General features: G+C 33.1%; 2 protein-coding genes across 13 annotated transcripts; one reads left to right on the plus strand and one right to left on the minus strand.

Moving 5' to 3' along the window:
- Positions 1–4,777: 4,777 nt before the first annotated feature.
- On the plus strand, positions 4,778–50,834 carry LOC143255937 (uncharacterized). 4 transcript variants are annotated; one of them, XM_076512384.1, is made up of 19 exons: positions 4,778–4,995; positions 17,249–17,388; positions 19,328–19,589; positions 32,531–32,623; positions 33,470–33,601; positions 34,796–34,909; positions 36,583–36,665; positions 37,665–37,767; positions 38,213–38,270; positions 38,616–38,710; positions 39,995–40,147; positions 40,347–40,503; positions 41,014–42,013; positions 42,775–43,058; positions 44,022–44,141; positions 44,688–46,283; positions 46,589–46,653; positions 46,940–47,250; positions 47,293–50,834. In XM_076512384.1, exons 3-19 carry the CDS (start codon positions 19,422–19,424, stop codon positions 48,218–48,220), a joined length of 5,460 nt encoding a protein of 1,819 aa, XP_076368499.1. In that variant the 5' UTR covers positions 4,778–4,995; positions 17,249–17,388; positions 19,328–19,421; the 3' UTR covers positions 48,221–50,834. The 4 variants fall into 4 exon arrangements, with proteins under 4 accessions (XP_076368499.1, XP_076368497.1, XP_076368500.1 ...); XM_076512382.1 differs by having other exon boundaries at positions 46,940–50,834; XM_076512385.1 differs by lacking the exon at positions 19,328–19,589 and having other exon boundaries at positions 46,940–50,834.
- Positions 50,835–50,911: 77 nt separating this feature from the next.
- Positions 50,912–110,588, minus strand: LOC143255938 (EF-hand calcium-binding domain-containing protein 4B-like). 9 transcript variants are annotated; one of them, XM_076512388.1, is made up of 24 exons: positions 110,408–110,576; positions 108,034–108,206; positions 94,666–95,024; positions 89,576–89,747; positions 88,223–88,369; positions 87,590–87,680; positions 85,539–85,634; positions 84,465–84,536; positions 83,005–83,120; positions 82,031–82,102; positions 81,830–81,893; positions 81,400–81,566; positions 75,859–76,125; positions 73,767–73,887; positions 71,813–71,878; positions 69,792–69,875; positions 67,232–67,303; positions 65,285–65,371; positions 61,627–61,757; positions 61,085–61,165; positions 59,979–60,093; positions 55,645–55,755; positions 52,648–52,724; positions 50,912–52,024 (listed from the first exon to the last, which is right to left on the minus strand). In XM_076512388.1, the coding sequence occupies exons 3-24, from the start codon at positions 94,889–94,891 to the stop codon at positions 51,943–51,945; spliced, it is 2,517 nt and encodes an 838-aa protein (XP_076368503.1). In that variant the 5' UTR covers positions 94,892–95,024; positions 108,034–108,206; positions 110,408–110,576; the 3' UTR covers positions 50,912–51,942. The 9 variants fall into 9 exon arrangements, with proteins under 9 accessions (XP_076368503.1, XP_076368504.1, XP_076368501.1 ...); XM_076512389.1 differs by lacking the exon at positions 108,034–108,206 and having other exon boundaries at positions 110,478–110,588; XM_076512386.1 differs by lacking the exon at positions 108,034–108,206.
- Between the last annotated feature and the right edge of the window lie 33,591 nt (positions 110,589–144,179).

Here is a 144,179-nt window from a genome sequence, read left to right on the forward strand (position 1 = left end):
TTCCTACTTATAGACTCGAGCAGCTCTCATTTGAATAAAAATCTTTCATGTAAGTTATTATCTTTTTATTTCGATGCGTAACCTTGAATTACATAATAATTAAAAAATATATTTTATACATGTGGAAACTATTGATGATTCATCAGAGTCGCGAGACTTGGATCTCGAATTCTTATCATTTGTTTTTTTACTTCTTTATAAGTTTTAAGACCTTGAGAACAATGACAGCGTAATGAAAGGAAAAAAATTGAAAACAATTAACTCATTTTAGGTCTTAAACAATAACCACGTAACTTGTTTTAAATTATAAATGGAAAGATAATAGATAAATTATTTCTTTTAATGCTTGGATGACTTGAAAATTTGTTCTATTTTCAGTTTCAGCTTCCGAAAAAATAATCACATGACACTACCCTACACCAATCCATAGGTTAAAAATAACCTACACAAATAGAAAAATGTATGTTCTGTCTGTTTAGATTTTTCACGTAAAGCTATCTTTAGACTGCCGTCTCTGACTCTGAACTGACAGACTAAAGGAAAGGCTGCTTGCACTCAGCACTTGTAGCCAAATTTTGGGCTACTCTTGTCCAGCAGAATATCAGTATTTGACTGTCAGTATTACAACGTTAAACAGTATGAACCGCAACGATTATGAAAGATCAAGTTCAGAGACTGGTCTAAGTTTGATTGGTTGAAGTTAATGACAAAGTTATACAAAAGACCATCCGTGATTGTTTTTGTTTTTTAATTTCGCGCAAAGCTACTTGAGGGCTATCTGCGCTAGCCGTCCCTAATTTAGCAGTGTAAGACTAAAGGGAAGGCAGCTAGTCATCACCACCCACCGCCAACTCTTAGGCTACTCTTTTACCAACGAATAGTGGGATTGACCGTAGCTTTATAACGATCCCACGGCTGAAAGGGCAAGCATGTTTGGTGCGACGGGGATGCGAACCTGCGACTTTCAGATTAGGAGTCGCACGCCTTAACCAATCTGTCTATGCCGGGCTCCATCTGCGACATGAGAACAACAGGTATAGTAAAGCAAGTTTCTTGCGTTGTAGGTCCGCAGAAATGCTGCTGTTCCCCAAATTTTGTGTATTTCTATTCTGTTTGCGAAATCTCTTGATTTTGTCTGAAGAATTCAGCCGTAATCCTCCCCACCTTTCCCCGTTTCTTTTCCACAACTCCATACATTCAACGACCATCACTAGCACCTTGATTTTTAAAAAATATAATCTAGAAGTATATTATAACATTTAACAAAATATTTATTTTAAAAAAAATCAACTTTTGACAGCAGTGAAAACATGCTTTTAAAATTTCAACACCACACTTTTACGTCTATTTTAACACAGATGAACGAGATTAATTCACGATTAAAACAGATTACAATACTTCCAAGTACAAAACCAAAATTAATACTATGTAAAAACTACAATGACAGTTATAAAACCGATTTTATTTATAAAATACACTGCAACAACTTCCATGACTTCTATATCGGCGAAACAAGCAGAAACATGGAAATCAGACTCAAAGAACAATAAAAAAATAAAAAATGAAAGAAAAGAAAGAAAGAAAACCTCCGCACGTTTTTGAACAAATCAAAGCAAATCAAATAAGCACAACATAACAACAGAAAACATCAACATACTACTGTAAACAAACGCAAAAACAAAGAAACCCCACTTACACAACAACTCAAAATTAAACATCTTTATACCTATATTAGTTAATAACCTAACATCTAACTGCAGCACCCCTACAATCTCGTGCCCATTTACACTCTCGCCACTAAGACGTGCTCAGCAAAGGTCACTTGTAAACTTTCTTCGTTAACCTGAAGATGACCTAATAAGGTCAAAACGTTGTTCTGTACTTTATTTTGATTAAAGTTTTGATACCCATACTAGCCGTCTTTAAATTACAGATTACAATTCATATATTTTCTTCACTCTTTATTTATTTGTAGTGGCTTAACATATTGTTCAGGTTATATACAATAGAAATAGTAACTGAATATAAAATATTATTATTTACTTATTTACACGAATATTTTATTTGGCTTCATAAGTAGATACAAATTTGTTTAAAACACAAACCCAGCAAGGTGAAGTGTTGGATGAAATGATTGACGCTTCAGCAATTGTAACAAAACAGTATGAGAGCGTAATGGACACTGAGGCATTACTTTTTACACTTTCACTTTTACATTGAAACATTAGAAACAGGAAACAGCGCAGGAGACATAAAACTGTCGCAGAGTTGGTCTATTTGGTCATCAAATTCCAGAAACTTGACCTATCCTTTCTTTCACCCTCGCACAAACACCATTAAATATGTAGTACTGTATTCTCTGGTGAAACTTTTACACCCCGGGTGTTCCTTGAAGGAGTAGTAAAACAACAGGACATGGAGTCCTTTAATTTATAGCCGCCGGGTTTCGAGAAGCTTTCCAGAATCTGGTAAAGTGTGGATTAGTTTAGTCTTGCTTTGGGCTTATCAGGCCAATTCTTGGAATGACGATGACCATATGACCTTTGAGTCCTAGCATATAGCTTGACACTACTACTTGAAACCAAATAGTAAATACACTATATATCATGTATCATTTTGAAAGTGTTTTAAACTATTTGTGATAATACTAAAGACGAAAGTAAAATATATAGAATATAACGGAAGTTAAAAAATTGAGATACTTTGGAAACATATAAGCCAATTGTCACCCTATGATAGAAATTTTTCGTTATGGGCTGATCGAAAAGTGATGCTGCGTTAATGTAATCAGATTGAAGAATGACAATATCATAACTTCAAACTTTATATGTTATAATACAATTTACTTTCTGTTCAGAAGGGTAAATTTACAATAATGGAAATAGTTAAGATGCTTTACATAAAGTACGATTTGAAAATACTTTGAATAAAAATATCACCTTTCAAAATCATTTACTAACAAACATCGCCTTCAAAACAGTTGAACAGTATTTGAATATGTTATTGCTTCTGTCCTACGAATTAAAGAGGAAAAGAGCGCATGCTTGACTGACGACATTTGATGATACAGGCATGGATTGGCCTTCTCAGGGTAAGAGGTGAGAAATATAATTATTTATTTATTCATTCAGCATATGGATATGGATTTACAATTTTTATTTATTTATTCATTATTCACTTCACAATGTTACACTACCTTGGCCCTCCTGGAAGAAATTTCTTCAGACATCCGTGGGCACCAGCAACAATATTTTTGTCATTGAACAACCATTTGATAAGTAAGTTTATCACAGGTAAGTTAGAAGTCAAGGTCATAATAGAGAATATTTTTTGTAGCCAAATACGCCAAATCATTTCAATTAATATATGTATTTTATAGAGAGCAAAAGCCTTAGATCAACATCGAATTGGTTAAAACATTATTGTTGAGTAGAATTTAATATTTCATATAATAATTCATCACTGCAATATTTTCAGACAATGAACTATAAAGAAGGTTCACTTATAGCTAAAGACCACCCCTGTCTTAAAGGCTTACACAATTTTTTATGAAATAAAATTATTCTAATTTAACACAATGTTAGTACAGCTTTGTTAAAAATAGTTATAATTGTGTCATGTGACTTGTAGTACATGATACATCACTAATATATTCTATAATTTGTAGTTGTTTTCTTTACTTCTCAATGTTTAAGTAAACTATATTGATTAATACTTGTTTTGTTTGTTTGTTTGTTTGTTTGTTTTGAAGTTTTGCGCAAAGCTACTCGAGGGCTATCTGCGCTAGCTGTCCCTAATTTAGAAATTTAAGACTAGACAGAAGGCAGCTAGTCATGACCACTTATCGCCAAATATTTGGCTACTCTTTTATCAACGAATAGTAGGATTGACCAAAACATTATAACGCCCCCCACAGTTGAAAGGGCGAGTATGTTTGGTGTAACGGGGATTTGAACCAGCGACATTCGGATGACGAGTCGAGCGCCTTAACCATCTGGCCATGCCGTGCCATGTAACAAATGAACTTGTATAATAATGCTTACAACCATATTTTTGAAACAATATCATTACATATGTATATACACATATGGGGAAAGTATGTGTGAATATATATATATATATATATATATATATATACACATATACATACAGATAATTATACACTGATGCGCGCGCACACACACATGTATGATTATATATATATATTATAGGTTTTAAGAATAAGGTCAGATAGACACATAATTCACTGTATAAAATCATTTAATTAACTCTGGGTAGAACTAAAGTGAGATAGAATATATTGGTTTCTCTCATGTGTAATTTTGCACGTCATAAGCAAACGATAGAATGACGTTCTTCTAATTAAAAAAAAGATCAGGAGAAAATGTGTTCTGTCGTAAAAAATTGTAGATCAGAAACTCATGAATGAAATATACGTAAAAAAAATGTAACTTGTTGTCACCGTCGGGTTGTTCTCGTTCTCTCTCTATATTCGTTTTTTTTGTTGTTTTTTTTGTAAGTAAAGACCATATCTACTGGAACTCCATACGCTAATGCATTTTATGAAACAGAATTGCGTTCTGTGAATAGATAGATATTAGAAGGTGTGTTATGAATAAGCTCCTTTTCTTTGAAGTCAAAATAGTTCTACGAATGAGAATTCTGTTTCGTTGATCCTACAGGCGTCAGGTGTGTTAAGAGATGTGCGCATGTGCAATAATCATGTTGGCCATTGCGAAAGGTGAACAACTGTTTTGACTCTCTGTGAATACTGACGTTCCCCTTCGTCGGGTTTCTTCGACGGACGTGACAAGCCAGGTGAAAGAGATAATGTTAGGTGGTGGACCAAAAATCAAATTGGTGGTGATTTCATATAAATGTTTTTGTCGTTATTAAACTGCAACGAAACGTGTTTAATCTGTTATTAAACATAATTCGATCAAGAAAATTTTCTCATCTTTTTCCCAAAAATTTCCGGAACTGATTAATAGAAAGGTAAATGTCTTTTTTTTTTTTCTCTATAACGCACTAAATATAGACTTAGTCGTAAAAGTATGTGGCAAAAAACGCTCTATCTTTAATTCATTATTTTATTTTTATTACATAATTGCAGAAGCAGTAAACAGTTTTTTTTACTGAAATTGGTAGAAAATCCCTTTGTAAGTCATTAAATTGAAAGAAAACCCACGAATGAAAAATAAACAATAAACTTTGATCTTTATCTGAACAAACGATTCTAACGAGAATTGGAGCTAGATTAGTGATTCGTAATCTTTGATTGGTGTGCTTTGTTCGAGTGATGCGTTGAGAGGTTGCAAACTTGCGGAAACAAAGAGCAGTATCGTGTTTAGTTGTTATTTATGTTACACCGAGATGATAAGATTTAGTAATGGTCAAACAATTCACCATTTTAACACCAATTCCCATGACCGTTCCCACGATCTCGTGTAGAAAATGTATATATTAGTCACGTGACAACAAAGTGTGTGTGTGTGTGAAATATCTTATATAAGCCTATAACCCGTGACTTAAGTCCTGATAGTCTAATGCCCCCCCCCCTAAGCTTAAGGCAATAGTTAACTCGTGATATTTCTGTCCACATGTCTGGTATCCATGTTTCAGACCCTACAGTTTAAACAAACAACAAAGGTAAAGACGATGACGAAGTAATTACTGGAAACGCTTATAATATAGATAATATCAAAAAGATATTTTGTGAAATGGTTTCACGACTGTATTGAAAATATTTTCTTACATGTGATATAACTGTTATAATCCGTGTTCTAGTTGATTGTTTAGCCTTAAGTCGTGCATTTTTTTATATGTATTGTGCAATAGGGATAACGTACCAAATAAAGAAGCGGATTTCACCACATAACCTTTTTCTAGGTCATTGGAACAAATACAATCGCAGCAAACAAATACGTATTTTAGTTAAGTTAGACAAGTTAGGAAAATTTCATGGATTTCGATCTTATTTCCGTTGTTCTTAAAATAGTTTTAGTCACATTTCTAATAATTAGGTAAATGGATTTTTAAATAAGTCACAATGATATTTTATTATGCTTTAGAGACTTTGGACTGTTAAATATCATTTAAATTAGTATTTCTGTAAATGAAAATATAACGCAAATTATATGAAGTATCAACTTATTTTGGTCCCCTGATGGGTCAACTTTACGTTTAGGAACTTACAGAGCTTGATTGCGATGGTCAAGGTGTATGTTGTCCATTGTGTAGTTTGCACTAGAAACAAAAACAAAACAACAAAAAACACCTATCGTTTGTTTGGTTTTTGTCTTCAAAACTGTTTTACAGTAAGAAGAGTAAAACCGAACTTATGGTCGATTTGCCAATCAGTTGTTTGATGTTCTAAATGAAAAATTATTTAAACATTCATACTACCATATTAATCTGCCGAATATTAAAGACAAATATTTCTTACGGTTTTATTATCGCCCGAATTACGAGTTGTAAATACAAATAATGTTTTGTCGTTTTCGTATTGAAACATATGTATATTAACCTTAAATTATTATTTTAAAGTACAATGCAGAGACTCATCGTTGATATCACGCTTATCCATTGCTTTGAATTAAGACCATTAAGATCATTGACTATAGTGTCAGGTATCTATCTATCTTCATGTAGAAATTATCCAATATATTCTATAGCTTAAGTTGGCGGTCGTATAACGCTAAAAACTGGGTTTTAATACCCGTAGTAGACATAGCACAGATAGCTCATTGTATAGCTTTAGTGCCTAATTACAAACAGATCTGTGACTCGGTGGAGTCCTTGATTTTGTTACGTTATTTAACGGGTCTTTTTAGGTTTGTGAGTTTGATTTTATATTCTGAATTTTTGGAGGGTTAATTTTCTCATGTCGACTAGGAACCAAATCCAATAACAGTCTGTCACCAATCTATGATTCTAAGGTCACAAACCAACTCCTTGAATAATCTACCTATATCAGTGGGCTATATGTTCTCTGCCCATCAAAGGTATCGAAACCCCTTTTCTAGCGTTGTAAGTCCGAACACATATGCTGTGCCAATGGAGAGCATCTACCTATTTACTATTTAAGACAATAAATAAAACATTTTCAGCCTTCAAAGCAACATACTCAATGAAATAGAAAAAGACCCAAAAGTTATTAGCTGTAAGATAAAGGAAAATAATCACCTTTGAAAATAAGATTGTATTTTCTTTTTGTAGCTAAAACTTATTATTACCGACGAATAAAAACCGTTCCTAATTTATCAATGTAAGACTAGAGGGAAGGCAACTAGTCATCACTACCCACAGCCAACTCATGGGCTGCTATCTTACCAACGAATAATGGGACTGTCCAAACTTTATAACGCCTCACGGGTAAAAGGGCGAGTATGATTGGTGCCACGAAGAATTGAACCCGCTACTGTCAGATTACGAGTCAAGCTCCCTAACCATCTAGTCATGTTGGGCCAAGAAAGAGAGAAATTCTGGAAGCAATAAAATTATTTGTATACGAGTTTCGTATAACTTTTATTTTAAACCTCTGTTGTTGATACAATTGGTTTCATAACATCACATGATATTTATTTGTATTAATATAATTTAAATTATCGAAATTGCTCAAATTGTAATTAAGTCACGCGAGGACACGTATGACGTGTTTATTCATATTAATATAGTTTTTTGTTATTGTTTTATCGTGTTGTAATATAAATGTTGACATGCATGTACGTCATAAATGACATTTGCGTTAATTTTCAATTGTCTTTGTGTAGTTATCTTGTTTTGAACAGAAAGAATTTCATAATTTATATCAATTACCTTCGTCGTTTTTTAATTAAGCACAAAAGTTTTAATTAAGCATGATATTCATATAAAGAACAGTTTTATAATAGCTTGTTTATTATATTATATTATACTTAAAATTTCTGTGAAAATTCCTTAAAAAGTATCTGCTCAAACAGTTCGATACTTTTTTGAACAAAATAACATTTCGAGACAACAGTGAAAAAACCTGGGAATCGTGTTTTAATGGAATGAACTAACAAATAAAAAACTGGCGTATCAGAACTAGATTTTGATACTTGTTCTGATCCTTCAGTGGTAAGTCTGTTAACGTATAGCTATAAAATGCTAGGTTAGATTCTCAGCGATGAACACAGCGGATAGCCAAGCGTGGTTTTGCTCCAAAAAACAAACCTAAGAAGTTTGAATTTATTTGTTACTAATACCGCGACTTGTCCAGTGACCTCGTATGTTAGTTTTTATTACTAAAATAAGATAAACAACAATGCATTAAGCTTGCAGGCCTGGCATGTCCAAGCGTCTCAAGGCGTTCGACTCGTAATCCGAGGGTCGCGGGTTTGAATCCTGGTCGCACCAAACATACTCACCCTTTCAGCCGTGGGGGTGTTATAATGTGACGGTCAATCCCACTATTCGTTGGTAAAAGAATAGCCCAAGAGTTGGCAGTGGGTGGAGATGACTAGCTACCTTCCCTCTAGCCTTACACTGCTAAATTAGGGATGGCCAGCGCAGATAACCCTCAAGTAGCAAAATTAAAAAACCAAACCAAACAAAGAAACAAACAAAAAAATGCTTGCAGGCACCATACAGCTATTCTTGCGTTATGAAGTTCTTACAAAAGATGTAGACATTTTCGTCTGACAAAAAGAATAATCAAACCAAAATGTAATTAGCTTTCGGTCACTGACGGTGTATTTAATTTTCCATGATTTTTACATCTTAAGGTTTTAGGTTACTGTGTATTTGGAACAGGATTAGACATTACTAAACTTTGAAATTATTTATTAGAGAAAAAAATAATTTCATGCATTTGCTCTTGAAAGTCAGTGAGTGTAAAATATGACTGGGTGTGGTTGTCATTGATAATATGCACTAATTCTAGGTTTTGTGGCTTTTAATATGCCTCGGTTCCACGTAACAAACGACTGGGTAAAAGATATCTAGTGTTAGCTGTCAATACAGAAAATACGACAGTTTGCACTTTGGCAAACATGTCCCACAATAAATTTCTAGTTGCTATTATTTTTCTGGAACACTCTGGTAAACATAAAGCGTACATTGAACCAAATTTTTTTGTTGTTAAGCGTAGTTTTGAAGAGAATGAACGTATTTATGCAGTTAGAGCGGTTTCACAGAAAACTGAGATTTTGAGGTAGGTTCGTTTGTTTTTTAATTTCGTTCAAAGTTACACAAGGACTATCTGAGCTAGCCGTCTCTAATTTAGCAGTCTAAGACTAGGGGGAAGGTGTCATCACCACCCACCGCCAACTCTTGAGCTACTCTTTTATCAACAAATAGTGGCATTGATTGTGACATTATAACGCCCCCATGGCTGAAAGGGCGAGCACTTTGGTGCGAGGGGGATTCCAATCCGGACCCTCAGATTACTAGGAGTCGAGTACCTTAATCCCCTGACCATGACGGGCCTTTTGAGAGAGACTGTGAGTAACTATAGCTACTTAAATAAGTGTCAATAACTACCGTAATGTTAGTAATGAAACAGTTATTCTTTTTAGAGAAAAATTAGTATAGCTGTGAAGTAGAGTGAAAGAAACAACAGAAGTTATTTTGATATTATCAAGAAAACTTCCTCAAACTTAGAATGAAAAGAGGAGGGACGGGAGTGTACAGCGTATCATAATCATTTCTTGTTTCAACAGTCTTATGTCAGATGAGGAGGTAACGCCGTGAAGAGTGCTTTATAAATAACTATGCACACTTAACAACCTGCCATTTTGGTTTAATAACTTTTTGTCATCGTTTGGCTTACGGTAGAAACCTTTCATAGAGCAGTGTGCAACACTAAACTACGTATAGAAACTTGCATTTTTGCAGATGACTGGTTCGTCAGAGGAATTTTGTTTTAGTCAAAATATTACTTGTGTATGATGCAGGCGCATGGCGGCGTTTATTGTTTGTTTTGGAATTTCGCACAAAGCTACTCGAGGGCTATCTGTGCTAGCGGTCCCTAATTTAGCAGTGTAAGACTAGAGGGAAGGCAGCTAGTCATCACCACCCACCGCCAACTCTTGGGCTACTCTTTTACCAAAGAAAAGTGGGATTGACCGTCACATTATAACGCCCCCACGGCTGGGAGGGCGAGCATGTTTGGCGCGACTCGGTTGCGAACCCGCGACCCTCAGATTACGAAGCGCACGCCTTAACGCGCTAGGCCATGCCAGGCCAGGCGGCGTTAATTGTGCAAAGTTTCATTAAATTCCCGCCGTATTGCATTTCATGCGCCGTTGTTTCATTTCATTATAATAGTCTTGGTCAATATTTATTTAGTAACGTAGGTTCCCCCAGTGGCATAGCGGCATGTCTTCGGATTTACACCGCTAGAATCCAGGTTTCGTTACCATGATGGGCAGAGCACTGGTAGTCCATTGTGTTGCTTTGTGCTTAACTTCTAACAAACACTTAATGAATTGCTCGAATTAGTTATTAAACAAGAGAGAATTCTCAGTAGCTGTGGCGCATGAAATTCTTTTAAGCCGTATTATAATAAATTAATCTATGAGGCTTCCCCCCTTTATTTATTAGTCTAATTTTTGTGCAATATTAAGCGTGGGTTTTAGCTATACTCGATTCAATTTTAATACTAATTAGGATCGCTACCAGCCTACCCTCAAGCTGAAATTATTATATGCAGGATTAGAGAAAATTAATGTATGAGACCTTGGAAGTGGTCAAATACATCAGTCAAAAGGGTTTGACCTTCTGAGTCCAAAACTGACTAGATATGAAATCGGTCACGATATTATGAAGCTATGACCTAAAAGTTTATACTTAAAAAAATTCGGAGCTATTCTACGAGCCCATATGCCGCGGCTGAAAACTAACTTTCCCTTTTCTGTGAAATCGTCGAATAATTTTTGAGAGATTTCATACGAGAATGCGAATTAGTGAAACGCTACTTGGGAATTAACGACATTTTGAAAAAGTTTCAATACGTTTCCAACAACTGCTTCTAAAATTCATCTGGAGTTTAATTTGTATTGTGTTTATGGCAATGCCGTCGTCCCTGGTTTTCAACCAGTCATCAGAAGAAAGACAGTCTGTTACTAGCACTCCCACCCACCGACTACGTTAAATTGTTTGTTTATAGATAAGCATAATGTTATATCTGTGCTCATTCCACCACGGGTATCGAAAGCTGGTTTATAGCGTTCTAAGTCCGTAGACATATCGCTGTGCCACTGGTAGGGCGGCCACTAAGATATTGGCTGCTACTCTTATGACGTGCTCAAAGATTAAAGTGCGGATTCGAACCAAGCTCGATAGATCAGAAATCTTGAATTTTGAATATTTTACGGTACTTTCTTGTATTTTACAATAATATAAAAGGCGCTGAATTATTTGTTTTTGAAGTGTTTGTTTTAGAAGTTCGCGCAAACCTACACGAAGGCTACGTGCGCTAGCCGTCCCTAATTTAGCAGTGTAAGACTAGAGAGAGGGCAGCTAGTCATCACCACCCACTGCCAATTATTGAGCTACTCTTTTACCAACGAATAGAGAGATTGATCGTAAGTTTTATCCCATTTCCTTTATTTAATATGGACTTTTAGAAGTTTCGGTGTGGTAGACTTAGTTTGGCATTAGACGTGTCTTCTTCAATAGAGTTTTCTAGTCATCAGGTCAGTCACCTGAAAGTTTACCTCGCACTACCAAGCGTCGGTGTGTTATACATCTGTGTCGATAAGAAAAGGTGTCAATGGTCATTTTATTGTGTACGCTGTGGGATGTATTGTTGGAGACAGTACTTGTTCTAACGCCAACCTGTCAAACTACTACATCCTTGAGAATGCGCAGTAAGGATCAGAAAAAAGTGTTTATTTTAGACATAGGTGAACATGATACGAGATAACTTGGAGTATCTAGTGCAGAAGTTGCTTGAACATAAACTCCTCTGAACACTGGTAAAGAGATGTTTCCACCACCACCACCATTTCAGTGTACATCAAAGACTGAAATAAGTGTTCGAATTTAGAAATACAAGATCGTTTTACACGAAGTAAATCAGGTTTACCTATATGCGTATAACAACATCTAATAAAATTGTTCTGATGTGAATTAGACTTATCCTCGTGAATGGTCGACGATAGACAACATTCATCAATGAGAACTACCAACGAATATTAATTTCTGACAGGAACACGTTCATTTTTTTACATCACCTTATTTAGTATTTCATTGTGGTACCAGTAACTTAGGTTATACGGTACATATTAAAAACGTAAGCGTATTGTTTAATGTAACACGTAAAGTAAGCGGCCCGGCATGGCCATATGGTTAAGGTATTCGACTCATAATCAGAGGTTCGCGGGTTTGAATCCCCCTCATATCAAACATGCTCGCCCTAACAGCCGTAGGAGCGTTATAATTAACGGTCAATCCCACTATCCGTTGTTGATGATTAGTTGCCTTCCCTCTAGTTTTACACTGCTAAATTAGGGACGGCTAGCGCAGATAGCCCTCAAGTAGCTTTGCGCGAAATTCAAAGTAAAACGAAATGTTTTCAATATTACTGGAGCGGATTTTTTTGTTGTTGTTTAGCGCAAACTTACATAAATTTAAGACTGAATAAATATACTGTATTTTTGGAGGTTGTTCACCTGGATCCTAACAACCAAAACTTTTGTCGCAGAGAAAGAATTTTTAGAGAACCAAACGTAACAACTGAGACATAGCATTTCGATAGTCCCAATAGATGTGAGGTTCTGGACTGAAGTAGTGACAAATTATCCTAAATATAATTTTATATCAAGTGTCATTCATTAATGTTTTACATTCCGGTGTTAAGATGGTAAGTTTCTCATGTCAATGAAAAGCTTGTCATAAAATGATAAATAACAGAAAAAAATGTTCGTTTTATCTGATCACAAACTCACTAAGAAAACTAAAAGCTTTAAAGACAGATTACATGTAACATGTAATTGGTTACTACAAGGCCATATATTTCTCAAATACTTTATTTTCAATTGCGAAAGCTTTTTAAAACATAGATAGGGATATTATTTGAGCAGAAAACATAATAGCTAGTTTAAATTAACATACAATGCCTTCTTGTTTTGTCTCTCGCTGGGACAGCGATAAGTCTTCGGATTTACAACGCTAAAATCAGGGGTTCGATTTTCCTTAGTGGACACAGCAGATAGTCCGATGTGGCTTTGCTATAAAAAAAACATACATCCTCCTGTTTCAAACTAGCTTAATAGATTGTCACCTTCTGAAGCTCGTTTGTTCCATTTTTATTATATATAACTTAACATTTTAGTTGTATTTGCAATTATCATTCGTTTTCTCTTGATATTTTCATTCAATAAACTGGATTCAAATTATGTACTAGGCTAGGCTGAAATTTTATGATAAATTATTTTCACTTTCTGTCCCATCTCCCCAGTCACTCAGCAGTAAATCTGAAAGATTAACGAAACCAAAAATTCTGCCGACAAGATACATAGTAGGACTCTGGTTTAAATTTTTTATGCTATTATTTTGTATTTTAAACTTAATTATAGATAAATTATTTTAGTTTATCTCTTACTTTTTCATCAGGAGCTTCCTAATCTTGCTTCTTCATTAGCACAGCGGAAGGTCTGCGGACTCGCACCGCAAGAAATCCTGTTTTGATACCTGTAGTGAATAGAGTACAGATAGTTCATTGTGTAGCTTCGTGCTTAATTCTAAACAAATTCCCAATATTTTAGAAGTGATTACCAAAACAAATAAATCGAACTGCTTCGAAAATACATTTAATTTTTGGTATCGTTTAAGGTGAAATAATTTTTATGAACTAATTTTTCTCACATAAAATGTCTAGCGCATATCAGAATTACCAAAATATATATTTACAAATTTATTTGTTATTTGCCTTTTGAATAATTAATTCTATTAGGTTTACTGGTATTTTAGTCTTTTCTGTTATTCCCAACAGGTGGTGCGTTAGAATGTTTATTTACTCAGAAACTCGTGCGACCTTGAACTTTTAACAAGCCATTAGGCTATTTGATAAATGTTTGGAATTCACGGATAGTTGGTTTCCAACGCTAAGTAAATCTCAAAAAACTAGGAGACCAAACTGTTTTCTCACATTATAATCTGCCACAGAACTAAAGGTTAAATACCATTAAATCACATTTAAAATACTGTCTGTAACGCTAGTCCAAACACTTCAACCGTCTGTGATTATTACTTTGTCATGTCTGTTCTGTCAGCCTGAAATATCACAGAAAAACATAGAGGCCATTTTCTCTGATGTAAAACACGCAACGTGTTTTGTGATCTTTATAGCTAGTGAACATTTAGTTCTAAAAAGTCATTAGTTATATTAGATCCTGAAGATGGTGGCGAATAATGAGTTTCTAGAGTATGTGATGCGCGCCATTTTATTCTGCTAAAATTGGTACATATTTGTAAAAATAGTACTGATGACTGTACAATTTGACGTATAGTACGAGCGCAATTTTTAGAAAAAACAAACAACGAAACAGGTACTGAATCGCGCTGGTAGGTTTGTAGAGTATAATTGTGAGTTTTATAAATACTATTATCTTCCAATCAGAAGAAGCTATGCGTTTAAGCGAAAGTAAAAATAACCTTGGCAATCAGTATAGCTAATTAAAGAAACATTTCTCCTTAAAGATCAGAATGAATTGTTTAATAAGTTGGATACCTTCAGTGTTAACAATAGTTTCGGCAATAAATGGGTAATATTTTACAAGTTTCGGTCACCTTAATTAATAGATTTAGGTTAGTCCTTTATGTATATATCATGCTAACAAAGTAAAAGAATATTTGTAATATAATAAGAGGATACTAATAAAAATAAAAGGAAATATTATGAGGAAGCCTGGAATTTAATTATAGTGTTTCCACCTTTAGATTTAAAAAACAAGAACATTCAAAATATGTTCCATCTTTTTTATCTTGAAGGATCAGACAGAAATTAAGTACCGTATGTAGTTTATACAATACCAGATAAATACTCCAATCGATTAACCAATCAATTTACAATGAAAAAGTTCTTCCCAACATAATGAAATAAAATAACAAATTATTTTATAACAGTAAATGTTTACACATTAATTTGATCTTTTACTTTCACGATAAAGAAAAAAAAACTTGAACAAGTGTTTTTTGTTTGTTTTTGGATTTCGCGCAAAGCTACTCGAGAGCTATCTGCGCTAGCCGTCCCTAATTTAGCAGTGTAAGACTAGAGGGAAGGCAGCTAGTCATCACCACCCACCGCCAACTCTTGGGTTATTCTTTTACTAACGAATAGTGGGATTGACCGTACCATTATAACGCCCCCACGGCTGGGAGGACGAGCATGTTTGGTGCGACCGCGATTCGAACCCGCAACCCTCGGATTACCAATCGAACGCCTTAACACGCTTGGCCATGCCGGGCCCCTTAAACAAATGAAAACCTTATTCCACTGTCTTGTAGCTAGAAATTTTTTAAATGATTATATGTTTATGGAACTGTTACTTATATTTTTCCAGCCATGCTTACGGTTGTTTGTATGGTTACCAAATGACTTGTTTAAATATATATATTTAGGAATACTTCAGAAATAGGCCTATTCAACATATTAGTCCTTTCTTCTAGAGTCCATACCTCGTGGAGAAACAAGTAAATGTTGCTTACACCTTCAAGCCTTCTGATTCAGATTGTACCATATTTTTACACGATCAGATTATCCTATTTCACGATAATATATTTGCTTATTTCTTTGAGATTTTTTATGTTAATGTATTATCAGGCGGTATTTTATAATAATTCAATTTTTTGGATTAAAATATTTGATACGTTTGTTTTTATATCACTCGAGTAGGAAAATGTGTGGTGGAGAATCTCAAATCGGCAAAAAAGTTGATATATAAATTCGAAAAAGTCGCGTTTCAGATAGCCTATTCTATGACTTTAAGCACAACTACAATAAACAAAAGATACATAAATTCCATCTTGAATATTATTTTAAAACTGAAACTGACAATTCTGACTAGAAGTCTTCCTATACAGATTCTTTAACTTAAGTTTAACATTTTTGAATGAATAAATTTGACAGGAAATCTTGTGTCGCAGGCTCCTCAGTGGCACAGCGGAATGTCTATGACTAGACAACGGGTTTCGATACCTGTGGTGGGCAGAGTACAGATAGAACACTGTGTGTAAAGCTTTGTGCTTAACTGCAAACAAACAAATCGTGTCGCAGTCACGCGCCACCTGTTTGCTGCACGTGCTCTGAGGGTATCTTGTTTTTTTTTTTCTTTTTTTAGACTTTAGAGAACAGAATGAATTGGTCGTTCGAAAAGTGCTTTGCAGTTAAAAGTCAGTCATAATGCCTGAAACACAAGATTAGGCACCTTGCTTTCATGAGCCTTTCGGACGTCACTTTTAATGTCTGAATCTTCTGATTGGGCAGAATTGGCGGCAAAGTTTATTGCGTCATTATAAGTTAAGTCCAATCAACAGGTATATAATACACAAAACAGCACGGAGTTCCAGAAGAGGGCGCTCACAGTGTAACACAGGGGCGCAAGCAAAACCTGTTTATATATTACTAGTTTTATTTTGCATTACAGGTGTTATTGAAAACGATGGAAAATTGAAAACAGCGTTTAGGCATTTTTGTTCTCCAGATTTTAAGTATTATCACTGCTGGAAAAAAATTAGAAGTAACAATAACAATTAATTTAAAGAATGTATAAAACGGCTGTTTGAAGAAACAATTTTGTCCTTCGTTAGGATTTATGATGACTCTTAAGTAATTCAAGTCAAAGGATGGCATCCAATATATGACTTAAATTTCTAATAGGAACCTTACATGTCTTTAAGTCTTTATAGAATTACTTGCCCTGGGAGTCTTTTAAATGAGGTATTAAATCAGGAAGTTGCTGACTCTTCATAGTCTGAAGGCACGTTCATTCATTTTTATATTGTATTTAACGAATATGCTGTAATTGTGTTTATTAAATTTTCTAGACTCTATAGCATCAAGTGTCATTTAAATAGTTGCTAAAAAAAACTAAAATTTTAATATGTGATCGGGTGGATTGTGGACATCTTTTTTTGTCTTCTGCATATTAAATAAAATATAAACTCTGTAATAGCCATGGCACTTTCTAAATCCAAGTGATTTATTATGTATAATAACGAGACAAATATGTACAGAATTAATGAATTTTTATAGACTAAGTTTTGTTTTCTTCTGTTTTAGGGTATCTGCATCCAAGCCTTGGGCACGTGCGAAGGTGGGTAGTATATAATCTAGGAACCGTTTTGAACTGGTGGAGTTTCGTCGCCCCTTCCAAGCCTTGTTAGATTCTCTGTACTGTACATACTGCTGTTTTGTGGAAGGTAAGTGTCTTTGTTTGTTTTTGAATTTCACGCAAAGCTACACGAGGGTTATTTACGTATAGCAGTGTAAAACTAGAGGGAAGGCAGCTAGTAGTAATCACCACCCACCGCCAATTCTTGGGCTACTCTTTTACCGACGAATAGTGGGATTGACTGTCACTTTATTACGCTCTCACGGCTGAAAGGACGAGCATGTTTAGTGTGACCGGAATTCGAGCCCTCAACCTTCAGGTTACGAGTCGAGTGTCTTAACCATCTGGCCATCCTAGGCTCTAAGTAAATGTGTGTGTGTGTATGTTCAGATGAATGAAAGAAGTACATACACAACTTTCTTCGGACAAAATAAGTCATCGTAACTCTAAATGCCATCTTAAGATACAAGAGAAAGTATTTCAGTTTTATAATAAGGCTTAACTGGCTCAGGTTATAACTTTAAATGTTTACTAGCTTTTTACAAAGACAAGAATAAGTAGCCTGTTGCCTATGGTACAATCAATAATATAAAGTAGATCCTGTTGATGCACGTTGTTTAGTATTTTTCAGGAGAGAAAAAAAAATGACTGTTTTTTGTTTCGCTTAACTACCTGTGCCCTGATGGTCGTTTTTTTAAATTTCATTTTGATACTTTTAAACTTGTTTATCGAGCTTGGCATATATATACATGTATATATATATATCTGTGTGTGTGTCATAAAATTGTAGCGAGATTAGATGGATTATTAATTTTGTGTTGACTAATGAAACCAAACAATTTTCAACTTTTAATTTTTACGAAGTTATTCTATAGAAGGTGTGGTGTTCCACGGTCTACAAAAGTCTTGGAGTAAAGTGCCAGAAGGTAAGCTCTGTGAAAGTTATACAACACCCACATCAACTGTCCATGGTTCATAAATCACGAAAGACGTTTGGACATTTCATGTTTGCAATAGGAGCACATTACCCCCATCGAATTGAGGCTGTTACTCACGTTACTAGTTTCAAATTACTCACGGCAAAGTGCATACAGTAAAGTCTGTCAAACCGCCGGGCCTAGGGTTAATTACTCTCTCTTGTAGTGGACTTTACCATCTGTTTCTTTTAGTTGATTGGTTAATCGGCACATTCGTCACAAACACGTTCGAAAGTTAGTGGTGCGTTTGTTTTTAATCACGATCAAGTAAAATATTTTGGTTTTGGGTCGAATGTATTTAAATCATGAGTGAAATAGAAAGAAACAAGAACGTCGTGTAGCATTCGGTGGACAGAAGTAAGGTAGCAGTGTGTAGTGTGGAAGTAAGTGGTAAGTATAAGAAAACGAATAACATACATCTAGTGATAACGAAACGTTGATTTTGTGTAGTTTTTAATTCTGTTTTATTGTTTGTCCGTTTATTAATATCTATGTGTGATAACCTGAGCAGAATTAATATAGGTTTTATGTGGCCTCTGAGGTTGGCGTGCAGCGCTGCAGGTAGAAAGGTACAAGGCTTATTCCGCGCTGCCACTGAATGCGCTATGCACTTTCAGATGTGGATGCGTTGTAAGAGTGACAGTAACAGTCAGTTACGTTGTTCAGTTCAAAGCTGAACAAAATCCCCCTGGCTGGTTGACGGCTATACTTGAGTACCAGAGATCTCTGACCTAACCGTTCAGCCTTGTCGCATTAGGTGATGCTAAAGTGGAAAGTAGTATATTGACCCATATTAAACTCAACTTAACTGTTTCAATTCATAAATAAAGTAATGTCTTTTTTCTATTGGAAAACCAGTGACTGACATCGCTCATAGGAGCTCTAACAGTAGAAAGATGCTTATCAATCCAATATTCACAAAAATATATAGAATTAAAGTAACATTTGTGACGAATATTAGTGATTCGTTACGTATAATAATAACACGATAAATGAAATAGCTGTTGACACGTACTGTCGTTTAATTTTTTAATTAACTGATTTTTGCAGGTACTATTCTCCAGTGTCAAGCTAAGTAATGACGTGATAAGCTAAAAACCTCATCAACAAACGTAATAAAGAAACTTCTAAAAGTTTTGTCGAAATGACACCTGTGCCGATACCATCTCCTGTTCAAGTCCTAACCCCTAAAATCACCGAATTACAAATGAAACAGGTAACAAATCGGCGTGATTCTATGTCTATGGACTACCACAAAGGTCTTCTCAATATGCCTGGTCAAAATAACTGCTTCCTAAATAGTGCTGTACAGGTATGCACCATTTGAATTTTAGTAAACACACTAATCTGCATAATTGAGCAAGTTAAAGTATCTGAATTTCTGAAATGTTGACTTGTTACGTGAGATCCATCATGTGGCATCTTATTTTAGTATAATAAGTAAGGGTTAACGGCTGCCATTAGTATTTTGAAATGATTGATTTAACGGAGAAGTTTTATAACATAACATTAATAGAAACTTTAAATTTTGCGATCGAGTGACTGTAAAACTTACCTTATTTATCAACCTGATGACGTTTAGCTAGCCAGAAACCTGTGGAACCATGCAAGTTTGTTTAAGACTTGCCTGCTTCAGGGATTTTCTCTGTAATTATTTCTTATTCGCACAGGTAATGTTTTACAATTTTTATTGGTTTAGGGCCTGACACATTTATCCAATCGGATTAATACAATGAAAATAGTTCACATCTATATTCTATTTTGTGTTATTACTTCTGGTAAAAGAGTTCCGATAAATAAAAAAAAGTTTATCTTATTTAATAATGAAACGGTTTTTTACTAGGAGCAACCAAAAGATCTCTAGCGGCAGTTGTACAAAGTTATGTTTTTATTTTGTATTTATATGGAATTAAAGGTAATATTTACTTAAGAAGTTATGAGAACAATGAAATAACTGCCCAAAATATATGGTATTTGTACAAATGTTATCGCGTTTTGTCATTGTTTTTTAATTTTGCGTTGGTAAATTAGTAGGATTGACCGTATCATTATAACTCCCCCATGGCTGAAAGGATGAACATGTTTGGGATGACGGGCATTCGAACCCGTGACCCTTGCATTACGATTTGGGCGCTCCACCACCTAGCCATGCAGGCAATTAATACTATTTACGTATATGGATGTTTATATTAAATATATTGTGACACTCTAATTTATTTATTGATATTTTTGCTCCTTGGAGATAAATATATCAGAATCAAAAGTTCTCATCGTCTGATACAAAGGAAATGATTCTAACGAATTAGCTTATTCTAGACTCCATCGTGACTTATTTACTCGTCTAAGGTGAATGTTTGACCGTACACAGTGCCTACATCCCTCATCTAGAGATTTTGGGATTCGTATCTGGAGCAAGATAAACTCATGTATTTGGTACGTGCACTGCCTGAACAAACACTGCATGTTTACAGGTTTGCAGTGTGAGATCGTGAATTATTAATGTGTAGGCCCTCCAGTGGCTTAGCGGTATGTCTGCGGACTTACAACGCTAAAAACCGGGTTTCGATACCCGTAGTGGGCAGAGCACAGAAAGCCCATTGTGCAGCTTTGTGCTTAATTCAAAACAACAACAACATTAATGTGGAGTTGATGTTATTCAAAACAGGACTTGTACCGTATAATCGAATGACAGTCTCGCCTGTTAAGATCGTACAAATACTGATATGGTAATAATCATGCTTTTATTATTTTCAATAGTAAATTCTAATCTACGTGTAATATTGGGGACTTATTGTTTAAACCATAATTTGGCTGGCTCGAGAGTGGCCTAATAATTAAAATGCTCGGACCGTGAATCCTGTGGTTTACAATTTTTTTATCTCAAAAAAAACGCTCCGCTGTTTGGGACCATGAATGCTAGCTAAAGAGTAAGAGTCATATCCCACTTGAGGTGGATGATGTTGAGTATCTGCCTTCACCCTATTTAATTAGTTGAAATTAGGAATAGCTATGTGAAGGGCGCGCTTGTGTAGTTTTTCACGAAATATGAGAAACAAATTAGTTTGGCCAAATTTGTCTCACAAAATTTGCATTATATAAGCTAGTTATATATATATATATATATATGTCTTAAGGTAAGTTAGTGTTTCGAGCATTGCTACAAGTAGCTGTTTTGAGGACCTATGAAGGAAACCTGAGTTGAATATATTATTACTATCAACCACACCATAATTATTTATATTATTTGATAAGACTTAAAGACCTAGTTGTGTTTTCTTCCTGATAATTTAATTTATATGGGAGACTTATTTCTCTCTGTAGCTGCTAATTTTTGGAGTAACGAAAAAATATTGATATAAATAATTATGAAACATTGAAAATATCTACAATCCATTTTCTAAACCTTTGTTTTTGTTTTCATTAAACATTCCCAATCTCATCACCAAACATTTTGCCTCTTTCAGTCGTAGGGGTATTATAATATGACGATCAATCTCACTTTTCATTGTTAAAAGAGTAACCCAAGAGTTGGCGGTGGGTGGTGTTGACTATTGCCTATCATTTCTAAATTAAAGACAGCAAAAATCAACAAATAAATCAGTAAAAAATAATAATTTCAAAAAATATAAGGCGTTGAAAAAACAAACATACAGTTTCTATAAGTAGGGCCCGGCATGGTCAATGGTTAAGGCTTAAGGCACTCGACTCGTAATTCGAGGGTCGCGGGTTCGAATCCCTGTCACGTCAAACTTGCTCATCCTTTCAGACGTGTGTGGCGTTATAATGTTACGGTCAATCCTATTATTCGTTGGTAAAAGAGTAGCCCAAGAGTTGGCGGTGCGTGGTGATGACTTGCTGTCTTCCGTTTAGTGTTACACTGCTAAATTAGGGACGACTAACCAGATAGCTCTCGAGTAGCTTTGCGCGAAATTTAAAACAAACAAATTTTATAAGTAGACGTTCAATATTTTGAAAGAGACAGCTCATTAATAATATTGACTGTTCTTATCCTTATAGTGTTCAATGAAACAAAACTAAAATGTGAACATTTTTATATTCTGGCTTCACATGTCTTAAAAGAACGAAACACTGAAAGTAGAAATGGACTTTCATTAATCGATTGTTTAAAGTAAAGGTCGGAAATTAAGCTTTCTTCTGAATCTTTAACCCAATATACGGGTCTTCGTTGCCCTATACACTTGAAACAACGTACTGCGATGTAAGTAAGTAGTGGTCGAAGTGTCTTAGTTTAGTTCAATGGGTCTATCTTGGAATGTTGTTGTTTACGTTAGTGTAAAGAAAAAAAATGTTATAGACAGTGCTGTGACGTGAAAAGAAAATAGTAACCTTGGTTAGATGACAGGTTGTCATGCACGATGGGATGTTATTAATAGAAGGTTGGTCAGCGTGTCCAGTGTCAAAGGGAAAATTATTTAAAACATTTTTGTTATATTTTTCGTAAGAGTTTTGAAACTACGTATCAGTTTCTTAAGTCACATTTCCTGGCAGGCACTCTTTTATCTCTAGTGATTGTCAGTTTGAGGAAAGTCAGTTTGTGGCCTCAGATGTTTATGTTGGAAATTCCAGTAAAAGCATATTTTAAATTCGCAGACATTGGAGCCTGACCCATGAACAGGAATAAGCGTTTTCACATTCCTTTCAAAGAAAATTCGAAAAAAAATCTGAACAAATAAAAAAAGTTATCTAGGTCTTACATAGGTAATAAGTTACATGTTCAGTTCTGGAATTCTACTTCGATGAATGTCGATTTTCAACACTAAGGCATAGTAGACAAAATTTCATGTTAGAGGATAAAAAATTCTTGATTATTTTTGTATAATGATGTTTCATTGTATGTGTTTCTCTTCTTCAGATATAACATATTTTAAAGTAACATGCTTTCTCAACCGTAATGTAATTTTTTTTCTCCCATCTACTATTACGTTTCATTAAACTAAACTATCAGGGAATTGGCAAAGGTTGTTAATACTTGTATATATAAGAGAAACCGAAGCGCAAGCAACTGTTTGATGGTTAGTGATCATGTGTTAGTACAACCTGTCACGTCTGTATTTGCCTTCTTTAATCATTTAGTGATAAGAACAGTTGGTTAACTTTTGAACTTGTGAGTAGTGTAAGAATGGAATGTTAAGAATTTCTTTCGCAGATCCTGAGTAAGCGACAACCAACTAAGGAAGGTACAGTGTAAAAAAGAAAGAAATCTGTAATATATTACGACATCTTGTTGATGGCTTTTATTTTGTTGAAATGAATGAAAACTTAATTAACTCAGAATGGTTAGCCTAATTACGTATTTTGTTTTATTAATTACTACGTAACCGTATTGAATTTTTCGACTGGTTATCTTGTGCCGTCTGCGTAGGCCCAGAGAAGGATTATTTCTATTGTAATAATAACTGGGGTTTGAGCCTTGGTCTTTCTGATGTAAATGGTATCCACACATCTAAGGTCTTTTATTTTTACACCCTTTTTCAACTAAATTGTTTGAAAATTTTTTATAGGAGTATCCAGGTTTTTCTTTATCTCTGGCTTTATGCTAAGCATATCATCATTTAGAGTTTTCTATTTCTCTTCTCCAATACGTTATTCCAATTTGTTATGCATTTTGGCATGATGCGCTATTGCAGATAAATTGGTATGCGTATCGTTATCCCAAATCCTAACTTTTGTTTGGTGTTTTTGTTTCTTCACTATATTTGAATTCACTTTCACAAGATATGCTGTAAAAGTGTTTTGTCCATGGGGCGTGGAGTGTACTAAATGTTTTCATGTTGTGAAAACTGTTTTGATTGTATGATGTGTTAATGTATATATAACTTAAAAAAAAACCCGTAAGAATAAATAGTAAAATGCGACATTAATTTATTCTGCACATTCATGGAATTGTTTTTACGACATTATGATCAAAGGAAAGAATTTCATATACAACAAAAGTCCCATTGTGAACCAGCAGTACTTTTACAGAATTACAACTCTAAAATCTGGAATTTGATTCCTCGCGGTTGATACAGCCCAGTTTTGCGGTAACACAAACAAAACATTTATTTAAGACAAAGCTGACCATTGGACTATTGGTACTTTGGCAATCACAGGTTCGGACCTTGTATTTTAGCATTATAAACCCTCAAGTTTGCTGTAGAGTAACTGGAAAGGGCAGTGCGGTTGAGTATTAACAACAGTTATTGAGGTTTTTCTATACTCATTTTCACTATTTGAAACATTTGCCGGAAAAATACTTTTGAAAAGTAAACCATTCTGTACGATAATTATTAAGGATCTTTTGATGCGTCCTGGAAAAGAGGTTTAGTTCGAAACATAAAGTTCGTGAGCAGATGATTGTCTCTGTTTGACAAATTATGCGATAAGGGATTTATTTTGATTTACAATAATAAAAACTGGACACTACCACATTCAAAACTAAGATCCATAGTTCACTAAAATTAAACAGAAACGATTTAAGTATCAAGTTTTCCATTTTATTTCTCTAACAACCCTCTTTTTTATTTTATCAATGTGATAGTGAAAGTTTATTTAAACTCTTATTATTATTCAAATTTGTAGTCATGGGAAATAAAAGCGTAAACTTTCGACTTTATAGAGATAAGACACTTCGTAATGTTGTTTATAAAGGCTAATTTTCTTCTTCATTGTATTTGTTTTCGCTGTTTGAAGCAAAGGTTAAAAGAGGTGGAATACAACTTTAATATTGGAGGAACCAGTTCAACAGCTCCTTTTTACCATCTTTGCTTCTTGTCATTCTGTTGCCACATTCTTTTATATATATATAAACAAATTGTTTTATCTTTTTACAAACATCTTTAATCGAAGACGATTCTAAAGGGTTTGAATCTTGAGTAAACGATAGACAAACGTATTTGGAATGATTGTTTAAGCACAAACCTATACAACATTCTATCTGTATCGTATCGAAACGGCATGGCCAGGTGGTTAAGGCATCGACTCGTAATTTCGAGGGTTGTAGGGTCGAATACCCGTTACGCCAAACATGCTTGCCCTTTCGGCCGTGGGGGCGTTATAATATGATGATAAATCCATCTATTCGTTTTGGTAAAAGAGTAGCACAAGAGTTAGCTGTGGGTGGTGATGACTAATTGCATTTCCTCTTGTCTTACACTGTTAAATTAGGGACGGCTAGCGCAGTTAGACCTTGTGTACCATTGCGCGAAATTCAAAACAAAACAAACCGTATCGAAATCGGGTTTATATTGTTATAGTATTACAGACAGTTGAGCCACTAAAAGTGGCTGTTACTTTAAATGTTTATACTTAAAATATTCTACATAAAACTTGTTATAACAGGCTTATTGAAACTGAAGCATTTAAAAGGATTGGATAATTTTGTGCCTCGTTTCTAAAACCCAAAGTTCACAGTTTAATGTTAAGAAAAGCTACAATGGTTTCCAGTGACAAATGTGTGATTACACATTGTAAGGACCACTGGAAAATATAAAAATTTAGCGAAAGTTATACCGATTAGCCTTAAAGACATAGAACTGATTATAATAGCTAGAGGTAAAACAAATAGTTTTAACGATGTAAATTTGTCAAAAATAAGGCTAATCTTTCCATTTAACCCTTTTGGTTTTGCTCTATATTGGCGTTCAAAATAAATGATATACTGAAAACTTTACAATCTGAATATTCCAAAGAAAAGTTTCCTACCGAAGACAATTCGGTTGTCTTAAGTTATGTACCTCAGTTCCATGTAATGAGAATAAAACATTTCGTTTATTACACTACATTAGTTAAGTTAGTACATTTTCTTTTTCCATAATCTCAAGTATGCGATATTATTTTAAAATATTCTGTAGTGTTGGTAATTTGGCAGCAAATGGTGTTTCTCAGTCAGACAGCTTGTTGGACGAAACACATAACATACGTGTTCAGTGACGCGACATCTAGTGGATTATTCGATTACTACCAAGGACTGCATATATTCCTGGCTGACTCTGAAAGAAGTTTACATAAAAAATGTAATAAAATTATCGCATAATTGGCAATTCCTAAACCACGTGTGTGTACATGTTTTTATTATCTAAGTAAGATATTATACACTGGAGTCGTTCTGTAGTAGTTGCTTAGATATGTGGTATGGATTAGTCAGATTTAAAGTTTGTCATATAGTTGCCAGCTATAAATATGCTAACTACAACATTGCACTAGCATATAAATGAAATACAAGATGAAATGCTTTGCTAAACTTTTCCCGCAATAAAACAATTAATATCTGACACCAAGACTGATATATGTTTCGTTACTGTTGTTTTGTTCTATATTAATAAATATTAGATATTTTTCCTTAATAACAAGGGAAAAAAAACAACAGTTTATATATAGAGTTGTTAGGGCAACAAATAATACGGTAAAAGTATCTAGTGGGTATAGCAGTGTATCTGTGAAACTGTAGTCTTGTATGGTCAACAGGAATGTAAACTAAGTGATATATTAATATACAAACTAACTAACTCTTTCGTGAGGTTATCCCAGTGATAAGAACATAATACTTACGATTTTATAAATTACGTGACAACATAATGGAGTGAAATATTGCCAACTAAATACACGTATGGGTCGTTCAACTAAAACATCGATTGCCAGTTTCTTATGTACGAGGATTAACGGTGTAATTACTGTGTTCATATGAAACGCATAGACACACACATACGTATACTAACGTATATGCTCTAATAGTAATTACATCAAATAAATTGATGCTGGAATTTGGCTGTAAACGTACATAATAAAACATAAAAGAAACGTAATTATTCCTTATTTTACTATCTTGTATCTTCATACGTTATTCAAATTGAAACATGGAATTTAGAGAACATTTCTCAGTTCCACGTACTACGCTTATGTGAAGTTACTTGATAATTTTTTTAAATAACAAGCTGTACAGTCTAGCTGTTTTTATCATTTTATAGCCTTATTAATCATGTGTTTTATTGTAAAATTATTTCCGAACTTACTCGGATATGTGTAATTTCGTATAGATACAGCATAACACAGTACAATATCACTTGGACCCAGCATGGCCAGGTAGTTAAGACACTTGACTCGTAATCTGCGGGTTCGATTGCCGGTCACACCAAATCAGTATTACTTACTAAATTACTCTGGGATCGTCAGGTAAAAAGCACGATTTGGTTTATTTTGAATTTCGCGGAAAGCAGCTACACGAGGGTTATCTGTGTTAGCCTTCTCTAATTTTGCAGTATAAGACTAAAGGGAAGGCAGGTAGTCATGACCACCCACCGCCACTTTTACGACTAACTTACCAGGAGCGTCTTAATTTATTAGTAAAAGTGGCTTCTTAAGTTTATTTTCTTATTATATTAAAGTTTATATTTATATATTTTTTCGTGTTGTAATTTTTACATATTGTTTATAAGCTGTTTCAAAATACAATAATTGGATAAGTAACAGGCTACTGAGAAAACGTTAAACGTGTTAAGGCGTTCGACTCGTAATCCAAGGGTCGCGGGTTCGAATCCCGGTCGCACCAAACATGCTCGCTCTTTCAGCCGTGGGGGCGTTATAAAGTTACTGTCAATCCCACTATTCGTTAATAAAAGAGTAGCCCAAGAATTGGCGGTGGGTGGTGATGACTAGCTGCCTTCCCTCTATTCCTACACTGCTAAATTAGGGACGGCTAGCGCAGATAGCCCTCGTGTAGCTTTGCGCGAAATTCAAAACAAACAAGAAAACGTTAATCAGTATTTGGCTAAATTGATTATGTAATTATTTTTGTGGAGGTTAGAAAACGTAATAGACTATGCCGAAAACGTAACTGGATATCAGAAATGTTTATTAGACTACAGTTTATTTATTCCTGTGGTAATAAAATGTATCTTATTAGAGATAAAAAAAAATTTCATTTTAGGTGCTGACTGCAAATTTTCATACTACGTTCAACGCCCCGCATTCATGGTTTGATAAAAAAAAAAAAGCTTAAGAAATAGTTCTTTCACAGATCAGTTTAGTTCAGTTGAACGTAAACTAGCACTGCTATATCAGGGCTTCTTCAAAACGTCCTAACTCAAATTCTGTCACTCGATCTGTATCACCAGACAAGTTCATTGAACCTTATGAGCACATAAATATTCTAGAGGTCTGGAGAAGTAACACCTTGATTTGTTTATCCCAGGGAGAGCTAATAAATATCTCAAAGGTATATAAAGGTAATACCTTTGATTTATGTAATTTGAATGTTCTTAACCGTAGAACCTACAAAACACGAAAAGCATTTTATTGGGTTACTTCTGAATATTTGTTGATTTTGTGACAAAACTCGCGCAATGAACGCTAATTCACATATTCGTCCATAACTTACAAATAATTATTTACGTTATTTACAATATTGTATTTTTATCATAATCTTCGTCAGTTTTAAATGAAGTCTCGTAAGAAGTGAGAGATTATTAATGTTGTATTTTTTTCGTAATATTTTTACTATTTAAAGATGAATGGGAGAAAATGTGACTTTACTATTTGACACACGCGATTTTACTATTTTATACCATGACGTTTTAACCGCGTAGCGTTATTTAGTGACGAGCTACGTTTTGTAGCCATGCAACCCATATATGGTACTAGTGAAACTGAAATATGTACTAGGCAATAAAACTTCATAATAATATGGGATGGGGATTTAAAATTGGTAGATAAAAGTATATTTATTGAAAAGTACTAGAAGATTTAAAGTTAATTAAAAGAGCAAGAAGGTATAGATAAAGTAAGACTGTAAATTAGATTTAATTAGATATAAAGTGTAAATGGGATTGAACTAGTTAAAACTGCAAAAATTTGGATTCAGTTAATAACATCCTCGAGAATTCTTGGATTGTAGGTTTTGATTTATTGTTTTTATCTGTGAGGAAGTTTGACAAGAAACAGAAGTCTGTCTTTCAATTTTTTCATATAAGAACATATTTGTATGTGGGTCAGATATATATGGTAACCATTAGCTAGTTGTCTCACTTATACTTGGATCTTTAGAAACTAATACTATGTAAAGCATGAGATTAAAAGTTTTGAAACCAATGGTTGGTTGGTTTTAAATTTCACGGTGAGATGCACAATGTTTATCTGCGCTAGCCATCCCTAATTTAAAAGTGAAAGACAAGATGGAAGATAGTCAGTCATCACCACACACCATCCACTCTTGGGCTAGTATTTTACTAAAGGATGGTGGGATTGATAGGAAATAGAACCACCCCTCATGGCTGAAAGGGCGAGCATGTTTGTTAGGATTGGAATTTAAACCCGAGCCCCTCAGATCGCGAGTTAAGCGCCCTAACACCTGGTCACGACGGGTCTTTGAAGCTGATGAATTATTATGTTTAACCTAACCATAGTTTCCGTTCAAATATTATTACACATAATCCTATATTTCCTGAGCAAATTCTTTTTAGACCTTTTGTAGTTAATTTAAGAATATGTTGTTGGTTTTTTTTTTGGTTGGCAGTATGTTCTAATTTATACGTTACAAACACAAGCAAATAGGCTATTCTTATCTTATTTTTCTCAAAAATACACGCATATTAAATATATGTTCAACTGTATTTGATTCTCCATTTTGAAATGGACCGCTTTTGAAATGTATGTGTGTGTGTGTATATATATATATATCTCAGCCATTATTTGAGTACTTTTCGGGCTCGAAAGGAAAGTATTTCTGTGGTCCTTGCATATGTAGAACTTGAATTTTAAAACAAAATATCGATTACAACATGATGAGAGAAACAATTTTATGAAGAAGTTTTGCAACTAGCGCAATTTATGTTAACTTTACTGTATAAACACACTTCAAATTTTGCTGAACTTTAGAAATTCAGATACATAAACATACGTAGCTAAGAGCGAGGATTATAAGATCATAGACTGTCTAACCTTATTGTCATCTGCTCTATATAATATATCGTGTTTCGATATGCTTGTATTTCACATGATAAACGAGCTTATTAGTACTAGAAACAGATGTAGTGTATTCGTTATTTAGTTTATTCTAGTACCGAAGTATATCTACAACTGGACCTACAAAGTCATAATCCGATTTTTACTTCTCCCAAGTATGTATTGGTTATTAGTTGCACACCAAACTAACACTACCAACTGAATCAAATAGTTAATCTTAAAGGCATCTAATGCCTTTCTAATAATTCAAACTCAATAAAATCAACTACATATTATTTGTGATCTTTCACGAGCAGAAAGCCACACAGTCTAGCTTGTTTTGACATATCCCGTTGGATGTCATTGCTTTTATATTAGGAAGATAGTAACATCGGTAAAAGTATTTACAAGAATAAACCTTTGTCAGGATAATACAAAGTACATTATAACGCTATTAGAATTAGTCGGACAAAATCAATTCTATTTTGGTAATATATTTCTAAGCTTAATGCAATTAAAAACATATAATAAAAATGAAATATAAGTTCTCAGTGTATATGTGTACAACTATGCCAACTGATACAGAAAATGAATATGTATCCGTTTTCTTGTTTTGGGGCTGACAGTAGATATTGAGTAACAAAATTATATCAGATTTTACAGCTGTTTGTTGCTTTCGAAATGTAGGGTGCTGTACTAAAATGGACTCTCCTCTCGTAAGCTCTAAACTCCACGTATATATCATTAAAGACACATGCAGTGAAACATTATTCGTATTATATTGTTGATAATAAGAAGAAATACATACACACGAGGGCTATCTGCGCTAGCCGTTCCTCATTTAGAAGTGTAAGACTAGAGGGAAGGCAACTAGTCATCATCACCCATCGCCAACTCTTGGGCTACTCTTTTACTAACGAATAGTGGGATTGACCGTTACATTATAACGCCCCCACGATTGAAAGAGCGAGCATGTTTGGTGCGACGGGCATTCGAACCCGTGACCCTCAGGTTACGAGTCGAACGCCTTAACCCACCAGGCCAGGCCGGGCCGGGCCGACGTTGCGAAGAGAAACATTAAATAGTAGACATCGTTTCTTACTTCTTACTAAGTTTAGTTGAATTTCCCAGACGCACCTTTTACGAAGAAATGAAGTTTCAGCCGAACAGGGGTTCAGTCCTGTTTGAAATAAGTTCGAATCTTTTGTGGTTTGAGTTTCAAATTTCAATATTTTTTTGGAATTTTACTACAAGTGAAATTCAAGCTGAAAAATTGTCTTCATTCCTAACATTGATATAATAGTAATACACTGTTTATTTGTTAAATAATCTCTAAGTAAGAGATTAAATAAAGAATAGGTAAAGTCAAATGAGGTGTACAAAAATATAATTTTAAGGACGTCATCTTTAGGGTTGTTTGTTTTATTGTGCTAGCAGTTCCTTATTTAGTGTGCGTTTTCTTATAGCAAAGCCACATCGGGCTATCTGCGGAGTCCGCCAAGGGGAAACGAACCCCCCTCGGTTAGTAGCGAAAGACAAGGCAGCTAGTGATCACCATGCACCGCCAGTTCTTGGGCTACTTTTTACCAATGAATAGTGGAACTGGTCGTCGTTTTATAACGTCCCCAAGGCTGAAAGGGCATATTTGGTGGGACAGGGATTCGAAGACGTAATTCTCAGATTGCGAGTCGAGCGTCTTTATGGGACAGTAAGGTTGAAAATTACGAATCGTCAATTGTTTCTTAAATGTCTTAAGTTTCAGTGTTTATTACCATGATCATTAAAGCATTTCACATTGTATTATTTAGGCGAATGTGTTTGTTTTCAAGATTATTTATTGTTCAGTAACTGGTAATATAGCATAATGAACCATATAAATTTTTACGCTTATGCTTCACATAACGTTTTCTTCTTTACTGGAAAATTCGCATCTTTTTTACAAACACGTCCAGTTTTAGTTGAAAACATAACAGGTTATGAGGCAAAAAGTATATTTGTTGGTTAACAACACCCGAATAACACGTTTTGAAATATGAACGTTTTTGTAAAGAAAAACTGCAGAAAGAACAACTGAAATTCGATAATCACTGAATTTGTATCTCAGAACGGCTGGTATGGGTATTAACACTTATTGATGAGCAGAGAATAATGTTTCGACCTTCCTAGGTCATCTTCAGGTTAAGTTGTCCTCTGCTTATCAATAAAAGTGTTAATACCCATACTAGCCGTTTGAGACAAATGTTTATTTCAAGTGGGTTTCTTGTTATCTAGAATCACATAATTTTGTAGGTAATGCATATATATTTTTCTTACTAGGTTCTTTGGCATTTGGATATATTTCGTCGTAGTTTTCGAGAACTCAGTGGACACACGTGCATGGCTGAATGTTGTATCTTTTGTGCGCTCAAAGTAAGTTATAATATTGGAAACATGTTTTATATCTATTTTCACCTGAGACTAATTCAGATAATAATTTTAATGTTAAACATATATTCAACTGTAGGTTCAGATCCGATATAAGTAGAAATGATCGTCTGAGTTATTATGGGTCTATAGTTGAAATATCGTGAAATGAGTCCGGCCGTAAAGTGTAGATTAAACCAGTTTATAAGCGTTTAATATAGAACCTAAGATGTCATGTCAGTCTTCTGACGTAGGTCCTTTACCTGCCAAGGCAAACTCCATTGACGTCGCTTCACCAAATCATCTACTCGTTAGTAAACTTCAATAAACGTTAGATATATATTTTGGTTGGGTTTACCACATTGGCAATCACACTTTGTGCTGTGTGATCATTTAATATCTTAGTTGTGAAGTATTTCGAAAAAAGAAATAGGAATGAAAGTAAAAAAATATCGTACAATATGTCATCCACACTGTTTTCCGTATAGACGCAACCTTTTTATCTATAGAAGAATCTCTGCACTTTAAGCGTTGGATTTATTGGTCTTGGTGAGCATGCTTTATGTTACGTGATCATAATTTGTAAATTATGATTATAAATGATAGAACATATAATATTAATCATATCATTTGAAATGTATTCAGTGAGTTTCCTTTTCATGTAACGAAGCATCTGTTTCTTTTTTCCTTTGTTTCTAAAAGCAAACTTGAAGGTTGGACTTCGAAGCTTTTCCGATGAAGATATATTTCCAAGGACCAAACTAACTGGTTGTCAAATTATAATTTAGTTTTTATAAAACAAATTAATAACCATGATTATTCATACTATGAATTTCTTCAATATCTCATCAGGAGCTGTTTGCACAACTCCAGTATAGCCAGGAGTCAGCATTACCGCCTGATGCTCTGAGGCATGCCTTAGCTGAAACCTTCCATCAAAGGCGCTTTCAAATAGGAGGCATGGACGATGCAGCAGAATGTTTTGTGAGTGAAAATAATGTGATTACATTTTACGTTTATTTTAATACGTTGCAACTGACTGCAGTGTAGTGCAACTGATTACTCACGTATCGCTCTCGACCCGCGCACTCATTATTAATCACAGGTTAAATTCAAAGTTTATGGGTTAAAATAATTTACTCATAAATTAATTTTAATAAAAAAGGTGGGACAACGGTAAGGCTACGGATTTATAAAGTTAAAATTGGAAGTTCGATTCTCTGCGGCGGATACAGCAGATGAATTAATGTGGCTTTGCTCTTAAATAAATATTAAGAATAAAGTGCCATCCAAATAAGTTGTGATGTAATAGATTATAACTTTTCAATCTTTCTCTCCTCGGAAGGCAGAGTAACCGTAGCAAAGAGGTTGAGCTACCCTGAAATATTGGTATCATATCTAAGGATGTAGATACTTTTGATCATTGGAAATGTTCAAAACATATATAAAGTATAATTCAAATCATTTGGAAGATGTCCTAAGGGTAGATTACCGTGATCAACAAAAACATTTTATTTTCTAAAAATTAAGATTTGTTGTTTCAACATAATACTTTAGTCATCTCGAAGTTAAGTTTTGTTGCATAAAAACGTAAGTGCGATGGACCATCAAAGAAAAAAATTATTATCTTATTAATATGTCAAAAAGTTACGTCTTAAAGGCTTTAAGCCAAACATTCAAAAGACCAGACACGGTTATGCCCAGAATTTTGGTTTGGTTTGAAATTTGCACAATGCTACACGAGGGATAGCATCTCTGGTTTAGCAGTGATACACTAGAGGGAAGACAACTAGTAAATGGACTCAACAGATAACCCGATGTAGCTTTGCTATAAAAAAACAACAACACACAGACAACTAGTAAACGCTACCAACAACTAACTGTTGGACTATTCGTTAATAAAAGAATAGAAGAGATATCATTCGTCATACTCCATCCATCCTCAGAAACTGAAAGATCGAGTGTTTTCAGTATGACGAGAAATTTATTTTATGTTGTTATTTGTTTTTTGAGAAAACCGTTAAAAATAGCTTTTATATTTTTTTACTAGGAAAAGAGATTTTTGGGTATCACAAAGACTTATATCTCATTCATTTGAAATTAATTATTAAAATAAACGAATATTTTTTTACAGTAATGATATGTTAGTTTTTAACTTTTATCATTCTTTTTCTAAAGGAAAACATCTTGAGGCAAATCCATTTCCACATCGCCAATCAGGAGTCAGAAGACATGTGTAGTTCTCCTCACTGTATTCCTCACCAGAAGTTTGCCATGGCTCTCGTTGAACAGGTTTTTATTGACCCCTGTGTTATATTCTTAATACCAGTGTTATTGTTTGTTTTAGATAACATAGTCCTGCAATGGTTTTTATTGTTTTGAAATTTTTATATGTTCTAAGGTAATTCTTGTGCACTGAATCCGAAAATGATAAACATTTTTCTTCAAAACGTCATATTACTTTTATATAAGCGAACCATTTTCATCGAAAACTGGTCACCTTTTATCATGCTTAACATTTCCCAACAACTGGCTATAGGTTTAAATTTATCTAGATTAATGGCAGCGTAAGAGTTTTATCGATTGTTTGTTGTGAACTTCTCGCAAAGCTACACGAGGGCTACCTCCGCTAGCCGTCCCTAATTTAGCAGTGTAATTTAGCTAGTCATCACCACCCCCCGCCAATTCTTAAGCTATTCTTTCACTAATGAATAGTGGAACTGATTGTCAAATTATAACGTCCCCACGCCTGACAGGGTGAGTATGGTTGGTGTGATGGGGATTCGAAGCCGCGACCCTCTGATTACAACTCGAGTGCTTTAACCACATGACTATGCCAGGCCAGGTTTATAGATCCTTTTAGTTTGTTTGGAAATTTCGCACAAAGCTACTCGAGGGCTATCTGTGCTAGCCGTCCCTAATTTAGCAGTGTAAGACTAGAGGGAAGGCAGCTAGTCATCACCACCCACCGCCAACTCTTGGGCTACTCTTTACCAACGAATAGTGGGATTGACCGTCACATTATACACCCCCACGGCTGGGAGGGCGAGCATGTTTAGCGCGATTACGAGTCGCACGCCTTACGCGCTAGGCCATGCCGGGCCTAGATCCTTTTAGAATCCGTAAGAAATACATCACTACTATTAAACGGTGAAAAGCCGCATGACATGCCTTCTCTTTATTAGTATTTGTTTGTGCGTGCACTTCAAAATTATGTTTTTTTTATTTTCAACATTATTAATTCGTCGATATGGCAGCAAGAGGTTGTGTAAATGACCCAAACGTATTCTCTTTTTTGTTATAAATTTTATATCGGTAAAAGTTTTTTCTTCCCGATTTGTAAAAAAATACTTGCGTTATAAAAAAAAATTATAATTTTGGAACTCTGCGTAGCTGAATTATGGAAAATTAGTTACTAAAAATAGAAATTTTATTAAATTGTAAATTTGGGAAATTAAAGTTTACTTATGATATATGGAAAAATCGAAATCTCAGGTCTTTGTTGTTTATAACTTACTTTTATAGATCGCACGTTAATAAATAAATTTGGTGATAAATAAATAAAAAATAATTTTAATCACGGTAACAGGTATGTCCCAAATGAAAATAGAGGGAAACTCTTTAAGCGGCAACCGCCGCCTCTTAGGTTTTATTCGACCTTAAAATTAAAAATAGAATTGACTGCCATTCTTATAATGCACTCACAACCCAGAACTCGGAAGGTTTTCAGTGATAATACATTATGTATCTTGAACCCTTCAACACACATCCTGGCTGGTAAACCAGAGAGAATAAAGAACAAAAATTTAAAGTTGAAAAGACAGACATTTTTCATTTACGTATAAGAAAATAATTTAGTTAACTGAGTTTCTCACTACTTTTTAATTTTTTTTTTGGAGGAGGGTTGTATCCGAGAATATCTAGAGGTACTAACATATTGGTTTCATTTTCTTGTTTTTTTACAGGCTATTTGTAATGTATGTGATGCCACTTCAGAACCGTTGTCGTTCACCCAAATGGTGCACTACGTTTCAACATCTGCCCTTTGGTAAGCGTGATTCGCAGAATAATTAATTGATTTGATAACTAAAAGTTATCGTAATTTTCATGTGCCATAGTTAATATTTTAAAAAAAGCCCTTTTTCGTAAAGGTTAATCACCAGCAGAAAAAAAAAGAAAATTAAATTTACTAGAATTTGAAATAAAGCGACGTATCGTTAATATTACTACAAAAGTATTTTACTGCATTGCAATTTGGTATGCTGGTGAATTGTATCTCGAAACATTACTATGTATTTTTTTCTTTTCACTATTAAAATAGAAAATAACATTTTAGACACATAGATACTAATCCAAACTGATTATATAAAATAAAACAAAATATTTAAATTGATCCGTAAAAAAAAAAAGGACTAAATGAAACCAGAAACAACCATGTACTAAATTTAGTGTTAATGTGAAACCGATTAAAATTTTATTACGAAGTTTTAAAATACAAGAATATGTTTATCAGAGTTTCAGTGAAGATAGAATTTAAACAGGAAAGCTCATAGTAATTATGTTTTAGGACAGATAGTAATATCTTATGGAATTATGTATCTTACTTTACCAACGTAGTACATATAAATAATGATTTTCCTAATATTGTTTTTCATATTATTAACCAGGTTACTGTGTACTTTTGTAAACAAGACGGCTCAAAAAACGAATATGAAAAACCAACAACAACAATTGTCACAATTTTAATTCGTTTTCGAAAATATCAAAACTTTTAAACAGCTCTCCCAAAACGAATAACATTTTGTAAGACAACATATGAGAAAAATCACATCCAAATATAAAATATTGAATTAATGAAGAATGGGTATGATAGTCATTCTATTGACTTCAAAAAGAGCGATCGCTTAAAATGGCACTTCATGAATTGAAAGTCTAAGAGATATTTACATCTTTGTAAGCAGTTTCCTTGTAAAAGCCATCGAATATACGTTGTTATATAATTTATTGAACAAAGAAGTGTGAATAAATTTAATGTGTATCTCTGTAGCTCACAAGCAGAATTCTTGACAAACCAGCACAAAGATCCTGTTGATAGCTTTGGTCACATACTAAGAAAAGCTGGAGGAATGGGTGAAACAAGAGATTGTCCAGTGAGTAAATTACATACCGCAGAAACTCTTGATGTGAAACAAATTCTTTAATAAAACTGTAGGTGACGCACATACTTCGGAAACTAACTTAAACCTATATTACGATGTGCTTGAAAAGTCAACAGTCGTAAGTTACGTTATATATTATTTTTTTATTTTGAGACATTTAACCGTTTTTGAACCAATTAATTTCCAAATTTCTATGAAATGTACAAATTTATGGTCTGCATTCTGTAACCATGCGATTGATGATATTTAAAATATTTGTGAAGTACGTATACCCAACATTCGTATTTGTAACAAATGAAGTTGAAGCTTACATCAAAATTACATTAAAATATTAGTTTTTATTACAAAATAGAGTGATGCATCTTTTAGATTTGGGTTAAACTTACCCACTTGTTTGATAAGTCCCATGAAATAACCTTTAAATTTTATTTTGTAGGGTGCTTGCGGGGCTAAAATACAGACTTCTCGAATTCTCATGAACCATCCTGAAATCGGCGAGTCTTTTTTGAAGTATTTGGATGAAGTAAACTAATGATTGTCGTTTTAAAATGTATCACTGTAATAGAATACTTACCAGAAGCAGATTAATATTTATAACTTGAACCTATCGTTTTATTTTTGGTTAAGAATATTTGAAAGGATATATTATGATGTTAGATTTATACATCAGTTTTTGACTCTCATGAGAAAAGTTTGTAGTGTAATCAAACTAGTTTTTTTTATCAATATTAGTAATTTATTTTAATATGTATTAAAAGCAAGACTTATTTTGCTTATTCATGAAAATTAAGTAATGTTTTGTAATTTTATAATAAGAACAAATATATCTTTAATTTCAGTGAGTATTGGTCTCGTATGGGACTCTGAAAGGCCCTCATTAGAACATATACTGGAGGTTTTTAAGTCTATTGGCATGGCTCTCAAAATACAAGAGGTACGTTTTCAGTCATATCTGGGCGTTTATAAAGAGCTGAAATCCATTAAAAAGGGATCTTATCAAAAACTGAAGTTTATACCATCAAAATAGTGTGCTTATGTTATTAAGCTCAGTATTCTAGCAGACCAACTGGCTTTTATGTTTAAAAATAAAATGATGTTGTTTATCTTAAAAAAGGTAGACTAATGATAGATGGGACATTTCTCAGCTAGTGTTGCCAGGCGCTTACACTTGAGACCCACAATGTATCTCTAATAAAACATTTGTGAATTGGTACAAATGTTTCATTAATTATATCTAGGAAATTCTATTTAGTGTGGGAAGAATATTTTGAAATTACTTTTCTCTTATATAGAAGATTAATTCCAGTTTTGGTAACAATTTTTATTCGCACTTAAATATGTTACTACTATGCCTGTGATGGTAACACATCTTAATGTGAATAATAAATAATAGCTTGTTTAGATTAAGGGATTACAAAAATAACTAACATTTAGAGTTATCAGTATCTTTATTGTGATATTTTACTTTTTGTTCAGTATTTCTTTATCATCATTTCATAGATTTAAAATGCTTAATTCTATAAATTATAGGTTAATCACTTAATACAGTATTTTTTCTTATGGTCTCTTTGAAGTGGATAACTAATAAAACAAGAAAAATTAGGTAAAAAGTAGTTTTGAATTTTTATTAAAAAAGTAAAAATTAATTTAAATAAGGCCGATTCAAACCTACAACTATGCTTTAGCAAACTAAACTATTATATTTCAAATACTACAGATCTCTTGTTTCATTTTATTGGTTATTAAGGATGGAATTTGGCAGCACAGTCGTTCCTTAATAGTTCTATCTTTTTTAATATCAATAAAAACTGAAATTTGACAGATTCTAAACATTGTAGCTTAATTAAATGAAGTATCTGCCTGGTTAGTAGAGCCAACAGTTTAAATTTGGCTAAATCTTAACTTCAAAAACAATGTGTTATCTTTAACATTTTTACAGCTTCAGTTTAAGCATAATAAATTCCTTAAAATCAGTAAAAGGCAATTGTGCAGTTGTTAGTTAGACAGAAGGCTGGCTCCAGGTTTTGACATCCTGATGGAACATAGTTTAATATTAAGGATTCTAAACATTTGTGTTTGATGAATATTCATTTTTATGTATTTTATCATGACACAATCAGTATTTAAGTTTGACACATTTTTAAGTTTTTTGTTACCTAAAAAAAATAACTTTTATTAACTGGAAATTTAACTTTAGTATTTTATTTTATTTTTTTAGATGTTTCACTCTGTTGTTGATAACCAGTGGGCTAGCAATACCACTCACCATCTTGTTGGCATTGTTACTTATTATGGAAAACACTACTCAACCTTCTTTTTTCACACAAAACTTGGAATTTGGATCTATTTTGATGATGCCACAGTTCATGAGGTTTGTCATCTCATCCTTCAATGAAATAAAATATAATCAATTTAAAAATGTCTACTGATGATTGGTGTTTCTCAATTGTTCTTCAAAAATGTTATAACTTTGAAAGTTCATTTCAGGACATACTAACTAAAACCTTAAGTTATTTTTGTGTATATTCAATTCTGCTGGGAAGCAGTTTTACTATAATATTTTCTTACAGATTGGGCCCAAGTGGGAACAAGTGATTGAAAAGTGTAGACGAGGGCATTTCCAGCCACTTCTACTGTTGTATGCTAATAAAAATGGATCTCCTGTTTCTGGTTCTACAGCTCCAAAGTCCATTATCATGGTTGGCAAAAATCACAAGTCTCTGAAAGGTAAAGATAATATTCAGTATTGTAAAATGCCAAAGTCTGTTAAACCTGTAATATAAAAAAAAAAAAAATTAGATACATCAAAGGTAAGACCAATACTAAATAGTTAAAAACATGCACTATGGTTGCCACAAATCAGAAGGTGAGGCCAAAAACAATGAAAGTTGGTAAAGTCAGGAGGTCCAGATGTTTAGTGTCACATTCAAATGGTGCTCCTATCTTAAATCTCAGGTTAATAGGTTTCTGTACATACCTCATTAACAACAGTTAGTATTTTGAAATATATTTGTATGTTGTGCTCCATTTTATTAACTTCAATTATATGAATTATTTTTGATTTTTATTATGTTTTGTTGTATAAAATATTCAAATAACATGCTCATAAGGACAACTGATAATAAACAAGAATATTCTGCTGTTTTGAATTTATGAAAAGTTATTTTATGCTATTGCAACTAAATAACTAAAAAAGAAAGACAAAATTAAATTATTATTAATTTTATTTCGTTATAGGTTCTGGTCATTTCCATACTGGTGTAATAGTCTCAGAAGCTGGAACATCTATATGCAACACTGTGAGTGACATTTCTCAAACAAAAGGTCGAATACTGTCTTGGGAATATCCTTATCAAGATGGTGGCAGTATTCAAACAAAGACCTCACATGAACAAAATGAAAGTATTCTAAAGTCAAACCTAATTAATTGTACATTACTACATTCCAATCAGTGTACAATGTGTTCATCTCAAAACCTGACAATGCCCAGTTATTATTCAATTGAATCTAGACAGCAACACTTACATCAGGATTGTTTATCTCCTTTAAAATGTAAATGTGGTGTACCATTCCACCTTTCCAAATGTCTTCAGAATCCTACAGGTCAACAAGACTTGAGTCATTGGATTAATATTAATTCTTCTTTGCAATCCTGTAGTGTTGCAGAATCTCAAGGTTCTATTCTCTCTAACCACTCTTTGGATAACACAAGTAATCACTTGACTTCAAACAACTTCACCAATGAATCCACACTAAGTGATAACACCAGTAAGTCCAATGGTTGGAGACAATCCTGTGGTTTGCATCTTACTGTTGATGAGTCTCCCAGTGGATCAAATATCAGAGAGTTCTTATCAAACACAGAAACCAAAAGCCAAGAAGCAAGTGGTTTGGGGAATGCCAGTGATAATATAATAGACTGCAAGACCTACATCAACCGAAAAACAGTGGAAAGTGTGCTAAATGCTCAGAAACTAAAGAGACTAAGAATATTAAATGAAAACTCTCATTCTGCTACTGGAAACCTACACAGTGCCAGTAGTTTGGAATCATTTGATAATATACAGGCCAGAAATACCTTTAATAAAATGGCTAATCTGAAAGGGGAACTTGGTGGTACAGTTAATGTTCTTCGACGACGAGACTCTGGAAACTGGAGTGGTGATTGTAATAGTGGAAGTTCATGCAGTAGTTCCACTTCTGATACTCCATATGTCCATGCTGATGGAAATAAAAAGTGAGTGATTATAAAAAAATATGAGAAAATTTAAAGTTTGAATAGACTTAGCTTTAATTGTGGTAAACTGTGTAAAATAATATGCTGAATAATTTAGTGTAATGTAGCTAATTATGATTAATACTTTTATGGTTATTTTCAATAAAAATAACTAGTTGTTGAAGGAGGAAATTATTAAAAACTTATGAGAAATATTCTATTTCTATTTAGCTTTGAATTATCTGTTTTATCTTAGAACTATAAAATGAGTTTTGAAAAATAAAGAATAATACGTTTTTATTGTATAGTTTTGGTCATGTCCTAGTGATTAGTATGTCAAGCTGAGAACCAGTGGGTCAAAGTTTTGAGTCTGTGACAGGGCACTGAATACTCTCAGCACTTCATATGTGGGCATGCCATAAGTGTAACAGTTAATCTTGCTGTACCTTTATAATATACCTTAGTTTCATTTCATCTGTGCTCAACTCATGTATTCCATGAATTACTGTTAAAGCTATAAATTACCAAAACAAATTATGTTTATTTTTACACTTTGTCCTTCACAAATACTTAAAAATGAGACTAACTCTATTAAAATTTGTTTTCAAGCATTTGTAAACATAAAGGCACTTACATTAAAGCACAAAAGAGAAGGTATTAAATGTTAAATAAACAGGTCTTATGTGTGTTAATGCAAGTTACTATAATGAGACCAGACTCATGATGATTAGTTATTTAACAAGAAAGATAAAATGCCAAACTAACTTGTATATTTTTAACAGGTTGGCAACCAGTAATACTATTGGTCATCAGAATGCTACAGACAATACCAGAAGTTGTCAGCATAATTACATGAATGTTGGAATTTTGCCTGACCAAGGTTATGACTCTTTTTCATTGTCCAGCACTGATAGCTATCCCTCTGTCTCTGGCTCACCTGTTTCATCAGACACTCACCTGATCCAGATACCTAAAGACTTGCAAACAAAGTTGCAAGTTACTGGAAGCCTGATGTCAGCTGGTTCCGAGTCTAGGCATCTTAGTGGACATAAGTCAAAGACTAAAGGTAAAAATGTTCGTTTATTTTGAGTAAGCTTCACAAAGTAGAAAATGTTTGTCTTATTTTATGGTGTTTGATTAGTAAACAAGGAAGCATTTCCACTCAGTAAATATTATCTTCTAATAGTGATACTTTCTTTTATATGATTTCAAACAACAATAAATTAATATTTTTGTACAGTAACATTCCTACACTCAGTTACATAACCCCCTTCAAACTTGTGGTCATCTATCAGTCAGTTACCTCTTTCCTTCTTTGTGAACTTAATGATGACTGAAGAAGGTCAAAACGTTGTTCACTCCTATACATAAAAATTTTTCTTAACCCAAACCAGCCATATTTACATATATATTTTTCTCTACAAGTGGGTTTTCTTGTCATCACTGATTTTGATACTTTGGTTTTGAAGGATTTTATTTGCTTAATCTTGGAAAATTTATCCATCTGAAAGAAACCAGTAGAAGGAGTATTTAATAAAATCTTATTTTTTGTTATTTTAGCATAAAGGTGTGTGTGTGTGCACATCATGAGTATTGATCTTTATTTCTAGCTTTATTGGTCTAAAAGCTTTACATGTGTATCATCAGCAGAAATAGTATTTTTTTTTTGAAAGTCTGATTAAAAATATCCTAATTTGGTATTAGCAAATAGTTACAAAAACATTTATGTCTATTATCAAAATAGTATATATATTAAATATGAAAAAAAAGTAAAAGTATAGTAATTATTGAATAAATCATAATTTTATTGAATCTGATTTCTGTGTGTGAACTTTATTATTTTATATATATAGAAATTTAGGAACTGAGTAGTAATATTCACTTTTGATTGTATCATTAACAGTTGAAGTACATTTTACTTATTGAAGAGATGACATTGTTCCAAGAAATTTCTATACATATTTTGTTAGCTTATAGAAAGATGTTAAAAACTTCGTAGTGAAATTTGAAAATGCTGTTTTTATTCCAGTCTTGAGAGAAGATTGTGACAAAGTATGTGCTGAAGCTGATCTCCTATTGATGAAGTCCCATGAGAAAGAGAAAGAAGGTGATCTAGTGATGGCTGCCATGCTGAGTGACTCAGCAGCAGGTAGAGAACATTTTATTATTTAATTTGTAACATCTAGTTGCACCCCATTCCCCACACACGTGTCTGTATGTGTTGCCAAGATATTTTTATGTCATATTAAGTAAGGTATAGCTTATTATCTGTTATCATTTAGAATTGATAAATTCCACATTTCACCACTGGCATTAAAGAGTGTTCACACAATTGAATAACGTGTAGTGTTTTCCCAACTTCTGTGTCTCTTGTATCCCAGCCAACCTTATAAGCCCTCATATTGAGCAGAAAGCCTTATCATCACTGGATATAGTAAATACAATGTGGTTTACATATTGTTCTACATTATTCTTTATTTTCATTCATAGCTTCTTAGATTTACAAATTTTGCATTTTTGTACTGTTCAGTAGTAAATGTGTACTTATGTATTGGTATTTAAAACTGCTAACTAGTACGTTTGTGTAGGAAACCTTTGTTTTGTTTAGCTATTAACCCTTTAAATGATTGGTAAATATTGTTGCATTTAACCAATGCAGTTTTTAAAAAAAAATCTTTAATAAATTTTGTTACAGCAAAAGCAAGAGTTGCTATGGATGCTCCATATAACAACACACAATCTTTGGTCTCTGCAAAGATGAAACATAGCTTCTGTGTGATGAGATCATCCAACCTTCATAAGCGCTTGAATGAACCAGAGGTGGAGGAAAGGAGGAAACAAAAAGATCTATCCATTTTGGAAGGCCACCACAGCTGGCAGTCTAATCAAGATAGTCGACAGAGAAGTATAGATGGTTCATTAAGACGTCATAGTCAACAAGGAGGCAAAGACAGCTCAAGCATAAATAAGAATGTGAATGCATTTAACTTAAATGGTGAGAGAACAATTGAAATATATGCTACACTTCCAAAGAGAGGTAACAAGCATAAACGTTCCCCTAAAAGCAAAGATGAAAATCAAGTATATAGAGATTTTACTGAGAAACAAAAGCAAACAATTAAAGCTGATATTATTAATCAAGTGACAGATCAGATGACTGTAATTGGTCAGATGAATAATAGAGAATCTATTTCAAAGAAAGTTTCTTCAGTTAAAACAACACCTGAATTTAAAGTACAAGCATGGAAAAAACAAGAGATTTCACACTATAATATTCTTTCCACTAAACCAAATGTTCATAACTACTCTAATAGAAATAAGGATTATGGCAAGAAAACCTCTCCAGATAAGACTTGGTCATGGCAATTGTTCCCAAACGCACATGCTGCAAAACAACCTGAAGACAGTTTTATGCAGACGAGTGAACAATGTAACAGAAAGCAACATAAAGTTCGAAGAAAGCTTATAAGTGGTTTCTTCCGGAGGAAGAATCGTAGCTTACCTGACCTCAGAGAAGGCCTTGGTCAAGGAGAATCTATAACACATTTATTTGATGATTGTGCAGTAGCTCAAATGTCTCCTCCAAATTCTCAAGATTGTGATGTGAAAAAGAAATCTGACAGCACATTAGACAACAAGGTGCCCCAAGTAAGTAGAGGTTTTCATCAACCCCATTGTGCCTTTATAAAAAAGAACAACCATCATCAGCGATCACTTGTGAAAGTAAATCCACCTCAAGTGGAAGGAGTACCTTTTAAACCTACTTGTGATTTGACCAACAACCATGCTCAAGATAATATTGATTTTCCTGTTGTTCCACCAGATCACATGCTTCTCATTCATTCTCGTAATATATCCCACTTTACACTGAACCGGGAAACCCAATATGTGAAACTACCATTTTCTTTTACATATAGTGTATCAACAAAACTACCACCAAACCAAGACGATATAAAAAATGAATTTCAACAGCATTCTGTTCAAACTGACATTGATCCCCTGTTACAACAGGACAGTACTGTTCAAGTAACGAATACGTTTCTAGGAAAAATTCAAGCCAGGCATGACCAAATGCTTCAGTCGGCAAGACATAACAAAACAACACCTGATGAATTACTGGAAAAAACAATAAAGAAAGGAGGAGTGAAAGAAGTTATAGATAATGCATCATTAAGTCAGTCTCAGACAGAAAAGGCATATCTGCAAGACCTTGAAAACAAACAGTTCCAGATGATGCAAAAGACCCATCCAAAAGAAGAAGCAAATAAATTGGCAGAAACAATAACGTCGGGTAAGATGAGTTTCTTAAAAATTATTTCACAAAGTGGTTTAATTTTGAATATATTGTGTCAGAATACTATTACTTAGCATTATTGTTTTTTTTCAGTATTGGAGAATGCTGTTGAAACATTTAACAGATGTCAGTTGTTTTTACCTATAAATGTATCTACCTATCTTAAACAAAATGGCATTCCAATAACAAATTATAGCATAATTACCTCAATTTATAATAATAATAATAATATAGGCTTACAATATTAGAACGAACAGTATCAGTAAGTTTATCACAAGAAGTTTGTTATTTTCAATAAATAGGAAATACTTGTGCTCTCTCCCAGAGACAAACATACATGGACTTTGTTGATAAGGAACAAAATCAGGTAAAACAACAAATATCCATTTCATTCTTACTTCTATTTATAATTGTTTCAAGATGTTTTTGTTAGTCAGAAAATATGTTTAGTGATACAGGAATATATTTTTGTTATATGGATTTCAGCAGTTTTATTGTAGATTTACTACTTTATGATGTATGTGTACTTTTCTGAAAAAGATATATTTATTTTTATCTGTCTTATATATACATATATTTCATGGATTGCGAAGTACCTGACTGTTTTGTATCTGTTACTAGAAAAATAATATTCCTGTTCTCTAATTTTACAGATAAAATTGACTTCTGAATGTTGTCACTCACATGCAGATATGAAGCTAAATGTTCAGAATCTTCCAAACACAGACACTTCTGATGAAAGTCACAGTGAAGTGGAAGAAATAAAAACTTATTCAGTAAAGGACTTAACTTCAAAATTTGAATTTGTTTTGAATCAGAAACCAGTGAAGGAGAAGAGTGGAAAAAATTTTGTTAACACAATAAGCAATACACCATGTTATGAGGACAACAGTTTTATTGAACAGAGTAACTTAAATTCTTCTACAATTGAATCACATCTACCAGAGAAGACAAGTGTCCAAAGGTATCTTGGTGTTGATCTACCAGAGAAGACAAGTGTCCAAAGGTATCTTGGTGTTGATGCTGTCCAAGATACAGATACATCAATTTATTCCCAAAATATGTTCCCTGATCCATTAAACAAATCTATTCTATTATCATCAGAAGTGCAGAATATCCATCTTGACATGGATGAAGATAAGAAATGGAAGGTTTCTTGTTCCACTAATATTGTTCCATTTGTGGATACTTGTAAAGACATTCAGTCTTCAGAAAATGTGTCACAGTTTTCTTCAGAATCAGAACAATCCAAGCATTTACCTGATTATGTAGAAATGCAGTTTTCTTCAAAATCTAAACAACCACAGCACCCACCTGACTATGAAACTACAATACAGAGAATTGGAAAATTGAAGCATAAAACACAGATGAAAACTGTTGGTGTGGAAAAGAACAATACAGTGTCTCTGCGTGAAAGTGTTTCAAACTATCCAAGAACTCTTATAGAAACTCAAGAGGATTTTACAACCTTGTTATTAAATGACCAAAAGTGCAATGAAATAGGGACTAAGTCTGAACAATTGAAACCAAGCTTCTTAGGTGGAGTTAGTTTTAAAGACCCAAAGTCAGCTGTGACTTTAAAGAAAAGGCCAGGTTCAAAAAAGAGTGTGACATTTTCAGAACAAGTTATCTTAGTGGCATGCGCAGATGATGAAGAGTACGAACATCTTCCAAATCCTCTTTTAGAACGTGTTTACAAACAACATTTGCAAGAAAGATCAACAACATCCTTGGTTGGTCCACTTATTGTAAATTCTGCTGAACATAGCTGTTTAAAAACTGATGATAAAACGAGCGACAACGATCTTGGACAACGTATTTCAAGTGCATTTGATTCGTACATCTGTAATCTATGTCATCAGAAGACAGTTCCGTCACCTGGTGTTTATTGCCCTGACTGTTCGTTCTATATGTCAAGGTTTAAAGCAGGCTAGTAGATGACATAACTTTGAATACTCAGTAATTCATTACGTGTGTGTAAGCTTTGTTTGGTATGATATCTCAAATATCTTATTTTTTTATGTAAATTCACAGAAACGAATGTTTGATATGCTTACATTTTAATCAGTAATTTTTCTTAGATTTTGTTTAATTATCAAGAGGAGTCACTATAGGACTCTGAGGTCCATACTTAACATTCCACTTCTGTTGAAACTTTCAATTGTGTTTTCATGTTACCAAGTTTAGTATTTTCAGTATAGTGCCAAATTTCACATTGTAAAGTACCTTTTCCATTTTTTATTGTTTTTTTCCTTTAATTTGTTCTTTGTTTAACGCAAGTGTTTTTTAAAGCGACAACAAGCCTATTTTTTATTCCATCCAAACAGTGTAATTTATACATTTGTTTCATAAAATGTAAATACTGAGGTAGAACAAGCAATCACTTTCCATCTGACTAGAATTTTTTTAACATAGCAGAACCTTGCTGCTGATTGTTTGTTTGTGGTAATAAACAATTCTAAGCTTTTAATGGTTTCAAATGTTGTTTTACGTTACAAATACGCTAATGATCGAAGGTATAGCGATAAGTCGTCAGCGTAAGTTCTGTATGAATTATTTTGTTGCCTTAAAATTCATTACTGTTGCTGAATTCATAGACGCTAATTTTTTCATGTATTACTCGGTATAACTGTTATGAAATTATTTTTATTATTTTCAAAATTCAGTATTACCTTCAGAGAGAAACGGTATTTGACAAAAGCAGTTAATTTAGTATCCAGCTGATTGTGAGTGCAATAATTGTTGGTGACAAAGTATTGCAGATATAGTGTATAAAACCTACAAGAAGCTATTAATGTCAATAAGTACAAGCACATTTTACGCATTTAAGAAATTTGTTTAACCAAAGTGCTTCGAATGAACACGAATCAATAGGTCGAGTTATGGGATTATTAAAATAAATTGAGTACCGTGATTTTAAAATAACTTCGCAAGCAAATATTTTACTCCACCAGAAAACGATTTTTTTTAAACAATTGTAGTATTAAATTGTATAAATTATTTCAAAGTAGTGACATTTTTTCTAACGTATAACAATCTTCTGAACTGAATGATGGCACTTTTTTCACAGAAATGTACTCAAAAAAATGTCCTCTCTCACATTCTAGTCGCTGTATTACTGGATTGAAGATTCCATTTTTAAAAATAATTTGTTTTGAAGTAGATGAATAAAAATATAGCTTGTACAACTTTGGTAAAATTCTTATGGACTTGTACTAAAATCAATGTTTAGTTCTACAGAAATTTCATATATTTTATGAATTACGTTTTTATCTAGGCATAGAAATCAAACAAAAAACGATATAATTTTAATTTAATGTTTAGTCAAGTGGTGAAAATGAAATTTGGTGCTGGTAAGGATAGACAAGTTAAAACAATTTTTCACTTTCTAATTTAATAGGAACTATAAATATTTGATTTGAATGTAAAAATACTTTTCCCGGCTTTTTTAAGAACCCGCAATGTTTCAGTATTGTCTGAAATATTTCAGCCCTTAGTATCATAAGGGCACGTTTTGTCGGTTTTTGAATTTCGCGCGAAGCTATACGAGAGCTATCTCCGCTAGTCTTTCCTAATTTAGCAGGGTAAGACGAGAGGGAAAGCAGCTAGTCATCACCACCCACCGCCAACTCTTGGGCTTCTCTTTTACCAACGAATAGTGGGATTGACCGTCACATTATAATGCCCCAAGGTTGAAAGGGCGAGCATGTTTGGCGCCACAACGGCCTGTCTGCGGACTTACAACGTTAGAAACTGAATTTCGGTGCCTTTGGTGAACAAAGCAAAGGTACTCCACTATGTAGCTTTGTAGTTCAATCAATCAATCAAAAATCTTGTATTTACCGTTTCTTATTAAAAAGAAGTTGTAAAAAACTTAATTTAACACAAACACATGTATATAACATTACTTGTAGCTGTTTATTTTATTTCGAAACAAACATGTCAACTATTTATTATTATACTAAAATACGCTTTCTTTAAATTTCCGCAAATAAATCGATAAACTAATTTTGTTTTATTATTTGACCACGAGTAGCACCATCCCATAATTAGAACGAGGAAATATTGAAATTCTATATAGCTGTGCATGAATGTTTTTCTTCACTCTTCGTAACAAAAAAATCATAACTCAGACTATCTTCACAATTCGTTTAGTTTTGTTTAGGCGAACCCCCAAGGCCCACGCTAATACAGCGGTAAGTCCACAGATTTACAACGCTAAAATTAGGAGTTCGATTCCCATCGGTGGGCTCCGTGGATAGCCCGATGTGGCTTTGCTATAAGAAAAAAACACGCGAACACACAAAAGTTTATATAATTGACACTTGATCTCGTCGGTAGTTAGTGAATTCCCATAACTGCAGAAATTAGGAAAATAACAATTGTATGTTTCGCAAGTATATAATTTATTTACGACCATGCTTTCACCTGATGACGTCTTTATTGTCAAAAACATGGTCGCGAATAAAAGATGTATTTTGAAACATTAATTATCTTATTTTGCTTTAACACAAAAATTAATTTCATACTTGGCCTATTGTGTGAAACATAAATTATTTTGAAAGGAAGACTGAGCTACTTGGGGCCGACTTTGAAGAACAAAGTTAAAAGTGGAAATTCGAATATTTTTAGAAAGGTTTTTTATTTGTCTTTAAATACATACAAAAAACTACATTTAATAAACGTAATTTGCACCCTTCCATTTACCGAAAAAATACCGCCCTTATCTTTAAAATTACACATTTTCCATATTACCACTAATTTCCTCTAAAATCTGACTTCCCATACACCTACAGTAATATAGAATAGTATAAATTTGAACGCTAATAAACTGAGCACACAAGTGTTTCAGTTTCTAACAATATTTACGTTTGTATAGTTATTGGAAGAAAGCTAGATTTAGTTTTGATATATTCTTGTTAAGAACTATAATTATTAAGAGAAAATTAAATTATAGAACATTGGTTAAGCTGCAGGTTAGCCGATGGTGTCTTGTGAACTTTGTTGCACGATTTGATTTATATTTGTAATAGCTTCCGCTTTGTAATCGAAATTAAGGCTTTATTTAATGTGGAGCTACTCGTCTCAACAGTTTTATAACTTGCTACAATTAATGTTAAAGCGTAATGTTGAAACGGTTTGAAGGATAATGCTAACAAAATTTGAGAACTTGTAGATATGATAGCTACAAATTAAGCTTTTACGAATTTGTATCTAAATTTACAGCTAAAAATAAAGTGGAAGAGTAAAAATTACTTAACTGTTATAAAATACTATACATTTAAAATGAAATATTGCACTAATGTTTATTTCCAACAACCACATATTTATTAAGATTTTTCATCAAAATAGTCTTTATAAACTAATAATCTTCATACAGTTCTTAGAGGAAGATGTTGTAAAAAAAAAAAAAAAGTTTGGTAACATCCATTTTATAGCACGATAATTGATTTTCTCAACAGATATTTTGTAATAGTAACAAATAAATGTTTCCAAAAGATTGTCTAAGGCTCAAACTGGGAACTAAAAATGGGACATACAATTAACTTATTTCGGAAGCAACTTAAACATCTCGACATTTAATTCAGCGAGATGCCAGCTTTTTAACAATAAATTCATAATTTTCAACAGATATGTCAGCAGTTAAGGTTTGATATTAGCAACATTTTTTCTTCTTTGCATCTTCTTGAAGTCGCAAGACTCGTTCTAACTCTTCATCTTCTCGTGCCCGTAGAAGACTAGAAAAAAACATTCAGATTCCAGTCTTTAATATCTGTATTGTATTAATGTTCTTATTTTACAGAATCGAATTTTTTTTTTGAAATTGCAACGTTAGTGAAAAATACGTGGTGTATTTAATTAACTATGATAATCGTAACTCTAATATTACCATATTTTAACTTATATCCACTTGTGCTGTCAAATCGAGGGCAGAAATTAATTAAAATATAGAACAACTCATGTCTTTGTAATGCTTTTAATTCATAATTCAGTATATTAGTATGCACAAAGCAGGATATTAAACAAATAATTTCAAGAAAGGTTGGTTTTTTAACTACATGAAACAGAAGCAATCGATTACATGGAACAAAATTTATCGATTTTGAATATATTTTAAAGAGCCAAAACGAACAATAGTTTTCAACCAATTTATCAAAATTTTGTATGAAAGAAAAAATAAATTATACCATTAGAATACGCCCCCAAGTGGCACAGCGATTTGTCTGCAGACTTGGAATACTCAAAACAGGGTTTCGATATTCGTGGTGGGCAGAGCACAAATAGTTTATTGTGTATCTATGTGCTTAATTCAAAAACAACATCGTCATTAAAATATATTTAAGGATTTTATGTCAAATACCTGCTCATTCCTCGAATTGCATTTTCTACTCCTATTCCAGATTTGGCACTTGTTTCGTAAAATAAGGCATCGAATTCCTGAAATAAATACTGATTCAGTATACGATATCTATTTACGACGTAACATAGTGATGAACAAATTATATTGTATCCAGTAAGCTGAAAGTAGGCATTGTAACAGAGCTCATTTTTGATATTAGTACTTGAGTAAAGATACTTTGTAGCTTCCTATTTGAAAGTGTCGTTCTGTTGAAAACTTTAAAACTTGAATGTTCGATTAGCGATGTTAATACCCAAATCCGTATACTGTGTCTTCTTTTTTGGTGATATAATCTTGTAATGAAGTCTGGTGTATATAGTTGTTGGGATGTGTCTTGAAATCCTTGATAATTCGATATTAGAATCTACTCTCTCTATATATAAGAGTAACTGGTGTATAATACTCTACTTTTCTCTTTCTTGGTAAAATATGCAATGTATGAAAATACTACTCCAGTTATATACAAGTCTGAAACTTGTGGTCTGGACTTACTTCCAGTTGAAATTCCCTTTATCTGTTGGAAGACATGTTAAACAAAATTCACACATATATTATCAAATAACAAGTACATGGTTCACACAAATTCATTTAATGTGTGATAGTGGTAATTGTTGAATTACACTGTCATTAAAAAGTGCTGTGTGTGTTTCCTGACACAAAGAACTAATATTCAGGAATTATTGAATGACATTAAAATTGTTGATGAGGCTTTCTAAAACCAGCTAGTCCAGCATATTCATGTGGATTAAAAAAAAGAAGAGATAGTCATTCCGGAAAGGTTCGGATCAGACAAAAAACAAAGACATTTGGCACTATTTTCGAGGTCTAGGTTGCTGGACTTGACTTGAGACCACGAGAGCCAACATGAAGAAGATAACTTGTAAATGTAAAGTAAAACAGTGTATCATTGAAATACACGTGAAATGTTCTAGGTGTGGTTGTGATAGTTTAAGTATAGCGATTAAACTAAGCACCAGATCCACATCGGATAAAAAAAAGAATCTAAGATATTCCAACCGATTTGACATAACAGCCGAATCTGAGATTTATCAATGGATTACTACACTGACAGCGAAACATAAAACAATAACACAACAGTATTATTATCTTTTAAAAGTAGTATTGGAATCATATATAAGAAATCATTAGTTTTAGTATTGTGTGACATCATCAAAACCCAAAGATGCTGGGTTAGAGTTGAAGTAGATTCACAATGCATTACAAGATGATTTACCTTGTGATTATCAAATGAAAAATATCATTTTTACAGTAAAGAGTGAATATACGAAGGGTGGTATAATGCTCAGTGTGGTATCACAATAGTATAATCCATATAGTTTTCTCCATGTTATATTTGCATTAATTTTATACATGTTTTTGTTTTAGAAGTTGTGCCTAGCTTTACGCGTCGATATTTATCGAAATAACCCTAAATCACCGGTTTCCGGAATGACTCCACCTGTTGACCACTCGTAAACTTGGATGGATCGTGTAACAGGTATTTTAGAAACAGGAAGAGTAGTGTTAACATTACCGATATAGAAAGTTTCTGTTGTTATAGCTTAAAAGCCTTTAATTTTTCATTTCATCCAATGGAATTACCAATAATAATGAATGGATTAATACCAGTTCTTTATTTAATAATATTACCGTATTTATTCAAAGGTTTGGTTTACGTTTTCAAATTTCACGCAAAGCTACACGCGGGGTATCTGCGCTAGCCGTCCATAATTTAATTGTGAAAGACTAAAGGGAAAGGGAAGGCAGATAGCTATCACCACCCATCACCAACACTTAGGCTGTTCTTTTACTAACAAATAGTGGAATAAACCGTAAGGTTATAAGGCTGAAAGAGAGAACATGTTTAGTGTGACGGGTATTCGAACATCGACCCTAAGATTCCGAGTCGAATACCCTAACCTCCTAGCAAATTTCTTTGAAGAACCCTCACGTCTGATGCCTTGCACAATATTTGTTTCTTTTGCCCTTTAGGGTTTTTGTACTAATTGTATTAAACCGCACATTTTTTAAATTAGTGTTACTTTTTTTTAACCAATTTGTTCAGATAATTTCGATAAAACAGTTCTTAAATCTCAAACTATCTGATAAATTGTTCCTACCATCTGACGAAAGCGCTTTATCTACATAGGATAGAATTAAAAATCTGTATGTATTATAAATTTCTAATTAGGTGCAAGCAAAACCACAAAACAAAAATGTTTTATAATTATTTTTCAATGATTCTTCAGGTAGGTTCATTTTCGGTTGCAATCTCACGAGGTTCAGTCAGCTTAAAAGGTTAATAATATAAAATAATCACAGTATTATACAACACATAATAAAAAAATATTAGTAACTATTAGTAAATTATATGCACCACACGTTCTAATTAATGTTGTTAATGACAGTAACATTAAAAAATAGAACTTAACTTACAAGATATAAAAACTGGCTTTTGCGTCATGTACTAAAATCATTATATCATAATACACTTAAATGTCATCTAACGAGATTTTTATTAACTTAAAACAAAGCGTAATAAAACTGAAGTTATTACGTCAGATGGACACATATCTATGAAGTATACTAGTTATTATAATACTACTATCATAGGTTTAATTAAATACATTCCTATTTCTTTTTTCTAAATCAACAAACTGTGTAAAAAGTCAGATTTGCAACGTATAGCGATATGTACTATATGTCTGTCTTAATATATATATATATATATATTGTTGGTAATTATTATTATAACCAATTAGCTTGGATTTCCAGTGTAGATTTCTAAAATTCTAGTTCATTAGACGTATCTTGTCCTAACAAGGAAATTAAAACAGATATGTTGTTAAATTTTCTGGTGTCATTAATAAGATATTAAAACTTGTCACTAATAAATTGTAAATCTGTCTGATCGTATTCCAATGCATGCAAATAACATCATAGGTTAGGATGTATTACCTCAGCTAGCCGTTTTCCATCTTTTGTTTGAATTACCCGATCATTCTCATTTTCGCATAAGTCCGATTTGTTTCCTATAAGCACTAGAACGATTTTGTCGTCAGCGTCTTCCTGAAAAATTAAAAATTATTGCTGCCCTTTATTTCCTAAGAATTATTACTTATTGTTTTCAGTAACAAGTTAATAATAAAGAAGTATATTTTTATGTTTAAAACAACTAAGTAACGAAGGATTTATCGAGATATTCTATTTAATAGTCATGTAAACTTTGAATAACGTGTCAAAACTAATTGGATATGCGTATCTTCAAAATGATTCCTTGTGCCATTTACTTGTTTAGAAATAAAAGCTACAGAATATAAAATATATAGACTGTAAGTCGATCGTTTTTCTAAACATATTCTATTAATTATTTAGACACGAAAATTGTTTGTGGTTTTATAGCTGTTGGTTTCCAGGATCTCTCTAAAGCAGGGGTGTGCAACAGGCGGCCCGCGGGCCACAACCCGGCCCGCCAAGCCATTTAGTGTGGCCCTAGTTGTTGTAATCTAACCATGTGGCCTGATCTGTAATCCAACGCAAATGGAATATTTTTAAAAGCATCGATCCTACGGGATTCCCAGGCTTCGACTCGACAAACTTCTAAAATTATCTTTGCTAGAGAGGAGCAGGCCGAATTCGATTGGTCGGCCTCCTTAGGGCATGAATAGGTGACGTGCACTAGCACTATTGTCTACGACTCAACATCATGTCCTGAACCTCGCCTTCGCCCGCTGGCGACAATTTTCCCTAACCTCTGCTGTCCGTCATTCATTATTGGTGAAAATTTTATTACCTTTTACAGTTACTACAAGAGATTGAAGGTAAATTGATTATTATTTAGCATATTGTTGTGACTTTACTGAATTTATTAAAATTTTTGCTTTCAGATGCATCTGATTCTATGTACAGTGTGACCTCGTTATTCGCGGGGTTACGTTCTTTACTCTCCGCGAATAGCGAAAACCGCGAATATTGGATGCAGTTTTAAAACGTATATGTATGCGATTATATACTATATGAAATGCTTCCCAAACACTAATGATACTTATACTCATTGATGCAGTAATAATGTAGCAATATTGCATACTGTTATGTATTTCACTAAATTGTACCGTGCGTTACCTGGCTGTGCTTTGCCGTTTGCGTTGTTGGGGAAGCTGAGGCAGTCAGCCAATAGCAGTCCAATCTTGTTTGGTGAAGACGACAATTGATAAAACGGCTTGATTGAGTAAATACAACAGAAATCTCCTCGAAAAGCCCTTTCAGTCTCTGTGACCTACAAAACGCAGTTCGCGCATAACCCGCGAATATGCGGGGCCGCGAATGGCGAACCGCGAATAGGCGAGGTCACACTGTATTTTGCTATTCTCAATTAATTTAAGTACCGGAAGGCTATGATCGGGATGCCAATTTAGAAACATGTGTTTCTGTCCATAAGAGGTTCCATGTGTAAATAAATTCTATGTTTTTTCTACTTTGCTATTTTCGTGAGAATAATTTTGTTTTGATTTCAGGGCTAGTAAAATGTCAGCAGTTAAGAAACGAAAAATTGATGATGAGGGAAGGTTACTCAACAGTGAATGGTGCACAAAATATCTTGTTGTCCCACATAATCAAGGTGTTGTCTGCCTCGTCTGTCAAACTACAATTGCAGTCATGAAAGAGTGCAATATTAAGCGACATTACGCAACTAAGCACTCCTCTCAGTTTGATGAAATTGTTGGTCAGGCACGAAAGGACAAAATTGAACATTTAAAACATCCATTGAAAAGCAACAAGGTGTTTTACCACTTTCAAGAAAAATTCAGAACTGGTGACAAAACTGAGTTTTAAGCTTTGTGAATGTATGGCAGAAAAGGGAAAGCCTTTCAGTGATGGAGAATTTATTAAAATTGTTTAACAATATTCACAGAATATGCATGTCCAGAGAAAAAATATTTGGTGGAGCAAACTAGCCTTTCCCGCTTTACTGTCTCACGCAGGACAAAAGATCTTTCAGAGGACATCAAAGAAACTTTGAAAGAGAGATTGAATTCGTGTGAAGCTTTCAGTCTGGCTTTGGATGAAAGCACTGATATCAATGACACATCCCAACTTGTCATTTTCATCAGAGCTGTTACTGCAGGCTTTGATGTTTTCGAAGAGTTTTTAGATATGGCAAGCCTTTCCTCCACAACCACAGGACAGGATATTTGTGAACAAGTGCTTAAGGTTGTAGAAAAGTTTGAACTGAATCCTTATAAATTATGTGGTGTTACAACAGATGGTGCTCCTTCCATGACAGGTAGGACAAATGGATTCACCAAGAAATTTCTAACTGCAATTGGAGCACAAGACGTAGTTGTAAGCCATTGCATTATTCACCAAGAGAGCTTGTGCACCAAAGTTCTGGATTTTGCAGAAGTCATGAAAAATGTCGTCCAATGCGTAAATTATATTCGAACACGAGGATTAAATCATCGACAATTTAAAACTTTTTAGATGAGCTGGACAGTGAGTATTCAGATGTTTTGTACTTCTCTGCTGTACGTTGGCTTAGTAGAGCTGCTACTTTGAAGAGATTCTGGAATCTGCGAGAGGAGATTAAGTTCTTCATGGAGAGCAAACGTCAGAATGTGGACTTCTTGAGCAATGAGAACTGGCTGAATGACTTAGCATTCCTCACAGACATTACACAGCATCTGTCTGATTTAAACTTAAAACTACAAGGGAAAAGTCAACTTGTGAATAAGTTGTTTGAGCATATTTGTGCTTTTGAGAAGAAATTGGAACTTTTCCAGGTTCAGTTGAGAAGAGCCATATTGACCCATTTTACATGTCTTGCAACCAGGAAACTGGAATTTCCTAATCTGGATTGCACCAAATATGGAACCAGTGTACAAAAGCTGCGTGATGAGTTTGCAAACAGATTTCCAGATTTCAGACAAACTGAAATTAAATTGAAATTGTTCGCTCAATCTTTTGATTTGGCAGTGGAAGACAGTCCTGATGATTGCCAAATGGAACTCATTGAACTGCAGGCTGACATGGACACTAAAAGGAAATTCTCTGAAAACAGTTTGCTAGACTTTTACAAACTCTGTGTACGTGAAAAGTTTCCCAATTTGTCCCGTCATGCACAAAGAATTGCCTCCCTTTTTGGTAGCACCTACTGCTGTGAGCAATTTTTCTCCAAAATGAAGCTCATCAAAACCAAATGTAGAAGTCAGCTGACTGATGAACATTTGACCAGTCAGTTAAGAGTGGCAACCACTTCTGTCAAAGCTGATATTGACAAGCTCTGCAAGGACTCTAAATTTCAAGTGTCGCACTAAAATGATCACTCATGCAAAAATATAAAATATTATTGCTTGCATTTTGAGAATTTTTTTTTAATTTATTGTGCATGTACACGAATAAGCTTGTTTTTTAAGTGGACCCGCTTGATTGATGAAGTTGGTTATATGGCCCACCGACGAAAAATGTTGCACACCTCTGCTCTAAAGTATGAATTACACAACGAATAAATGAAAATACTGTTAATGTCATATGAAATCATACTTATTACTGTTGATGTTTCCTACGTATCGTACATAGCAAAATACGTTATTTTACCCAAGTTCTTGGGTCACTTTTTCAGAATGAGTGACGTGATAGACAAAATATAAAAGGATCGACTTATTGATTAGGCACAGTGCCTAGAGTCTACGAAAACTTGAGGGCCTGCGAAAACTATATGTCCATGAAAACTGTCCTTAAAAGTTAATATTTGATAATTGATATAACTTATACGGCTGTTGAGGCCTACGAAAAGAAGGTGTCTAGGTCGTACGATCGTCTCGATCCGGCACTGGGTATGATACGATATGTGGTAATGAAGTAAAAGGTATGTAAGCAACTCGCTAATCTGAAGATTATTTTAATATCTTTTCCAGAATTAAGGAAAGCTTACTTATTAAGAAACTAAATCCTGAATTCAGTAGGTGAGCTAAAAGGTGAGGTATAAATATGAAAAAAATGGGATATTTGGTTTATTACTTACATGTAAATATTTCGAAAGCTAATACGTTTTTTTTAACTATCTGGAATATTCAGTAACAGATGGAAAGAAATATTTTCACTGAAACATTAGTATTTAAGTTGTGTATCGTTCTGAAAATACAAGGAGTTCTGGAAAAATTAAATTTCGATAAAAAATAGTTAAATCATTTAAATATCGGAACTTACTGTATTTATTGCTGAAAAGTATGTTTGATTATTCTAATTACTGTTTTGTTCCAAATAAATGTATATTGGCAAAACTTCTGATTTACCTGAACACTAGATATCCAACTTCGAACACTTTTAAAAGACATTTCTGATGTCACATCGTACATAATAATAACCCCATCTGCTTTCCTGAAATATTGCTTGGTAATACTTCGGAATCTGAAAAAAATAAATAAATAAAAGTTAGCAATATTAAGATACTTCTGATATTGTTGTTAAGTGCATATTTACATAATGTGTGTTCTGCCCACCACGGGTATCAAAACCTGAGTTGTACCCTAGTAAGCCTACTGCCTTAATGCTGAGTCAGGAAATATAAGAATTCCTTATAAACATGGCATGTCTTCGAACATTAAAACACAACATAATCTATAGTGTGACACATTGGAATTTTTAAAAAATGGCAACAAAAATCAGAGAAGTACCTAAGAATTTTAAAGTATGAAACTGTGGTAATGAAACAGAAATTTAACATATTCTATCATCAAGAAATATTTACTAGTGTTTAAGCTCTTTGAAAGATTTATCATTAGATGAGCTAAAATATTTTAAAACTTTGTAGCTCATCTACAAACCTTGTGCAAGTTGAAAAATAATAGTGTGCAATTTTTAAACTGTTTTAAAGTAACTCATAGCAAACCTATGCTCAAATTAAGAAAAATGATACGTCTTGTAATATTTATGAACATAATAACATATAACTATTAACTAATATTTCAGAAACTAAAAACATCAATCTGTCTATCATTACTTCTTGAAGTATTAGTTTTATTCAGTAAAAAAGAAATGTAAAAGTTTGGTAATACTGCGAAACCAAAACTAAAATATTCAACTTTTACTTAAAACTACTTAATCCAAGCACAGAAACTGTTCAGTAAGACTTCGTAAAACATGAGAAACACTAAAAGGTGCAACGGGTGGAAATTTTTCAAGATCAGAACTTGAATTACGCTAAATGTGTTAAATTATTTTCAATATTAGTCATAAAAAATGATTTTTAAAAGCATTCAGAAGATATGGTCCTGTGTAGTTCTATTAAAAATTTAATGCTTAGCGTCAATTCTAATTCTTGAATATATTTATAACTTTTCTGAGTCAAATCTCGTAACTTATTTAATAGAAGACAAAGACTTGTAGTGGAAAACGATACCTTTCTTGTCCAGCAGTATCCCACAGCTGAAGCGCCACCACACGGCCATCTACATTAACTGACTTCACTTGAAAATCTACCCTATGATGTATGGAATACAGAACAGATTGAATGTATTGCAATCAGGTGTCAAACGTAAAGAAAGAACAGCGAACTTTTACTGTAAGAGCAATAAGTATCTTAATGAAAGACTAAAAAAGGTTCGTACTGAATAACATAAGAAGAAACACTTCAGTTCTGATATACAATGTTAAAACACAATTCAAGCAAAAATCACATTTTTACATCATACAAATTAGGACTGTGTTACCCATCATAACAACAAACTAGTTTGAAGATGTGAAATTGGCATATCCGAGTGATGCCGTTTCGGAAGATTACTTTATCTACAAAAGTTAAATCTATATTTCTGTCAAAAATAAAATAAAAATCTCTACTACTGTACAATATTTGTATACAAACAAATCTTTATTTAGCCCTCTGTACTTCAATGAAATAAGCTTATTATAATCCATTATACACAGAGCAACATAAATCACTTACCTATGGTAGCACTGAAGGTAGCTTTGAAAGCATTGTGACAGAACCGGTGAATAAAACTGCTTTTACCTACACCTGAATCTCCGATAAAAACGATTTTAAAAATCCTTTCTGGACTGGCTTCCTCAGGAAGCTTTTAGAAACACAAGTAACTATATACAATTAAGAATGATCAAACACATCAATATAAATTAAAACCCAGTATTTTGATAAGTAATTATTAAACATCTTGAAAAAAAATACGTTAAGAAGAATTTAAGTTTTTCCAAATGTTACTCGAATTAATTTGTATAGTTAAGCTACGCAGACTTCGAAAATAATATTCATTTTTTTATATATCGTAACAATTTTTAACAAATTACAAAGAAAAATTGTTAGTTATTTTAAGTTATTATTTTGTTTACCTCAATGGACATTTTTTATTATTACGTTTGTATTCTAGAATGAATGATAAGACTCACGTCGCGATTCGTCCAGAGAAATCTATAGCCAGTGGTTGTCAACATTTTAAGCATAACAATATGTGACCAGATTTTAATGAAAATGGTTCACTTACGTAAAAGTACATATGATATTTTGTGAAAAATTTGTACGTGAAGGAGAAAAATGGATATCATTTTCGGATTCAGCATACATTTATTATTATAGAACATGTACAAATTTGAAGAAAATTAAACCATCTCAGACCTGTGTTATCTATCTCAAATATTTAAAGACAGATGAGTTATCAAAATTATGTAATCTGATCTTAACATATAATTTTTCCATACATTTTAAACGGCTAATCAGGATAACGTTTGCAACATATTAATTAATCTCTTTATATAATTGATATTGGAAATATTTTTGAAAAACTCACAAACACGAAAGAAAAGCACAGGTAATATTTTGTGAATGTGCATAAAAGCGTTTACAAGGCATGCAGGTTTAAAATTAAAAAAGATATTCAAAGCCATTAATAGTTGTAGGAACAAGCTGGCATGCAAAAACCAACACAAAATTAATTCATGAGTAATACAGTATAACTAGCAAAAAGTAAGTAAAATAATTTAATTCTAGAGTAAAGCCTCGTAGAGCTTGTGTTTTAAATTAATTTTTTATATTATATTGTTTTTATGGGCTAAGCCGATAGGCTGATGTAGTTCACATTTCTCACAAATCTCACTTTTGTCAAACACTTAACTTGATGTCGAAGGACTGATTTCCTAATTGTAGTTTAGTAATATTAACAGTTTCTCAGAATGGCTTTTGTTTTGTTTTGTTCCTGGAAAGAAAATATATTATTATTTTTAATAACATGATAATTTCTAGAAACATGAGCATCTTCTTCAAAAACAAGCTCTTATCATTGTTTACCAGGAAAGGAAAAAAAGAAAAACTCTTGAGTGCTAACATCTGTCGTATGAAGAACTAACTTGATGAACAACATCTGTCGTTTGAAGAACTAACTTGATGAACAACATCTGTCGTATAAAGAACTAACTTGATGAACAACATCTGTCGTATAAAGAACAAAGTTGAGGAACAATATCTGTCGTATAAAGAACTAACTTGATGAACAACATCTGTCGTATAAAGAACGAACTTGATGAACAACATCTGTCGTATAAAGAACTAACTTGATGAACAACATCTGTCGTATAAAGAACAAAGTTGATGAACAACATCTGTCGTATGAAGAACTAACTTGATGAACAACATCTGTCGTATAAAGAACAAAGTTGAGGAACAATATCTGTCGTATAAAGAACTAACTTGATGAACAACATCTGTCGTATAAAGAACAAACTTGATGAACAACATCTGTCGTATAAAGAACTAACTTGATGAACAACATCTGTCGTATAAAGAACAAAGTTGAGGAACAATATCTGTCGTATAAAGAACTAACTTGATGAACAACATCTGTCGTATAAAGAACAAAGTTGATGAACAACATCTGTCGTATAAAGAACTAACTTGATGAACAACATCTGTCGTATAAAGAACTAACTTGATGAACAACATCTGTCGTATAAAGAACAAAGTTGAGGAACAATATCTGTCGTATAAAGAACGAACTTGAGGAACAAAATCTGTCGTACAAAAAATTTTGAGCACAAACACCGGCTGTATAAAAAAATCACTGTGGACAGATAATAAGAATTTTCAAGTGACTTTTAGAAATTTTTTGCCCCAGAAAATTAATCCCAGAAAGGTCAAAATCTTTGAAACACACTGACAACCACAGATGATTTCATCGAAATGACAAACTCAGCTGAAGTTTATTTGTTATAAATGGCGGTTTTTTTGTGAAGTGGATTACGAACTCTTAAATGAAACAATGTTTTACTTATAACTTAAAAGACGTGTTTGGCATATGAACAGTAACAATATATTTTAAAAAGATATGTTAACCTGTAGATCCAGACTTGTACAATAAAAGGTATTATTCTAATATAATATAATCGACCCGCTTATATCATAATACGCGATAATTTACGATATAAGTTTTGAATCTTTCAGCATGAGAATTACTGATTTATTTATTTTGTTGAGGAAAAATAACAATTCCAAGATTTTCATGCGTAATACAATTTACAAAACACATACATCATAGTTCTGATCCGCTTATGAAGTTCCAGATTTTGTTATAAAAGTGAACCAACTTAGTGCTTTAATAGATAAAATGTTACACACCCACCCACACACACACGTGTACATGCTATAAAGTATAGAAAACGTATACATTTGTTTGGTTCTTTACTACAACAAATTCGTGAATATCTGGAATTATTAACACCAACTCATGCTTAAGCAGGCAAATATAGTCCATGAAAACTGAAAGAATGAAAAACAGAAACACCTCAAAATATACGAAGTTTTTAACACCAACTCATGCATAAGCAGGCAAATATAATCCATGAACACTAAAAGAATGAAAAACAGAAATACCTCCAAATATCGTCTTCTGAATGAAAATATAAATATATATATAAACTGCTATTTTTTTAACTTCACACTCGAATTACACAAGCTCTTTTACACTGTAGCAAAATAAGTGAATTACAGCGTCTTTGAGTTATGTAAACTCAATCCGAAACATGTTTTATGTAGATACACATTGAATACTAGCAACTACACGACCAAGAAAGAGTTATTTAAAACAAAGTATTCGAAACAGGTAATCCTGTTTAACACCACGAATGCAAGTTCACTACTCATATATAGCTTCTTTTATGATGCTTGGATAATATTTTTACATTAAAATCCCTTATGTTTATAGTTGATAAAACCAGCATTAGCCATCTTTCCGGAAACATTCAATACACGTAATTATACAAGAACTAATACGTCAGGCCTATGAACAGGAACTCTTAGATGAAACTGGATGAAGTTTCAACCAATGATCCTCTCATTTGGATCTCAAAATAAATAATATTTAGATATCCTTGCCATTGGAAATGAAAAATAAAGTTGAAGGAAAATATTTAGTTAAACATCTTTTTTGAAGCATCAAGCATTTATCTAGATGCACTTCTCTTTAATACTCCACACTAAATGTTTTAAGAGACTTAAAAGACAGCAAAGAAAAGTTTGATCATTTCTTTATTGAGACGATATTTGGCGAGATAATAAACAACGACACCACGTGGTGGAATGACAATAGATTAAATTTACCTCCTCGTCTTCATTTTGTTCCTCTTCGGGTAGTTTTAAAGTAACCATGGTAGCGGGAAAAAGAAAAAGCTTCACCTTCCAATAACCCTGATGATGTGTGAAACATGAAGGTAATAATAGTACTTGAACGCTTATAAGCACAACATAGCACACGTTCACACTTCTAACAATGCTATTTTTACAGATTAACCCAATGCTATGACATCATATGGCATAGTTTTATGTACAAATGTATAACATTGAATAACCATTGCAATAACAGGAAAACATTCCATTCCATTTAAATAACAATTCTTCAATAATATTGCCGTATTATACCAAAGTTTAATCTATTATAGGCCTCACTCAATTTACAGAATAGCATGGAAATTGTATCAGTCTCAGTGCAATTTTCACACTCATTTCTATTTCATTTGCTTGGAAGTATAAATTTAAAGAATGATTAGGAAATACTATTTTGCGAAGTCCTTACTTTTCCATAAAGCTTCAATTTTCTCAGATGGTGAAATTATAATTTCTCACACCTACCCTCGCAACTGAAACTAAAATCATGAAAATTCTTTGATATTACTATATTTCATAAAGTAAGACGAGCCAATCACTTCCTTAAAGCTTATTTTCAAGTAAACAAAACACATTGATTAGGCTTAGAAAATACTTTTCAAAATGAAAAAAAAGTTTCTCATTGTACTATTCCAACTTAATTCGTATAAAACTCATCTGAAGCCCAGTTTTCTGTCAGTAAACATTATTGTGAGAAACTGCCGTAATATTAAATATTTTGTTCAGAGGGTAAAAGCATCTAGCCAAGTTGTAAGTATAAATAGATTCGTTTCAAGCTATTATCTTATAAAGAAAGCTACTGCACATCTATGATTTTGTATTTGGCGGAGGAAGGAAGGTTCACAATGGAAGTGTATCGGAAGATCAAGTATTATTAAATACGAAAAAATAAGTTTATTCTTGCTTTTAAGAAATATTTATTATTCTTTTAAAATATTATAAATTATAAATTATAAATATTTGATAATTATTCTTTATAATTATCAAAAAAGCCGGAATTATCCCTGATTAATTTTGCACAGTTTCGTGGTGATTTGAATGCTGTTTCAAATTAGTGTTAATCAAACACAACCCTTAGGTCTCATACTAATGGTGGCACTTCTTAATACGACTATTCTATTTATTTAAAATAATCATGTTTATAAAAGAAACAATGTAGGGAGAATTGAAAAAGCTTAAAAGGCTTAATACTGATTTATCAGATGAGGAGTGGGGACAGAGCCTTCCAGTTATAGGCTTGCCTTCAAGCAACTCCAATAGACACTCTACTGCTTCAAAGCTTCGACTGGACTAATGGAAAACATTAAAGTAAAGGTTTAATTACGCCAGAAAGAGTGTTAAACATATAAATTTCTTATAATGTAATCTGTTGCAAGGATTCTCCCGATTAAGAATAGATAAAACAAGAACTGTCAGTGTTTTGAGAAAGATCTGGGACAAGAACTGAGCCTTCGTAAGGTACGAGTGTTAGTGATATTTACGAACCTGCGGGAAAGCTTATGATTTGATTTAGCTTGAATTTTGCGCAAAGTTATACGAGGACTAGAATTAGCCATCCCTAATTTAACAATGAAAGACAGGAGAGAAGAGAGCTAATCATCCCCCATCATAAACTCTTAGACTACTCTTTTATCAACGAATAGTGGGATTAACCATCACATTATAACACATCCAAGGTTGAAAGGCCGAGCATGTTTGACGGGACGGGGATTCAAACTTCGACCCTCAGATTACGAGTCGGGCGCCCTAGCTAGCTGCCCATAAGTCTTGCAAAAAATCACACATTGAAAAATGGCACCAGTAAAATCCTCGAATTTTCAATTTTCAATACTTAACGACAAAAATGTTCGGGAAACCGTTTCAGATTAAAACCACAAGTTTTACCTTTTCTTCTGTTTCGGGTAGATCACTGCTACTTAGAGCATGATTGAGGTTACGTTTGGTTTTCCACGTTTCCTATTAGTCGAATAATAATCGCATTAGTACAAGTTATTCTTTATTTGAATGCTATATGTTTGTTCTTGATATTTCTTTTATGAAAACAAAAATATGACGACCAGTCACATGATTTGATATGCAAGTTCTCACAACTGGAGCCCATGTCTAAAACTATTCTTTCTGTACTAATGAATTAAAAACCCAATAAATGATGCGGAAACCATTTGTTAAAAAGTCGTTTTGTACTTTGGATACTAATGTAAGTATTTCATCAGTCTGGATACTTGAAATGATTGAATGACAAAGCTGCTGATGTAATACGGCCCCAATCCCTCCATAAGAACTATTTCCAATTAATTAACATTGCTTGGAAGTTCATCACATGTGGCAAAATATACATGTTTAATAAAACTCTAATCTGGCAAGCGTACTTGTTACTCTATTCTCTCGGTACCCAATTTCTGCTAACTAACCGCACCTATGTATGACAATACTAATGGTTTCAATACTCTATACACTGGTATTTACAGAACCTTGTATGCCATGAAAGCTTGTGTGACCACTAATATTGATCCTTGTTAAGAGGAATATTGTGCAACTACAAGTGTAGCTTTCCTCTGTGGAAAGTGGGTTGGATATGGTCTTGACCACTCTCCAAAAGCGTACATATATTTAATTATAGTGTTAAAAAGGAAGTTCTTCCGTGAAGAAAAAATACAGCCATATCTCAATTGGCTAACCTACACGCTCTTGGCACCACTAAAAATGGATTGTTTTGTGGTTATAGTAATTAGGGTGAAGCAAACAATTGGATGTTTTGATATAATTGGGAAACTGAGGTCCATTGGTTGCACCGAACTCATGCTGTCAAATGGTAATTGTTTTGTGAAGTTGTTTAAAAAGGTCTAACATGTTCAGTGTTTCAGCCAACTGTGTTTCTAGACCAAAATCGAGTTTACAACCTACTAACATTTTTTGACACTTTAAACCATTCTGTAATGACTTATTGTGTCTGACTGACTTTTTAATGTTTTAATGAAATTGCCCAAATATTTTCGTCATTCTGATATAATGCATATTCTGTTGTTGTTCAAACTGCTATATATTTCTTTACTTTTACAGACTAGTTAAATATGCATGTCAAATCACCTGGCTGGTCATCTGGAATTCGTTTTGTAAAATAAATTATCATCGATATTATTTAACAACAATAATCGTGCATTCCTATACATTTTATTGAAACTTAAATAAAAACATTAATATAAAATATAATGTATAGCAAATATATCTAAAATGTTTAAGGTCAACATTTTTGTTCCATTTTGTATGTAATAAAGTGCATGATTTATTTTTTTGAGATTATACATACAGACCGTTGTTTATGAACTATGGTAATGATACAGGGATGAGTGTCTAAGCCTAACACTCCTTCTTACATCAAAGATATTGTTTCATGTGGTTATGGGCTATATATCTGCATCACTATTTTCACTGCAATAGGTTTTTGCAGAAGACATCAAGGCTAATGCTGTCCCCTTTTTCATACTTTGTGATGTCCATCCACCACGTATGGATGACAACTTTCAAAAATCCATTTGAACAATAAATAGATTGGTAGATCGTGAATTTCTCGTTGTACTTGAATCTTGTATAATAATTAACATGTTGATGTAAATGTGTGGATGGAAACATTGTGTTAAAGGCACGACACCGTATTTTATTGCAGTATTATGAAGTCAGTACGTTAGTTTGACAGTTTCCATAATTTACCTTGATATTTTTTTCGAGTCTCCGAGTGTTTAACTTATCGCTACATTATAATTTTTAACATGCCTAAACATTTGTAGACACTTAAGTAAATTTATGCTTCGTCCCATATGACAACACATTACTTCCATTTGACACATGTCAGAAACATTTGCACTGTTGGTCTTCCATTTAAGTGTGCACTTTGGGAGATGCTTGTGAATACTACCCTTGCATCACATTTGTAGAACTAAATCCTTGCGAAAGATCTCTTTTACAGTTTGGAGTGAGGTTCTTATTCTAAGTACAATGTACTTTTGCATATCTGGAATATTCATGGTGATAAGTTTTCTACTTCTTTTATGAAGTACTTATTTTTTCTTCTGTAGAGTTACACCTTTCCTTGCCTTACTTATACCATTCGACCTCTTTCTGATAAAACTAAGATTCAAAGTCGTCCATGTTTGTATAAATGCAAAATAGGAAAACTTTATGTCGGAATGTCCTCTAGTGAAGCCATCTCAGAAGAAGTCAATCTTAGGAACAACCCACATTTTCAAAAACCCACTATTCAACTGAATTGTTAAATGATGCTCTATAATGTTAACCTGCTTAGTCATAGGTTCAGTGGAATGCCCGAGGACTAACTGTATGAATGAGTAAATTGTTACTTCATAGGTCGCGAACAATCTACTGTATTGAATAGATGTTAAGGTTTACTGGGTGAGAAAAAGATTCAGTAAGAGTAGTAGTTCAGTACCTCATGTTCAGGAAAAGAATAACATATGCCTTGTCCATCCAAAACAGGACTGAAGGTCCTCTTCACTTTCCAATTGTCTCTTCCCTTGATGAAAAACGTTTACTGCTTTAAAGTACCTATGATTTATGCACTGTATTATTTATTCATACCTTTATGAAACTTATTAAAATTGGATACACTACTTTCATGACAAAAAAAAACAAAACAGACCTGAGTGAAAAAATATTATTAAAATTCCATTAACCTGCGTGCGACCACACCTGAAGAACAGAAAATAGAAAGAACTTGATAACATTTAATAAAAGATGTCACTAAAGATTTTATTTCTTTGTTGATAAGCGCAGAGCTGCACACTGGGTTATCGGTATTGTGCCCAACGCAGCAATCGAATCTCAATTTTTAGATTTATAAGCCTTTAAACTTACAACTAAACCAAATTAACTATCTTCTTTGTCCATTTCGGAGAATCAAACCTCGTATTTTAGCGTTCAAAATACGCAATCTTCCGCTGCCCCACCGGAGGATCAGGGGGTACTAAACATTATAACATAACAAATGTTCTATTATATGTTTTATTAATTTTGATAAAATATTGTAAAAGGTAAAATGTGCGGTTAAACAATTAATTACTGGGTGTTGATTCATCGAACTGAGGTTTAACAAAATGATTATTGTTGCAATTATTTTACTGAAAACAGATTAAAGATGAGTATTGTGTAACGAAATTTAATTAACGTATATAGTAAGAACGGAAATTTTGGGAATGTAGCTGTAATTTCTTTCCAGACATATTGTTCTACTGTATTAAGAGTAAAGAACACAAAAATGACTTTTTTTTGGCACAATGAAATCTGATTGGTTTCGCTAATAATAAATATTTTATCTTTCATTGTATCAAGAAACATCCGGATTTTGTTTTTTTACCCTTGGTAACGTAACTGTAGTTCGTTTAGTAAGTTGAAGATTGGATGGGTATGATAGTTAAATTGTTTGTACTGAGGGCTAAGGGTTTGCGGAACACAACTTCAACTTTGAAGCTGAGGGTACATTGTTTGTATTGAGGATTGAAGTCTATACGACTGTGAATGAAGAGGAACAATGAGCTTCATCAGTGTGCTTGTCGTAGTAGAGTCATTCTTTAAGTGAACAGGCGTAGGAAACGATTGGGGCGCTTCTATCTGGTTTTGTTTTTTTTTTAATTTCGCGCAAAGCTACACGAAAGCGAGCTTGTAAAAAAAAATTGTCATAATATAATATATCTACAAGAATGTAGTAATAACTCAGTGTAAAAACGTAGTTTTATTTACTTAATGCTTGAGAAGCTAAAGTTCTGATGTCGGTTAAAATAATAACAAAATATTTAGAAGGAATTAAGTTCATGTGTGTTTTTCTTATAGCAAAGCCACATCTGGCTATCTGCTCAGCCCACCGAGGGGAATCGAACCCCTGAGTTTAGCGTTGTAAATTCGGAGACATACCGCTGTACTAGCGGGGGACATAAAGTTCATGTAAAAAATGTAAAAGACGAACAATTACTCGTGTTTTTCGCTAACTTATAGTAAAGAGGTTTTCATGTCCACAACAAGCAGAGTACAGATAAATCACCATGTAGCTTTGCGCTTAAAAACAAACAAACAAGACAATTTATGATGAAGTACTGACGAAAACATGTAATCAGTTTATAGAGTGAACGTTCAGATGGTTCACGCTCTTGTCGAAATCCAATGAATGGAAACAATAAACGTTGCGTACACCTAAACGCAATGTAAGTTCATATAATGATTAATTTTGAAAGACGTGTTTTTAACTGTTTATAATAATTCCTTTTAATTTTTCTTGTTAATTTTTTTCTTTACAAAAACACGTGAGAACTGTAATAACTGATTACAAGAAACGTTTGCAATAAATCCGTATAGAAAACTCACATTCTACGTTTAAACATGAAACAATAGGAACCACTGTGCATTAGCGTGAATACAGAGTAAAAGACCACATGCATTAAGATGACTACCATGTGTTACCTCAGTAGCTGGAGTCTCTGATATGGCAGCGGGATAAACCACGTATTTCACCTTCCAAATTGCTTGCTAAAGTGCAAAATAGCATAAAAGATCCATTCACACGCTACTATTTTACATTTCATAACTAATAACTATCAAGTGATAACTTTTTAGAAGTTTTATTATTGCGTTTTAACAGTGAATCAGTCTTAATTGTTTGCAAAAGGTTCGAAGTTAATATTTTACACCATTAAAACAAGATGTAGTTTATTCGTGATGACGAGAAACCCACTTGAAGTAAAAATATATCTTAGGACGGCTGGTATGGGTGTTAACATTTTCACTAAAATAAAGCAGAGAACGACGTTTCGAATTCTTAGATCATTTCCAGGTTAATTTGAAGTGTTAATATCCATACCAGCCGTCCTGAGATACACAAGATGTAATCTAGATCCTCATTTCGTCCGTCATATAAACGAATTTAGACGTCGAAAGGCTTTAACGAGAGTATTTAGTATTTAGCGAGTGTTTATTTATTCAGTGTATACACTGAACGAGCTATTTAACTATTAAATGAATGAAGCGTGTGTGTGTGTTTTCTTATAGCAAAGCCACATCGGGATATCTGCTAAGACCACAGAAATGAACGAAGATTGTTTGTTTTTGAATTTCGCGTAAAGCTATACGAGGGCTATCTACGCTAGCCGTCCCTGATTTATCAGTGTAAGACTAGAGGGTAGTCATCACACCCACCGCCAACTCTTGGGCTACTCTTTTACCAACGAATAGTGGCATTGACCGAACATTATAACTCCCCCAAGGCTGAAAGGGCGAGCAGGTTTGGTGCAACTGGGATTTGAACCTGCGACCCTCGGATTACAAGTCGAACGCCTTAACCCACCTGGCCATGCTGGGCCCCAATAAACGAAGAGCCCGGCCGGTTGTAAGAGCTTTACAATTGAACCGTTAGGTGGTGTTTATCAAAATCTGGGTCAGAACAAAGAATATCGGTTCATCTGGAAGTCATTGCTCCTTAATATTTTACGGCTATTGGTTGAAATTTTATTGCAGTAAATATTTATTTTTATTAATAAAACGTAAAAAGAAGTAGAAGCGGATTGAGCAGAAATATGAAGGTAGCTAGAGCATATCTTAAGGTCAAAAATAGCAGTGCAAGCAGCATTAACATATTGACAGAATTTTCTCAGTTAAATAACACAAATATATCTACAGAGTGACCCATAAAACACTTCACTATTTTTAAAATAGCATTGCACAAAACTAGTAAACCGACTACTTTAATAGTTAATAAAATAGGTGCATTGCTTTCGGGGTATATTGTAGCTTCCGCATCAAAAGCAAATGGTTCAAAGTGCTGTGCATAGTGCAGCGGTTAGTTCATTATAAATAAATTATAGAGCTAAAATTAAGATTATTTAAACAGATCTGTAACTCATAAAGATAACTAAAGGTACCATTTAGTTTCGTTGTAAATTATTAGCAGAAAAAAACTAACGCGTAAATATATTATGTAGAATAAACTTTTTTCACCTTTTAAACAATAGTGCTAAATTTAATCAGATTATATTTTACAATAATTAAAAACACTAAAGAGACATAAATAGTAAAAATAAAGTTCTTATGTGTGATGCAGTAAAACAATACAATAATGTATTTATAAATATCAATAGTGGTATCGGTTTACTTGTTGTTGCTTATTCTCGTTTTACTATTCAAATAAAATGCTAATTTCTTTTATATATATCAGTTATAGAACGATTTGTTATTTTCCTTGAATTTTGTAAATAAATTCGTATTACAATAATTTTTAAACACTGAAGGTATTTAAAATTATTTAGGGGGTAATTCTAATTGTTGCCATATACAAAATAAAAATAAAAACATGAAAAATATTTCTAACATATTTTACTTTTTCTTTAGCTGAACTTTATTAACATGTAAGAAATCCACTTACCTTTCGTTCTTGGTTTAGATTGTTAAGTATAAACGTTTTCTCTGATATTGACTCTTGAGTTGATTTAAATGTTTTTTCATTATAATTGTCATCTTTTGGTTGTCGTTTTTTGTAAAGCTGCCTGGTGAAGAATTAATGATTACGAAAGAAATGTTATTTTATATCATTATACGTCTAGATCGCTAAACCTCACTAAGCCTATTAAATTAAGTAGTTAAATAAAATCGTAAATCATGTCATTTTCTCAATAAAAAGTTTCAACATCGAACATGAATAGGTCTTTCCCGTGTTTTTTTTTTTTTTACGTATATAAAACTAAAATGTTATTAGAAATAATTGACTATAAAAATGTTTAAACCATTAGTCTTGTAATATTTTTGTATTTTGGCGTATATAAACAAAAGCTTAGCCTTTCGTGCTTGATAAAATTATTTATTGCTATGTAGCTAATAGAGGATTTAAATAAACACCTTTCACACTAAGTGTCTCAATCTTCTGTTTTTCTGATGTATCTAAAATACATACTTTCATCCTTAGCTGGGGTGATCTAATGATCAGTTGGCTCCATATACGTAAGAAACATACATTAAAAGTTATCAAATGACGGATTTAGTACGTTCTATTGGTTTAGTAAATCCGAGAAACATACTACGACCTACGTGTTCAAGAACACAGCTAAAAACTTTATTCTGAAATAGCCAATGAAGTTGCTTATATCACCAAAAAACATCAGACCAACTTATATTATTGTCATCCCTCTTGTACTGTGGATATGTTAAAAAGTATTAAAAGAGACAACATGTTTTGGCGTCTAATCGTCTCGTCCTCAGGAGTGTACAATCACAATTAGTAAACACACAAAAGTCACATACATATATATTTATATATATATATATACATACATACACACACAACAAAAAGTCATTTATCATGATATTACTTAGTTTACTTACCAAATTTAAAGAATATTACCTCACCTTCTGACTTTCTAATATTTTATTCTTATTTAAGGTATGGTAGTTACTTTTAGTGCATTTCTGTAGTTTCTTTAGTATATCTGGCCGTTATATAATTCAGTTGCGCCAAAATAACAGTTTTCTTCCCACTAAATGGTGTGACTTACATGTTCAGCTGGTTCAGAATTTTCAGTTTTATTTTTAACATTATTCTTATACTTATTTATTCTTCAATATGTTTATAGATCTAATAATTAAATTGTAAAAATTAACTTTCTACACAAGTTTTTCGTTAAACTTATCACACCTAAGCTTTCTGTGACAGATATTATTCATTAGTATTTTATCTTTAAAACAGTTAATAGTTTTATCAACTGGTACTTTCGTAAATACTGAAATAATGTTAAAGACACAAGCATATCGTCAGTACTTAGATTCACCTTGCTGAGTTGTTCTACATAGTTTTTGATAGAAGAGTGTGTGTGTGTGTTTTTCGTATAGCAAAGCCACAAAGGGTTATCTGCTCAGCCCACCGAGGGGAATCGGACCCCTGACTTTAGCGTTGTAAATCCGGAGACATACCGCTGTACTAGCGGGGGGTTTTGATAGAAGAACTCTTTTTATCTCTAAGAAAACAGAATTTATATGTTAAAAATCTAACTATTCTCTAATAGGAAGAACCTACATTTGACACAATGGATCTATAAAAATGTCTACTTTATGGATCCCTCTGGTAAGGCGTAAAATCTTGGAGTCACAGAACAACTTGGAATCAAATATTTTTCTCTTGCGAAGCTAGACTTACATATTCTTTAACTGTTGGTATTTAGAAGTTGTGAAATTTGTTGGGAAAATTGCTGCTAACCTTTCAATATATACCTTCATATATCATCTCAGAATAAAGTTTTTAATTTTTTGCTTAGAAAAAAACTTTTAATGCTTTGATTATATTTACACAACTACTTTCATCGTCAGTTGGAAGTGACTTATTATTCTGTTGGCCCAATGTATGTAAGAAGCTTAACTTTTAGGTTTAATTCGAGGATACGACATGATCTTTAGGTCTAGTGATTTTAAGAAGCATTGGTTGAAATCGATTTAATGTTCTGTTGGTCTGATGTATCTAAGAAACTTACCTTTCAGGCTTAGTAGGAGGTGATTTAATTTCATGTTCATTGTTGATATCTTCTTCATTTTCCGAAGTGCTACCTCGCGATGGCCTGACCAGAGTATTATTAACATTTTTAACAGGTACTTGCAAGTTTAACTTATTCTGGATGAAGTTTTCTTTAGACACGTCTGGGTTGTTTTCAAAATAAAAATCATCTACTTCAAAGTCATCCTCTATTTCACTGGGCGAATTGATGCGAACTTCACTTAGCGGACTACGAAGGGAAGATTGGCTGTGAAAACAAAGTCAGTGTATAAAGAAAAACAAACAAACCAGAACAAGACGTATTTTCAACCTGACCAGCATATCATTCAACACATGGGTTACACGGTCAGAAAGACTTTTTAAAGTTAGACAAAGACTTAACTAATTCTGAACTGTTCACTAAAAGGAAAACAATCAGACAACATCACCCCACACACAAACGGTTACTTCTAAAAGCAATGGTAAGATTGTTCGTCGCATTATAAATCGTGTTCACAGATGGAAGTACTTAGCGTATTCAGTAATATCACACGGAAAATCTGATCAGAACCCGAAGCGCTAGTCAAAGCTCCACGCTCAGTCCACGAAAAAAGCATGATCCACTTGTGTTAAATTCACCATACATCCACCTACCTATTATAACACATAGTGTAGTGTAAATAGAAAACATACACACCATACAAAGCAAGAGTGGAGAATTATTGTAATTCATGGATTTTAAACTAGAGTAAAAGTACAATAAGTACAAGTGGAGCATAAAAAATGTTATTATATGTATAATAATTAGAAGTAATGTTGTATTTAAATTAAAATCTACAATGAAGCTCAAACAATCTAAAAACCACGAGATGTAAACTATCATAGATGTAACAAACCAATTTTGTCCTGTAAAAACAGTTGAAGAGCTTTCACAGAAGAAAGTCACCCCTAAGTTTTGAGAGTGATGAAACTACATTTAATGATTGGAATTTGTATCTATGTTATTGCTAAACTATACCGAAACAATAGATTTTAAGTAAGGTTTGTTTTTGAACCTCGCGCAAAGCTACACGAGCGCTATCTGCGCTAGCCGTAACTAATGTAGCAGTGTAAGACTAAAGGGTAGGTAAATAGTAATCATCACCCACCGACAACTCTTGGGCTTCTCTTTTAAAAACGAATAGTGGGATTGACCGTAACATTACAACGCCCCTACGGAAGAAAAGATGAGCATGTTTGGCGTGACAGGAATTCGAGCCCGCGGCATTCAGATTGCGAGTCGAGCGCCCTAACCATCTGGCCATGCCGGGCGTATTTAAGTGAGAAGTATGTATCAGGTCATCCCATAAGTTATGTACGAAAATGTAATACAGAAAGTGTATCATCATTTCTATCTTTGTAGAAGGCTTTAATGATTAAACTTTGTGGAAGGACGTGTATAAAAATATTCAGACAAATAAACAAAACTAACTCAACTCCACTTTTTCACATTATTAATCAAATAAACCCTTATGAAGATAGATGTGTCAGAGGAGCACATTAGGCACATAATGCTTTATTAGTTTCAAAAGGCAATAGTGCAGCAGAACCTACACGAAACATTCAAGGTGTTTATGGTGCAGTCTCTCAATGAAAACAAAATGTCGAAGATGGTTTCAGAAGTTCAGATCAGGTGACCACAGCTTAAGTGATGCGCCACGTTCATGTCGTTCTGTTGAGTTTAATGATGACTTGCTGCTGGCTGCAGTTGCTGAAATAGTTGAAGAACTAGCACAGAATCTTAATTTAACCAATTCAATAGTTCACTGTCATCTGTCACAACTTGGAAAGGTGTAAAAACTTGGAAAATGGGTCTCCTATGATTTGACAGCCAACTTTAGAGCAAGAGTGAACACTTTTGTGAATGTATCTCACCACTTTTTGGACAGGTTAGTGACTGGAAATGAAAAAATGTGTATCTTATAAAAATGATAAGCATCGCAGACAATGGCTCGGTGGAGGTACACTGGCTAAAGCAAGCCCAAGATGGACCTCCATCCCTGGAAGGTCTTGTTAAGCGTTTGGTGGGATCCATTTTGAGTTGCTGCCATTCAATGTAACGGCTACATCAGACTTCTACTGTCAACAGTTAAAGTGCTTGAATGTTGCATTGAAAGAAAAGAGGCCTGCTGTGATCAGTCGTAAAGGTGCTGTGTTACACCAGGATAACGCATGATTCGATACAGCAAGGATCACATCTGCAAAGATTGAAGAGCTAGACTGGAAAAAATTTCAATATCCTCTTCATTATCCAGGTCTTGCCCCATCTGATTATCATCTATTCCGAAGTTTACAGAATTGTTTTGACGGAAAAGAACTTGGAACACATGAACATGTCAAAACTACTCTCTCTACATTCTTTTGTTCCAAACCCTAATAATTTTATAGAAGTGGCACTCAGAAGCTTGTAAGTCGTTAGCAGGAAATAATTAATAATAATGGAACATACATTACTCATTAAATACATTAAAAAGTTTGAAATACTTTCTCTTTTTCTGAACCTAAAATTGGACATTACTTAAGGGATGACCTGATATATTTATTAGTATTTCAATTGGTGAAGCGTCTATCTAGCAAGTATTATGGTATATTTAGTGAATTAATTTTGATCTGATGCGGCGGGAATAGCGAATAACAGAATAGATTGAACTAATTTTTAATCTTTTCGTCACGAAAGTTAGGGTTTTGGTGAGGAAAAGAAATTCATGAATAAATTATTGTGATGTTTAATCATGCTTAGTGTCCTAATGCTTATGCATATGAGTTTATTTAGCTTTTTCTTTTAATTATTAAAATTTTGAAAGTAATTTTATTTCACTTAGATGACATAAATGGCCTGGTTAGGGGGAACATGGGTTCCCATTCAATCTGGGCCGGTATGACCAAATGGTTAAGCACTAGACTCATAATCTGAGGGTCCCGGGTTCGAATCCCTGTCACACCAAACATGCTTGCCCTTTCAGGCGTGGGGACATTATAATGTGAGGTCAATCCGACTGTTCGTTGGTAAAAGTGCAATCCAAGAGTTGGCGGTGGGTGGTGATGATTAGCTGCCTTCCATCTAGTCTTACACTGCTAAATTAGGTATGGCTGGCGCGGATAGCCCTCATGTAGCTTTGCGCAAAATTCAAAACAAACCAATCTAATTCAATCACCAGACATTCTCGCTAATTCGGCCGTGAGTGATTTATTATAATGTGACAGTCAATTTTACTATTCGATTAAAATAGTCTAAGAGTTAGCAGTTCCCTCTAGTGTATTATATGTAAGTTAGGGACGGCTACCACAAGTAGCTGTCGAGTAGATTTTCAACAAACAAACTTATTTAGTTTTAATGTTTATTTCAAAAAATTGCGTACTTAATAGGAGTATTAGTTTTAAATGGATAAAAAATATATTCTATTTAGCTGGTATTTGTTTTTTTAAAGTTTTTAGTTCACTTACGTTCAGAAATATATAGAAATGTTGTACACTTATGCACGTTGTATTATTTCTCTTACTGGAACAGTTAGTAAGATGACTAGAAATTTGTTCTATAGATTTTTTCATTGAGCTGGTTAATTCTCTGGGTTTAATATTAAGTTATATTTTCTTCTGGTTGATTTCTTATAAATTCAGTATTATAGTTACCAAATATTTTCAGTCATCAGGTTTGAGGAAAAGAACGTTTCGAAACTTTCAGTTTAGAACAATCTAGAAAAAATACCTGCACACGGAGTGACATTAATTACGTTACCTTCACGGGGCTGGTGAAACAGCGTGTGTTCTGTCATTTGTCGGTAACAAAAAGGAGGTAAATTATATTTACCATCCAAAACTCGTACAAATGTGAATATGAAACAACAAATGGGTTTTATAACCCACCTAAGAACTCAAAGAGTGGCATGTGATAGAAGTTTGACAGGTTAGATAATTTCTGTTGTGTAAGGCAAATAATCACAAGCCGTTTAATAGCATTAATCGTAAAAAATAATGTAATTATTTTTTTTTTTTTTATTGTTAGATGCAGATTTATCTTTGCGGCTCGGCATAGCCAGGTGGGTTAAGGTGTGCGACTTCGTAATCTGAGGGTCGTGGGTTCGCGTCCGCGTCGCACCAGACATGCTTGTCCTTTTAGCTGTGATGGCGTTATAATGTTTGGTCAATCCCACTATTCGTTGGTAAAAGAGTAGCCTAAGAGTTAGCGGTGGGTGGTGATGACTGGCTGCTTTCTCTCTAGTCTTACACTGCAAAATTAGGGACGGCTATCACAGATAGCCCTCAAGTAGCTTTGTGCGAAATTCCAAAACAATTCTTTATTACAACGTCAATGTAATAAAAGGTTTTATCCATTACCTGCTTTATACAATAAAAAAGTTTTTTTCATTGCTTGGTTAACATAAGAGGAAAGTTTTTCAATATCTATTTAACATAATAAGAAATTTATTTTCATTACCACATTAACATAATAAGAAAGTTTTATCCATTACTGGCTTAATATAATGAGAAAATTTTCTTCATTGCCGGATTAACATGAGCAAAAAAATTTCTTTTTTTAAATGTTCAACATACTAAGAAAGGTTTCTTCATTACCAGATCAAGCGATATTCAGTTGGTTTCTCGTCCTAACTAAGAGAACGAATGACATTTATTGTTATATTTGAAGCCAATATTGTCAAACAGAATTAAAAATGATTTCTCAACAGTTGAAATGATTGAAGATTCGATCAAATAAACATATGTAAATAACAAAAATAATTAAAAATAAATAAATTATTTATTACAAAGATTAGAAAATTCAGACTGGAAAGTGGTGATGACTATCTGCCTTCCCTCTAGTCTTACACTGCAAAATTAGGGACGGCTAGCGCAGATAGCCCTCGGGTAGCTTTGCGCAAAATTATAAAACAACAACATCTACCTGTGCTGCCCCCACAGTAGAACAGTAGTATGTCTGGAACTTATACCGCTAGAAACTAGAAACCGCTCAGTACCAAACAACTATTTTATATCTTATAGCTCCCTTGAATTTATTTAATACAATCTGTTTTGAGCCCTAAATATTCATTAGGTTGTTTGATTTAGTTTTATAGTTCCACAAATTGAAATTGTTTTAATGTCGTGTAATACTTTATAGGTTAATTCACCTATGAACTTTATGAAAATAAGATTTCCAACATTATTAATTTTTTAAAGGTGTGTTGAAATTTAGTTGTGTAAGTATTTCCATGCTCTTGAGACTTTTCAGATTAGAAGATAAATTAATTGTGTTCTAAATAGATTCAAGTGCTCGTGCTCTGATCATTGATTCCTACTGTACCTCTGGTTATATAGTTATTTCATATACAGTGGATACTTTTGATACAATCCGTATAATGTTATGAATCATCAGCGAAAATCGGTGGTTGAAACAAGTCTGTGATATTAATACCAATTACCCGAATTGTGAAAATTATTTGAACATTAACTTGCATTTAGTACGTTGTCACTTCTTTTTTAATATAGTAATAATGTATTAACATACTTTGATGAGTCGTTGTCGTTCACATAATCGGACATTACGCTGCCTTGTTTTTTGAGAAATTTTCGGCTATCCAAAGTAGGTGGCGCTATCGTTTCTTGAAGTTTCTCAGTTGTCAAACACTTCTCATGTTCAATAATTTCAGATAATTTTTCACCGTCTGGTTGATCCTGAGAAGTAAAAAAAAACACATTTTCTTTTCCTGTTCTTTTAAAAACCAATTGAATTAATAACAATCTAGGTGTTATCTCATAATACGATGTTTATAAGAATTTACAGGTGGAAGACATGGTTCTTACAGAAGGGGAAATTTTACAGATAATATGCAATGAAATAGCGGTCAAAAGAAGATGAATCGTTTACGTTACATCAGTTTAATTTATAATATGAATTATAAATGGTAAAAGAACCAATGATGAAAACAAAAACTCACATAATTTTGGTCTGTTTTTGATACCACTTCATCTTTCTTGTCCAGAAGATGTTTGTTAACATTTCTATTCGATAAAAAACAAAATATAATGATATTTAAGATTCGTCTAGGCTAAGAAAAAGTAGGTTTAGCAAAAAGAGTTATCTGTTTTTACACGCATACACACTGAGTGAAAATCTATCTGTTTAATCTACTTATTACCTCAACATATCCAGCTGTTTCACTAGGCCTTCTCTCTCCATAGCAATTCCTTCTGTCACGGAAAAAGCCGACCTAATAAAAATGAACAATGCCACACGAAATTCATAAGTTGTGCCATTTATAAATGTACGTATGTGCCAAGCATCAGTGCTCGAAATAGAAATATAAGTGACAATAAAAGACTATGTTTGTTTGTTTTTACAATATTGACATTCTTAGGTTTATAATAAAAATACTTTGTGTTTTTCAGATTTATTTAACTCGCAAACAAAATGATAAGTACCAAATGTTTATATATAGTGAATTAGTAGTTTTAAGTTTTACATGTTAAAATTCCGTGTGAATTTGAATCAGGTTTTCAACTTTTGAAATAATAGTTATAATGACGCAGTATATTAGAGTTTTCAAGGTACGTTATGTAATTATTAGATTTAAATCTGTAAAGTGGACATTACCTGAATGCCCTTTTTTTAGCAACGGATGGAACCTCGTTTTTCGAAACAACTTCTTTACTAACCTTTACGTTGAAGGAAATATAGAAACGAATTAAAATCACGCATATATAATTTCATTTTCGTTTAAGTTATGATAAACAAATTAATGACAACATTAATACTGAAAGGGGTCATTTCTAAAACCAAAAATATTGCCAGGTTTTGTAGTCTACCTCTAAACAGCTCTTACATTACTTTGGTCTGGCATGGCCAGGTGGTTAGAGCGGTCGATTCGCAAACTGTGGGTCGCGGGTTCAAATTTTTGTCACAACGAACATGCTCGCCCTTTCAGCCGTGGAAGTGTTATAACGTGACGGTCAATCCCACTATTCGTTGGTAAAAGAGTAGCCAAAGAGGTGGCGGTGGGTGGTGATGACTTGCTGCCCTCCCTCTAGTCTGGCATTGATAAATTAGGTATGGCTAACGCAGATAGCCCTCATGTAGCTTTATGCAAAATTCAAAACAAACAAACAAACTTACTTTGCCCGTTTTCTCTTCTCTTCTAAGTTCTGCTGCCGAAGATGATCTAGTTGATTTTGCATTTCGATGACCATTTGTTCTGATTGTTCCAGACGTTTCTCCAACACATCTCTTTCCTGTACAATACCCAACATACTTTTATCAAATTTATTTAACAGGATTATCAAGTGTATTAACTCGCTGGATTTCTGGAGCATTTTGGTTACAAGAACAATTTCATCTACCAAAAGAAAAACCCTGTTAGACTGAAAATTGTCTTAGCGTTTCAAAATAATTTCTTTACGTTTACCTTTAAATCAATACAGATATTAGATAACAAAAAATAATATGTGGGCTTGTTTATTGAACTTCGCCTGAGCTATTCAAGAGCAATCTGCGCTAACTACCCCTAATTCTGATGCGAAAGACTAGAAGGAAAGCAACTAGTCAAAACCACCCTCCGTCAACTCTTGGGTTACTCTTTACCAACGAATGCTAGGATTAATCGTAACATTATAACGCACCTACGATTACCGAAGAGAGAGCATCTTCGGGGATGCTATTCGAGTCTACTACTCTCTGTGATTCAAGTATCTTAGCAACAAAGTCATATCAGACCCAGAGATATAGATGAAATAATAAATATTACGTAGAAGTTGACATTTTCCAGTCAGATTTACAAATTGACTACGTTGAAGTCTGAAATGAACGTCATATTCGTTTTTAGACTTGTAAATTGGACTATAAATTTTCAAGTAAAAGCGACATGTTACAATTATGATATGAATTGAATGTTTTGATTAAAAACACAAGTAATTTTTCTGCCTCAGGTGAGAAAAGTACATTTATATTTGCATTCGTTTCAATTCTCGGTGTTCTAAGAAAAGGCACATTTATATTTTCAGCCGTTTGATTCTCATTGTCCTAAGAAAGGACACATTTACAATCGTTTCGTTTCTTGGTGTTCTTAGGAAGGCCACATTTCTATCTACACCCGTTTCAATTCTCAGTATTTAAAAGAAAGGTACATTTATATTTAGAGCCGTTTCGATTTTCAGTGTTCTAGGGAAGGGCATTAAGCTATTACGTAAATAAATTACAGTATGAAAAATTGATTGTGAACCTTGAATCAGATCAGATTTATGTTAAAGATTAAAATAAAAGGTGAACATTTACAAGCGAATCTTCTACTTGCTGTCTAAACAATTATTTTAATTAACAAAAACTAGTAAACTTACTGTTAACTGTTCACGTGCAAATGGTACTTGATGCAGTAAAATAATTCCCATATAATTATTATATGAAAACGTTTTAAATATGTGTCTAAAATATTGAGATCTTTTAAGACGAGCAGGATGAGTACTGTTAATTAATATTCACCATTCATATGTTTGATGTTAGAAACGAGCAGGATGAGTACTGTTAATTACTATTCACCATTCATACGTTTTATGTGAACATGATCAAGTTATCCTATTTACCTTTTGAAGTTTGATATTTTCTTGTTTTGTTACAACGTCAGTGGTGTTTAACTCCAGTAGCTGCTGTTCCATCTGAGAAATGTTAATGAATATTGAAGTTCTGAACTTTACAACTGGTGATAATTATAATAATTATCATCTGATTAGTATACATTTAGAATAACGTGATGCTCACGAAACAGTGAGATAGAACATGATTTTTAGATAAAACAGGTTCTTCAGTACTGAGTACTCGAATTAATTATTCTTAATCTATGATGACGAGAAAACCCACTTGTAGAGAAAAATATATATGTAAAAACGGCTGGTATGGGTAGAGGAGCGAACAACGTTTCGACTTTCGCTCCTCTACATATAGCTTTCTCCACCCATACCAGCCATTTTTACGAATTAATTATTGTTTCCAAAAAATAACCCTATATTCTACAACAAATATGTTTCTAATTTAAGAAATCTAACATGCAGTATGAAAATATATAAATAATTTATTGTGTTTAAGATACCTTACATTAAATGAAACAGTGAATGTAGTATATATAAACTAATGCACCTTACAACACGTATGTAAGTACATGTAAAATCTGTACCGTTTAATATCTCATAATCAGATTACATATACAACCCGTTACTTACGAAAACAAATCAAAAATATTGTAGAGCACTTGGCAAACCATACGTAATTTAAACTATTGTCACTCGAAGTATACTCATAACACTGGAAAATCTATCGTATAGATTGGAAAAACAATTGTGTAACTAAAATTTAATTAGATAAAATGAAGACATAATTACTTAATATTACAAAGTTAATTTTACGAAAAATTGTGTACAAAATTTATTGGAGACTTAAGAGTTAAACAAGGTTTTGTAATAAATTTTTGATTTTTGTTTAATAATATAATTTTTTTTCATTTTTATCCATTTAAAGTAATTATTTTTCTGTATTTGAGAAAAACGAAAACCAGTTTTAATACTCAATTGAGTTCTGTGTTTAAATAATTACACAGCTGAAAAGTGTGAACGTACATCATGACGCATAGAAAACAAATAAAGTGTGTGAATTATGTCACTAACCTCTTTGTGTTTACTGAGAAGCTCTTGTAGCTGCTTGTCCTTCGAGTTCAACTCATTTTCTAACTCCTCCCTTATCCGTTTCTCCCGGTTTTTCTCCTATTAAGTAGGAATGGTAATAAAATGATTGCCATCGTAATAAAGAATTTTAGCATTGTTATTTAAGCAGCAAAGTAATGTTACACATCAATATCTGAAGAACAATTATACGAATCTAAACATTGAAGAGCTAGCTACAAACACAAAGAATGGCTCACCCACGTATCTTACTTGAACACCATCGTTTTGCTTCATATGGTAGAGATTTCAATTTTAAAAAAGAAGGTTTGTTTGTTCGGTTCGTTTTTTGAATTTTGCGCAAAGCTACACGAGGGAAATCTGCGCTAGCCGTCCCTAATTTAGCTGTGTAAGACTAGAGGGAAGGCAACTAGTCATAACCACCCACTGCCAATTCTTGGGCTACTCTTTCACCAACGAATAGTGGGATTGATATAATGCCTCCACGGCTGAAAGGGCGAGCATGTTTGGTGTGACGGGGATTCAAACCCGCGACCCTCGGATTACTAAAAAGAAGGAAAAATTATTAACCATATTTTGAATTGTTTGGTTTGAAGCAACTAGAAACAGAGACGTTACTCACAAATCACAAAGAGCCTTATATGACAACAAAAGCACGTAAATTTACTCTGTTGGAGACTAAGCCGCCATGACATGCGTGTAGCGTTTCTATTTTACGACAATTGAGCTATGGTACATTTTGCAATATCGTAACGTACATCGATAAAGAGTAGTGTTCGTACTGAAAACAAAACTCAAACCTTGAAATATTTTTTTGTTATTGCTGCACCGCTTCAACCTATGTGAGACAGGTATTCGTCTCTATCTATAAACATGCATTAAAAGTACCCTGTGTTCTCTAGAGTCGTTTAATAGGTGTTATATTCTATACCACAACTTTGTAACTAAAGAGTAAATTATTAAGTTTAATGTGAACTTATCTTAACCAGGATCTCTTCGCTCTACACAACTTGTACTGACATCCGCAAAGTCACTACTGTAAAGATAACTACCTATTTACACAAGGGTCACTTACGCATATCTGTTACAATTTTGAGCTGATAAAATAAACATACTTGTCTTGGCAATGCTACCAAAGCTATCTTCTGCCGTTCCCAATTTTGAGCTGCTAGCCAGGGGGAAGACAACTAGTAAACAGCACTCTACCACTACAATCTACACTATGGTATTGACTGTTATTCTTATAGTGCATTCATAGATTAAAGTGGGCGGGGAGAAATATTTAGTGATTATTCGTGATGACGAGAAACTCACTTGAAGTAAAAATGTGTCTCAGAACGGCTGGTATGGGTATGGGAACAACGTTTCGGCCATTTTTAGATCAACATCAGGTTAACAAAGAGAGAGTTTGTTCTCTGTTTTATCAATAAAAGTGTTAATACCCATACCAGCCGTCCTGAGATACATTTCGTGGCTAATGCTTAGGCCCAAATCCGATTTTCCAGGCTAAAAGGAAGGAGCTAGAAAACACCATGCACCTCCAACTCTTTGGTTATTGTTGTCAAACCTTATAGTGGTATTTGACCATTACCTACAAGCGGAGTATAAGGTTTTGTTGTTGTTGTCAATGACGGGAAGTAAACCATGAGATCTCAGATACACAGTCTGGCACACTAACCTTTATATTATGCTTGGTCAAGTAGCTGAAGAGTATAGAAATAAACAAAAACGTTTTGTAGTTATTCATCGATTTTAACCTATCTCCAAACCGACGTATATGGCTAGCATGACTGATATATGACTGTATTGTTGTAAGTAAAATATTTGTGATGTGAAGCTAAAACATCCTGGCGATGAATTTTTCACTAGTTAACACTACTCTGGACCGAGAAACACAAATCTTAATAAAAACTAAAATACAAAAAAATCGCCAACTATAAAAACTGTTAGTACATGCAATAATGCTGGTAACACTGTGGTTAAGCTTGGAAATGTATTATTACTTGTGTATTTAAAAACAGACACATATTATATACCTCTTCTAAAAGCTGATCTTTCTCTGCTTTCATTTGCTGTTCCATTTCTTCGTATAAGTTCTTGACATGTTCATCGTGCAGGCTTGTACGACTATAAGGCGAGCACAAAAGGTTAAAATTTGTGATGACGAGAAACCCACTTGAAGTGAAAATGTATCTCAGGATGGCTAGTATCGGTTTTAACACTTTCACGTTGTTCTTTGCTTTATTAGTAAAAGTGTTAATACCCATACCAGCCGTCCTGAGATACATGTTAAAATTTGATTCTGATATCTGAGTTGAATAACAGCAAATTATGATGTTATAGTCATTTCAATCTGCTTGTCTGATAAAGAGAATCACGTCACTCTAACTTAATCATTGGGACTGGTGGTTACGTCTGTATATTGTTTTATCAGTTTTTAAAACTCTTTTTATCTTTTAACACATTTTTTTAAAGCAGGACATCTAAAACGTTGACACCTGTGTTGTTTAAACTGTTTTTAAACATTCTGCCAGAAGTGACATCTGACGAATGGGCAAATAGTCGTAGTAGACGAACAACGTTAATCAAGTCAACTTAAGTTTGAGAAAATACAAAGCATTAGTACTTCGGATAACTATTTTAAATTTACCATGAAATAGAACACTTACGATTTTAGTGTTGTTTCTAGTGATGTATACTGATTTTGGACATTTTTTAGTTCTTTCGAGATTTTTGACAGAAATTCTTCGAAGTTTGAAAGCATTGATGGATCAACCTTACGAAGTTGGTTCCATATCTGACGAATATAATCCTCACTGAAAATTTATAAACAGTTAACGCACAGATAAAAAACACCAACTTCATTTCCAGTGATGGTTTATAAGCTTAGGCCTACAGAAATTAAATAAGAGAGAAAATAAAAAAAATATTATTACTTGAGTAGTTTTAACCGTTTTCCCATCATCTGAAAACCTAAACTTCCATTAAGAAATACATTATTACTGCATTCAAACAACCGCTAAGAAACATAAATTACAGAAAGAAACACGAGGTTAAGTTTCTTTAATTTCCACCAAATTTAATAAAAATGCTTTGATTGTCAAGAAAAAAGGTTGGATTGTTACAAGTCATAATCAGATACAAAAAAAAAGATATGAAATTATTCTACGTAAAGAAGCTACGACAGGTTTTAAAAATATGCATTCTCTGAAAACTTTAAATTACAAGTGTCGTTTTCAAAGAGTCATAGAAAACTAACGTTTACTTTATTTGATGGAGGGTAGAAATAGAGCTTTTGCAACGTCAAGGGCGAATCCATTTAATCAACAAAAACTATTGGAACAAAATATTAATAACAGTACAATAAAGTACAAATTGTAGGATAGAAAAAACAAGTTAAACATCATATTAATACAGCAAGGAGTTATTTACGAGATGATCTACATTTAATTTTTCTACTGATGTTAAGACTCGTATTGTTTCTATTACTCTGGTTCCTACATCCCTTTGTACTATTACTGAACTTAGACTTTATATTATAGCTGTTATTTATATCCTGACTTGTATACGGACTCTATGTAACATAACTTTATTATCACTCTTTATTCACTTAAACATCAAATGGACTCTAAGTGACACAACTTTACTATCAATTTTCACTTAAACATCAAATGGACTCTGAGTAACACAACTTCACTGTCAATCTTCACTTTCTTAAACATCAAATGGACTCTAAGTAACACAACATTATCAACAGTCAAGAATTTGTTTTAGTAGGTTTATTGAAAAGCGGCGTTTTGGCATGCGTTAGCTTTATCATGCTATTCGTAACTCATTAAATAAAGTAAAATTTTGTTTCAAGATACAAATAGCTTTTTTCATTTTATTTTATAAACCACGCTCGCCATGATTAATTTTTTAACCTGGTCTGTCTATCTATTCCTATAGATATACATTGTAGGTAACTACTTTTCAAGTGTATCATATAGTATACACCAAAAATGAAAGTAAAACTGACTCACTCGCTGAAGAGGTTCTGGGCACCAAGTTGATCAATAAGTCCTTGAAACTGTTCCTCTTCATCTTCATCATCTTCTTCTATTGTTGTATTGCTAGTCCTAAAGGACTCATATTCCTCCTCCGTTGTCTTGTCCTTTTTACTTTGGGGCTGAGTGTCGATACCAAGAAACATTCCTATGTTCCCAATATACTTACATAAGTTTCAGCTCGAACTTCCAAACGACGATGAAATTGATGACACTTTGTAGAATGGACGGCAACTGCCTGTTGTGAAGACTCAAGTGTAAAGAACGACGTTAAGGTGTTGTCGGTCTTACACACACACTGACCTGAAGACGTCGTCCTCCACACTTGTGTCTCAACAACAGGCAGTTGCCGTCCATTCTACAAAGTTTTATCATGAATACTCTGCCTAAACAATCTATTAAAGGATATTGAAATTATTCTAATGTCTGATATGGAGCACGCTTATCTTATTATAACATGCTGATATTATTTCTTAGCTTCAGGTTTAATATATTTAAATTATATTCAGAAAGCCTAGTGTATTGTTATCATTCTAATATGTATAGTGATTCAGAGAATAGGTTCCAATCATGAACAATATTTAGGATCAAGATATAGGGGAAAGGATTATAAACGAAAATGTTTTATCCTAAAATTTAGAGGCCGACACATTTCAACACTTTTAAATATGATTATTCATTATTTTTTTTAGATCTTAAAACATTCTTAGAATGTTTAAGTTTAGAATTCACACATTTACATGATTCGTAAATTTAGCATGAAAACAAATTTTTCTGGATAAAAAACACTTAGGATTCAACAGATATAAATTATGTTTAAATATTAATATGTTTTCATGATTAATACATTTTTTAATAAATATATTTTCCCTACTGTTATATTTCGGTTTATAAACAATTACGTTATATCGATACTTAATGTAAATTATTTTTATAAGAATTTTAAAATTTAGGATGGGTTTGTTTTGAATTTCGCGCAAAGCTACACGAGGGCTATCTGCACAAGCCGTCCCTAATTTAACAGTGTAAGACGAGGGGGAAGGTAATCATCACCACCCACCACCAACTCTTGGGCTACTCTTTTACCAATGAATAGTGAGATTGACCAACATTATAACGCCCCTACAGCTGAAAGGGCGAGCATGTTTAGTGTGATGGGTATTCGAACCCAAATTACGAGTGAAGTACCTTAACCACCTGGCCTAACATTTAGGACTGATCATATTCAAACGTTTCTTATGTCTATATAAGATCAATAAAACTTTTCTGAGGTTAAGTACTGAAAATGTTTACATGCTTAATACTTTTTAATAATAAATGTAATTACAAAATATAGATTTTTATGACACAATTACGATAGTAACTGCAGTTGCTACCAGGATTTGGAAACCAACATATATGAACATATTTTATACCCTTAGAACTTACACAACCACTGGACATGTGTACGTTATTTACCCTTAGGACTTATACAACTAATGCACGTGGACTCGTTTCCTGCTTCTAGGATTTACACAACCATTATGCATGCACACGTTTTCTATCTTTAGAATTTGCACAGTTATTTATTTCGTAGGTTTGGAATCCAACATACTATATGATACAATATCTTATAATTCTTACGACTGAGCTTCCGTGTATTAGTTCAAATTAGAATCCAAATTATTCACAATTACGACAGAAAGTGTTCGTACCCCTGCGTCGTGAGTAGTTTTTTCTTCATAACTTAAAATGTATCAAGATTAGGATAATAAAAGTAGAGTATATTATAAATATTTTACTAACACACATCATATAGATTTTTATGTAAATTGAACGACAAATAAACTGTTTATAAACAAATAACCAAACATAGGAGGGGCAGAAAGTGTTCGTGCGTCTACTTTAATGGTCAGGTGTGTAGCCTTTCAGGTGAATTACTTGGCGCAATTTCTCCTCATAGCCCTCCATGATCGTTTTACAGTACTTGACTGGTATTTTCTTCCATTCTTTTTTACTGAAGGCCTTCAACTCTTGCAAGTTTTCCGGATGACGCTGATGAACCCTGGTCTTCAACTCATACCAAACGTTTTCAATTGGGTTGAGATTGGGTGACTGCGATGGCCATTCCAAAACGCTTATATGGTTCCTCTGCAACCAGGATTGCACATATGTTGATGTGTGCTTTGGGTCATTGTCGTGCTGGAAGATTCAACGACGCCCAAGCCGCAAGTTCCGAGCATCATTCTTGATATAAGTGCATAATATATCAACGTACTCTTCTTTTTTTCATGATTCTGTTGACGCGGTGAAGGTTGCCTACACCAGAAAAGCTGAAGGAACCCCATAGCATGATCGAGTCACCTCCGTGTTTAACTGTAGAGACGGTGTTCTTTGGAAGATTTCGTTCCCCCATCCTACGGAAAATATAGCGAACATCATTGTGGCCGAAAAGCTCGATTTTAGTCTCGCATAACCAAAGAATACTCTTCCAATAGGTAGAGGGTTTATCTACATGCTTTCTTGCATACCTCAATCGTGCTTTTAAATTAACAGGCTTTAAATATGGAATTCTACGAGGACGGCTTGCTTTGAACCCTGACCTGGCATGGCCAAGCGTGTTAAGGCGTGCGACTTGTAATCTGAGGGTCGCGGGTTCGCATCCCGGTCGCGCCAAACATGCTCTCCCTTTCAGCCGTGGGGGCGTTATAATGTGACAGTTAATCCCACTATTCGTTGTTAAAAGAGTATCCCAAGAGTTGCCAATGGGTGGTGATGACTAGCTGCCTTCCCTCTAGTCTTACACTGCTAAATTAAGGACGGCTAGCACAGATAGCTCTCGAGTAGTTTTATGCGAAATTCAAAAACAAACAAACAAACAATGCTTTGAACCCAGAAGAGTGTAACATGTTCGTAACTGCAGAGGTGCTTACTTCAACCCAGTTTCCCTTACCAGTTTCTGTATGTCATTACGTGTTAAACGAGGGTTCCTACTAAATTCTCTGAAAACCTTCCTCTTGGTTTTTTCTGGAATTTTGGTGGGGTGTCCGGAACGAGGGAGGTTAGCAGTTGATCCTGTGAGCTTAAACTTGCCAATTATGCTTTGAACAGTAGATTTTGGCACATTAAGTTGTGTAGCAATACCGGAAAGAAACACACGAGACTTGTATTTTACAATAATTCGGTTTTTTAAATCACTGGACAGTTGTTTCCTCTTCGCCATGATGACCAAGCAGATAATGACGAAGACAGCGTAAAATTGCCGGAAGTACATTTTTTGCTGGCTAAATTCCAATAATTATTAACCCAGTGCCTAGTTCTGAAATGGTATAATGTAGTTTATTCGCAAAACTAAATAAAAATGTTACGGGAATATCAGTTTTTGACACATTCTGAACTGTACGAACACTTTCTGCTCCACTTATTTTTGGTTATTTGTTTATAAACAGTTTATTTGTCGTTTAATTTACATAAAAATCTATGTAGATGTGTGTTCGTGTAATATTTATAATATATCATACTTCTATTAGCTTAATCGTGATACTTTTTAAGTTATGAGCAAAAAAACCACTCGGGACGCAGTGGTACGAACACTTTCTGTCGTAACTGTACATAGTTGCACAACTTTTAATGTTTGGCTAACATATTTACGGATTTTTGGTGTTTGCTATCAGATACATTCACAACATTTTTGAGAACAGCAACGTTAACACTATGAAGAAATGGCATCTGTAACTTATAGTTTTTAGACGTAGTATGAACTTTGTTTGTATATTTGACGTCAAAACCCTAAAAGTTTTGTCACAACTGTAAATGCATGTATATGAGTTGATCACCATTCTTAACCTAGTTAAATTAAAGTCATATAGTGTATCTATCTAGCTGCGACCTTTTAACAACATACACAGGCAACTAAGCAAACAGTTTGACTGTATGTTATATCGTAATTACTTTTATCATTTTATAGGAAAGTTCAAGGCCCGGCATGGCTAAGCGTGTTAAGGCGTGCAACTCGTAATCCGAGGGTGGCGGGTTCGCATCCCTGTCGCGCCAATCATGCTTGCCCTTTCAGCCGCGGGAGCGTTATAATGTGACGGTCAATTACACTATTCGTTGGTAAAAGAGTAGCCCAAGAATTGATGGTGGGTGGTGATGACTAGTTGCCTTCCCTCTAGTCTTACACTGCTAAATTAGGGACGGCTAGCACAGATAGTCCTCGAGTAGCTTTGTGCGAAATTCAAAAAACAAACAAACAAGGAAAGTTCAAGAGGCTGTTAAGAGTTCAAACGAGGGGTGAGGGATTTCCATAGTTCAAATTGTTACCATACCTCTGATACCACAGTAACAAGTTTAAAGCAAGGTTAATTCGAAGCAGCAACAGAAGATGGTGTTTATTGTTCATCTCGCATTTTCCGACATATGTTCTCCTTTAAAATGTAGTATAGATCGTTCCTTTCAACTGTATCCCTATAAAAATCTTAGGCCGAAAGCGTGGAAAAAAATTACACAAGTCTGCGAATTTAAACTTCATGAAAGTTTTTTTATTTTAGTAACATATTTTCCATAATTCAGTTACGCAAATTTTGAAAATAACATTATCTTTTTTTTTTTCTCTATGAATAAACGATTTTCTACAAATCGCGAAGGAAAAAAACAAATCTTACTTAGACCAAATTCGTAATCAATTTATCACAAACACGAACAGAATATGTTTGGGTAATTTACACAACCTCTTGCTGCCATAATGACGAATAAATAAAATATTGAAAAGAAAGTGATGTCACAGTGCATGCACAAACAAATACCATCCAGAAATGACATATCATGCTGCCTTTTAACCGTTTATGCACTAGCGATGTGTTTCTCGTGTTCTAGGACGATCGTTAAGACTCTCACGCTGTGATTGGTCTAGAACTTTAGAGGAATTACTGAAGTATATGTAATAGTATCAAGACAATAAAATCATCGCAGGCATGTGTAATCAAAATTATTCTTAACCATTAAAGCGCATATTTATTCTTACCTTAAGGTCATTCCTTCTAAAACACTTAAAACATGTTAGGTTTTCTTAATACTTGTGAACATACCAAAGCCGTCAGTGAATTCTTCTAGAGTTAAATAACCGTTGTGGTCTTCATCCAAGGTATCGAATACTTCTTCTAGTTGATCTGGTGTCAGGGGAAGGTCCCCTCTCAGTCGTTGCATGTCTCGTTTCGTTATGAATCCTTTCTCTTCTTTGTCACATACATTAAATAGTTCAAAGGCTTTCTGCACAAGGACTTCACGAAGCTCATTTTTTGGTTCATCAGCCATGTTTTTTTATCACTCAGGATGTGTTAAGCTTTAGGTGTTGTAATAATGTGAAACTTTCAAATATCTTTCACAGACAAGTTCAGTTTTCTGGCTTTTTAAATCTACTGACGTATCAAGATGAGTTGATAAACATCTGGGAAAAGAAAAAGGATATACATGTTAAAATTAGTTCCATACAAAAATGAAATTTATGTTATACCTACACTTAACTCGCTATATAGTATGAAGAATTACACTGAAATAAGTTCTATAAATAATATCTAAATATATTCATATAAATAACTGTCATTTGAATAAATGGGTTCTATGTGTTTTTAAGTACGTGCTTGTATTTCTAAGTGAAATTAAAGAAACTAGAACAGCATATACTGATATTGATGAATTATTTCTACATATGCACTAAAATAAAATATTAGAGAACTTGCATGTGTAGCACAGGAAGATACCATATATTTGTTACCCCTTAGTTAATATGCAAAACTTTCGAAATTTCTGTTTTATTTCATTCCATTTTGGATGCAGGGGGTCGCTCAAGTAATGTACTCAACTTCTTGCTCTAACTGCAGGTTAAACTTGGCACTACACTAACTATTAATTTATTGTGTTATCCTGTAGAAAAGACAGCAGATTCATGATATTTGGGAATAAATGGTTGTCTTTTTTATCGGCTAATTATGAAATGGTCTGGAGTTTCCCATTCTCTTACGCTTAAACGCGTATGGTTACATTTTCAAGGCTCGTCGTATGAGTAGATTGGTTTTGCTTAGCATGCTGCATTTTTGTACCTTAAACTAGGTTCTTCCCTATTAGTCAGGTATTTTATTAAGATTTTACAGGTTCTCTGAATGTGAACGATGTATTTTTTTAGAGATCTATCTAGTTCTCTCTTTGGTTTAAATTATTTTAGTTAACATTACACAGTTACCTTTAAGTTTAACTTTTTTTCAGGCTTACGGGGAGGGGAGGAGCTAGCACTGAACTTGTAACAGTAAACCAATAAAACTTTCTGTGAACATTCTCTTTTTAGCCAGATCAAAGCAACCTCTGGAAATATTTGCACCTGTTTTCTATTACTGTATTGTGTCTGTACTTTGTTTTTGGTTATTAAATCTTGCTTTATATTTACATTTTGTGTGCTCACTCGGAAACACAAGACATGACGATTGGTGTCCAACTACTGAAATCAGTGATCAAAACACAAGAGTCATTGAGATTGAGGTAAGCTTCAGTTGCTTCTTTTTGGAGCAAATCTGTGAATGGTTGTTATACGGTTTACAAGCTGACCAGGTGTATGTGCCAAAACAGTGTTAACAGCATGGTTGTTGTGCTGTATACAAGCTGACCAGGTGTATTTACCAAAAACGTATTAACAGCATGGCTGTTGTACTGTATACAAAGTGACCCAATGTATTTAACAAACACAGTATTAACAGCATGGTTGTTGTTCTGAATACAAGCTGGCCAGGTGTGTTTACTAAAAACAGTATTAACAGCATGGTTGTTGTACTGTATACAAGCTGACCAGGAGTATATACCAAAAACACATTAACAGCATGGTTGTTGTTCTGAATACAAGCTGGCCAGGTGTGTTTACTAAAAACAGTATTAACAGCATGGTTGTTGTACTGTATACAAGCTGACCAGGAGTATATACCAAAAACACATTAACAGCATGGTTGTTGTACTGTACACAAGCTGACGAGATGTATGTACCTGAAACAGTATTAATAGCAGGGTTGTTGTACTGTATACAAGCTGACGAGGTGTATGTACCTGAAACAGTTGACCAGGTGTATTTACAAAAACAGCATTAACAGCATGACTTTATAACATCCTGCATTTCTATGTGTTGTTAACAACAAGACTTTATAACATCCTATATTTCTATGTGTTGATTTGTGATTCCACTGCCTTACTTTTTTTGTTGTCTTGAAACTTATGTTGACCAATTTAATAAAGTATGTATCCCTCTATGTAGCAGCAGGTAATAACAGTTAAGAGTGATAATTTTTCATGTAAATAATGTATTGACATGTCTGTTGGTTTGTTTGAAGTGAAGAACAAAGTTACAGAAAGGGATATATGTGCTCTTCCTACCACGGGAATCGAAACTCAGTTTCTAGCTTGTAAATCTGAAGACATTCCATAGTGTCACTGGTGGTGGACATAATGCAATAGACAAATATGTTTTTAATTTCCTTTTAAAAACTAGTTGTGTTGTGCCAGACTTTTAAAAAGTGGTCTGGTTGTTTGAAACAAAAAATGTATTTATCTGCCACTTTAAAGATATCGGACAACAAAGTATGTTATATTGCGTTTTGTAAAAGGTTACTGTTAAAACGACAGAAAGCACTTTATGTTTGAGAAGATGTTTGAAGTCGATGACCCTTTGCTAACTTTTGATTCGTTTCGGGTTAGATTTTAAATGCGTCAAGCGTAACTCATTTACGAATCTCAGTAAGAGTTTGATTAGACAACATCTCACCAATTTACTGCTTTACAATAATATTTTTACAATTATGAGTACGACATCGTATCACAGCTACGAAGCAAGTTATTATTAATGAAAGCAAAACAAAAGCAAGTAAAATCGCTTCCAGAACCAGCTGTCATCTTTACTTATAATTAGATTGTGTGTATAAAGCTAGTAAATCATCCAAGATAAACTTCATGGTTATTAACGACAGCTTCCCAATCTCTCTTATTTTGAATTTTTATAATATATCATAAAAATGTGTTTGTGTTCTAAATGAGATGTTCTTTAAAAAAAGCGTTTACAAATTATCAAAGTCTGCTTCCATATAAGAGCTTAGAGCAGCATCACTCATTTGGCACAATGAAATGAAATAGGTAGAAAGACGTCGTTATGATCTTAAATGTTCCATGTAATTCTTTATTACTGATTTATTATCCTAGAAGTGACTGATAATTAAGTACTGAAGTGTGATCAAGTTAAAATGTTAACAAAACATAAGACTTTGAGCTTTAATTTTGTGTGCCTTGAAAAGCAAAACAATGGATATAAATATATTTTCTTCGGGATGGAGTGGTTCTTTAAGACGTATAAAATTATCTCACCTTGGAAAATACAATGGGGGAACCACTTTCAACAAGACAACCGTATGCAGCCATTTCTTCTTCGCTTTCAACTCGTGCTTTTCTGTAGCAAATATGAGAGTAAATGATGATGCAGAGAAAGTTTGGACACCTGACTTTCAGTTGTAATGTGTTCAGTAAGAAGATTATCTTTTATCAAATGGGTTCGACATGTAGGTCCAAACTTTTCTTCCCATTATGTAACAGGGAACAGCTCCTTATTGTCGGTATCAGTTATCATATAATGTTCATTTTGCATTAGACTTAAGTAGCTAGTCTCAAGTTTAAAAGCAGCTAGCGATCAGGAATCATGGCTTTTTGTAGCAAAAGCTAGGACTGAAAGCATCATGTCAGTTAAGTCTTTGGTAGCAGAGAAAGTAATTAATAATACAGGGTGAAATGACACAGCCAATCAAACCATTTCATGACCTTTTCTGGAAAAAAAGTTTCTAATCTGAAGGTAACAAGCTAGAGAAGAATGGTAAATGGACATACCCTTCTACTGAAATACTTCACTGCGTCATGCACCTGTGAATATATAAACAGCTATGCTTTTTATCAAAAACTGCACATACACAACTCTTAACAAGAGTTAGAGTTGCATGAAACTTCTGAAAATGGTTTCGCTGGTTACTGGGTGCATCTCGCAACCACATCACCTTATTCTTTGGTTTCTAAAGCAGCGCGATGGTTTATTTGTAGAAGGAGACAAGAAATGGTAACTCGTTTCTTACATCAAATAGTGGAATTAAGTCACCCATTCCGCAACAATGACCATTGCACCTAATTTTTTCAAATATAATCGAAATAAGCAAGTAAAACCACGCGCAAATTTAAATCGTTTTCACGTAACCAAATAAAAATATAATACTACAAATAAAAGTAGTCAGCATAAAATTAATGTATGTAGATGGTTTCGCTTAGAAATAACATATTCAAAGTCTGTAAATAATTCAATCCTACGAATCAAATTCGCTTCTCAATGAAGATGATTAGCAAAAAATAAGTACGTTGTATTTTTGGTTTTCATTCTGAATGAAGCAGCAATCACGATTTCACTTTATTACGAGAAAAATACAAATGTTAAGAATACTCCCAGCTCCTGCATTTGTAAAATATTCTTCTACCCATTAAAATAATGGAACCATAATTTTCCTCTCATGGTTGAATGTAGATTAGCTTTGCAACCTTTTAGCACTTTTGTTTAGCAAAAAAATTGTCACATTTATGAATGCTTCAATTTTCGATCAAACTTAACATTTCTTTTACCAACATTAAAATCAATAAAAATGCACAATCACTGTCTGTGGATGTGGTCTAAGTTAATCGTTGCAGTCTTTAACAAATATATAAACATCTCAATGTTCATTTTAACTTATATATTTGATTCAATAGAATTATGCTGTTAAACATTTTAACTTACTCTACGTAATTAAATATAATGCAAAATAAGTTACACACACATATATCTATTACAAAATAATATATTAACCAGTAAAAACGTGTAGAAAACGACATTACTATTCATTGGCAAATCTGATAGCTACAACAATAAACAATATCGTTTGTTACTTTTTCTAAGTACTGGAGCTTATATACAACTTTCTGATGTCACGTATAGAACAATATCACACGGAATGATATCCCAAAATTAAAATTAGCGGAAATGGTTATTTCTGAAAATATTCACCATACAGATCATATTTCACGTTGCTAACTGCAAAGTGTATATACAAACATAAACACACGGAATTTATTGTAATAAAAATACCAGAGACAACAGCAAACTCCTCTTTGCTATCATAGTAAAGCATTTCGTGGGAATCACCATGCCTTCTACTCTAGCATTATCATCTAAAGTTAAAATATCTTCAGTATTAGAATGAAAACCAACTCAGACCAAATGTAAAAAGAATGTCATGGATTTTGCCAGTTTTTGTGTAATGCGTGTTAATTTGTCATCCTTTGTTACTGTACTCCATAAAGGCTGATCTTGATCTGCCAGATTGTTAAATATGATATCGAGCTACAAAAAAATTAAAAATCATGTTGGTCTACACACAAAGACTTTTTAGAAAATCCTCCTGCACTTTTCACGAAATTTAATTAATTATTTCAGCTGCTCTAAAATTGAATAAGACACACTAGTAATCAAAGATACTTCTTTTCAAAATCCAAGTCTACTTCGATGTGACCACTTAAAATCATATTATCACAGAAATAGTTTGATAAAATGTCTCTGAGAGTCACGAGACGTTGCATGCATTTACTCGGTACCATTTCCGTGGGTATAATACAGTCATGTGAAAAAGTTAAGACACCCTATGAAAGCCTGTGTATTTTTGTAATATTTTTGGATATATAGATATTTAATCTGAATTTTAACAATACTGAGAGATTATAGGAATATAACTAAACAATTAAAACTGAAGAAAAGACTTTTCAAGATCTTCTGCAAATGTAATTCTACAAAAATGCATATTCTAACTGAGGAAAAACTTAGGACACCCCACATTTATTCCCACTTAAAATGGCTCAACTCACACACAGGTGTATTACATCAGGTGCAAATGATTAGAAGGTCGTTACTCAGCATTTTGAATGAGGCTTGCCCTATTTAAACCTCAGACATTTAGTTTGGTGTGCTCCTGACTGTTGAAGTGAGAGTGAGCACCATGGTGAAAGCAAAAGAGCTGTCTGAGGCCTTCAGAAAGCAGATTATGAGTCTGGTAAGGGATTCAAAAAGATCCCAAAAGATCTTGAAATCAGCCATTCCACTGTCCGGAAAATAGTCAACAAGAGGAGGGCTTTCAAAACAACTGCCAACATGCCCAGGTCTGGTCGTCCAAGCAAATTCACCCCGAGAGCAGACCGCAAGATGTTAAAAGAGGTCTCCAAATACCCTAACATGTCATCACAAGCCCTACAGCAGGCTCTGGCTACTGTTGATGTGAAAGTGCATGAATCTACAATCAAAAAGAGACTGCACAAGTTTAACTTGCATGGGAGGTGTGCAAGGAGGAAACCTTTGCTCTCTGAGAGAAACATCAAGGCTGGACTAAAGTTTGCAAGAGAGAATGTAGACAAAGACCAGGACTTCTGGAATAATGTTCTTTGGACAGATTAGTCCAAAATTGAATTATTTGGACACCAGAACAGAGGACATATTTGGCGTAAACCATCATTCCAGAAAAAGAACCTCATACCAACTGTGAAGCACGGAGGTGGAAGTGTCATGGTTTGGGGCTGCTTTATTGCAGCAGGACCTGGACAACTCACAATCATAGAATCCACCGTGAATTCTACTGTGTATCAGAGAGTGCTTGAGAATCATGTGAGACCATCTTGAAGAAAATTACAGCTGGAACGGAACTGTACCCTGCAACACGACAATGACTTAAAGCATACGAGTAAATCCACCAAGGACTGGCTGAAAACTAAGAAATGGAGAGTCCTGGAATGGCCGAGTCAAAGCCCAAATCTTAATTCCATTGAGATGCTGTGGGGTGGGTTAAAACGGGCTGTACATGCAAAAAACCCTTCAAACATCTCACAGTTAAAAGAATTCTGCATTGAGGAGTGGGGCAAACTTTTTCAGACCGATGTCAGAGACTGGTAGATGGCTACAAGAAGCGTCTCACTGCAGTTATTTTTGCCAAACAGGGCAACACTAGCTATTAGGGGGTAGAATGTCCCAACTTTTTCTTCAGTTAGAATATGCATTTTTGTAGAATTACATTTACAGAAGATCTTGAAAAGTCTTTTCTTTAGTTTTAATTGTTTAGTTATATACCTATAATCTCTCAGTATTGTTGAAATTGAGATTAAATATCTATATATCCAAAAATGTTACAAAAATACACAGACTTTAATAGGGTGTCATAACGTTTTTACATGACTGTATATGATACTTCTCAGTAATAAATGAGCCAAAGGCATTGAAATGCCTTTCATACAAGTTATCTGGGGCACTGAGTGACAATCTATCCAAACATATTGTTCCAGAAAATAACCTGCCCGTAAGCATTGAGAGTTTCACCTACTTTACCACCCCACTTTGTTGTAAAATTATTATTTAGAAAAGGTACGTATTTTTCCAGCCTGTATTATTGTGCAGCTGAGTCAATGTCATAAACCACAGAACACCATTGTACAGATGAGTCAGTGTCATTAATCACAGAACACCATTGTATAGCTGAGTCAGTGTCATTAACCACAGAACACCATTGTACAGCTGAGTCAGTGTCATTAACCAGAGAACACCATCCCCTTCCTTTAAAACTCTAAAGAATTGTGAATCCTAAAGAATGTAGTGTTCTAGATAGAAGTTGACATACTGTGTCATTCTGCATCCACTGAAGCACTAGATGCAGTCTCAGGGTACCACCAATTTGTCTCTTTGGCCTTAAAGACTCCTGATGCCCCAAGCAAATGCAGAATCAAGGCAAGAAGCCGTCTATTTCATTCGACAGCGTCACAGATCTTTCAAAAATACTTGACCTTCTAAAAAAACCCTCACCTCTATACCTAATTATAGACAATTCTGACCAGCATCTGATTATTTCTCCGTTCGTCAGTGAATATTTAATCTCTATCGAGACTTTCAGACTCGACGTTATGGTTGTGATCCATTATTGATACCATATACTTCTGCATGTATGATATAACTAATCAGGGTCAAACTAGAGCAACAGCTACTGATGCATCTAGCCAATTTTCTGTTCCTTAATTCCGAAAATGGATCAACAATACAAACATTTTTCTTATCATGACTAGGAGCCTTTGGCGTTCTAGAGCTTTCCACTATAAGCTGTATGTGATCTACAAGCATAACATAGACATAAACACAAGCAGTGTAAAGAAACACACTTACAATGATTTCCGCTTTCCACAAACACACCAAAGAAAATAATAGGTCTGTATCAAAGCTGTAACTTGACAATTTTGTGATGTTTCCTGGTAAAACTGGAACCAATAGGTAAATACAAGTACAAAAGGCTGAAAAAGGCTTTCTCATGGAGAATAAAGTGAATATCACAAGTAGGAAAGGAGTGCACAAGAAATAATTACGTTTTTTTTATTGAATACACTGAATATGCTGGGGTCTTACAACGTGATTGGCTGACTGCTTAAGCACAGAAAGAATACGATTTTTTCTACCAAACTTTATATCAGAAACAGCTACGTTTCAAGCAAATATTTTTCTCAAACATTTTTGCTAACTTAACGTGAAGAAGGACAGGCACATGAGCGAAATGTAGCCAATAAGCTGTGTACACGTTTGTCAAAATATCTTTTAAATTAAAATTTTTTCTACAAAGATCAGATTCGCATTTTCAACTTTTGAGCTGGCTTTCATCGTTAGGTTACGTTCACTTGTTTGCCAAAAGTGTGAGAATTTCTATATATAAATATATTTCATGTTAAAAAATCAAATTTAGTGCCATATTTCTCCCCAAAAGTACCATATGGATAAAAACTGTTTGGGGATTCTGATTCAGTACATCAGTGAAATATTATTACGGGTTTGGTTTGTTTTGAATTTCGCGCAAAGCTACTCAGGGCCTATCTGCACTAGCCGTCTCTAATTTAGTAATGTAAGAATAGAGGGAAAGCAGCTAGTCATCACCACCCATCGCCAACTTTTGGGCTACTCTTTTACCAAAGAATAGTGGGATTGACTGTCATATTATAACGCCCCATAGCTGAAAGGGCCAGCATGTGTGGTGTGACTGGGATTCGAACCCGAGACCTTCAGATTACGAATCAAGTGCCTTAATCACCTAGCCATGCCAGGCCGTTATTATGGGAATGATTGGATGTTATAGTTACCAAAGTGAATTGAACTATATAAAAGATATGTTACAAAATCTTTATTAAATTCCATGTAATTTATTTATGACCAAAGTATTGTCGGAGACTTTTGCTATTTCTTTACTTTTGACAGGGTGAACTTAAACACCTCAAAGAAGTATCAACGTAATTCATTTGACATCAAGACCTACCCAGTATTTAATTGTCAAATAATCTCAGAAATAAACAGACGGACAGCAGAGAAAACACATTCATAAGTCACCACTCCGCCTGCAATAGACAACATAATTTATGCTTAAATAAAATTACAAGATAAGAAGGTTACTTCCAGAAGTTACTTTTGTGTCGTATACCAATCATTAAATGTAATAAAATACCCCAACGCTTGAAAATACTACACGTAGTAAACAACTGAGCACAAATATTTAATGTGCATTTAAATTCATAAAACCATTAATAACTATTATTACTCTATTTATAACGGACCTTTCTACTTTCTTGACGTTTTTGTAAGGTCTTCTGATTCATGTTAAATATCGTCACAAAAACGATATGTGGATTAAATGACAAGCCCTTATCGTGAAGGAAGATTGTATAGTTAAGTCACTTCCGCTGTTATATTTCTGGTAAGGTTTAGAAATCGACTGAGATTTCATCACGGACCTCCCCATCAGGAACAGTTTTCTAAGAATCTTCGAAGAGTCGGATGTAACGAAATATCAGAAAGTGAATATCGTAGCTTTGTCTTATATAGTTTTCTTTCTATCTTGACTCCATCTCCAGCGGATTTCGATAGCCACATTAGACAAAAAACAAACAGTCCCTTGTATCGCTTTGTATTTAAAAACGCAGACTTTCCTATCTTTAAGTAGACTTATACTTTAATTTCCAATTTTACTTTTGACAGATAACACTGTAACTGCACGTTCTTTACACCTGAAGTCAACGACCTTTAGGGTTTTACGATAGGCAATGAAGTAACTGTCAGATACGTCAGTGAAATATTTATTACTGCAAGCTACATTTACCATAAACGTAAGAACACGGCGCAAGTACAATTTATGGAAACTCTGTAACACTTTTTGGGTCATAATTTCAAGTGTGCTTCGATATTACGTAAAAAGCTAGAAATATGATGAATAATACATTTGATTGTTTGTTTGTTTGTTTTTTGAGTTTCGCACAAAGCTACTCGAAGGCCATCTGTGCTAGCCGTCCCTAATTTAGTAGTGTAAGACTAGAGGAAAGGAAGGTAGTCATCACCACCCACCGCCAACTCTTGGGTTACTCTTTTACCAACAAATAGTGGGATTGAACGTCACATTATAACGCCCCCACGGCTGAAAGGACGAGCATGTTTGGCGCGACGGGAATGCGAACCCGCGACCCTCGGATTACGAGTCGCACGCCTGAACACGCAATGCATTTGATACTGGAATTTATACACAGACAATAATACGAGAGAGTCAATAGTAAGATAATACTTAATATTGGTTATAAATAAAAAAATATTGCAAAATAACATAATTAAACATTTTAAGCTGACGCCGACTAAAATAATTCGACACTTAAACTCAAAATGGGAAATAAGAAAATGAGCGTACGAACAGACGAGTACAAGCCCATGGAAGGAGATAAAGATGACATTTACAAACAGATCAATAGACTCTGTGACAGCTTTGGTTTTTTATATTCACATTATGTGTGAACGTCATATTACTGTGTACGTGTAAGGCGTACGAATACATTGTTGTATTAGAAAACATCTGTGACAGGTGTCACAATAAGTTCGGCAGTGCTCTACTCGGTCTGTACATACATGTATCTTTAAATATTAAAGCCTGACTTTACTTTTTGTGTTTGTTTCAATATTTAAACTTAGTGATTCTTCTATTCACTTAAAAATAAATACAACTGATGTGGCTTGAAACGTATCATCCATATATCCATTCAGTCAGCTAGTAAACTTTTGTTTTGTTTTATATCCAGCTATATTTTCAGCTAATCGTCGAAACTAGAATTCTTTCATACATCTATGCATAAGAAATAGATCTGAACACACATATCTGTCTGTCAATACAAAAGTGATTCACGTATTCAACGTATAACTCCTTCCTGCACATAAATATCTAACCACAGATCTTGAACATATATATTCATCCATGCATACTTGTAAATCTATTCAACTTTATGTTATTTGCATATTTAACACACGAATCCAGGAAACTATTTTTTGAAAATATTGCAACCCCGTTATGTGCGTTAATAAATCTATAAAAGGGGAAATATAGAAATAGAAAAATCAAGTTCATTTAATGTAAACGTAAATGGTAAATAAAAACGTAAATAGTCCAGTTTGCTTTATTTTTCTTCCTATGTCTTACATTTTCATTTTTTTAGTCGTATCTGCAGATACACAGACTATAGCGAAAAGTACCCAATTTCCTTCATTCCAAAAAACGTCACAAGGAAACTTTGCAGACGTACATAATTCACCAACTCTGTCCAATAAAAATGAATTAACTTTTTAAAGTTCGATCACAAGAAAACAAAAACATACTTCGTTAATAGCGTTTACACCTTCAAATTTAACGACGTAAAATTTGTCACTTATATTTAAAGAGAGGTTTTTGCAAATCACACAATCACGCGATAGTGTACTGTATATAACATCGGCAACAAAAATTATTTTAGCCAAAGGTTTAATGCTTCAAAATCAACGTATCGTTAACCAAACTTTATACAAACAATTTGTAGATATAAGTATAGTAGAACGAGAATATTTGTACGGAGAGATTCATGTGGTTCTGAAGTGGTATTATCTTTGAAGAGGGGACCCTCGGTAGTGTTCTCTGTGAAGTGGGAAAACCACGAGATTTAGGTTTAGTTTTGGTTTTGGTTTGGTTTAAATTGCACTCAAAGCTATACGAGGAATATCTGCGCTAGCCGTCCCTAACTTAGCGATGTAAGTCTAGAGGGAAGGCAGATAGTCATCACCATCCACCGTCAACTCTTGGAGTACGCTTTTACCAACAAACAGTAGGATTGAACTTCACATTATAACGCCCTCACGACTGATTGAGAGTCGAGTGCCTTAACCATGTAGCTATGCTGGGTCCTCAGATTTAGAAAATTAGTAGTTTCTTTAACTACACCAGTCCGGAGCATTATCTTTTCGGAAAATGAAGGCTATGGTTATGATACACAACCTTTCAAACCTAAAAGAGATGAAATCGGGGATATCGTTTGGTAAAAAAAACAAAAAAATGGAGTAAACTAAGTAACACAACCATAGGCTCACAATTTTCCATCTTCACCTGTAAATCAAAGCTGTTTTTCCCCGAAAAACAAGACCAAGAAAACTGTAGCCTCAACCAGCACGTGCCTATCAGTTTTATAGATCCAACGAAGTTGCATGACTTTTTATTATTTGCTTAGTTATGATCTTCCAGATCCATTTCACGTACAAAGTGGAAAGTTTGGTTTAAATTTAGCCAAAAGCTACACGAGGGTTTTTTCTGCGCTAGCAGTCCCTAATTTTGCAGTGTAAGATTAGAGGGAAGGCAGCTAGCTAGTTATCACCAGCCACTGCCAACTCTTGGGCTACTCTTTTACCAACAAATAGTAGGATTGACCGTCACATTACAATGCCCCCATGGTTGAAAGGGCGAACATGTTCGGTGTGACGGGGATTCGAATCCGCGACCCTCAGATTACGAGTAGAATGCCTTAACCACCTGGCCATGCCGGGCCTATGGAAAGTTTATCAAGCTGTGTGGTCTAAAACTAAGCACCTTTTTCTTGTCGCGGAAGCCTATTATGATGGAAATTTCCAAGTCTGGCATCAAGTTTGTAGCCTTGATCGATATGTTGGGGTAATGCATACTTTAAAAAGATGCTATTGTGATTTTTATTCTAATTCTTAATGCTTTCTTACTGTGCGAGGAAAGTATGTAATAACACTATGAGTTCATTGATGTTAAGTCTTCAGTGTTGTCCGTATCAATGTTGCCCTTGTTATCATAACATAATTCATGTATGTTTGATGGTGAAAGTACATCAAACTTAGCCTAAAAATACATAAAACTAATGCATATTAAATACTAAATATTTCAAACTAGTTTGTTTGGTTTGTTCCGAATTTTACGAAAAGGTACTCGAGAGCTACCTGTGCTAGTCGTCTCTAACTTAATTCATAAGTGATAGACTAGAAGAAAGTCAGTATCACCCACCGCTAACTCTTGGGCTATTTATCTATAAATAATGAGATTAACCGTTACTAGATAACCTCCCCTCCTCCATGTCTGAAAAGACTAGCATGTTCGGTGACAGAAATTCGAACCCATGATCCACAGATCGCGAGTCCAGCCTCCTAATGTTGAACTATACAAGTCATGGTGTCATACTAAAAAAAATGAAAAAAGAAAAAGTGGGTTCTAGGAAAATCGGAAGTTAACCAAACCGTACCGTAACAAACATATTACAATCATCACAGTATGTCTAAGAAAGAAATCTATGAATACAACGGTGTTGCGAAGATATATAAAAACGAAGAAAAATTTTAATGAATTGATAAAATTATGCTGTAACCTAACAACACATGAAACAATAACCGCGCTGTTATGGAAATACATAAAACCAATTATGCTCAGAAACATATATATATATCTAACAAAACAGTAATCTCACACAATGGACCATAAACTGTGTTATGTTATAATCTAATAGCCATAAGCTTTTGATAGACTCAGAAAGAAATGAAATAAAATCGCTTTACAGAGAACTCCATTCATTGTGTCATTTGTTTTTTATTTATTAATTATTTATTTGTACAATATTATACAAGTATTTCTTTTTCTTCCCAGTTTTAATCGGCCCTATATTATAAAAAACAATATCTTATTTTTTTCAGGATAATTCAGGTCCAGAATCCCAAAATATCCTAATTAAATTATATTAGTAATTTAATAATATTTTTATTGGATTACTGGTGACAGTACGATAGGAGTTCACCCGAAGTAGCAAATTTAAATTTGTATTTTAAACACCGTTACAAGGTCTCCCAGTAGCATAGCGGTATGCTTGCAGACTTCACAATGCTAAAATCCAGGTTTCGACACCGTTGGGAGCAAAGCATAGCTAATCCTTTATGCTTATTTCAAAACAACGACATAATTATAAGAAAAACTTCCTAGTATTTTCGTAAAGTTTCAATGAACAGTAAATAAAGATAACTTTCTAAATGAACAAATTATTAATAAAAATTTTGTTTCTCATGTTAATTTTCTTCAAATTCCAAAACTATTCGGTAAGGACACATTTATGAAAATTGTAGACCTTAATATGATTGCCTAAAGTGACGTATTAATACATATCGTGCTATAGCGATAGTTGAGGTTTTCTTATTTTTTTATTTGAAGAGCAAAACAACTACACGATTTTTCTGCAACAGAAATTCGTGGCAGATACACTAGCAGGAAGTCTGACATCATCCTGTTTAGTAACTGTTTCACGAAGAGGAAATGTACGCATGTGTGTTATGCACACGTATTCTCTTCAAAATCATTACACTTTGATTATATACACCTGTAATAATCTATACACCAAAACGAGTATCGTCTTTAAACACCAAAAACTTTTTGTTTCGTACCTAAAATTTTGCAATGCTGCTTTGTATGGAATTAAGGTTTGTTTTTAGTTAAGCACAAAGCTACACAATGAATTATATGTGATGTGTCCACCACGGGTATCGAAACTAGGTTGTTGCGGTATAAGTTTGGTGTGCCACTGGGAGTATAGGGATTTAATGTACGGCACCCCTTACAGCCATTTATCAGTTAGTTTCAGGACAGATATCGGTCATGAAATAAAGTGGTGTTTAATTATTAATGTCAAATATAATTTGCTGACCATACTCCAAATTAATAATTTATGAGTTTCATTAACTACGCTCAAGAATCTGATAATTCTAGACAGAAGGACAAGGTTTTAACTCAGGTAATGACCTGCTTTAGGAACACCATATACAAAGTATGAAGTGGATTAGGTTTCAATTCAGGTACCGACTTACTTTAGGAACACCATATACAAAGCTTGAAGTGGACTGGGTTTTAACTCAGGTAATGACCTGCTTTAGGAACACAATATACCAAGTATGAAGTGGAGTAGGTTTTAATTCAGACACTCACCTACTTTAGAAATACCATATACAAAGTAGGAAGTAGAGGTATAGTTATATTTTAAATAACACACGATTGTTTTATTAATTTTCCATATATCGGGATATAGATTGGCTCTTTATTTTTTTTTTCAGTTACAATTTACAGGCATTTTATTATTATCCATAGTTCAATATTTCCTTTATCTGTAAATATATTTATTTAACTGATAAGAAGACAGTAGAGTAAACAGACCATCCCAGTTATATTGATAACTACTGCTTGACTAGAACACTCCAGTTTAAAGATAATAGAAGCGGTAAGCATTTAAGAAAAAAAACAAAAACTGTTTCTACGACAACCATTCACAGAGCTGCAATACTAAATCGCACACTATAAAATAATACATAGGCTAATAGAACACTATTAAAAACTAAAATATAAATACCTTTATAACGTTAGCCGATATAAAGTTAGGTGCTTCTCTAACACTGTAAGAAAACTGCTGGTATATTCACCTGTAGATGAGAACCTATACAGATAGATGTTAATAACAAACACGTTCTTACAACCGGTAAATTGCAGCTGTGTTCAAAATACGAAACAGGTGGTATTCCTACTTCTTTGCCACCTAGTGGCGATTGTAGTAATGTGACTGGTTTTGTTGTTGTTTTAATACAGATGTATATGCTATTTCTGACTTATGACATTGAATAGTCTCATGAGTCATTCTATAACTTATATATAAATATATTTTCATTTAAAGAATAGATGTTAACCTATGGACAATGCGGTGCAATTTTATTGCACAGTCAGTTAGATATTTTTTTTGCGTATAAGATAATTACTTCATAAAAAGAAACAGTTTAACATATATAAGTGAGCAAGACGGTCTAAGAAAGGCCAAAACTTCGCTAAATGGTATTTTCATTAAATGGATGAATGTCATAGAAACGTCATTATGACCGAAATTGTTGACTGGTCAAAAATACACTGAGATTTTTTTATGTAGGTTAATATAAATTATTAATAATGATTTACGTAACTAGTGGTGATGGATACGTGTAGTTACTAATACTAATTATTAAGTATGATTAGTTAGTTACTTCGACTGCTTAAGAATAATTAAATTAATTAGTGCAGGTAAGTAAGTACACTTATACTAACTGGCCGAATTCACTCTAAAGTTAATAAATTCCACTTAGAGGAATGATTTACTTAATATCGGGAGATCTCATTCTTTTTGGACTACGCTAATGACGTCACAATTGTGCAGTCCAATAAGATTTGGCATGAAAGTAACTGGTGTTCATCATAGAAAGCAGTAAATAGATAACAGACGATGTACTAGGTTTGTCTATTCATGCAGAGTCTGGCGTACTTATTACCTTATGTTTGTGGCCATGTGGTTGAGCTTCCAAAATAACACTCAAAGTATTATGGGTAATTAAATCGATTAAAAACAGGCACGTGCTGACCTAATGTACCTCACTTCCTTCTCTCTAGAGATAATTTCTTTAAAAAAGTCGAAATTTTAATCAATTCATAGATTTTACTTTTATGAACACAAAGTTTGATGAATCTGCTGGTTGTTTAACATATTTCTAAAGAATGGTTTTCTAAGTATGGAAATGCAAAATGTAAGGTTAGTTTCAGAACCATACAGCGTTTATTGGAGGGTTAGAGAGTTTATGTATTTACTGTTCCATCAGTTGTTAGCTTAACTTTACTTGCAAGATAGTAAGTGTTAATTGTTTATGATACACTGTAATTTTTCTCATTTGGCTATCTGTTATGTCTTCCTAGTCTACATTATTCACAGCTACCACAGATAGCCTTCATGTATCTGTGCAAAAACGTCCAAACAAACCAAACAGCAGGATATTTTTCTTGAGAAAATATTTTAAAATAGCTACCTTGAAAGTTTTTTTTGGGAAGTATAGTCACAATGTTAAGTTTAAATATTCTAAATATAAAAGTTAAGAAATATATGTATAAGCTAGCATAAAAGACTACATGATAAACATCTACATTAAAGTCTTGGTCACTGTTAGAAGATAGAATGTTTTAGAAAAGAAATTTCAGTTTTTGTATATGTTCAATAGTAAACCGAATTTAAGGATGCTCACTGTTTAAGTAATGCTTAAAATTTATATAAAAACTTTTCACACAATGGAAAGATATGTATAATATTAAAGTGGCTTAATTGTAAGAGAATAAATATTCAACTCCTTCGTAATAAACAGAAGAACAGGTGATTTAATAAAAACCAATTAACAAATACAGTTTAATTAATCATTAGAGAAAAGTAAGTATAGTTTGTATAACTACAAGATATCACTGAGTATGATTTATAGAAAACTAATTTCGATGGGTAATTTTAGTGTTTTGAAAGTAATAACTGTGGTTTTGGTCACACTGCCGATAGGAAAACATTATTTAGGTAATTATTCCACATAGTTATATGATTTTAGTAACAACTAGGGGTGGATAAGTACGAGAGACATATACAGATTAGTAATTATAGTTTATGTAACTTTTGGAGATAAGCTAGAACAAACAAGAATTCCATTGTTACAGATTAGTCAGTATACTTTCACTAACTTATAATTTCATCACACGTGTAATATTATCATTTGAAATGGCAATTTGAGATGCCTTAGTTAAACGTCACATTAAAAAATTCAGTTACTGATACTGTAGTGAAACATATCTCCTATCTCTTCACTTTATACTTGACAGACACCTAGGAAATGATAAAAGTAGCTGTGAAGACGATCATCGCTGTACTTTCGATGTGGCAAGTAAGTTAAACACTAGTTATGGAATGGTAAAATTAAAAGCCATTTCACTTATTTCATGGCTTGAATTATTACTAAATCCAGACACTGAAAATAAGGCCTTTTAACGCTTCATGAGCTTAGAAGTAAATAATTGATATATTAATTCTATGAGTAAGCTAACTAATACTGAACACCCAATACAACTTTATAGCTAATATTGTCTAATGGAAGAGTCTGATGTGTGATCTTTAATGTGAACTCGTCCGTCGACGGCCTGGAAATGAAAACCAATCCAAACAACTGTACAAGTAATGAAACATATTAGATTTTTTACCTTAGGTGTGTCTTTAATCTTTCATTATCTATCTTCTTCTAGAAATGTTCATTTAAAGGTTAGTCTGTCAAACTGTTTAGCAACTTGTACTGATAAAGGAGAAAGATTGAAAAGTCGAATATACTAGTAATGAAGAATTCTTTCATAACTTTTCAAACACGACCACTCACACACCAGTCGACTAATTTAGGAAGAGATCTAAACGTTTTCCCTTGTTAACAGGTGTTAGTAGACCAGTCCTGAAGAATTTAATGTACCAAATAAGTAAACATACTTAACTAAGACTTGCGAACTGGAATTTGGTAGTTGATATTTTCTACCACAATAACACTTTATAAACCACTAGGCTGAACGAGGAAAGCTTAAACATAGCCATTCGTAACTTGGAACTGATGATTAGTAGGATATAATAAGTCTGTAACATTTGTCCCCAACAAGTGTAAAATGGTTTTGTTAAGAACTTGCAATATTTTGATACTAGTGTTTATTGGTAGCAGCTATCTGGGAATTTTCTCCTGCAGTGTTTTTAGATAATCGAACATTTTCGACACCATCTGCTTTTCGCATTTAATTTCTTGCAATTTTGTATATACTATATATACTATATACCTAGGTATTACATGAAATAAAGTATCATAATAAATGTTTTGGGTGTAATGTGTTCATGCATTGAAGTATTGTATAGTCTTGCATGTAATGCTTGAATGAAATTATTTAAAAACGCTCACGAATTATTCCTCAACCTAATATTTATGAAACTATTTATAACTGTCTTTATTTAAAAAAAAAAGAAAATATGGAATTACATGTACTGCTATATGTATTCATATAAGTTAATACACGGAGTACAAAATTACGATGAAAATAATTCAGTTGCCTATGTTTACCCCAGGAAGATAAAAAGTCTCTTTAGTTATTAAACAATGACCAGTTGCTGATAGAGAAAACAGCATAATTAACACGTGATTTCACACAGATTAAGATAATTGAAGATGCGATTAAAAAACATCTATTCATAACAAATACATTTTCTCAATGAGAAAAGTTTAATAAATTAGAATCTATAGAAAATTCAGACTGAAGTTTATTTGGGCCGTCAAAAGAAAAAGTCAAGGTTGTGAAATTTCACCGGTGTTTTATTATAATGATTAAAATGGCAGTGTGGTTGACATAAGAAGTCTTTCGTAGCACTAGCTAATCAACTAAAACAGATATCAAAAGGTTTCATTAGTATACGGGGCGTTTCCAGATTGTGAGTCTGAGGATTCATGGTTGATGATCTCTTTGTCCAGCGTATCTCAGACTTTCTCGTTTTAAGGCGCTCTTAGTGTTTCAGCAATTTTTTCGCGGCACCTCTAGGCAAAAAGAAAAACCCAAAAGTTCCGTTTATTAAGTATATAGGTCCAAACAACTTAATACTTATAAGTATTTGTGTCCTAACAACTTAGTAACCATTTGAAAGAATAATACACATAAACTGAAAGTAAAAACAATATTTTTATTTCATTTTTAAATAACTACAATTATTAATGGGATTTGTGCGCCTGTTGGGCACTGCATAGCTTCCTCAAATCTTAGAATCAGATTGGAGAGCGCCACCTTCATTTCCTGTTCCACATTAATTTTCGCACGGTACTTGCTTTTTATGTCACCAACCGCCAAAAATCCAGCTTTGCAGATATATGACGCCGCAAATGGAATTAGGATTCGTTGAGCATTAGCACTTAGCAGCGAATATTCACCTTTTTACTGATGTCCAAAACTCAGTTAGTTCTATGCTTACAAATTTTGTTTATAAAGTATTGTCACAAGACAGCTTAATAAGATTTTTCTTCTTCAGAGGTAAATTCAGATGGGACCTTATCCCTAAATGTGTCTTGGATTCTTCAAAATTTCTCTATATCTTCTGGAAGGTAATTTTCGAATCAGTTACTGAGCTGTGTTGCGTGCTCCTCAAAAACAGAATTTAGTTCGTGGGTCAAATCAACTTTATTGGATGTAACAAGCTGTTGTAACATGGGGAAATAGTCTTTGCAACCGCCTTCATTATTTTTTTCTTTTCCATAGTAGTAGTAATTCTTTTCTCAAGGCTGAAACCTTTTCTGAGCGTTTCAGAATGTGTGTGTTGCTTCTCTGCAGGTCGAGATTCAACATCTTCAGTTTTTCGAAGAGATCACACAGGTATGTTAATTTTGACAAAAAATCAGTATCCAAGAAGCTTTTGGTACATTCGTAGTTTTCTTGTTCGAGATAAGAGTCCCTGTCGTAATTCGAGCACACGAGACAGTATATTCTCACGAGAGAGCCATTGCAAGCTACAGTAGTACAACAAAGATATGTGCTGATATCTCATATCCTCACACAGTTTTAAGAAAACATCGCCTTCTGTGGCCAAGTTTTATAAAGTTCAGCACTTTCAACACACTTTCTAGGACAAGTTCATGTAAAGGACTCAGGTGCCTAGGCGCAATGGCTTTCTTGTGGATTATGCAGCGGGCTCACTGTATCACTGTATTAGTGTATCAAGAGCTTTGCTTCGTATGAGCGTCTGCAATCCTCCATAAGAGCCAGACATAGAGTGACCATCATCGGTACAGACGCCAATGCACATAGTCCAGTTTAAGTTGTTTTCACATATAAAAGTGTTAATAATTTCAAACAAGTCTTGAGCCTTTGTACCTGCAGTGATACTTTTAGAAAAGAGAAGGTCTTCCACAATTTTGTCACCGTCTATGAATCGTGTGTAGCAAATCAAATGAGTATTCATGTTACTATCTGTCGCTTCTTCTAGTTCTAACATGAGTTTCTTCCATTTTATTTTTCAAAGTAACTGATCGTTGAGGTCTTTAGCATGAGATAGACTCTACGACTGATAGTGTTGTTGCATAAAGGCACTTTAGAAAGCAATCTTCCCGCAGATTCATCAACCATTATGTTCATCATATCCACTGTAAAATCAGTTCTTCTTCAGTGGTGTGAGGATTTTTACGTTTCGCAACTCTATATGCCACTTTGTAGGATGCTAGCAAAGCATTCCTTGTTATTAATGATTGTTTCAACAATGTTCCTGTTTGTTCTTTCAATTTTTTAACTTTCTGGTAAAAAAATTATGGGATTTATTAACCATGTTAGGATGACTAGTAATGTTTCAGTTTACTAGGAAGCATGCACTCTGGAGTCAAAACTTTTTGAAAAAATACATACTCCAGACACTCTTCATGATTGACATCTACCGAAGTAAAACCAAAATACAGATAATCATCGTCATATTTCAGTTTCTTCAAAACTTTGCCACTGGTTTGTGGTTCGCCATCCTTTTATTCACTCCCACAGTTTTTATTAATGTTCAACAATCTTCCTATTTTCATGCAAGGACTGAAAATCAAAAAAATAATTTACTGAACGTCCCTAGATTTAGCGGACACTAAATCATAATATTCATCGAGAGAAATGTAGCACGATCTAATGTTAAAACTGTGAACTACCTCTAGTTAGTAGTTTGCGCGATGTCCGACAGATGCCGATATCGCAGTGTTCCCTCGAAAATTTGAAATATCCAGCGGCGTACAATTCGTGAACCATTGTCTTAGCCAATTACCACGAGCCTTTGCAAGGGTGCCGAGGTCGGTCAAGTTCACATAAACTGTCAGACATCGGATTCTTCTGTTTGACAATATTGGCTTCAAATATAACAATAAATGTCATTCGTTCTCTTAGTTAAGGACGAGAAACCAACTGAATATCGCTTGATCTGGTAATGAAGAAACCTTTCTTAGTATGTTGATCATTTAAAAAAGAAATATTTTTGCTCATGTTAATCCGGCAATGAAGAAAACTTTCTCATTATATTAAGCCAGTAATGGATAAAACTTTCTTATTATGTTAATGTCGTAATGAAAATAACTTTCTTATTATGTTAAATAGATATTGAAAAACTTTCCTCTTATGTTAATCAAGCAATGAAGAAAACTTTTTTATTGTAAAAAGCAGGTAATGGATAAAACCTTTTATTATATTGACGTTTTAATGAAGAATTGTTTTTGGAATTTCGCACAAAGCTACTTGAGGGCTATCTGTGATAGCCGTCCCTAATTTAGCAGTGTAAGACTAGAGAGAAAGCAGCCAGTCATCACCACCCACCGCCAACTCTTGGGCTACTTTTTTACCAACGAATAGTGGGATTGACCGTCACATTATACGCCCCCACGGCTGGGAGGGCGAGCATGTTTGGTGCGACGCGGATGCGAACCCGCGACCCTCAGATTACGAGTCGCACGCCTTAACGCGCTTGGCCATGCCAGGCCGAGTAATAACGAAAACTTTCGTATTATGTTAAACCGGTAATGAAAAACTTCTTTTTTTATGTCAAGCCAGAAAAGAAGAAAACTTTCTTATTAAACCGGTAATAAAGGTAAATATCTTGTGATGTTAAACTCGTTATGTTAAACCGGTAATGAAGGTAAATATCTTGTGATGTTAAACTCGTTATGTTAAACCGGTAATGAAGGTAAATATCTTGTGATGTTAAACTCGTTATGTTAAACCGGTAATGAAGGTAAATATCTTGTGATGTTAAACTCGTTATGTTAAACCGGTAATGAAGGTAAATATCTTGTGATGTTAAACTCGTTATGTTAAACCGGTAATGAAGGCAAATATCTTGTGATGTTAAACTCGTTAAAAAGAAAAAAACAACAACTACCAAATCGAAGAAAATATTTAGGTTTTCTTCTTGAATTCATGATTTATATTAGGTAGCTACTTTTATTTCAATCATGAAGCAAGTTCCCTAAAACAGTAAATTGAAAAAATAAGTTAGGAAGAAATATATAATTTTCTTAATTCGAAGAGTTATCAAACAATTTTTTTTTAAGTTTCTGAATCACTTCAATACCTGTTTTACATTTAAGAAAAATGGACATTCGTTTAAAAAACATACATTAATCACAAAACATACAGCTGGAATAACAATATAAAATGTCACTTTTAATGGAGTTTAAGTTACGTTTATTGTATAAAATCTCGTAATAATGGTACTTCTATACCAATTTTAATCTTGCAAAGCGCATTCAAATCTCCGATTAGTAAAAAGTAAAACAATTATCATGTTAAATTAAACATGCAAATGAAATAAGAAAGTCAAATTCTTAGATCTAATAAATACTTCACGATGTAAAATAAATCACAAGAAAAAGGATAAATTGCAAATGATATTTTAAATTTATAAATTTTTCCCTCATCAAATGAACGTTTAATAACTCTCATATCAAAACCATCTATTTTACGATCTAAAGTTTCAATCATTTCTGCTTCAATTTTTTGTATGTAACCTATTGTAAAAATAAACAATCCTCAGTGATTTAACAGCAACTTTGTAGGGTTACGACTTCAATTCTCGGATATCCATGCCAGAAATGATTAGAGCCCAGATAGCTATTTTGTTGGTTGGCAATCAGAATAAAAAAAAAAAGTTGAAAACTAGTTAATGACGAGAAACCAACTTAATATATCTAGATCTGGTAATGAAAAAAACTTTCTTATTATGTTAAGGTGGTAATGAAAATAGCTTTCTTATGATGTTAAACCGGTATTGAAAAAAACTTTCCTTTTATGCCAATCAAGCAATGAAGGAAACTTTCTTATTATATTAAGTCGGTAATGGATTAAACTGTATATTATATTAACGTGGTAATGAAGAGAACTTTCGTATCATGTTAAACCGGTAATGAAGGTAAATCTCTTATGATGTTAAACTTGTTAAAAAGAAAATAACAACTTTATTCTTGTAATAAATTGACAACGTTTGTTTGTTTTTGAATTTCGCGCAAAGCAACTCGAGGGCTATCTGCGCTAGCCGTCCCTAATTTAGCAGTGTAAGACCAGAGGGAAGGTAGCTAGTCATCACCACCCACCGCCAACTCTTGGGCTACTCTTTTACCAACGAAGAGTGGGATTGACCGTAACTTTATAACGACCCCACGGCTGAAAGGGCGAGCATGTTTAGTGCGACCGGGATTCGAACCCGTGACCCTCCGATTACGAGTCGAACGCCTTAACACACTTGGATATGCCAGGCCATAAACTCATAAATAAAACACTTTTCGTATTATGTTAAACTGGTAATAAAGTTTTCATTACCCATTCAAGTAGTTTCGAACTTTGTCACTTGTATTAGATCTTCTGTAGCTCAGAGATATGTCTTAGAGCTTATAACACTAATAATCGAGTTTCTATACCTGTAGTGGGCATAGCGTAGATAAATAACCTACTTTGTACCTTTGTGTTAAATAACAATGAAACAAACAATATAAATGCTTGTGGCTAGACACAAAAGCATGATTTATCCACAATGTAAAACGGGAACGACTTCGATCTAAAATTAAAATTCTAAATCTGGTTGTGAATTGATAGTATAATATTTCACGTTGTTTTATTATGGATTGTGTTTCACTAACTAAAGGGTATAAATATTTATAGGGTTTAGAAGATTACTTTTATATTATTGTTATGAAACAATTCACATTTGGCACAATGGTATTCATGGACCTTATATGTCTACTGGTAACCAATTTGTCACCTTGAAATGGGTGTTTTGTCAGTTTGAGAATTAAAAGTTTTCAGAGTTGTTCTTCACGCATAACTTATTTTAACACTTTGTTCTATTTTGTCCTAAATAAGCATCATTTATGGAAATGGGAGTTTCGCACAACGCATTGCTTCAACTCACTTTATCGAGAGAGCTGTGAATCTCATATTGGACATTCAATAATAACACTTTGATTTTTTAGAAGGCTGAATTATTTACTGCACTTTTCAAAAGTTGAGAAAAATCATTAAATACCTACGAGTTCTTAAGCTTTGGTCTGATTTTAACCTTTTTACCTGGTTGAAAATTTCAAAAATTTGTTGTCTTAGCATAAATTTTTAGTTTAAAATATTTCTATAAGCTGTTATTTTTGTTGCTATATGTACTATTACATCATTTCTAATCAAATTAATACTGTTCACATTAATTGGTTATAAATAACGATTTCCATAAATCTTAGAATGTTTATTTTAGTTGTGAGAATATAAACACTGATAGAGCATTTCTATTCATTCTAGTAGGTTAACTAATCTGATTCATTATGAGACCAGTCATGTTATCACAACTTACAAAAATACCGGCCTATAGGCTACTGTTTGCATTAATAATTAGTAATGGTAGTATACACACTTCATTGTAAAAAAACCGTAAAATTACTTCCTTTTCTTCAAAATAATATTATTTCTAGGAAGTACTGCGCAGGAACATTGTTGGAATTCTACTCTTTAGTCATACACAACTTAGTGCAACAAAATGGTTCAATGTATGGAGCTCAAAATTATCTAAATTTTTCCGATATAAACTGTAATGGTTTTAGATATTGAAAGTGGTTTCAGTTTATAGAATAATAATAATTTGTAAGAACTGTAGTTTCTGAGTACTGTATTTAAAAATTTCATCAATAGAGATATAATCACACCTTCCCACACAGTCATAATGAAAGTCATGTCCTTTCTGTGAGGATAGTACTTTTATTTGTATTGTGTTCTGTTTTGAAGAAATGGTTGTTGAACGCACCTCGGCTATTTTCTGATTGGTCTGAATTTTCAATACCCAAAGAGTGAAATGTCTTTATGGACTGTTGTTTATGAAGCCTCTCAATCAAAGACCCGACATGTCATAAGCCTTGAAAACCTATTTTGCTATTGAGATCTTAATGTATTTCAACCAAAGATGTAGCACCATCATATTTGTTATTTTGGCCACGTGGATATATAGATAGTTATTTAGACGGTCACATCATTGCTCTATTATAGTAGAAGACTGTACGTACTTCTAAACATTTCATGAGTAAAAATGGTATTATATATTATGTTTAAAATTGAACTTAAAGTTAGATGAGTTTAAGTAATATACAGAACATTTCCGAACAATTTTATTAGTTTGTCAAAACAAAACTCATGACAAAGCTAAATATTACGTTTTCATTTAATAAGATTAATATAGAGTTAGTTTTATATACATTCATTTTATAAATTACTTATTGAAGCGAATTAAGACACCTGTATGAGCTTTATATTTTAATAATTATATCAGGTTCACTACCAAATCGAAGAAAATATTTAGGTTTTATTCTTGAATTCACGATCTATATTATGTAGCTATTTTTATTTCAATCATGAAGCAAGTTCCCTAAAGTAGTAAATTGAAAAAAATAATAAATTAGGAAGAAATATATAATTTACTTAATTCAAAGAGTTATGAACCTACTTTTTTAATTTCAGAAGTACTTTAATACCTGTTTTATGTATTTAAGAAAAATAGACATTCGTTTAAAAAACATACATTAATCACAAGACATAGTGCTGGGATAATAATATAGGATGTCACTTTTAATGGGGTTTAAGTTTCGTTTATTGTTATAAACTCTCGTAATAATGATACTTTTATACCAAGTTCATTCTTGCAAAGCGCATTCAAATCTCCGATTAGTAAAAGCTAAACCACCATATGTTAAATTAAACATGCAAATGAAATAACATACTCAAATTCTTAGATCTAATAAATACTTCATGATGTAAAATAAATGACAAGAAATTACAACTGATATTTTAAATTTATAAATTTTCCCCTCATCAAATGAACGTTTAATAACTCTCATATTAAAACCATCCTTTTCTGGTTTTAAAGAATTTCTTACGACCTAAAGTTTCAATCATTTATACTTCAATTTTTCGTACATAACCCATTGTAAAAATAAACAATAGAGATTTGAATTCCATGTACTCAGTTGTAAACTTAATAGATAGAGGAAAAAATAGTAACATGAATTTTTTTTTTTTATCTCAGAAGTATAACCACTAATGTTTTAGTGTGATAATGTTAACCTGAACTTGACTCACTTCCAACTGGAAGAAGGATTTCATGCTGATAAACTCATATGAAAAAAGTCGTGTAGCTCAAAAACATAAACCAATGAACATTCTTATTCCAAGTACAAAAGTCGAACAAAGAACAATATAATTAAAATTGAGTTTGTGAGCAATGATTTAATTTTACGTCTATTTTGAAACATGACGCATTCTGTCTTGATATATAAAATAAAGTTTTATAAGAGGAAAATATGCATTTAATTTATTTTTCTTCCCTTGAAGTGAATATGAAGAGAGAATTCGTGGCGTCAAGACCTAATGCATTTTTTGATCAGCCGAAGACACTGCTGTCAACTGCTAAACTAAGGACGGCTGGAACAAGTGGCCTTCTAGTAGGTATGTCCGATGCTCAAAAGAATCATATGAATACTTTATCTACATGGAGCATATATGTTTGTAATCCATAATAATTGTAATAACGTCGCCAAATACGAAAGTGCTGAACATTTTTAGTGGCTAAATGGTTTTATTAAGATCTTGCAATATTTTATGACATCGATGTGTTTTGATATTGGTATGTATTTGTACTATCAGAAATAGTGCGATTTGAATTATATGTATTGATATATGTATTCTCACAAGTTAATACTCGGTGAAAATAATTACAATGAAAAAATTCAATTGCTCGTCTTTACACCAGGAAAATTAAATGGCTCTGAATCTAATTAAAAGTATAGAAAATTCAGATTGAAATATACGTCACTTCATAACTTTATGCATTACTTAGTTTTAGGAGTTAAAACATAGTTTAAAGTTTTATTGGGCCATTATAAAAATAAAAATAAAATAAAGAGTGAGGTTATAAAACTAGACCGGTGTTTTGTGATAATGATTAAAATAGCTGACATAAGACATCTTTCGTAGCACCAGCTGATCAACTGAAACATATATCGAAACATTTCTTCAGTATACGGGGCGGGGCGTGTTGAGATTGCCATTTTTAGAATTTACTGCACGCGATGTCTTAACCGATAAAACACATGTCTTCAATAGCAGGCCGTCGAGTTCACATTAACGATCACACATCGGACTCCTGCTGAAGACAATATTAGCTTTAAAATTTGCGTTGGGAGTTCTATATTAGTTAGTTCACTCGTAGGATTAATATATCGATTATTTTTTTCTGTTAAGAGCAACAAGAGTTCAAAGACCTCATTTTCAGTGTCTGGAATTTAGTCACGAATTAACTGAAATAGCTTTGAATTTCACCTCTTCATAACTAGTGTTTAATTTACTGGTGAAGTTGAAAGAACGGCGAGGATCGTCTTTACAGCTAGTTTTACCTGTTTCAAAAGTATTAATCCTAGGTTTCTATCGAATATAAAGTGTATTTTTTAGGAAGTATTTTTTACCACAGTCTCGATAACTGGATTTCTTAGTATGGCATTTAACTGAGGCATCTCCAATTGACATTTCAAATGATAATATTACACGTGTGATGAAATTATACGTTAATGAAAGTATACTGACTAATCTGTAAGAGTGAATTTCTTGTTTGTTCCAGCTTATCTCCAAAAGAGAATTACTATAATTACTAATCTGTATATGTCTTTTGTACTTATCCACCCCTAGTTGTCACTAAAATCATTTAATTATGTGGAATAATTATCTAAATAATGTTTTCCTATCGGCAGTTTGTACCAAAACCACATTTATTATTTTGAAAACACTAAAATTGCCCATCGAAATTAGTTTCCTATAAATGATACTCAGTGATATCTTGTAGTAATACAAACTATACTTACTCTTTTCTAATGATTAATTAAACTGTATTTGCTAATCGGTTTTTGTTAAATCACCTGTTCTTCTCTAACAGAGAAACATTACAAAGGAGTTGAATATTTATTCTCTTACAATTAAGCGAATTTAAACTTAATACAGTTAGCATCCTCAAATTCGGTTTACTGTTGAACATATTCAAAAACAGAAACTACTTTTCTAAAACATTCTATCTTCTAATAGTCACCAAGACTGTACTGTAGATGTTAATCATGCAATCTTTTATGCTGGTTTATACGTATATTTCTTAACTTTTATATTTAGAATATTTAAACTTAATATTGTGACTATACTTCCCAAAAAACTTTCAAGATAGATATTTTAAAATATTTTCACAAGGAAAATATCCGGTTGTTTGGTTTGTTTGGAAGTTTTTGCACACTTATATGAGGGCTATCTGCGGTAGCTGTAAATAATATAAACTAGAGAGACATAACAGATAACTAAATGAGAAAAATTACAGTGTATCATAAACAATTAACACTTACTATCTTGCAAGTAAAGTTAAGCTAACAACTGATGGAACAGTAAATACATAAACTCTCTAACCCTCCAATAAACGCTGTATGGTTCTGAAACTAACCTTACATTTAGCATTTCCATACTTAGAAAACCATTCTTTAGAAATATGTTAAACAACCAGCAGATTGATCAAACTTTGTGTTCATAAAAGTAAAATCTATGAATTGATTAAAATTTCGACTTTTTTAAAGAAATTATCTCTAGAGAGAAGGAAGTGAGGTACATGAGGTCAGCACGTGCCTGTTTTTAATCGATTTAATTACCCATAATACTTTGAGTGTTATTTTGGAAGCTCAACCACATGACCACAAACTTAAGGTAATAAGTACGCCAGACTCTGCATGAATAGACAAACCTAGTACATCGTCTGTTATCTCTTTACTGCTTTCTATGATGAACACCAGTTACTTTCATGCCAAATCTTATTGGACTGCACAATTGTGACGTCATTAGCGTAGTCCAAAAAGAATGAGATCTCCCGACATTAAGTAAATCATTTCTCTAAGTGGAATTTATTAACTTTAGAGTGAATTCGGCCAGTTAGTATAAGTGTACTTACTTACCTGCACTAATTAATTTAATTATTCTTAAGCAGTTGAAGTAACTAACTAATCATACTTAATAATTAGTATTAGTAACTACACGTATCCATCACCACTAGTTACGTAAATCATTATTAATAACTTATACTGACGTACATAGATAAACCTAGAGTATTTTTAACCAGTCAACCATTTCTTACATTAGATTAAAACTTGCTGTCTTGCAAGTAAAGTTAAATTCACAACCAATGGAACAGAAAATACACAAATTCTCTAATCCTCCAATTAAGCACTCTATGGTTCTGAAACCAGCCGTACCTTTAGTACTTCCATATTTAAAAAAATCATTCTTAAGAAATATGTTATAAAACCAGCAAATTTATATATAGATCACTCTACATGGTCAGCTCAACTTGGAATCAGACCTGTCACACCAAATATACTCACCCACTATTCATTTGTAAAACAGTAACCCAAGAGCTGGCTGTGAGTGATGAGGACTACCTGATTTCCATCTAGTTTTGCAGTGCTTAATTAGGGGCTGCTAACGCAGATAGCACGTGCGATTTTGCACAAAACTTCAAACAAACAAGCAATCCTAAGGACAGCGTGTGGTTGCTCTAATTGAGATAATTACCCACAACACTATAAGTGTTATTTTGGAAGTTCCGACATATGGCTGCAAACTCGATGCAATAAGCACGCTAGACTCTACAGCATGAATAAAGAAACCTATTATTTCGTCTGTAATCTCTGTACTGTTTTCTAGGTTAAACACCAGTTGCTTTCATGCCAAAACTTATTGGTCTGCAGCATTACCACGTTATTTCTGTAGCCCAAAATAAGTGAGATCTCTCGGCATTAAGTAAATCATTTCTCTAAGTGGAATTTATTAACTTTGTAGTGAATTCTGTCAGTTAGTGTAGGTGTAACTTACTCACCTGCACTAATTAATTTAATTATTCTTAAGCAATCGAAGTAGCTAAATAATCATACTAATCAGTATTAGTAACTACACTTATTATTATTCAATAATTACATAAACAGTGCTTTCTCTTCTATTTTAACAAACAAAAAGATTTAGTGTATTTCTAAGGAATCAACCATTTCATTCGTTTTCATGTTTTTGTGATCTTCATTTACCTGATGATTCACCATAACTCAGAAATAACATGTACGTCTGTATACAAACACTAACAACAATAACAACAACTAGAGAATTCTTCACATTATTACATTCGCCACTAGGTCTCTTATTTTAGACACAGCTGATATTTAGAAGTTTTCGAAAAGTACCACTTATCGATAGTTACCTGTATAGACTATCATTTACAAATTAATATACTAGCAGATGTATAGTGGGTGTTTCCATAATTGCATGTATGGGGATAGTTGACGTCTGTAGAAACAATTTGGTTTTTGCTTCAACATTTACCATTTCTATTATCTTTAAACAGAAGTGTTGAGGTAAGGCAGTGGTTATAATTGGATTTGTAAGCGTAACATATAGTGTAAAAAATATCAATTACAAAAAAAATATTAATAATCGTATCCACTAATTTCTGTAAACAGCTGATCATTATTAGTTCTTAATCATTCCTTTCCTTCCTGACATTTCTTGTTACGTGATGTCAAAAAGTTATACAAATTTTATAGTATTTCATAGTTATGTTATATTTATTCTGTTATGTAAAGTAAAACAAACCTTCATTTCATCGAAACAGAAACTTAATTCCTAAACACATAGCCTGTTACTCTAACAGTCTGTAAAACTAATGTTAATAAAATAAAAGTAAAGTAAACAAAAACGAGTCTCCCTTCATTTTATTCACATAAACACACCAGTTATTTTTTATTTTATGTTCATCGTTTATAACGTACTGTATTTATACGATTTTAGCGTCTCACAGCATATTTAAATAGACGTGGTCATGTGAGGTCACGTTTAATCTGCCGTCTTTGCATCTTGACAATAACATTTAAGTTTGCATTGCAAAAAGTTACGTAGTAAGGCTATCACTTCTAAAATACACTGAGATGAAATATTGCAAATTAATTATGAATGATTTACAAATTTCTTAATAACAGATTAATATATCATAAAAATTGAAGTAACTGTGTTTCTTATCCTAGTGGCAGAAATATCTTCTGTATTGTATTTCGTACTGTGATGCGACAAATGTGGAATATTCACGTAGCGTTCGGAGTGATACTCCAGACTTCAACGATATAATCTTGTGTTTTTATCAGTGAAGTCGTTATTCTACAAGCTCTCTCTTCCTGTCTTTGCACTCTTATCATTTACAGTTTAAAGAGGTTGAAGCGAGACTGGAGTAAATATTCGGTAATGAAATTTTATAGACAGAAAATGGTAAGCGTACAAAAACTGTATTTAAACTGGTATTATCCGTATCGTTACGAAGCTAAAAAAGATTTTGTTTCATATTTAATGTGATCTTTATTAACAATAACTTTCAATATTCTGACTTAAAATCCTTTATATGTAATTTATCAATGCTGGAAATATTCAGTCGATGTTATATTTCTGTAAATGGTGTAAGCCCGTTTTTTTATCTAGGGAAAGCTGCAACGTGTTGCAATAATTTTGGTGACATTTATTCTTGTCAGAAGCGAAAATCTTAAAGAAAATAACTACACTTCTAACAATCAAAATGTCCTCTCGGTAGCAGAGTCACTTTATGGGTATGGAGTTGGATATGCCTCTATAAACAGTGGATAAAGTAGATTTGGTGGTGCTGGAGGATATAGTCATCGTGAAAAAGAATTGTGTGGCGGTCCTGGATTCCGTGGCAGAAAACCAAGATACATTAGTGGAAAATGATGGGGATTTGGTACTGGACATTTCAGAAGAGGTGGATATGAAGGGTGACAATACAGTTGCTTTCACTGTTCGTATTTTGCATCATGGTGTATCTAGACTTTTTATATTGTTTTTAACCTCGAAAAAGCTGCAAAAATTATTGCAACATGTACTCTTAGTCAAAAATGACGATCTTAAAGAGGTTGGCTCCATTTCTACCAATTAAAATGAGCTCTCGGTAGCAGAGTCACGTCATGGGAATGGAGTCGTTGGATACTGAGGAGACGGATATCAAGGATTCCGCGGTGCTGGAGAATATAGTCGTGGTGAAAACAAGGGATGTGGATTGGTGGTTGTGAAAAAGGAAAGTTTGGTAGTGAAAGATATAGTAGTAGTGGGTACAGAGATGGAGAATTTGGTGGTGATGACAGGAGACTAAGTTACAGAGGAACATATAAGTTCTGCGATCTTATTTTCCTGTAATTTTCCTGTTAGTGCCACATCGAGAACAGGTGAAATACACTATGCAAGAAATGAGAACAAACAACTCACATGATGACAACAATTTTTAAACGAGAAAAGAAATAAACTAATAAAAAAATAATATTTAAGTAATGCAGGTCATCAAAATGTATCCAGTAATCACAAAAAACAAAATCATACATCCATACCTAAAGTCATTGAAAAGGCGTGTTTAAAAGTTATAGAAAAATTAGATAAAAAGCTGTATATGACATAACATAAACTAGAGATAAAAATAAAAATAGGCATTTTTGTCCTATATAACAATTAATTTTTGACTTTAAGTATTAACAAGAAGTGTGATCTGACTGTTGAAAATCTTTCCTGATTATTAACTTTTCATCCTTTATGAGAATTATATCTTGTTTTTGTGTTTACAGTAAAAAGAATAAAGAATAAATAAAAGGTTTTTTCACTATATTGTGTTTTAAAAGGCAGACTTTATTCTTTTTAATCATTTGTTGTTCTTGTGTCTCACATGGTTTTCAACGAGGCTCAAGAAGTCTCTAACATATAATTGTGTCACAACACAGGGTGTACGATAGTCTGTTCTTTAAGATGATTTTTCACTCAAAGCAATCTTAACGGTGTTACAAACTTTCTTAAGACAAGCTGTATAAGGACTGAAAGCTGACATTATGATATATAATGTGCGAATGTTTTTGTTAATTTGATATCGAAGTTATCGTTTTCTCGCAAGTTTTTTCATTTAATGATTTAAGCTATGATTTGTAATTGGTAAAATCATGAACATGATAAAATAACTGTGTTCTTATAGTAATCTAGAATCTTAATTTAGAAAATCTAATTGATTTGCTTGATCATCCGGTATGATATGTGGTACAAGAGTACATGTTACAAACGTCAGAACACCAAATGGGATGGTTCGCTATCATAAGTTATCAACGAATATCGCCATCATAGTTATCTATAATGTCTATATTCGTAGTGTTATTGACCAATATATTATTTATGTTGAAATCAAAACATTTTGTTATCATGAAACAAAACTGGAAATTTCATCAGTAGTACAGGGGAATGTCTTCTGACTTACAACATAAAAATCCGGGTTTCGATACTCGTGGTGGACAGAGTACAGATAGCCCATTGTGTAGCTCTGTGATAAACATTAAAACAAACAAACATAAAGGGAAAAACGATAGCTATAAGCCACAATTAAAAATACCAATTTGAAAGCAGCAGTTAGTCCTCGTGTATCCTTATAAGTTTAACATAATAAGAAAGTTATTTCAATATTAGTTTAATATAATAAAAAGTTTCATTTAATAAAAGTTTAGCATAAACTGAAAATTTTCTTCATTACTAGTTTTACGTAATAAGAAAGCTCATTTATTATCAGTACAGTACAGTAGGATAATTTCCAACTATCAGTACATGTACATACATATTTAGATTAACATCAATTATTTCGAGTTGCTAACATCATTAATTAGCTATTATTTAATGACAAAAATTCTCCGATTGATTTTTTAAAGAAATGAGTTTATCATATTACCATAAATATTCGTCCTTTTTGGCAAAGTTGTAATAAGATAATGTGTCAGTTAATGTAGAATACTGAGTAACATTGTGTTTTCAATCTATTTGAAAGGCGGGACAGTAATATATCATTATAAAAAAGTTAAATTTAGAGGATTTAGCCTAACATGGATGAATTCATAAAAGTTCGTATACTTTGACCTAAACGAGATGTTGTTTTCTACAGATATAATTTAAGCTTCTGTTTTCTTAGATTTACTCATGAGCCATTTATTTGCACGCGCAGAAAAATTAATAACAAAACAAACACTATTTTAAAATGTTTTATACTAGTACTTCAGCATTTGTTGAAAAGTCTATACAATACCTAAAAATGACAAAACGGACAAAGACAAACACTAATAAAATGCGTAAAAATGACACGTATGGACAGGTACAAAAAGCAATTTTAGAACTGGCAATTTAAGATTGAACGAAAGAAGGAATTTCGAACACAATTTAAGCCAGATTTATCATTAGTTTCTTATAATATATGCTAGAGATTTCTTGAGCCTCATTGAAAGCCATGTGCAGTACAGGAACCACAAACGATAAAAAAGAACAAGGTCTGACTTTTAAAATACAACATGGTAGAAAAACCTTTCATTTATTCCTCATGGTTTCTACTGCAAACACAAAAACAAGATACAATTCTCATAAAAGACGAAAAGTTAATAATCAGGAGAGAAAGGCCATACAAAGACCAGTTTATTCAACAGTGAAATCATATTTCTTCTTTCTACTTAAATCAATAATTAATTTTTGAGGAGGACAATAATGCTTCTGTTTTATTTTTCTCTTTAATTTATATTATGTTACACGTAGCTTTTATCTAATTTCTCTGTAACTCTTAAACATTCCTTTTCAATGACTTTAGGTATGGATATATGGTTTTGTCTTTCGTGATTACTGGATAACTTTTGACGGTCTACATTATTTAAATACTATTTTTATTTACCAGTTTATTTCTTTTTCGTTTAAAAGTTGTTGCTAGCATTTGCGTTGTTTGTTATTATTTCTAGCATAGTGTATTTCACTTGTTTCAGGTATGGCACTAACAGGAGAATTACTGAGATGTTCCTTTGTATCCTAGTCTCCTATCATCACCACCAAGGTCTCCATCTCTGTAGCCACCGCCACAATATTTTCCTCCATGAAAACTTCTTTTCCACAGCTATTATATTCTTCACTACTAAACTTTCCTTTTTCAGTACCACCAATCCATATCTCTCGTTTTTCACCATGACCATATCCTCCAGTACCAACGTATTCATAATATCCACCAACCCAGATGCATAACTGACTCTATACTCATGCTGTGACTCTGCTACCGAGAGCACATTTTGAGTGTTAGAAATTGAGTCAATTTCTTTAAAATCTTCGCTTCTGACTAGAGTACATGTTGCAAAAACTTATTGCAACACATTGCAGCTTTCCCTAGATAAAAAACGGTATATATTGAAGAAGTAAATAAATTACACAACACGTTATTAGAATTTTTATTAGTCAAGGATATACAGCATTTAGAGAAATATAACATCAACTGAAATTTTAGAGGAAATTTTTAGATTTAAGATATAAGTTGTAATTTTCCCTATCTTCTGTCATTTGACAGGTTTAAGTAGTTGAATTTTCTACTTCATTAGCATGTTTAATGTAGCATAAAGGTATTTTAGTTTTTGTAAACAGAGTCTAAATTGCGCTTTGCAAAAATGTAGTTGGTATATACGTAAGATTATGTCAACGAGAATTTATAACAATAAACATCAAACTTAGACACCTTTAAAAGTAACCTTCCATGTTGTTTTTCAGTACTATATATCGTGATTAACGTGTTGTTTTTTAAAGGAATATTCATTATTCTTAGTGAGAGAATGCTTAGTTTGAAATATTTCCAGACTTTAAGAACAATTTAAGAAATATTTGAATTTAAATAAATTACATAAATTATTTTCCAATTTATTATTATATGAATTTCTATTTTTGAGCATTATCTTTATAACTGAAATAAACGTAGCTATCTAATACAGAGAAACAAGTACTAATTAGATCGTGAATACAAGAAAACAAATATTTTATTTAATTTGGTAGTGAACGTGACATAATTATTAAAATATAAACTTCATACACAAGTCTTAATTTGCTTCAATAAATAATTTAAAGAAAATGAATATATCTTTAATGAACTTTATTAATCATGTTAAATGAAAATGCTATACGTAGTCTTCTGTTTGCAAACTAATAAAGTCGTTTGAAGCCACTTTATGCTTGTTAAACCTATCTAATACCATTTTTACTCATAAATGTCTAGAAGATATTACAGACTTCTACTATAATGGAGAAACGGTTTGACCGTCTATATAACCATCTATATATCTACGTAGCCAAAATAACAAATACGATGGTGCTATCTCTTTGGTTGAAATACAATAAGATCTCAATGACGAAAGGGATTATAAAGGCTCATGACATGTCGCGTCATTTATTGAGTGTCATCACAAACAATAGTCCATAAAGACATTTCCCTCTTTGGGTATTGAAGATTCAGTCAAATCAAAAATAACTATGGTACGTTCAACAACCATTTTTTAAGAACAGATCACAATATAAATAAAAGTAGTCTCTTCACATAAATGACATGTGTAGGAAGATGTGATTATATCTCCATTGATTTAAATTTTAAATGTTGTACTTAGAAACTATAGATCTTAAAAGATATTATCTTTTCAATATCTGAAATTACTTTTAATATGTAAAAATATTACAGTTTATATCAGAAAAATTTAGAAAATTTTGAGCTCCATACATTGAATAATTTTGATGTAGTTAGTTGTGTATGACTAAAGAGCGCACTTAGAACACTTTTCCTGCTCAGTACTTCCTGGAAGAATTTTTTTCCACAAAATGGTCACATTTTTAGAGCTTTTCACAATGAGATATGTATACTTTGATTATAAATTATTAGTGGTGTTTCTGCTAGTAGTGTTAACATGTCTGGTCTAATAATGAATCAGATAAATTTGTTTGTTTGTTTTAGAATTTCGCGCAAAGCTGCTCGAGGGCTATCAGCGCTATCAGTCCCTAATTTAGCAGTGTAAGACTAGAGGGAAGGCAGCTAGTCATCACCACCCACAGTCAACTTTTGGGCTACTCTTTTACCAACGAATAGTGGGATTGACCATCACATTATAACTCCCGACGGCTGAAAGGACGAGCATGTTTGGTGCGACTCGGATTCGAAACCACGACCCTCAGATTACAAGCCGCACGCCTTAACCCACCTGGCCATATCAGATAAGTTAACCTGCTGAAATGGAAAGAAACGCTGTATCAGTGCTTATATTCTCAGAACTAAAATAAACACCCTAAGACTCATAGAAATCGTTATTTATAACCAGTTAATGCGAATAGTATAATTTTGATTATAAATTATTTAATAGCTCTAGCAATAACAATAACAGCTTACAGAAATATTTTGAACTAAAACTTATGTTAAGACAATAATTTTTTAACATTATCGACCAGTTGAAAATGTTCAATTTTGACCAAAGCTTAAGACTTCGTACGTGTTTAATGGCTCTCAATCACTGGAATGTACGGTAAGTAATCCCTTCTAAAGAATCAAACTGTTTCTATTAAATGTCTAATCTGAGATTCACTGCTCTCTCTATAAAGTGAGTTGAAGAAATGTGTTGTGGGGAACTCCCATTTCCATAAATGACGCTTATTTAGGACAAAATAGAAGAATGTGTTAAAATAAATTATGCGTGAAGAACAAGTCCAAACAAGTTTCAAGTTGACAGAAGACCTATTTAAATGTGAAAAATTGGTTGCCAGTAGACATATGTGGTGCATGAATACCACTGCGCTGCAGATGTTAGTTTGCTTTGCCATTTGCACTGACTGTCTTGATTTTAACATATGTAATGTATCGGAAAATAACATCATGAATGTAGACATTACAGGAATCTGTTTTAGTTCTACAATAAATTTATGATAGCGAACCGTGCTGTTTGGCTTATAACAATATACAAGATAATTGTAAGACATTTGTAGCATGTACTCTTTATGACATATTATACCAGATGATCCAGCAAAACGATTAGATTTTCTAAATCAAGATCATCGGTTGCTATAACAAAACAGTCATGTTAACATGTTCATGAATTTAAAAGTTATAAAATCATAGTTTAATTCATCAAATCAAAAAAAATTAAGTGTAAGAAAAATGACTTCCATATCCGATTAACAGAAACGTTCGTACATCATGTGTCATGATATCAGCTTTCAGTCTTTATGCAGCTTGTTTTAGGAAAGTTTCTATTGCACTGAGAGGAAAATAGCCTCAAACAATAAACCATCATACACCCTGGGTGGTTACAAAATTATATGTTAGAGACTTCTTGAGAGTTGTCTAAACCCATCTAAGTTACAGGAACAACAAACAGTCAAGAAAAAACTAGGTATGTGTTTTGAAATAGAACATAATAAAACCTTTTTCTTTATTTCTTATGTTTTTTATTGTAAAGAAAAAATACACTAATCTTAATAAAGGATGGAATCTTCTTGATCAGGAATGAAAGTCCATGTTTTAACAGTCAAGTCACGTTTCTCCTAAAGTACCTAAGATCATAATAAATTGTTACAGAAGACAAGAATGCCTCTTTTTTATTTTTCTCTTTCACTACTGTTATTTATATAGCATTTTCTAATATCTGTATAGCTTTCAAACATTCCTTTTCAATGACTTTATAATGAGTGTATAGTTTTGAGAGTAACTACTGGATATTTTTGACAGTCTACGTTATTTAAATATTATTCTTATTTACCAGATTATTTCTTGTTTGGTTTAAAAATTGTTGCTGTCATGAGAGTTGTTTGCTATCATTTCATGTATAGTGTATTTTACCTGTTCGAAATGCAGCCCTTAGAGAAGTGTACTACTGATTCACTAAAACTTCTTTTTAGGTTGCTACTATACCCTTCACTACAAAAATCTCATTTTCCATTACTACCATGACCACAAGCACTACCGTACCCTGCATATTCTCCACCACCGTATTATCCTCTTTCACCATCACCGTACTCCCGACTCCATACTCATAATATGGCTGTGCTAACAAGAGGTGATTTTGATTGTTAGAAATAGAATCAATTTGTTTAATATCATTGTTTCTGACTAGAGAACATGTTGCAAAAATTATTGCAACATATTGCAGATTTTCTTAGACAAAAAACGGTACATATTGAAGCAGTAGATAAATAATATAACACGTTATTATAACTTTAATATGACAAGAATTTAAGGCATTTACAAAAATATAACATCAATTGAATTTTTGTGAAATTGATAAATTACTGATCAAGAATTTTAAACATTAATTATTAAACATTATTGTTTACAATTAACACAGTAAGTATGAAACAAAATATTTCTTAGCTCTGTGGTAAATATACCGATAATATCAGTTTAAATACAGACTTTTTGTGCACTTACCATTTTTCGTCTAAAGAATTTCTTTACCGAATGTTTACTCAAGTCACGGTTTAGTCTCTTCGAACAGTAAATGATAAGAGTGCAATGAGAAAGAGAGAGAGAGAGCTTGTAGAACAACAGCTTCACTGATGAAAACCTCAAGATTATATAGTTGATGCCTGTTGTGTTACGTGAAAATGTGGCACTCAGAACGCTACGTGAATCACAGTACGAAATACAATGTAGAAAATATCTCTGTCCATAGGATGAGAAAGAGCTGCAGTGGTCTTATGATATGAAAAGGAAAACTTCCATATAAGGAAAGAATTACTAATTATATTGAATATCATGAAACAAAAATACAACTAGAAATGATATAGGTTGGCTTTGCAGTCTTAATTTATGGCGTCAGCAACGACAATAATTCGTTGAATAATATGACCATCAAATTATCTCAGACATAAATAATGATACAGTTTTCCCTCATTTAATTGTTCTATCTTAGATAAAAAAATAAAGAAACAAATTCTTTATATGAATTCTGATATAGATTACATTTATCTACTCAGTAAGAAAATATGAGTGTTTTATAATAACGAAGTCATACCACAGTAGTCTCCACTTGTAAATATAATCAATGTAATAATAACACATTAATTTTTTGTCCTGCCATCGAAATATCTCGAATGTTTCCCTCGAAACTAAGATACTTACGCCATAAAACTGATGAGATGCTTAACATTTTAAAAGTAGTTTGATGAAATACGGCCACTTCAATTATTTATAATGTATTAATCTGTTATTTAAACTTTTGTAACTCATTTAGAATTAATTTGCGATATTTCTTCTTCTTTGCATCAGTGTATTTTAGACGTGACAACCTTTTTATGCAGTTTTTCATATCAAACTCCAATATCATTGTCAAAACACACAAACGACAGGTAGAATATGACCGCATATAACGTAACGTGCAAAAGTATTAAGCTAAAAGTTTCTTAGGTCAAAATATTACAGAAAATTTGAAATAAAGAGAAATTTATACGTATTTTTAACTTTCCCATTTTAAATATAATGTATTTTTGAGACATAAAGTTATTTCTTACAATAAGCATAGAGTTAAAAATAGGGTTCTGCCCACTAGGTGTATCTAAACCTAGTTTTAAGCGTTGTAAGTCTGCAGACATTCGGCTGCACCTTTCGAGCGTGTGTATAAAGGTATTATATTTACCTTTTCCAATGGGACAAAAAATGTAATGTAAATCTTCTGAGATGTTGATTAAATAATATAATTTTTATGGTTAATATAATATTTCATATGCTTGAAAATAAGTAATTACACTTCTAATGAATGTGTTTTAAAGGTTCTTTATTCAATCCTAAAGGTTAAAGTATGTGATACCATGGAACAAAATCAGTTATTCAATAATACACTATTATAAATAAATAAACTTGAATTACTCTATACTATATAAACTTACTTAAAACCAAATTACTCATGAATTGTTTAAAAGATCTAACAGTTTTCTGCTATAATGGAGCAAGTTCGTGCCTCTTTACATAATCGTCTATCAATAGATGTGAACCAAATAATAAATACGATGGTGCTACGTACTATGATGAAATTTATTTAACTCAAATCCACATAAAATGTGGCGTCATGTGTTGAGTTGTATCACAAGCAAACTTCTCTAAAAGCATTGTCACATTTCGTGTATTCAACTTCAGAAACAAACCGAATATAAATATAATACGTGTATCACCCATTTTTAACAATGACACAAAATTTTCAATAAAAATTCTTTCATCACAACAAGAACATGATTTTCTCTTAACTGCATGTCAGGATTTGAATATCTTTTTGATGTAATTTTAAATGTACTACTGAAAAACTGGAGTTCTTGAAAGAATAATTTTTCAATAACTATAACTATTTTTAATATATAAAAACATCACATTTCATATGATTAAAATTTATGAAAAGATTAAGCTCAGCAAATTGATTCGTCTTTATAGTTGTTCAGCCTTAGTTATGTATACTACAGTAATTTATTACTAGTACAAACATCCGTTTAGAGCGGAGTTTCTACTAGTAGTGGAAACATGTCTGGTGCCACAATGGGTGAGATAACGTAAACTATTGGAATGAATAGGAATATCTTAATGGTGCTTATATTCTCAAAACTGAAGTAAATGTCCTAAAATTTATGCAAATCGTAAGTGAAATAATGTATATTACTGTCTTGTATTGTTCAAATTATAAACAGCTTTTTGTTGTTAGTCTTTTGATGAAGATTTTAACAAACATTCTGAAAAAATAAATACATTATTGAAACAAACACATTATTTTTGTTGTCATCTTAATGTTTAAGTTCGTACATTTTAAACTGAAGAACAAGATGTTTCCAACAGATATAGTTTAAACCTCCGTACCCTGAAATGTACGCAAGTCGTTTATTTGTACGTATACAAAAATTAATAAGAAGGAATACTCTTATAAAGGTTTTTACACCAATGCTTCAGCATTACGGTGAAACGTATTTGTTTATGTCCATATAACGAGTAAAAATGACACGCATGGATTGGCACAAAAAGTTTGCAATTGATAATATACGGTTGTACGAAAGAAAGAGTTTGAAAGACAGTTGGAACCAATTTAATTGTTGTTTGTTTGAAATTCAGACACTGAAAATTAAACCATGTTCTAAAAGAAACAATCATGCAGTCGTTTTTGCTTCAACCCTTTATAAACTTCTATTATTATTATTATAACAACAAAGTGTATTTTGTCACGAAAAAGTAACAACATCATGTTTTGCAGTGGAAAAGAATTCCGATTACTTTAAAAAATACAGAGTTGTCAGATTGTTACTTCCGTCATCTATTTCATTTGTGGTTTATTGCAATCGTTTTTCCCTTCATGTTTTTTTAGTTTTTTATGTTTAACACAGAGCTACACAATGGGCTACCTGTTCTCTGTTCACCACGAATATTGAAACCCTGTTGTGATGTGTAAGTCTGCAGACATTCGTCTACGCCACTAGTTGTATTTCCAGTTCTGTTTAATGATAATATTTATATATATAGAAGAGTTGAACTTTTACATGACAAAGGATCATTAAAACAGTAACTGGGACCGGCATGGCCAAATGTGTTAAGGCGTTCGACTTGTAATCCGAGGGTCACGAGTTCGAATCCCGGTCGCACTAAACATGCTCGTCCTTTCAGCCGTGGGGGCGTTATGATGTCACGTTCAATCCCACTATTCGTTGATAAAAGAGTAGCCCAAGAGTTGGCGGTGGGTGGTGATGACTAGCTGTCTTCCCTCTAGTCTTACACTGCTATTTAGAGACGGCTATCTCAGATAGCCCTCGAGTAGAAAAACCAATACAGTCACTGTGCAATGTCAGCCAACTGATCATGAAGTTATGGTCACTTTTATAGGAACGAGTGTGGCTTAGTGATTAACTGATTGGAGTGTAAATCTTCATATCCATGGTTCCCTTCTATCTCGGTGAGAGTCTGGTGTGTTGTGATAGTGACAATAAAATCGATTCTTCGGTCATATACGAGTAGCCCAAGTACTGGCTGTAGGTGATGCAAGCCAGATATCTTGTTTCTATTTGTCAGTTTCAAATTATGAACAGCTTTTTGTTGTTAGTCTTTTGATGAAGATTTTAACAAACATTCTGAAAAAACAAATACATTATTGAAACAAACACATTATTTTTGTTGTCATCTTAATGTTAACCTCAATTTTCTTGAGCGATCTTATATGTTTGTTATTACTTTCTCTTCAATTGCTCACTCTTCTTACATTGTGAACTAAATTACACGTTTCATGTGCTACTAAGTTGCTTGTTATGACCAACACACATTTATACTCAAATGTCAATTCAATCGACCTTGTCCGCATATGTCAGTCTTCAGGCCCCGGTCATTCCATTTGCACTGACTGTCTTTATTTCAACATAAATAGTGTGTTGAATAATAACACAATCAATGTAAAAATTTCAAAAATCTATTTTTGTTTTATAATAATTTATTATTTGGTTCAGCAAATGTCATAAACCATAGTCTTATCCATGTTGTGACGATTAGATTCTCCTAAGCTTTACATGCGGTTCCTAAGACATTGCTTCACATGACCAGAAAGCATGTTATTTATTATACTTTCTACGATATTTGTTATTTATACAGCCTTTTCTGATTTTTATGTAATTTATAAACACTCTTTTTCAATAACTTTATGTATGATTACATGGTTTTCTTCTTCGCGAATACTGGATACCTTTTAACGCCTCCAATACTTAAACATTATTTTTGTTTTTGTTGTTGCTGTTGCCATTATTCAAATTGTTTGTCATGATTTTTAGTACAGTGTATCTCATTTGTTCTCTAGTTGCTTTGGTATATCTGTTTTACATCACTTGAGGTTTGGGGATAAGAAATCTTTTAACAAAGTGCGGATTATAAAGTCCATGAGTTTGGTTCATCTTAACCTAAAGTATGTACTGGTTTATTGCCATGTGCCACTAAAAATCAAACAAAATAAAATAATAGCTGTTGCTAAACTTCTTTAATTTCTTGTAAGTAATGTTTTTTAATGTTCTTGTAAGTAAATACTTACAATAACCAAATTGAAATTTAAAATATTCTGTAACAACATAACGTCTATTGCTAAGCTATCAAATAATAAAGTTTCAGTCATAAATATTTGCAGTTTCACCAAGAATAAGATAAATTACAGATGACAGCTAGTGAATTCTCAAATACTGTATACACACGCTTTCGATTCAATGATTTGAGTTTCAAAAAGAACCAAATCCCCCTCTCTTTAGATTATTGTATCCTACTCTCTTGTCATAGATACCACGTTCGCCATACAATTCTTTTACACGATGATTATATCCTCTAGCACCACCAAGTCTACTACATCTATCACTTCCATATGCATTCCCGAATCAATACCAGAAACGTGACCCTGCTTCGGAGAGTTTATTTTGGTTGTCAGGAGTGTTGTCAAGTTGTCTGTTATCTTTGCTTCTGACTAGAGTAAATGTTGCCAAAATTATTGCAACACATTGCAGCTTTCCCTATATGAAAAAATCCGTATGTCTTGAAGCAGTAGATAAATGACATGATACGTTAATAGAGGTTTTAAATTACAAAACTTTACAGCATTTAGAGAAAAATAACATCGACAGAATTTTCCCAGTATTGACAAATTACAGATAAGGGATTTTAAATATCGAACGTTGAAAGTCATTGTTTATAATGATCACAGCAAATAAAAAACAAAATCTCTCTTATCTTTCGGATAACGTTACGGATAATACCAATCTAAATACAGTTTTTGTACGCTTACTATTTTCCGTGTAAATAATTTCATTACCGAATGTTCACTGCAGTCTATGTTCAATCTCTTTACACTGGAAATGATAAGAGTACAAATTGAGAGAGCGAGAGAGTTTGTAGAACAATGACTTCACTGATGAAAAACACAAGATTATATAGTTGATGTTTGCAGTGTCAACCGAAAACGTCGCTTGTTCCACTTTTGACCAATCACAGTACGAAATACAATGCAAAAAATATTTCTGCCAACAGGATGAGAAAGAGCTGCAGTGGTTCTTATGATATGAAAAAGCAAACTTATGTGTAATGAAATAATTACAGTTCATAATGAATATTACCAAACACGAATATACCAGGAACAACAGGTGGGCAAGATCTAATTAACAATATTATATTACGAAATCAGTAATGATAGTACTTCGAGTCATGTGACCAACAGATTATCTAAGACAAAAATAATGATACAGTTTTCCATCATTGAGTTGTTCTATCTCAGATAAAAAACAAACAAGCAAATCTCCTCAAGTGAATACTGATATTGATTACACTTATCTACGCAGTAAGAACATTTCTTAAAGAAGAAAATATGAGTCTTGTATAATAACGAAGTCATATCATAGTAATCTCCACTTTTAAATAGAATCAAATTAATAATAATACATTAATTGTTTGTCCTGCTATCGAAATATCTGGAATGTTTTACCTCAAAATTAAGACATTAACGCCAAAAATGAATAAGATATCTAAGATTTTGAAAGTTGTTTGGTGAAATGCAGTAACTAATATTTAGAATTCTTTAATTCATTTAGAATTAACATCTGTTGTTTCGTCTTTTTTGCGTCATTAAATTTTAGATAGATAACCTTAAAATGCAACTTTTACAAATTTTTAAATTTTGAATCATCAGGTAGATGAAGGTTAAAAATATTAAAACGTAAGAATTGGTTGATTCCTTAGAAATACACTAAATTTTAAGCTATGTTAGAATAAAACAGAAAGCATTACTAATATATCTGTTGGATATGGATAAGTGTATTTTATAATAAAAATTAGTAAGTATGAGTAGGTAGTTACTTCGACTGCCTAAGAATTCATTCTAAAGTTAATAAATTTTACTTAGAGAGATGATTTACATAATAGCGAGAGGTTTCATTCTTTTGGGGCTACAGTATTGACCTCACACTACTCCAGACCAATAAGATTTGGCGGGAAAACAACTGGTATATATCCTAGAATGCAATTCAGAGATTACAGAGAAAATACTGGTTCGTCTGTTCATGCTGCAGGGTGTGGCGTGCTTATTGCTTCTAGTATCCAGCCACCTGATGGAATTTCGAAAATGAAACGCACAGTAACTTTGATAATTAACTTGATTAAAAACAACTACATGCTGAATTTACGAATGTGATTTCTCTTTATATATACTTAAAGTCGAAATTTTAATGAATTAATTAATTTTAATTCTATGTGAACACATAGGTGAGATAAATTTGGTAGTTTTTATCATATTTGTGTTAAATGGTTTCCGAAATATGAAAGTACTAACGGTACAGCTATTTTTGAAACCAAACAGTGTTTAATTGGAGTGTTGCAGAAATTATATATTTACTGATCCATCAATTGTGAATATAACTTTACTTGCAAATCAGAATGATTGACTATTTTTTGTTTGTTACACTATAATTTTTATCATTTAACTATCTGTTATAGCTCTCTAGTCTAACTTAGCGACAGCTAGTGGAGATAACCCTTCCGTAGCTTTTCGAGATCTTCCAAACAAACCAGACCAGAAGATATTTTAATTACGAAAAGATTTTGAACGAGATATATTGAAAACTCTGGTGGTAAGTAGCCACAGTGTTAGGTCTAAATATTTTGATTAAAATTAAAGAAATATTCATGTAAACCAATTTAAAAGGGTGTATGACTTACTTAAAGGCGAGAGGTCTCATTTTTGGAGGGTACAGCAAAGACGTTACAACGCTACAGACAAATGAAAATTGGCATGAAAACATCTGGTGTTCGTTCTAGAAAATTGTATAGGGATTACAGACCATGTAATTTGTTTATTTCTTAATGCTGTAGAGTCTGGTGTGCTTATTTCCTTTTTCTCAAGTTCGCATCCATCTGTTGGAACTTTCAAAATAACACTTATAGCGTTATGGGTAATTATCTTGATCAGGATTAAGGACAAGCTGTTCTTAGTATTGCTTGTTATGAAGTTTTGCGCAAAGCTACACGAGAGCTATCTGTTCTAGCCGTCCCTAATTCAGCAGTGGAAGACTAGAGGGAAGGCAGCTCCTCATCACCACCCTACAGTTTTAATTTTCTACTATTTTTAATAAATAAAAATTTTCTCTATCACAACATATATTTGTTATTTATATACGTTTGTTGATTGCATCTTTAATTATGTCTATCGTTGAGAAATCACATTTAATTACATTGTTTTTTATTAGGAACAAGTCATTAATTAATAGCTACAGAGCCATTTTATCTTTTATAGTAATTTTATATTTCGAGCGTATATACGAATACATATGTCAGAAGAAACAATTGAAATTGCACAAACTAAACAATTAGAAATTTTTAATAAAGGCAGTTTAAAGACTTTCATATATATATATGTAAATTTAACAGGAGGAGAATAAATTTTGATAGATGCTAAAAATAATAATGTTTGAAATTATTTCAAGTTTATAATAAAACCATTTAGCCAGTGAAAAGTTCCACCACTTTCGGATATGTTGACGTTATAAGCGTGATGGTTATTCTATTATTTAGCTAAATGTTTTCTCTTGTAGGGGACAAATTTTACCGACTTGTGTTCTTGTTGATCAGCAGTTCCATGTTTTATGTGGCTATATTTAAGCCCCTGCCGTTCAGGTGATGTATTTATAAAGTCTTATTCTGGTAGATGGTACCAAATTTCATTTCGCAAGTCTAAGTCAAATATGTATATTTATTAGGTTGTTCGAGTTGTTTAGACCTGGCCTAAAAGTAACCGTTACATGGATTAGCTTTAAATTCTGTTGATAGAGTAGTCAATTGGTGTATGAATGTTTACAGTTTAAAAAAAAAAGTGATAAAATAGCATTTGGATTACAAACATAAAACCTCCATGTAGGTAAAGTACTCGTTTGTTGGATTTTATCTTTGGACAAAGATAAACGATAGGAAGCCATTTGCTCTAGCGCACCATAATTTAGTAGTGAAATACTGGAAAGAAGGCAACCACTATTCACAACCCATCGCGAACTCTTGGGGTACTTTTGATATAGTTATAAACCTTTTTTAATATGACATACAAATACTTATTTAAATACCTAGTCTACAGTAAAGAAAGGACTAATATCGTACAAAACGAAGACACCAAAAAATACTTTATTACTAGTATGTTAGACTTTTCTATTTTTCTGGTTTATCAGTACAAGTTGCAAAATAATTTGACAGATTCACCTCGAATTGAACATTTCTAGAAGATACATAATGAAAGACTGATAGTCACACCTGACAGAAAAAGCTCAACGATTTCATTTCTCTTGTTGTTGTAAAGTGCTAGTTTGATTGTTTTTGTGTCTGGTTAACA

Source organism: Tachypleus tridentatus, chromosome 7, assembly GCF_004210375.1.
Source record: "Tachypleus tridentatus isolate NWPU-2018 chromosome 7, ASM421037v1, whole genome shotgun sequence".
Taxonomy (NCBI): domain Eukaryota; kingdom Metazoa; phylum Arthropoda; class Merostomata; order Xiphosura; family Limulidae; genus Tachypleus; species Tachypleus tridentatus.

Coding starts and splice junctions, on each gene's coding strand:
- LOC143255937 (XM_076512382.1), top strand. CDS start 19,422: ATGACACCTGTGCCGATACCATCTCCTGTTCAAGTCCTAACCCCTAAA. Junction 36,666..37,664: donor GTTTCAACATCTGCCCTTTG/GTAAGCGTGATT, acceptor GTATCTCTGTAG/CTCACAAGCAGAATTCTTGA. Junction 37,768..38,212: donor GTGAAACAAGAGATTGTCCA/GTGAGTAAATTA, acceptor TTTATTTTGTAG/GGTGCTTGCGGGGCTAAAAT.
- LOC143255938 (XM_076512389.1), bottom strand. CDS start 94,891: ATGGCTGATGAACCAAAAAATGAGCTTCGTGAAGTCCTTGTGCAGAAA. Junction 65,372..67,231: donor TACCCGAAACAGAAGAAAAG/GTAAAACTTGTG, acceptor ACACATCATCAG/GGTTATTGGAAGGTGAAGCT. Junction 55,756..59,978: donor GTTGGATATCTAGTGTTCAG/GTAAATCAGAAG, acceptor TTAATTTTTCAG/GAAGACGCTGACGACAAAAT.